General features: G+C 43.0%; 1 protein-coding gene across 1 annotated transcript; it reads right to left on the bottom strand.

Annotated features, from left to right (window-relative positions):
* Positions 1 to 36,903: 36,903 nt before the first annotated feature.
* On the bottom strand, positions 36,904 to 93,344 carry GALNT8 (polypeptide N-acetylgalactosaminyltransferase 8; the record flags this gene model as incomplete). The annotated part of the gene is made up of 12 exons (XM_080660405.1): positions 36,904 to 37,128; positions 46,245 to 46,412; positions 47,449 to 47,544; positions 48,104 to 48,241; positions 51,419 to 51,604; positions 53,700 to 53,768; positions 54,556 to 54,670; positions 55,151 to 55,348; positions 56,072 to 56,255; positions 61,059 to 61,225; positions 86,348 to 86,642; positions 93,134 to 93,344. 12 exons carry the CDS (start codon positions 93,342 to 93,344, stop codon positions 36,988 to 36,990), a joined length of 1,968 nt encoding a protein of 655 aa, XP_080516531.1. The 3' UTR covers positions 36,904 to 36,987.
* Between the last annotated feature and the right edge of the window lie 31,348 nt (positions 93,345 to 124,692).

Genomic DNA, 124,692 nt, shown 5'->3' with positions numbered 1-124,692 from the left:
TCCCAAGGGAGTGGGAGAGTAGGGAACTACGCTTCCTGGATGTGTAGAGAAGAGGTCCCATGGTGAGGGGGTGGGAGAGAGACCAGCATCTCACGGCATCTTTGTTCTCCAGTCTCATCCCTCGCCAGGCTTGTCTGCCTCCTTTCTATGTTGGTACTATTCATTCCCACTCCCTACTCTCACCTTGCATGTTTCAGTGAAAGGTGAGAGAGAGCAAGTGTTCCAAGTCACCCAGTTAATGGTTTTCCTATTTACAGGCTACGTAACTGGGCAATTTAGCCTTCACCCAACTATGTTGTTCCATTCAAAAACAATTTTTAAGGGAAGGAAAAGGAAACCAACAACAACAACAACATAGAAGATACTCTTTTACCTTGTCCAGTTATTTGTAAGTATTTTCTGGGTTGTAAATTGATTACTTACGATTCTTTTTGTCTTTGTTTTCAAAATTTATAATGAAATATTCATTTGCATTTTTGTTATTGCCATTTTTATCCACCAGTTTATCATCTAGGGCCTAGTTACTCTTCCAAACAAACCTTGGAGAAACATGGGAGGACCATGCATTCTTTCAGAAGGCGCCCAGTCTAACGTGGTGGCAGTAACCACCATTTGAGTGCTCCTCTGGTTAAGCCTGCCAAGCTACCAGCAGAGCTGATGTTCCATGGTTACCTTCACGTGAGGCATAAGGCTGTGCCCCAAGAGAGGTTTTGCTGTGCACAGGGAGGTCCCTTGGAAGGAAAAGCCATTAGCAAAGTCATGAATCAGAATCTGTTCTTAGTTCTTCTGTGAAAGAGACTCATTTTTTAGCTTTAGAAAAGCCCTATACCTAGATCATTCCTTCCCAGCATACAGTGAGGGTGAATCAAATCACACCTTCAGAAGTGCCAGTTCCAGGTGAAGGAAGACAAGGGATACAACCCCCTCACAGCAGCATTTCCCCAAATTTCATGACAGCACAGATTTTTCTTGTTGTGTCTAAATGCACAACAAGAATATTTGCAATGACAGTAGGGGTCATTCATTCACTTAACAAACATTAATTGAGAAGCTACTGGGTTCCCATCATGGTGCCAGGTGCTGGAGATTTAGGAGTGACCTAGACAAAATATCTGTTCTAATGAGTTTACATTTTCATCCAATGAATACACTCTAGTTATAAAAGTTCAGCAGTAAACAATAAAGAAGATATTAATATATTATAGTACATGCTTTGAAGAAAATAAATGACATGTTATGTCAGAAATGAACCCAAGGATTCAACCCTGAGAAAGGTGGCTGGGAAAGTTCCCTCTGAAGAGATAATCTTTCTTTTTTAAAAAATATGTTTTTATTGATTTTAGAAAGAGAGGAAGGGAGAGGAGAGAGAGAGAAACATTGATGAGAGAATCATTGCTTGGCTGCCTCCTGCACAGCCTCTGCTGGGGATCGAGCCCTTACTCAGGCATGTGCCATGACCGGGAATTCAGCTAGGCATGGTCGACGCCCAACCACTGATCCACAACTGCTAGACTAGATAGTCTTTCAACTGAGAATTCAAAAGCAGGAATGAGCCAGCCTTGCTAAAGCAGGGGAAGAGCGTTCTGGGCAGACAAGTGCAAAAGCCCTGAGCTAGAATGGTCATGGGTGTTCAGGATGACAAAGAAGGCGATGTGCTGGGAGGAGAATGGACACCAGAAGGGACCTGCAAGACAAGGCTGAAGAGGAAGCAAGGGGTGCATTCTTGCAGGGTGAAGTGCTCAGGTTTTAATTTAAGAGTGATGGGTGTGGAACCATGAGGGTTCTCAAAGAGGAGAGACATGGTATGATTAACATAGAGGCTGTCCGGAGAATAAATTATGGAAGGAAAAAAGAAGAAGAGAAAGAAAGAAAGAAAGAAAGAAAGAAAGAAAGAAAGAAAGAAAGAAAGAAAGAAAGAAAGAAAGGAAGGAAGGAAGGAACCAGGAAATTGTAGTCGTCTGGGGGAAAAGATGATGGTGACTTGGACAAAGGTAAAGGTAGGATGAACAGAGTGGGGAGGACACAGGAGAGATGGTGGGAGGGCATTTAGGAGATAAAATTATCAGGAACTGGTGATAGAGTATAAGAAATAAATAATGAATGCCAGGTGCTATTTATTGAGAAAGAGGAGAGTAGGGGTTAAATAAGTTGGGATCAATCAAGATCTCATTTTTAGATGTATTAAATTGAAGATGCAAATTAGACATGCAAATGAAGGCATCAAGGATGCAATTGCTTATTATGATAGTGGAATTTATGATTTATAAATTTAAAATATTTAAAAATATTTAAACTCATGGCACTAAAGTCTCCTAGAGAGACAGAATATGGACAATGAAAAGAAACATAACCAAGACCAAGTTCTTCACATACTCAACAATTTACAGTTCAAGTTTAAGAGGAAGAGGAGCCAGCAAAGGAGACCAAGGGAATGTCATGAGGTAGAAGGAAAACCAAGAAAAGGAGATGTCTAAAAACAAGAAGTGGGACCAGACCCCAGGGCTCCCATCCCCCCAGGCCAATGCCAACCTTCCAGCTGAACACAAATGATATCAGATCAGGAATACATGGTGGGAAGAAAAGGGTGCCATCAGGGAGGAATCATTTAAAGATGTATGTATGTACCAACCAAGATGAGTGCATATAATGTGCACATAATTTGATAATTACTTATATTGTTATCTCTGCCCTAAACCTTAAAATGTACTTATTCCAGGTTTAACAAGTGATTGTTTTATTCTATTTTTCAGGCTTCTCTTAGTACATTATTTTACCTTGCTCTGCACCTCTCTCTCTCTCTCTCTCTCTCTCTCTCTCTCTCTCTCTCTCTCTCTCTCTCTCTCTCCGTACATGTACACTCACTTGTTACCCCAGCAGTAAGATCCTTTACCCATTACCCCAGCAGTAAGATCCTTTCAGTTTTTCTCTGGGGAGAGAGGATAGTGGTCATAAGCTTAGCCTTATTCCTCTGAATAATCTCTGGGAATGGTTCTTTTCAGTGTCCTAGCACCCACAGGCCCCCGTGGAAGGAAAGAGTGGTAAGTGGCCAACTCCCTCAGTTCCCACTAAGTAAACACCTGTTCACAAGTATACACACACTCGAGTTAAGAAGAACTGCCTCTCTCTATAGCTTTTCACTGTAGAGGGCAAACCACACAGTGATTGTTGAGGGCAGGGTGATGAGTCAGACACTGTGTCCTTCATCTTACTGTCTCACCTCTGGGCAAGGCTCACTGCCTAGACCTTCTGTTCTTCAGGATGGGCAATGTGGAAGTTCCTCTGACCAGAAGACAAACTCCCTCATGATCCAGCCCCCTTATTCTAGGGTCATTTATACTTATTCTCTTAACCTTCCCCCACTTTCTTTGCTGGGGAGATGAGGGAAGGAGGCTTTGAATCCTGGAGTAAATGGAAGAATAATGAGCAATTGTATACTTTGCACAGGATTTTTGCTATTTTCCTCTTGTTCCCCTCCCTCTACACACACACACACACACACACACACACACACACACACACACACTCACACACACAAATTTGGTCATCAATAAATTACATTTAAAAAAATGTCTTGAACTTTGAGGCCTAATTTCCTGCCAATAGCACCTACTGATTATTCATACTAATTGATGTCCACTCCCCATGCTTGATAGGATAACTCTTATACCTAACATCTGTTCTATTAATTTAGTCTTTGGAAGCACCAGGACCACTTCCCTCCTCTGGATCTAAAGTGGAGAAAGGGAAAGACAAATGCAAATATATACTCTGTTAATAAGCATCACTGATAATTAACTGCTTAGCCAAAGTTTTGATGATGAGGAAGAGGAGGTGAAGGAGACTGAGGAGGAGGAGGAAGAAGAAGAAGAAGATGATGATGATGATGATATCAACTACAAAGTGCTGATGGTGATGATGAATTCACCAGAGAAAAATCTAACAGCTTTTTTTTTGAGTGAAGCTGTATAATGAAAAAAGGAATGCATTAGACATCTGTGCCATGCAAATCACCAGGCCTGTGAAATGACTAACCACGCCAAGAAACAAATCTGTAAAGGACTCCTTATCTTTCAGGGAGCATCCCATGAGAGCTTCTTAGCAGCACAAGTTTGCAATCTGCTCCTTCACCTCATTTCCCTACTGTGGTGGTCATTAGTGCTGTTTTCTAAATGTCTCCAGTTCTCTAGCTCACTTACAGTTGGACAAGGCAAGCAGCTCTGACTGTAAGCAGAAGTTATATGTGTCACTTCCAGGCCAAAACATTTAATTACCAATGAGGAAGTCTCCAGAGCTTTCTTTATCCCAGACACAATGGCCAGTATGGCTCAAGATGGTGGCTGTTCTTTGGAGTGAGGGGATTCTGGAGTGAGGTGACGTGGAGATGGATGCCGAGCCGAAGCAAAAGCAATGTTCATGGGTGAGAAACAATCCTTCATTGTTCTAATCCTCTGATATTTGGGGATTGATTTGTTACCAAAACATAATCTAACTCTTCAAACTGACTCAGTAGTAGGACCCAGAAATGAGGAGCAGTTATAACCAAAAACCTAAACTTAGTGACATTGGTTTAATGGCCAGAAACTTCATTGGAGGCTGCTAAGGGCAATCCTTGTCATGTGTGGCAAAATATTTTAAAATTGTCATCTGTGATAACTTAAAAGGCATATAATCTACCTAAAAATTTGCATATATTGGAAGAAGTTCAAAAGCAGGCTGTTAGTATTATATAGTGACTGCTATTGGCTGACTCTTACAAGGTAATATAAGATATTGATGAGTTCAGAAAAACACTGGCCAGTTAGCAAACAGAGATGAAATGGAAAAGAGAAAGTCCAAAAATATGGGGATTTTTAGGGTCAACAGAGGCAACTGCTTCTCATCCTCAGTAGGAAATTTAAAAAAGAAAAGAAACAAACAAGCATACAAACAAAAATATCTCTGTGTGAGGAGGGCTGATTAGGACTCAGGCTTTATTTTATGGAACAAATCAGCATAGCACAGTCATGCCCATTGCTAATACCTCTGAATGGAATGAGGTGTTTTAGAGCAAAACCTAATTAACGTTTTGAAACTATAGCTTCCAGACAAATCATTTGATTGGACAAAGTGGTGTGTGTTTTGGGGGGGCGGGGGCGGGGGGTGTGGCTAGAGGTTTAATCTCCTACAGAAAACAGATACACTCACATTTTCTACTATAAGATTCCTCTCAAGAAGAACTATGGGTATGGTTATTGACTCTTGGCGCACAGAGCTGCCTGGATAGATAGGAAAAAGCCTGAGAATATTTAAGACAATCATATTGCCAAAGGAACCATGACCTGGACTAAACTATTCATGACTATTCAAGACTTAAAAACAACCATTAGGCTCCTAAATTTTTATGTTCCAGAAGCAATTTGAGAAAGTTGCTCAATTCCCACAGAGGGTATCACCTGCAATGGCAATCTCAGACATGACCAAGGAGAGAACAATGGAGAAAAAAGAATGTTCAGGAGGGAGAAACGAAGGGGCAGAGAACAGTGGGTGGGGAGCCCCTCACAAGCAGCCAAATGAGGCCCAATTTTACTTAGCAGGGTTTCAGAATCACTAGGAATCAGCAATGTCTGTGTTTCTTCTGTCTTTCCCATTTCTGAATAGGGATATTGATTAAAGCTTTCCTTTTCCAAATCAACCATTGTTTGTTATATCTTGGGAGAGGGAATGATAACTTGTCTTTTTTATTCTCTCCATTTCTGAATTAGGAGGAGCCACATTCATTACTGATGTAGAGACTAGAACATGTCACCCCCTAACATAACATACTTCACATTACTAGAGATCCTAGAATTTCAACTTGATGCCAGGACTGGACAGGACTTTTGGGTTGTCTCCCGTAGGGTGTTAGTACATTTTGCTTGTGGAAGCTCAACATTTTGTGATCCAAAGGACAGTTGATCGTTGTTGCTATTTACTAAATACATCCAACTTTCCACTCTGGGAATGTGCTAGGATTGTGTCCTTCCTGGTCCACGAGTGGTTGAGTAAGATCATGAGGCTTGTTGTAGCTGATGAGTTGTGACATGTGCTATATCTGGCCTGCAGCGCTCCATTACCAGAGCTCTTTTTTCTGCTGTAATGATCCAGAACACTCAAGAGGGTGGAGAATGTGGCTGCCCCACCAATCTGTGACCCAGATTGAAAGACATAAAGCAGAATCCCAAGAACATCAGTCATGATATGTAAAATAAGTCCTCACTTAACATTGTTGATGGTTCTAAGACTTTAAGTGAAGCAACATATTACACAAATAACTTTACCACAGACTAATTGATATAAACAAGAGTTAAGATTTATGATATCTTTGTTACTAGAGCATAACCTAACCTTTCCTGACCAATACACTTACTTGCTTTCCTTCTTGGAAGATACATATGACACAGAAGTCATTAATGTTCTATGGCTACAAAAGAAAATTGAACAAGGATCATGAAATTCATTTCAAAAGCTTAACTTTAGCCAACTTCTTTGTTCTTATTGTTGATTACTTCTCCCCCTACCTTATCATTCTGTAGAGATTTTCTCATGTGTTTATATGGAACTCATCTATATTTTTGTCCTTTGTCCATTTCCTGACCTAACTCTGTACCACTAAGGTAATAAAACCCTGTTGTCTAATTCTGGTGTCCTAGCTGACATCTTGGGATCATGGACTATGCTAAATCTTCATGATAAAATGTTGTGTTTATTAAATATTAACTAAGGATAGTTATAGCTATATATATGGATTTAGCGAATGCTTACTGTATTCTAAGCACTTTTCTAAGAGGTGTGAGTAATAACTTTCCCTAACCTCCTTATAAAAATAAGAAAACTGAAGCACAGAGAAGTTACATGTTTCCCATTTTGCAGAACTAGTGCCTACCAGAGCAGACTTCAAATGCAAGCAGTCTTAATGTCAGAGCTTGTGTTACAGGCACTCTATTTTTTATTCCCAAACTGTGTTTTATACAATTCTAATTTTACATCATGTTAATAGATATTTACACACACACACACACACACACACACACACACACACTACCCAATTCAATGAGTTTTAGAATCTGATACTTTAACTGACTCAGAGGTTTATAATAGACATTAGAATAAAGGCTATTTAAAAAATGCTCTGATACATTCATACAGCTCAGCAAAAGGAAGACAAATAACTCAATTAACAAATAGGTACTTCTTCAAAGAGGACATACAGATGGCCAATAAACATATGAAAAATGCTCAACATCACTAACCATCAGAGAGATGTAAATTAAAACAATAATGAGGTATCACTTCACACCTGTCAGAATGGCTACCATCAATAAATCAACAAACAAGTGCTGGCGAAGATGTGGAGAAAAGGGAACTCTAGTACACTGCTGGTTGGAATGCAGTCTGGTGCAGCCACTATGGGAAACAGTATGGAGTTTCCTCAAAAAATTAAAAATGGAACTATTATTTGACCCTGTGAGCTCACTTCTATGGATATATCCAAGAAGCCTGAAACACCAATCACAAAGACTGTATGCACCCTTATGTTCATAGCAGTGCAATTTACAATAGCTAAGATCTAGAAACAGCCCAAGTGCCCATCAGTAGATTAGTGGATAAAGAGCTGTGGTACATTTACACAGTGGAATACTATGCAGCAGTGAAAATGAAGGATTTCCTACCCTTAGTAACAGCATGAATAGACCTGAAGATATTATGCTAAGTGAAATAAGCAAGGCAGCAAAAGACAAATATCACATGATCTCACGTATATGTGGAATCTAATGAACATAATAAAGTGATAAACAAAGTAGGGCCAGAGGCATGGAGGCATGGAACAGACTAACATATCTCAGAGGGAGGGAAGGGGGAGACAGGAAGAGATTAATCAAAGAACTTATATACATACTAGAGGCCCAGCCCTTGATTGAAATCGGGCGAGGAGGTGCCCCGCCTCCCACTGTGCGAGGAGGCACCATGCGGACTGAGGCACCCTGCTGGCTGCTGCAGGAGTCAGGACAGACCACCGCTGCATGCGGCCAGAACCCGCGCCTGACTTCCATCCCAGGCCCCTCCCACCCCCATGCCTGTGTCCGCTCCGGGGGTGCCTGAGCTGGCAGAGCGGCCTGGCCAGCCCCAGGGCCCCCCTCCTCCGGCCCCTCTGCCTGTGTCCGCTCCAGGCCATCCCAGCTACGGCGCCGGCTCGGGCAGGCTCCTCTGTCTCTGTCTCTGTCTCTGTCTCCGTCTCTGTCTCTGTCTCTGTCTCTGTCTCCGTCTCCACTTCGGGCCTCACATGCACGCACAACCTCCTCCTGTCCGGTAGTCCCATTACGGAGTTCTGGCCTAATTTGTATATTACTTCTTTATATATTAAGGTACTGTATACATAACCCATGGATACAGATAATAGTGGAAGGAGAGGGGAAGAGGAGAAAATTGGGGGACATCTGTAATACTCTCAACAATAAAAAAAATAAAAAGGCACTGATACACCACTTAACATTATTTAACCCAATTATGGGATCCTATTTTTCACTGAAGCTTACATTTTGAAAGATCTGTATGTTGAAGAACATAATTTGAGAAAACTGAATCATAGAAACCAAGCATTAGGAGTGACAGTGAACATCACATCATTCAGCTGCATTGTTTTGCTGATGCTGGAACAAGACTTCAGCAGGAGTAATGACTTCTCCACTGCCGAGGCACCATGATGGGAACCCAGATCTCTCGCTTCCTGTCAGCATGGTTTCTCTACCCCAGGTTAGCAATAGCAAACGCTACTACGGTGAAGTGCAGATCAGAAAGAAGTACAAGTTCCCACAGATTCCAATCATTATGAGGACAAGGACCCTGTCTATTATATCTATTCCTCCTGGCCTACCACAATACCCTTCACATAGCAGGTGCTTCTCATGTTCGTTGATGAGTAACAGTGAGGAAGGGGGAGGACAATGTAACCAGAAAGAAGATATGAAGAGAGCATGTGGCCTATGCAGAGAGTGTGTTGGTTACTAAACAGGTGACATAAAGGCCACAAGATCCAGAAGTATCTCTTTTCACCTAGAATAACACCATCCTTCTCAGGGCACTGATGGAGCAAAAGCAAATCCTGAGAGCTGCATATGTGAACATGAGTGTGTGTGTGTGTGTGTGTGTGTGTGTGTACAGTCACAAAGCAAGGGGTTCGATGGCAGAAGAAAGGAGAGCTGGACAAGACACAGAAAATCACATCTAACTAAAGACATCGCCCCAAATAACGGGTATATAGGTAAAGGGGTGCCAAAGCCAGTCAGTAATGGAAGAACAAAGAGCCATGACTTGCAGAATATGGAAAGAAGGAGAAAATGTATTACTGCCTTTTCCACCATCAGAGTGAAGTACAAGTTCTTTGAATAAGATCACAAAGAGATTGGTCTGGAACCTTTGACACAGTTAAAGAAAATGAAGTTTCAAAGTTTATATCTATTGTTGATTTTGCTAAATGTGGAGTCCATGGAACAGAAAGTTCTTTTGGTTCTGAAAACTATGTTGAAGAATGGCCAAGCCCAGGGTATGATTTGTGAAGGAGACCTTAAGACAAAAGAAATTAAACCACTCCACATTAAGACAAAAGTGAAATGATTTTAGTTATCCCTCAGGGTGGGGAATTTGTGGAAGCCTACAGGTATAGAAGAAATTAGAGAAGGCTCTCTGTTGAATAGCACAAGTCCCCAAAACAGGATGGGACACCAAGGTCTCTAAGCCAGTCCCCTGTAAGGCACTGTGTCAGGTGAGATACAGAGATCGGAACATGAATGTCTGATGTCCACTTTCAGGCTGTTCTCTCTTCTGGGCTTGAGTTCCCCTTCCAGCCTTGGGGAATGCAAGGGCTGCCTCCTGAGAGGAGAAGGGGGAGCGGAGGGAGGATCCTAACAGGAAGAGGAGGCTCCACTAGCATCGCCCACTCCCCTCCCACCTTCCTTTGATGTAAACACATGGGAGCAGTAAGGGGAGGCTGGGTGGCCCGTGCCCAGGCAGAGGGCCACTGCCCCTTGCCGAGTGAGTCTGAGTTGCGTGGAGTTGGGCCTCCCAGATGCTGCTTCCCTTCCTGGGAGCAGAGGGTGTGATTTAATGTTCTGGTTCTTCTGCTTTACTGATGTAATGAAATAGCTGGGCCTAAATAATGCAAGACTCCTGGCCCACTGATGGTAACTTCTCTCTTTTTTTAACTACAGATTCTAATTCACTCCAAGTAACAGATTCTGTTTTATGGCCTTTTATAAAATATTCATTCCTCCTCCCAGTGCTCTGGGTAGTTCAGGAAGCCTGGTGTAAAGAGGACCTCACTTCCTCCCAGACACAACTTACAGAGGCCAGCTGGGCTCTGACCACCGAGGGGTGACGGTGCTGACCTGAGCCAGAGCGAGGGTTCCGGCATTCCGCTCCCCACGGGGCTGCACCCCCAGGTCACCGGGAAATGGGGACCGGGAAGATGCACTTCTTTAGCATCCTCACACTGAACAGGTCAAAGCCACGCCAAGCACCCTTCATACTCTTTCTTCCCTTCTGCACCTTCTTCTCTGAAATGTTCATGTGTTTCCACCCAGGCCTGCGTCCAGAACAGCAGTGAGGGGCCAGAGTCCAGAGACAGAGGGGGCCAGTGTGCAGAGGGGGCAGTGGGAGAAGAGGGCCGGGTGAGGCGGTCGCAAAGGATGAACACTAACTTGGAGTCAGGGAGCCTGGCTTCCAGGCCTGGCACACCCAAGGCTCACCCACGTCACCACTTCCCTGGCCCTCAGTGTCCTCTCTTGCACAGAGAAGAATTTATAGGAGAGAACTCTGAGGCCTAAAGTAAATTATAGTCCTAGTTCGATAACCTCAGATTCTGGATACACTTTCAGAGGGTCTCTGAGCATCTGCCCACAGACTGGCAAAAAGAACTACATTTTCCCAAAAGCAACAGTGGCAGCGACTCCTGATGAGAGTTTTTCTACTGACACTGGGACCCCAGATGTCACCCACCAGGCCCTTCATGCCGGGTGAGGAGTGAGCCTTCTGCACTCCTCCTGGCAGGACCAGGACCTGATTCTTAGAGGCTGTGCAGAGGACACATGTTACCAGCTACAGTGTACAGAGCCCCAGAGAGAGGGAAGGACAGAAGGAGGGAAGAAGGGCGGGAGGAAGGAAGGGAGGGAGGGAGGGAGGCAGGGAGGCAGGGAGGGAGGGAGGGAGGGAGGGAGGGAGAAAGCAAACACACTTACCACACCAGGTGCCATTCCCCTCTATTCAAAAGTATTCCTGTACCTTTCTGGATTAGTGGGTGCTCATCTGAGGATGAGATGAATGGCAGAGGCTGCAAGATCTTATACTAACAGCCAAAATATGGAGGGGTGAAAATTATAATAGAGGACATTTCCAAATGATTTGTCATCTAAAATCTCAAAGTACTCTGTGTCTCCCGTTTGTTCCCAGAACTTATTAATCTGAAAAGCCCAAATTAATTATTGCAGGCATTTTACATTATCCTAGGCAATAGTGTAGATAGGACTCTGTGAGCCCTGAACTCCTCAAGCTGTATTAACTGCAAAAGAAATAGAACTCTCCACCATGTCAGGGTGAATTGAGCAGTACTTGTGTTTGTGGAGAGCACAGGAAGCAGGCTCCTTGAAAGGGCTGTCCATGCTGACTCTTTCTCCTCATTGCCTGCTGTCTCTTCCCATGCATATGGAGCCTTGAGTAGAATTCATCCATTTATTCAACAAACGATTATTGAGCATCTTCTGTGCACCAGATGCTTTATTAGGCACTGGTTATACAATGTGAACAAAATAGTCATGGTTCCTGAACCCAAGGACAGTCTATCTAATAGGGGCGCGCGCACACACACACACACACTCAGAGAGAGAAGGAGAGAATCTCCCACTGAAGGCTGAGCTAGCCCTCTGAGGCTCCCTTCACACATACACACACACACACACACACACACACACACACACACACACACACCTAGGTTTGGTGTTTCACTATCTTATCACCAGAAGTGAGTCTTTACACGGAAAGGGTATACCCTTTCTCTCATTTAGGGAGAAAACGTAGCCAATCCAAGAGGCAGCTGACCTTCAGATGCCAGATCTGGCTCTAGCCATGCTCTGCAGCACAGAGGAACCAGACATAAGGTTCCAATTTGAATTCCATTTCCATGAAAAGGAAACAGAAAACTTCCAGCCTAATCCTCTGGTCCTTCCCAATGCCAGGAAGGGGCCCTGCTCTAGGGAAGTGCCCCGCATCCTCACAAAACAGGTTCTTGCTCCCTTGTCAAAAAATAAGGAGACCAAGAATGGAGGAGCAGGTGCAAATGGAGGGCAGGCCCAGTGCTGTCTAGAAATTCTGCGGTTGGCGTTCTTGATTTTTTTCAGCTTAGGAATTGGCAAATGAAGGGGCAAAACAACATTTTGAGCACAGGAAAAAGAAGTGGCAATGTTTGACACTTTCCATGTGTCCAGATTCCAGTTCCCACAGCTGCTTAGGGAAATGTCAAACCATGTGAGCTGCTGGGTTCCCTGAAAGCCATGGATAGATGGGAGTGAGCAATGGGATTTGTGTCCCAATTTGTAAAGGAGAACATGGAGTGGGTGTGGAGTAATTTACAAGGTCAGAGACAATGTCTTATTCACCACTGCAGCCCTAAGACCTAACTGAGGTGGCTGATAAATAATAGACACTCATGGTTTGTTGAGTGAATAAAAAAAATCCCTGTACATTGGCTTGATGCCAAGTTCCTAAACCTTTCAGTAAGGGGCTGGCTTGCCTGTGACCTTCTAGGAAAGAGCACAGACCACTGCCCCAGATGCCAATCACCAGCTGGGTGCCCCTGGGCACATTTCTTAACCTCTCTGAGCCTTAGTGTTCTAAAATTTCTCTTCCTCCTAAATTAAGGTGAATATATTTAGAATACTTTACATAATGTGGAACTCAATAACTTCCTTCTCTTTACCTTAAGTTGCCACAGCTCTAGGAATAAAATTTTGCCATAGAAGTCCATGACCCTCGGTTTCTCCATTCTTTCTGTTCCTTTCACCACCCTGCCCTTGCAACCTTGCGTACAGATTCCCTTTGGAATGTGAGGCTATGCTGAAGTGCATTTGAGGTCCTGATGAGAAGCAGACTCGTAGGCTTATGTTTTTAAGGAAGACTGTCCAAGGCTTTGAGACTGGGCCAACTGGGTTTAAATTCCAACTCCTCTATTTCAGGCAAGTGACTTAACTAATATGGACCATCGATTTTTCCTCTATGAAACGGGAGCCGTGACATTACCGTCATCAGCATTGTTAAAGGGTTGCCATGTTATGAACTGGCAGGTTACAGAGTAGCTGGAGAGAGTGAGGCGGAAACCCTGACATCCAGCCTGAACTCCACGCACTACACCTGGCACAGGGCTGCTCACTGCCAGGGGAAGGGCCATCTTTTTCTAATTTGCACGAAGGTACTCTATGGCCTAAAGGTGGCCCCGGGCTGCTCTGAGGATTAAGAGAGATACAACAAGAACATCACTTACTCTGATTCACAATAGAAGGAAACTTTACAATGAGACTCCTTTTTCTCACCTCGCTGCTGCTGCTCTAGAAGTCGCTCCGTTCGTGCCCTGCCAGCGGTGTGCTGGAGCTCACCCTGGCTCACAGAACCCACTGCTGAGCTTTTGGGAATTTTGCCAGTCTGTTGGTAGTTTTAAGTGGGCCATGGCAGGAGCATTTACACCACAGAAATGACCAAATATTACAAACCGGGGTCTTTTTCTTTTTCTTTTTTTTCCAGAGAGCTGGTTTACTGACATTTCACTCATTCCACGATCAGAGTAATTTAAAAATGTGAATCCATTTGCTGTTTCAAAGATTCCAGCAGCTTTCCCTCACACTATAGAGTCTGAACTCCCACCCTGGGGCCTCCGGGTCCTGTGTGATCTGGCTTCGGCTGGTGCCTCCCTCTGTGACGCCAGTTCCTAACATTCCTCCTTGCCCTTTCAGCTAAGCCACGGTCCCCGCAGCTCCTGGCCCTGGAAGCTATCTGTGGCTTTGGGCCCTGCATTTGTTCCTTCAGCCTGGCCCGTTCTCCCCCCACATATCTGCAGAGCTCGCTCCTTCCCCCTTCCATGTCATCTCTTGAAGAGGCCCTCTCTGGCGCGCTATCTAAACAGCACTGATCCTTGCTGCTGCTTTATTCTCTTCATAGGGCGTAGCACCACCTGATATAATATGCATTTGGGTTTTTTTTTGGTGACAGCTTTATTGAGCTATAATGCACAAACCATACAATTCACCCATTTAAAGTGTACAATTCACCAGTTTTCAGTACGTGCAGAGTTGTGAGCCAACTCCACAATCCACTTTAGAACATTTTCATCACCCCAAAAGAAACCCCTTCAGCTATCACTTCCAAAGCCTCCCCTACAGCCCCCTCCCTTTCTCACCAGCCCAGCAACCACTAACCTACTTTCTGTCTCTATGTATTTGCCTATTCTGGACATTTCACGTGCATGGAATCATATAGTAATTTGTGATCTTTTATGACTGGTTTCTTTCACTTAGTGTAATATTTTCAAAGTTCACCTATGTATGTAGCATCTATTCAAAATTCATTCCTTTTTGTGGCCAAATAACATTCCATTACAAAGATACATATATCACATTTTGTTTATCCGTTCATCAATGAGATTGTTTCTACATTTTGGCTATTATAAATAATGCTACGGTAAGCATTCATACAGGAGTTCTTTGTAGACATGCACTCATTTCTTTGGGATACATATCTAGGAACAGGATTGCTGGGTCTTATAGTAACATTATATTTAACTTTCAGACTGTTTTCCAAAATAGCTGCGCCATTCTACATCCTGCCAGCAGTGTAGGAGAGTTCCGATTTCTCTATATCCTCTCCAGCAATTGGCATTTTCTGTGCTTTGTTTTTTGTCTTTTTAATTATAGCCATCTTCGTGTGTGTGACGTGGGATGTCACTGTGGTTTTGATTTGCATTTCCCTCATGGTTAATGATGTTGAGCATCTTTTCATAGGCTTTTTGGTCATTTCTATAATATCTTTTGATAAATGTCTATTCAGATTCTTTGCCCATTTTTAAAGAATTCTTTATATTCTAGATACAAGTCCCTAATCAGATACATGATTTGCAATATTCCTTTCATTCTGTGAGTTTTTAGAAACAATGACTAGACTTTATTTTTTTAGAGCAATGTTAACTGTACAGAAAAATTGTGGGTTGTCTTCACTTTCTTGATAGTGTAATTTGAAGTACAAAAGTTTTTAGTTTGATAAATTCAAATTAATCTATTTCTTAAGGTGAGTGGATTGAGAAGTACAGATTGGTAGTACAAAATATTTATGGGGCCGAAACCGGTTTGGCTCAGTGGATAGAGCGTCGGCCTGCGGACTGAGGGGTCCCGGGTTCGATTCCGGTCAGGGGCGTGTGCCTTGGTTGCGGGCACATCCCCAGTGGGAGGTGTGCAGGGGGCAGCTGATCGATGTTTCTCTCTCATCGATGTTTCTGGCTCTCTATCCCTCTCCCTTCCTCTCTGTGAAATATCAATAAAAAAATATATATATATAAAAAAAAAAATGTTTCCTGGCTTCTTCGTAATCCTGCACTCACGTGACAGTGGTTTAAAACCATCATTCCTTCTCTCTCATCATTGATGTTTCTATCTCTCTACCTCTCCCTTCCTCTCTGAAATCAATAAAAAAAAAACATATTAAAAAATAAAAATAAATAAAACTATCATTCCAATTTAAAAAAAATATATATATATTTATGGGGATGTAAAGTACAGCAAGGAAATATAGTCAATAATATTGCAATAACTATGTATGGTGCCAGGTGATACTGGAAATATCAGGGAGAATACTTTGTAAAGTGTCTGATTATCTAACCACTATGCTGTATACTTGAAACTAATCTATATATCTACACTAATAAAAGAGAAAGATGCAAATTGACTGTACCTTTGTGATGCCCACCAGCCAATCAGGAGTGAGTATGCAAATTAACCCAACAAATATGGTGGGTTAATTTGCATATACAGGTGCTGCGTGGCCACCGGCGGGGCGGGATGCTTGCATCATCGCCATGGTGACGACTCAGGCGTTCCTCACCACCCCAGACGATCCGCGCCTCTGTGCAGCATGGGAAGGCGGAAAGGCAGCACCAGGCCAGAGCGAAGGCGGTGCCAGCAGCCAGGGGAAAGAAGGCCCATTCTTGCATGAATCTTCGTGCATTGGGCCTCCAGTCCTATCTAATAAAAGAGTAATATGCAAATTGACCATCACTCCAAGACACAAGATGGCCACCCCCATGTGGTCAAAGATGGCTGTCCCCATGTAGACACAAGATGGCCGCCACAAGATGGCCAGCAGGGGAGGCAGTTGTGGGCAGCTAGGGGTGACCAGGCCAGCAGAGGAGGGCAGTTAGGGGTGACCAGGCTGGCAGAGGAGGGCAGTTGGGGCAGACCAGGCCAGCAAGGGAGGGCAATTGGGGGGACCAAGGCCTGCAGGGCAGGGCAGTTGGGGGGGACTAGGCCTGAAGGGGAGGGCAGTTGTGGGCGATCAGGCCAGCAGGGAGGGCAATTAGGGGTGACCGGGTCAGTAGAGGAGGGCAGTTGGGGGGGAGCAGGCCTGCATGGGAGGACAATTGGGGGGGGACCCAGGCCTGCAGGGGAGGGCAGTTGTGGGCAATCAGGCCTGCAGGGGAGGGCAGTTGGGGGGGACCAAGCCTTCAGGGGAGGACAGTTGCGGGGGGCCAGGCCAGCAGGGGAGGGCAGTTAAGGGTGACTGGGCCAGCAGGGGAGGGCAGTTGGGGGCAACCAGGCCTGCAGGGGAGGGCAGTTAGGGGCAGTTGGGCCAGCCAGGGAGCAGTTAGACATTGATCAGGCTAGCAGGGGAGTGGTTAGGGAGTGATCAGGCTGGCAGGAAGAAGCAGTTAGGGGCAATCAGGCAGAGGCAGGTGAGCGGTTGGGAACCAGCAGTCCTGGATTGTGAGAGGGATGTCCCAGTGGGATCGGGCCTAAACAGGCAGTTGGACATTCCTAAAGAGGTCCCAGATTGGAGAGGGTGTAGGCTGGGCTGAAGGACACCCCCCCTCTCGTGCATGAATTTTGTGCACCGGGCCTCTAGTATATATATAAAAGGCTAATATGCAAAGTGTCCCCTCTGGAGTTTGACCAGGAGACCAGGAGTTTGATAGCTTGCTATGATGTGCGTTGATCACCAGGGGGCGGCACGGAACATGGCGGGCAACCAGCAGCGGCGGCAGGGCCACTGAGGGAACAAGGGAAGAAGGAGGTGGGAAGGCAGGGAGACAGGGAGGTGGGGAACCTGATTGGCCCTGATCACCGGCCAGGCCTAGGGACCCTACCCATGCATGAATTTCGTGCACTGGGCTTCTAGTACAAAATAATATTAAATATAAACTGTAATTGAAAAAAAACTTTAATGTTATAAAAAGAGAAGCACAAAAATATTAATCAATTTCCTTTTGTTGCCTGTTCTTTTGGTATTATAACAATCCATTGCCAAATCCGAGGTCCCGAAGATTATGCCTGTGTTTTCTTCTAAAAGTTTTATAGTTCTGTGTCTTACACTTAGGCCTTTTATCCATTTTGAGCTAATTTTGTATATGATGTGAGGTAAAGGAGCAACTGTGGATATCCAGTTTTTCCAGCAGATACATTTATTTTTAAAAGTTGTTTATTTTCCTGCTTAAGCCATCAGCTCCATGAGGACAAGAATTCTTTTCTGTTTGTGCACTGAGGTGTCTATCTCCAGCCCCTATAACATTCCCGGCACATAGTGGTCTCAAGACTTGTTGAATAAATGAATAATAACTAACTTAACAATGTTATTTACTATTATTACTTTACACTTTTAATCCATATAGCCTTCAGCCCATGTAACTCAAAATTCCTCGTATAAAACAGCCTCCCACATGGATCCTACCTTCACTCTTGTTCCTGGAATTTGATTCTTCCTGGCTATAACCCTGACCCTGCAGACAACATAAGGGTCATCTCAGTCCCTCCCTCTACTGTCTGCCAGTTTTCTAGCACTTTCTCTCCAATCCTGTCTTCTCCCCACTTGATCTTCTCCCTTCCTAGTCATCCTAGCCTCCCACTTCCAGGGTTCACCATTTGTGAATGCCCCAGTCACCCACCTTAGTGCCTCCTGATGCTTGCCTAGATTCTTGCCTTTCACAAGATGCTCTTAAGTTTGCCTATGGATACCCAGGAGACCCCCATGAGACAGATCAAGCACTCATATTACCCCTATTTTATTTTTTAAATTAAATCTTTATTGTTGAAAGTATTACATATATCCTCCTCTCCCCAGCCCCATTGACCCTTCTAGCCCACCCCAGGCCTTCACCATACTATTGTCTGTGTCCATGGGTCATGCATATACCGTATGCATACAAGTTCTTTGGTTAATCTCTTCCCATCCACCCACCTTCCCTCTGAAATTTCATAGTCTGTTCCATGTTTCTGTGTCTCTGGATCTATTTTGTTCATTCGGTTTATTTTGTTCACTAGATTTCACATATGAGTGAGATAATGTGATAATTGTCTTTCTCTGACTGGATATTACCCCTATTTTAAAAAATGAGAACCTGAATCCTGAAAGGCTTACTCTGTACTCAAGCTGCCTGCAGGCTCCACGGCTTCTTAGTGGTGGCACTATGACCAAGACCGAGGTCTGACTCCAATGGGGGCAAATCCGTCATATTTTTGTTTACATGAGGATAACTCTATCATACTGTCTGGGATGCCTTCCCAAATTTCCAGTCATCTCCTGGATCAAACTAAGCATTTTTGACAGTACCAGTTAACTTTTGACCAATGATTGCTTATGTGCCAGACAATAATGTTTTACATACATTATTCTTTTAATCATCACTGTTCTCTGAAGCTCAGAGGAGTTAACAAATTATCTCAAGTTCATCTAGTTAACAAATGGTAGAGTTGGAATTTAAACCCAGGTTTTTAACAACCACACATTGCAAACCCCTTCTATACGAAGATTCACCACAAGGAAAAGCAACACTGGTCAAAGGGAAGGACAGTCACAGAGCTCTTCTCCACCCCACAGTGAAGATGGCTATGCATTGGTCCCAACCACTCTCCTCTCAGAAGCAAGGAGGGCTGCTTCTGAGGGCTCTAGGACTGAGATCCTGAGGCCTGGGTCCTCTGCACTCACCTGCCCAGCTCCACCTCCATTCCTCCTCCTCCAGCTTCCCTCTAGCTCCTGGGCTAATCCTTAACCTCTCATCCTCCCATTCACCCAAGACCAAGCCATCTTCTTTTTCATGTTCCCACTCTGAAGCAGAAGCCTGCAGCCCTGTCTCCCCCAGGCAGAGCAAGAATAGCTCATGGCTGAATAAAAGCTCTGAGACCTGAGCCACAATCATTATTTCTCTTTAACTTGCCATGTCTGTTTTTTCAAGTAACCCCTATACATCCCTCTCTGCAGCCTGTCCCCAGCCCCCTCTTCTAATGACCCATTCATAGACAATTTCAGAGAGGGGCTTGCTTTCCAAGCCACCATTAGAGCCCCTCCTAGCCAGCCCCAGCCTGCAGACCACAGAGTTCATTACCAAGCCCGCTGCAGCTTTCAACAACTGGATGCTTAATGGAGACATATCTCTCCCCTGGGATGGCTCTAAAAGCAGCACACGCCAGTTAATAGTTTCTTCCTGATGTTTTTTTCTCCAAGGTAGGGCTTGAATTGGTGAAAGGGAGAAGAAATAATCTTCTTATTATGTCTTTAAAAAAAAACAAAAAACTTGTTCTAATAAAATCATCATCCCCAAAATATGCAAGAAGAGAGTGGAATTTTTCCATTCCTAATTCAGATGCCATCATCATGTAGAGGGACCGAGGACAGGGAACTCGAAGTAGATTGGAAAGGCATAAGGGCCCTAACATTTGGGGTAAACAAAGTCTTATTTCATTACAAAACATTTATATTAATGTTCCCTCTACTCTCTGTTCAGTTGTATAAGCTTGAATTAGTCTGAACCTTTCTCAGGCCAAATTCCATTTAATTCTCCATTAGATGAGCTATGCGGCCTTATTTATTCCTCCAAATTATCTTGTCTGGTTTAATCCACCACTCCCCCATTATCAGCTCCCATCTCAATGAGGGAAAATCTTTGTATGTGAGTTGGGAACGGTGGGGGAGGGGTACAATTAGTAGGAAAAGAGGCATCTAAGGAAGGTGAGGAAGGCTGGGGACACTGGCTGGTCAGGAAGCAGTGCTCTGTCCGACTAAGAGCTCTTTCCCAAGGTGCCGGGGCTAATAGATTATTTTCTTTTGAAGTTTTCTACTGATACTAATGGACAATTTCTTACTGAATATTATTTCCTGATACACTCTAAAAGAAACCCTGAAGTAGGACTGCTCTCACAACCCACAACTTACATTTCCTTCCCAAAGCATTTGTTGATTGTTCTCTGGGGCATTCTTTGCAATGCACAAACCCACATTCACCATTTACCATGTACAAGAACTGCTCTCAGCACTAGCACTTACTCATCTAATTTAATTCTAGAAACAATTTAATCCCTATAGTTGGATAGTCAAAAGGACTGGCCAGGTTCGGCAGATGGTTCAGTAAACCATTTCCTTTTGTCCAAGACACACAGCTAGCCTACATTCCCCAACTTCTCTTGCAAATTGAGTGCAGCCATGCAACTGGGTTTTGCCCAATGGGATGTGGGTAAAGGGATGTGGATCACATCCTGGCCCATCAAACTACTAATACCTTAACAATCTCTCACCTTTCCCCATCTTTTAGCCAAATGGAGAGGACTCTGAAGACTGCAGGGTGGAGGGGTTGAGGGAACCACAGACAGAGGGATCCTGGATCTGAGTCACAAGTTGGAGGAGAGTTATGCAGAAGAGCCACCAGACCAGGAACACGTGTGTTGGACTATTGTGTAAGATAGAAACTTTGTTGTGTTAAACTGCTAAAAGTTTGGTTACAGCAGTTAAGCTATGCTGACTAATATATCCCCTAGTCTATAAATTATGGAATTAAGTCTCAATGAATTTATGTGACTTCCCCAAGTCCAAATGGCTATTAAATGGCAGAACTGGAATTTGGGGACAGATTTTCTGATTAAAAAAATAGTGCTTTAGCCATTACACCACAGCTGCTTCATAATCGCTTCTGCTACATCCTTCAAAGATGCATCAAATCTGCTGAGACAAGCAGTTATTTTATACAGCTCATTGATGTTGTCCTAATTAGGACCTTAATTAAGATGGCTCTGGGGAAAATGAGGCTGAAAGCAGGTAGGTAATTGGGGCCAGGTCCTGGGCACAAAATGGGAAGCGATGCTTCAAAGTCACCTTTGAGAACCTCAAAACATCCTGAGCCAACCAGCAGCAACAGGGTTAGCCCAGAGAGGTCAGCACCAAGGGTGGAAATGGCTATGCTGTGCTCACACTAGAAAAAGGTAGAGCATGTGTGGCCCCTGGAAGGAAGGAGGACTGCACATGAAAGAGAGTTCTTGGAAAGTCATTAGGTAGAGCCAGCACCTCAGCCCACCACCACTCCTCTGTATGACATTCTTCAGTCGCTTCCCAGTGGCCATAGCATAAAGTCCAGCTTCTTACCTGAACACAAGGTCCTCCATGATCTTCCCGCTCTTACCTTGTCAGCCTCAACCCTCTTCCTTAAGGACAGCACAGGCAGCATGTGGGAAAGTGATTTATGCTTCAGCAATCTAGACTATCAAAACTCCAGAGCACAGCGCTGCTTTGCAAATGCTACTCCTCTACATGTCCCCCATCCTTATTCCAGCTCCTTCAAAGCTCAGGTACTGGCCATCTCTTTCTCCAGTCTGGGGTCGATGCTCCTATGTACCCCCACAGCTTCCTTCGCACACCAATTATAGTGCTGGTCAGACTGTATTGCAATTGTTCATTCAGCCTCTGACCAGACTATGTATTGCACATCTTTGATTTTCCAGCACCCAGCAGAGCACATAGAACATGGTGAGAGCTCAACAAATGCTGGCTGAGGGCATAACTGAACAAATAAAATCCTGGAGGAAATCACTGGGCACCAGAGTAGGCAGAATAATGGCCCCCAAAGGTGTCCACATCCTAATCCCTGTGACCTGCAGCTTTGTATGGTACATGGCAAAATGGAATTAAGGTTGCTGTTCACTGACCTTAAGACAGAGAGAACCCTGGAGTGTCCAGATGGGCCCCATGTAATCACAAGGGTCTTTAAAAGATGGAAGAGGGAGGCAGAACAGTCAGTGGCAGAATGATGCCCTGTGAGAGAGATTTGACCAGTGACCTTGAAGCCTAGAAATGCAGGCAGCCTCTAGAGGCTAGACAAGGTAAAAATAGAAGAAACAAACATAAAAGCAGGATTTCCCCCTAGGACTTCTAGAAAGGAACACATTCTGCCATCACCTTGATTTCAGCCCAGCAAGAGCCATCTCAGACCACTGACCTCCAGACTGAAAGACAATGTCTTTATGTTGTTTTTAGCTACTGTTGTGGCAATTTAAACACACAAATGCAGGCACTTTTAAACCCAAGCAAAGATGTTCCAAAAGAGAAAACTCTATTCATTCTTCCGCATGAATTGAACATCTTCTGTGCACAAGGTACCATGCTGAGATCTGGAGAGACACAGGGCTGAATGGGAACAAGTTCTGACCTTGGGGTCTATCTTTCCAGGGAATTTGGGTATGAGGAGGATTAGATCAGGTGATGATCTGCCACCAAAAAACACTAGAAAGCATTGAAAGAGAGAGGGAGCTAAACTTAGGAGGGAAAAAGACCTCTCCTGGCCTCAGGCAGGCCTAGGGGAAGGTGCCTCCGGGGCCACTGCCGCGCTGCAGCAGAAGGGGACTGTGAAGGCTGCCATGCAATGTGGGCCCAGAGCAGACTGCCCATGAAACCATATGTAACACACATGTAGTTTCCTACATGTGGAAAAGCGATGTCCTTGGTGACAAACCCAGGTAACACCAGGGAATGAGAATGATGGAATGCTAAAGTCAGAAACCACTCTTGTCCAATTCCTGCATTTAACAGGTGACACGATCATGGCTCAGAGAGGGAAACACCACCTCCATTTTGAAGTCTTCTTGGCTCTCGCCAGGCAGGGTTAATCTCCTCCCACAGCTGCTTTCCTCAGCCCCTGGTTCAGATGAGGCAGAAATCCTTATAGGTGACCCGGTGCGCACACGGCTGCCTAATCCCATTGCACTGCCTATTTCTTGAAGGCAGAGGCTAGAATTCAGTGGTCGGCAAACTGCGGCTTGCGAGCCACATGCGGCTCGCGAGCCGCGGTTTGCCACTCTGTTGACTAATGAGTTTGCCGACCACTGGGCTAGATCATCCTCTTTTTTTAATTCTCCTTAACAGTGACTAATACACAGTCATTGAAAATTAACTGTCAAATGAATTAATGTAAGATTATGACGGGGAAAATCAGATATGCAGAGACTTCCCAGATTAAAGTACCAGAGAAAAGAAAAAGACCAGTAGCAATTTTTCTTCAAAAAATATTTACCCCTTTTACAGTCTAAAAGAAAGTTGTGTTTTAATAAAAATGATTCAAATTCATGCTTTTTGTTTATTTTGAAGCCTGTATTTTTATATTCTTCTAACTCTTGGAAACCCAGCTATAGTCCTCACACAGACGTTTACCTGCTGTGTGACTGGGGACTGGTCAGTTAATCGCTGAGAGCCTTAGTTTCTTCACGTGGAAAGTATGGCTGATAACACCTGTTTTGTCAGGTTGTTAGGTGAATGGCAAATAGTATTTGCACAGCCCCCAAGACCCAGCGCATAGTAGATGCTCAATAAATAACTGAATGGCCATCCCCCTTGTAGGGTCCACCCCTCTGCCCTCAACTGGGAAGCTCTGACCCCATCGTGACACAGCAGCTACAGCCTTTTGGGCTCCCACCCGCCATACCCAGGGAGAACAAAGCTCTTTTTTCTAATATACCTCCGTCTGCCTTGTTCCTTCTCAGAACAGCAGCCCCCTGTGCTGGGCTGCCAAGCTGAGGGAGTGCTCTGCTCCACCCAAAACCTGTGCCTGAGACTCACCAACACCTTTTTCCACAGAGTTAGTTTCCAAAACCTGTACTAGAAACTTCTGACCTTTGGCAGATAACTCCTCTAAACCCATAAATAACCAACTAGTGAAAAATGCTGGATTTCTATATAAAATATTACATTTAAAAAGTCAAGCTACAAATGTATATATGGGATGGTCCTAATTTTATTAAATATATAACTATATCCAGACACAGAGTCAAAGGAAAAAGATGAGAAGGCAATAAAAAGGAATGTACATAATTAGTACTTTCAAGTAATAAGATCATGCCTGTTCTTTGTGTATTATTTATTTATTTTTGCCTTTATGTGTTTGGAAATGTTTACAGTGAGAGATAAAACATAATTTTTTAAAAATATGTTTTTATTGATTTCAGAGAGGAAGGGACAAGGAGAGAGAGATGGAAACATCAATGATGAAAGAAAATCATCGATTGGCTGCCTAATGCATGCCCCCTTCTGGGGATCAAGCCCAAAACCCAGACATGTGCCCTCACCCACAATCGAACCTCAACCTCCCAGTTCATAGGTCAGTGCTCAACCACTGAGCCACACTGACTGGGCCATAAATATTATTTATTCATTTGTCTTGCTGTGCATTACTTAGGAAGACAACATCACAGAAGACTTTTTAAAAAAAATTCTCACCTTAGGATATGTTTTTGATTTGAGAGAGAGAGAGAGAGAGGAAGAGAGAGAAACATCGACTGGTTGCCTCTTGTATGCACCCCAACTGGGGATTGAACCCATAACCTAGGTATATGCCCTGACTGGGATCAAACATGAAAACTATTTGGTTATTGGGCCACCCAGCTGGGGCTTGGAAGACACCATTGTTGGCTGCTGTGTTCCTTGCGGGCCCAACACTGTCCCTCCCAGGACTTGCTCTCATCTCTTCCTTGCCCTTTCACTCCATCCAGGCAAATTATTTTGGGCTCTTTTCTCCCAGTTCCACCTCTCTGTTCATTTGGAGCCACATCCTTGGGACAGAATCGGGCCTCTGCAGCAGGAGTCCGCTTCTCACTCACTCTTCAAATCCACCCTTGTTGGGGAGCCTTCTAAGCTAGGAGGCCATTGAGAGCCTTCCTCACGGCCCTGCCCCCGCCAGCCTGCCCCTCCTTCCCAGGGGTCCTGCTTCCCCCTCTGCACCACTCGAGCGGATTTGGCCAAGTGTCAGATGAGTAGAAATGAAAGCTAGGACTGAAGGTGGGAAGGAAGGGAAATGGAGGGAATCATAAAATTGGAAAAAACTAAGTTGGCATCACTTGGTGTATCTAGGCCAGGCATTCAGCAGCTACAAAGTCTCAAAGGCTGCAGCAGAAAGGCCTTCAAATGGTCTTTTTCTCTTTTCTCTGACCCCGGTGGGAGGTGGCAGGAGAATGTGTCTGAGAGGAAACACGGGGTCCCTTCAGGGAGGATGCGCTCTCTCCAAAGAAAAACACTGGGTCACAAGGTCCCTCCGGCTTGCCCAGCGGGGAAACGCCCCACCCCAAGGTGAGCAGAGCTGTGCCCCAGAGCCACCTGCAGGGAGCTTATTTACCTGGAATTTCCTATTCTCTGACTCTTGGGTTTAATTAATCTCTCTCTCTCTCTCTCTCTCTCTCTCTCTCTCTCTCTCTCTCTCTCTTTTAACACACTATGTTTTTAAGTTCTCTCTCTCTCTCTCTCTTTTAATACACTGTTTTAAAAAGTGCCCCCCCCCCTCTCTCTCTCTCTCTCTCTCCCTCCCTCCCTCCCTCCCTCTCCCTCTCAATATACTGTGTTTTTAAAGTCTCAGGGGTGTCTTCAGAACTGACTTGCATCCCCAGTCTAGAAAGCCATTTATAATCACAAATAGCAGGAGTGTGGTGACAGAGTTGAAGGTATTACTTATTAAAATAACATTATATGAAAACTCATGATTCAGTCCAAAATTTTCTTTTTTAAATGGGATATTTGTCTCTCTTCATGTTGCTATTTCAGGGAAAAGAACTGCCAAATGGAGTTTTTCCATATTTGACTTGAAAGGGGGCAGGGGAGAGATAGAAGTGGATCCTTGTTATAACATTGGTGCCAACAGTTGGCCTGGAATAAGTGTTCACAGCCAGATTTTCAAATTCCAGGAACCAGGAGCCCAAAATGGAAAGACTCGTACAAATCTCTCTGAGGCTCCTGGCCAAGAAGAGCGAGAACCTTTGATCTCCTCTGGAGCCAAAGGGTCCTGAGGATGGGGTGCAGACAGAGGAGGGTGCTGGCGGCGAACCAGCTGGGGGCACTTATTGGCAGCATGTCTGCGATGAAGTCTCTCCACCACTGGGTTGGCCAGCCGTGCCAGCCGTGGGCCAGGCAAGCTGGATGTCAGAACAGTGGCCTGTTTATTCTACTATATTGCGTTCAGGGAGGGACCGGCCAACTGGTCTCTTTGCCCAAAGAGGCCCAACCTGACCACAGCTGCCCTCCCCCAGGGGGCCTTGGCTGCTCCCTTAAGAACCTCGCTTCCTTGTCTTCTGCATAGAACTGGTCCTGGGTGCCTTTATTTTTCTAAGCCCTCTGTAAACAAACAGGATGTTCGGAAAACTCAGGAGAGCCAGGGGTCTGCTGTGCTGGCCACTGGTTCTCCCTTGGAAGGCAGTTTTGGGCGACATCCATGGGCCTGGTACTCCAGGCTCTGGATATTGCCCAGAGCAGCTGCCCAGCTGCATTCCCTCTCTCTCTCTCTCTCTCTCTCTCTCTCTCTCTCTCTCTCTCTCTCGGAGTTCACAGTGCTAGAGGTAAATGGAAGAGATGCCTTCTTCAGTTTTTAAGGTTGTTTCCTACCAGGGTCTTAAGAACTCTTCCCTTCTCAGAGAGGTTTTAGAGGAAAAAGGTGAGTCTCAGAGGTGGGGATCTTACTCTTTACAGAGCTCTCCTCACGTTCCTAGAGGTTGGGGTAGGCCCCAAAGAAGAATCCTCTATGGATAACAGCCAGCTGTGATTACAGGTCCATTGGGTAAAGGGTTTAGGAGGAAAGACCCTCTATTGCTCCCTTCTGACAGAACAGAAAGGTGTGCAAGAGAGGTTATCTCATGGATCAACAGCAACCAGTACCTGCTCCCCTGGAGCTGAGTTAATCCCAGATGTAAAGATCCCAGCATCTGAGGACGGGAGAAGAAAACCACAGGCAGAGAGAAATCAGAGCCCTCCTGCAGGGAGGGGCTAAGAGCCCTGACAGCCTCTTCTCCTGGCTCTTGCACAGCCATCCTCCCGGCCAGTCCCCAGGCTCAGCTATCAACACTTTCACATAGAGCCATTGGGAGAGTTCCCTGAGGACTGGACAGCACTGGAGGCAAGAATAGGCCGCGCTCACCCCACCACTTCCATCACCCCACAAGATCTGCTGCCTTGCTGACGGTGTCCTAGGGCATGCTGGTACCTCTGCTGGTACCCCTGGTGGCCACGCAGCCACACCCATCCCACAGCATCCACCCAAACCAGTTTTGCAATGCCTCCTCCCGCCTCAGTCAGTGCCCCTGAGCCAGTGCTTTTCTGTCCCCTCAGTCCAGCTCCCCTGTTCCCTAAGTCATGATGGGCAACTCAGGACTACCCTGTTCCAGCTCAGGGAGCAAGGTGAGGCCTGGCACGTGGCAGTCCCCAGAGCAGCAGCCTGCCCAGGATCCTGTAGACAGCTCTGACTGGGGAAGAGAAGCCTTCCTCGGAGGGTCAGGACCCAAGGCTGCAAAAGCAAAGTGTCTGTGCCCAGAGTTTCTGTCTCACAGACTCTGCGGCACCTCCCCTGCACCTTCTACCAAACTCTAAGGAGATTCCAGCAGCAGGGTAGGGGTTCATGACAGGGCTGGGGTGGGACTTCTGGGACAAAGGGGTTCCTGGGTTATGATGCTAGAGCGTATGCCACTCCTGGATTTCCCTTGTTGCCATTGATCTTGTAACCCACGTTCCTAGATTCTGCCCTTCCCCATGGGGCAGAGGACACTGGGAAAACACATGTTATTTCTCTCCTCTTCGGTGAACTTCACCTTCAGCAGAACTCTCCTGCCCTGGGGAGAAGCTCATGAAGATTAAAAAGCACTGGGAACTAGTAGTTGAAGATCGGTACAATCATGAGAACCACTGTGCCCAGTAAGAGCTCACAGACACTGTGTCCAGGCTGCTGTCCACCCAGCCATAGTTTTCACAGCCAACCACAGCACACAGACACGCAGACATGAGGAGAAAAGACTGCAGAAAACTACTTTGTCAAAGTCATTTAAGAAAAGAAAAAGAAGAAAACATTTTTTTAATGAAGGAAAAATAAAGGCATTTTAGATCAATAAATGAACAAATAAAAAATAAATAAAAACATGTGGCAAATTTGCAACAACATAGATGGAACTAGAAGACTATATGCTAAGTGAAATAAGCCAGACACAGAAAGACCAATATTGTATGATCTCATTTATATGTGGAATCTGAAAATAGTCAAACTCACAGAGATAGTTAAAATGGTTGTTTCCAGGGATTAGGGAGGGGGACATGGGAAGATGATGGTCAAAGGGTACAAAGTTTTAATTATGCAAGCTGAGTAAGTTCTAGGGATCTCCGATATAACACAGTGCCTATAGCTGAAAAATACTTACTGTATACTTAAAATTTTTCTAAGAGAGTAAATCTTTTTTTTTAATTCTTTATTGTTGAAAGTTTTACATAGGTATTCTTTTCCCCCCATTGACCTCTCCCCACTCACTCCTGCTCACCAGTTCATGCCCCAACCCGCTATTGTCTGTGTCCATTGGTTGATCTCTTAACCACCCACCCCCCTACTCTCCCCTGCCTTCCCTCTGAGGTTTGATAGTTTGTTCGATGCTTCTAAATCTCTGGGTCTATTTTTGTTTATCAGTTTATGTTGTTCATTATATTCCACAAATGAGTGAGATCATGGGATATTTACTTTCCCTGACTGGCCTATTTCACTTAGCACAATGCTCTCCAGTTCCATCCATGCTGTTGGGAATGGTAAGAGTTCTTTCTTTTTTACAGCAGCATAGTATTCCATTGTGTAGATGTACCACCATATTTTAATCCACTCATCTGCTGATGGGCACTTAAGCTGTTTCCAAATCTTAGCTATTATAAAATGTGCTGCTGTGAACATAGGGGTGCATATATCCTTTCTGATTGGTATTTCTGATTTCTTGGGATATATTCCTAGAAGTGGGATTACTGGGTCAAATGGGAGTTACATTTTAAATTTTTTGAGGAAACTCCATACTGTTTTCCACAGTGGCTGCACCAGTCTGCATTCCCACCGGCAGTGTATAAGGGTTCCTTTTTCTCCACATCCTCACCAGCATTTGTCATTTGTTGATTTATTGATGATAGCCATTCTGACAGGTGTGGGATGGTACCTTATTGTTGTTTTGATTTGCATCTCCTAGATGATTAGTGAGTTTGAGCATGTTTTCATATATCACTTGGCCTCTGTATGTCCAGAAAAGTGTCTATTTAGGTAGGACCTTTGCTCATTTTTTGATTGGATTGTTTATCTTCCTTTTGTTAAGTTGTATGAGTTCCCTGTAAATTTTGGAGATTTAAACCCTTATCAGATGTAACATTGGCAAATATGTTCTCCCATGCAGTGGGCTCTCTTGCATTTTGAGTTTATTTTTGTGTATGGTGTAAGTTGATGGTCTAGTTTCATTTTTTTTGCATGTATCTGTCCAATTTTTCCAACACCATTTATTGAAGAGACTGTCTTGACTCCATTGTATGCGCTTGCCTCCTTTGTCAAATATTAGTTGAACATAATAGCTTGGGTCAATTTCTGGGTTCTCTGTTCTGTTCCATTGATCTATATGTCTGTTCTTGTGCCAGTACCAGGCAGTTTTGAGAACAGTAGCTTTGTAGTATAGCTTGATATTTGGTATTGTAATCCCTCCAAAAAGAGAGTAAATCTTATGCTAAGTGTGCTTAACACACACACACACACACACACACTCTAACAATAACAATAACAACAACAACAACAACAACAACAACAATAATAATAATAATAATAATAAAGAGGGCAAGAAGAAACCTTGGAAGTTGGTGAACATGTCTATGGCCTTGATGGTAAGAGTGGTTTCCTGGGTGTATTCTGACCCCCAAACTCATTGAGTTGTATACATTAAATATGTACAGCTTTTTACAGGTTAACCAGACCTCAATAAAGTTGTTTAAAAAAACACACTTGGCTTAAAAAAAAACAGAAAAAGGACAACATTTTTATAAAAAAAACTTGAGAGGAAACTTGCTTGATTGATTGTTTAATGGAGAACCCAGAGCAGTAAGTTGAGGGAGACCGTCCAATAGGTTTCAGCAATGTTAACGTAGTATTCCCAGCAGTTTCCCACAGATAGTATCTTTGGGATTCAGGAACAAAAAAATGAGAACTCTCAGGAATTTTCGGGAATTCCCCAAATCGTAAGTTATTCTTTTAAGTATTTCTAAAATTAATTATTATCTTTACTCATTATTATGGATATCTAAGATTTTGTTCTATAAATAAATACAAAGTTTATTAATATTTACAAAAACCATAGTTTTAATACAAAAATATTCAAACACTAGAAAACACCAGCAAACATTACTATGTAATATTCAAACACTGTAGCACTCAGATATCCTGGAAAGAGGTTAACTAGGTTAACAGCACTAGTCAGAATATGTTGAAATTGCCAATTTTGGTACATATTTTGCTTCCAAAACTTGTTTTTTTAGAACACCATTTATACAATTTGTATTAAGTACAGTATGCATAATATGTATCTTTTATTTACAACAATTACCATGAGAGGCAGGTAGACCAGAAACACACTTATAACGGCAATTGGTATTTGCACAGCCAACTGGTTAGATCTTGACTGCTCTTGTCTGCCTGTGCCTGTCCTGGTTTCCAAAACAGTCACCCTTCCCTTGGACTCTGTGTGTGTTTCCTGCTCTCATGTTCCATTGGACTTCAATGGACTCCTTCAAACCAGTAACATCTCGGTGTTACTTGCAGGAGACTTATAGAGCTCTTTTCTGCTTTTCTAATTTTTCAACAGATTTTTCTTAGAATTTGAATTTCAAAAAACAGAAATTTCCTGAGCAATGCTGGGAAGGAACCTTCAGATGGAAATGCTCAATGGGCTGCAGGTCCAGTGGGGAGGACCCACCAGCAGGCTCTCTGGAGGGGAAAGCAGGGAGCTTGATGAAAGCTGGGACCGGGGCTGCAGCCCATCCCAGGACGACTGGCCTGGGAAAACAGAGAGCAGAAGCCCATCTTCAACTTAGCCTTGGCCAGAAAATGTGCTGTAAGCAGATGCCACCAGGCTCACTTAGTAGTTAAAGAAGCACCTTTAAGGGATGGACGATCCACAAAGTACTTGGGAAAGGCAAGTCCTGACCTAGCCATATGCCTTGCCTGACAGAGAGGAAGTTAAAACTGAATCTACTTCTTATCTTGTGACCTATCTGCCTAGGTCTTCCTGTTAAGGTAGTCAAACAGCATTCTGATACTATTGAGAAATTTGGATTTTATCATTCCAAGGTCAGTAGACTTGTAATCCTGATACAAGTTTAGTCCTTGAAACTGCATTCGTCAAAATGATTGATTGAGAAAAATGTGTTCATCAAAATTAAAACATAACAACTTAAAGTCATGAGAAGTTGATTTTATCCACCAATTCTTGTGATAATCACTGACCATGACCTAACTCTATTTCATTAATCTCTATTAAAAAGAAATTAGCTAAAAGTACATCTCCTTTTGTAAAAAATGCTTACAAAGCAAAATAAAGGAACTCTATAAAAAGTTAATTTTAAAACTGCTAGAATCTCAATTTGTTGTGATACAGCCCTCAGCCCTTTACCCCTTAGGTTTTGCACCAATAAGGAAGCTGCTTGCCCTAAGGAAAGCACTGGGCTGCTCAGGCCTTGTGTGGAGGATGCTTAGGGCCTGGAGCAGAGGGACTACCCAGTCTTGATGGCGGGACCACAGGCTCCTGGCCCATCTCCCTTTTGAAAGGGCCACAATCCCAAAGAATCAGCTGCAATAAGGAGAGGGGCAAATCCCAGCTGTCCCCCGGGGCTTCTGTGGGGACTTGAGGGGACCAAGCACAGCTGCTTTGTGCCTTTAGTTTTGGACAGAGGGCATGAAAAGAGGAAGCAAACCTGCCACTACAGGGCCGAGAAGAGCATGTGGTAACAGTGAGGTGTGGTTCCTTCAGGATGCTTGTCAGCGTGGCTTCTGTATATGGCCATGAGGGACCCACCAGCAGACCCAGAGGCAATGTGAGATGGAGAGAGAAGGGGACATGTGGGACACCCCAGGAACTATTCCTATTTGAGCAGAGGAAGGGCACCGGCAGGACCACGGTTCCAGGAATCCGATTCATGGGGCAAACACATATTTATTTCTCTGTTGGGGTTGTATGATGCCTTGTGTGTCAACCTGTCATATTTCTGCATCTATAAGGTAACTTTAACTTATAGTAGAGCTCCAACAGTCCCAAAATCAGAGAGAGAAAAGAATCAGTGAAAAATGAACTTGGTTACCAAGGGAACAGTCTCCTGACTAGACTAAAGATAGTCACTGAGATGACCTTCACAGCGTTCTGGCCAACGAAGGCTGGTCACAGACAGTGAGCAGAGAAGCAGCATTTCATGCAGAACTTTGGACAAGTAGATAGGTGGTTTCAGGGCCAAAGTAGCACATGGACATCATCCTTGCCTTACCTTCAGAGCAGCTGCAGGAAGCCGAGATCTGGCACAGTGGGCTCCCGAGCCGCTTTCTGTTGTCCTAGCTGTGGGTGCATGAGAATCACAGATTCCCTCCTCGAACAAGGAGCACCAAAGTTAGACTGAGCAGCACAGCTTATAGAAGCAGTTCAGCAGGAAGAGATATTTAATGTATATCTAGACAGACATTTTTAAATCTTTTTATTTTGAAACCGTTTCAGACTTACAGAAAAGTTGCAAACATAGTACAGAGAAGATTTGTATATCCCTTACCTTTCATCCAGATTCACTTTGCCACATTTGTTTTATTATTTCCTGCTCCAACTGTTCCATCTGGTGGTTTGTTGTCCACCTGTCCAGCCACTGCTATCTATCTATCATCTGTCTATCTATCTATCTATCTATCTATCTATCTATCTATCTATCTATCCATACATATAAAATCTAAGAGATAATTTCCCCCAATCCATCTTCCAGTGTGTATTTCATAAAATCAAGGACATTTTTATGTAGCTGAGGTACAATGATCAAAATCAGGAAGATAACAGGACTATTAGCTAATCACCAAGTTTTACTTAAATTCCACCAGTTATCCTCTGCTATCCTTTACAACCAAAGGCAAAATAATTTTCCCTCAGTCCCAGGTTCTGATACAGAATCACACATTACATTTAGTTGTTATGTCCCTCTAGTCCCCTTTATTCCGGAGCAGTTCCTCAATCTTTCTTTATATTTTGACTGAAATTTTTGAAGCATGTAGACCATTTATTTTGAAGAATGTCCCTCAATTTGGATTTAGTTGAGGTTGCCTCAAGATTATAGATTCAAGTTCTGTATTTTGGTCGGGAATACCATAGAAATGATGTATTTTTCTGGGTGAATCATTTTGAGAGGCACGTGATATTCGTTTTTTTCAATAACTAGTGATGTGAACATGGATCACTTAGTTAGGATGGTGTCTGCCCGGTTTCTCCATATTGAAATTACTATTTTTTCTTTGTAATTAATAAATGCCTTCTGGGGAATTACTCTGATGGTGTGTATGTATCCTGTTTCTCACCACCCACTAGTTTTAATATCCATTGGTGTTTCTTGCCTGAAATAACTTTAGTTATGTGGGTTGTCAAATAATTTTCCAAATCCATAATTCTTACAATTTTTAGTTGGCATTCTGCCATAAAGAAGAACTTTCTTTTTTCCTTATTTATCCATTTGTTCATCCATGCATTCATTTGTATGAACTCATGGATTCTTATTTTATTGTATGACTTGTCATCTATATATATAAAAGCCTAAGCGACTGTTTGACCAGTAGCTATGACACACACTGACCACCAGGGGGCAGACGTTCAATGCACAGGCATGGAAACATGGAACAGACTGATAAATCTTAGAGGGAAGGGAGGAAGGGGAAGGGCAGGAAGAGATTAACCAAAGATCTTATATGCATACTAGAGGCCCGGTGCACAGATTCGTGAACCAGTGGGGTCCCTCAGCCTGGCTTGCAGGAATTGGGCCAAATCCATGCACCAGGCCTCTGACATCATCCAAGGGGTACCAGATTGTGAGAGGGTGCAAGCCAGGCCAAGGTACCCTAATGGTGCACAAATCCGTGCACCAGGCCTCTAGTATATTGAATAAAAATCATTTATTTTAATTCTTCCAATTATCAAAGATCTGGCCAATGGAAACCCCTAGAGCCTAGCTGCTGTAAATTGTGACATGACCCCATCAAAACATTCCAGCCCCCTGACCCCCAAGCCAAAAATCAGCAATATCTCCAAGGAGCCTAGTTCCTCTTATTGGAAAACATTTCAGAATTGAGATCTGGAGGCTGAATGCTGAATGTGATTAGAGTGAGTGTGTATTCACTTAAACTAGAGGAATATAGTTAGGTTCACTTGTGTTTGTTTGCATCCCATTTGTGTTTCCCTCTTTCCCTGCTGGTTTTATGTATTTATGTTTGAGCATACAAAATATAACATGGTTTTAAAATCCTGGACTATAGAAAAAAATGTATATTTTGAAAATATCACTCCTCACACAGACATTCTACCCTATCCCCCTCCCCAGTTCTTTCCACACTATTTCTAACCACCACCCATCAGTGAGCAATGTCATTTCTGGTTTATCTTTATGTTTCATTTTGCATAATAAACTGGTGCATGTATATTTTTTTCCTTATTTCTTACCTAAAAGATACATACTACAGATGCCATTTTACTTTTTCACACTGGAAATTGCTCCATATCAGTACAAAGAAATGTGCCTACTTCTTTTTTATAGCTGCACAGTACTCCACTGTGGTGATGTATTCAACCACTCTCTCATGTTTGCGCATATACTTTCTTTCTAATACTTATTAATACTGAAAATAATTATTTTGTACGTAAGTATTTTCTTCTTTTTGGAGGTGTAAATTCCTTGAAGTAGAATTATTGGCACAAATTAAAAATGTACATATAATCTTTTCAGATATTGCCAAATATCTCTCCAAAAGGATTGAACCAGCTTGCACCCCTACATCACCCCTACATCACAATGTGAGGCTCCCTGTTTCTCATAATCTTGCCAACAGAATGTGCTGTCATATTACTTAATTTTCACCAATTTAAGTGAAAAATTATCTCAATACAGTTTTAATTTGCATTTCTCTAACTATGAATGAGGTTAAACATCTTTTCATATGTTTAAGATACTGTGTCTGTTGTCTATTTTCCTATTGGATACGCGCTTTTTAAAAAACTTTGCTAGGAATTGCATTTTTCCTTCAATTTGCTAGGGAGAAGCTAGAAGTTACACATTTGCTTAACATTTATCCTGTTCTGTAATTTTTCATGGTAAAATCTTACCTGTGGCAATGTTTTCATTTTTGATACGGTATTCACTGTGAAAATGTTGTCAAGCTGTACAATTATGACTTGTACACTTCTAAAAGCTTATTTTTTAAAATTCTGATTTAATTCTGTACTCAATTAACAGTGTCTTGCTTGCCAATTGTCTACGGGAATTTAATGATTCCCACATAGCTCTGATATGAGACAAGGGGGCAAAGTGACCCCTGAAGAAGGGGCCCTGTAAGTTCATACTTGAAAGCTGAGCCCACAACACACACTTTCTCACACACACACACACACACACACACACACACACACACACGCAGTCATTCTACCTCCCCTCCCCCGGTGGAGCCCCCAACTCCCATCCTCTAACTAACCTGTCTTCCCACCTCGCCAGCTGGGGGAAAGGGCTCACCCAGTGTTGTCAGTAAGGAGTCCTGGTTTCAAGTCTGTCCTACAGTCCTTCCTTTGTGTCCCAGTAGGTGATGCCTCTCCATTTCAAGCCTCATTTTCTCTAATTTTCAGGATTGTGGAACGAAAAAGGTAATCAAGTCTATTAAATAGTGTGAGATACTTGGAGAAAGATCCAGATACTTGGATGTCTCCACCATTCTCTCTGCACTGTGCAGGGCTGATGAGCTGCGCTCAGCCTCTGGAACCACTGGAGAGACTGGGTAATTGAATAAAACTGCTGTGAGTGGATAAACGGAGGAATTTTTAAGATTCTTTATCTATTTTGTTGTATCTTTCAGGACAGCCCAGAAAAGAGAGTAGGAGCAGCGACATGGCTTCGGAGAGTGGGCGGCCCCTGAGTAGGTGTCTGGCTGCCACCGGTGATGACTGGGCCTCTGCAGTGCGGCAGCCCCAAGGCAGCGGAGTCTCCAAGCAGATGAGGAGAAGGTGAGGGGCAGATGACAGCCGTAGTTGTCAGGAATGAAGACCAACCAGCGCTGGCAGAAGTCAAAGATAATCTTCCACCCTCCTGGTTCTCTCCCCGACATGCCAGCCAGATGAAGGAGTTTCCAAGAATGGCATTTGATATATACAGTATCATTCCAAGGGAAGCTGGATGAGGCGTTCTAGTTTCCTTACTCTCCTCGGCCAGGGCTCCAGGACACATGCACAGCCCTCCCCTCCCCCATCCTGTATGTCACAGGCAGAAGTCACATTTGCTTAACACACACACACATATTTTCTTTCTCTCACCCGCAGGCACTCTGAACAGCATTGGGAGTAGAAGCCATTCAGTGGCAAGAATTGGTGTCTCAAATCTAGGCTCTCAGAGGATCGCTGGATGCTAGTTGGACCCCCAGTTTCCGAGGGTGTGCTGGATTGTCCACACTTGTGTGGTGCAGGTCCGCAGCACAGGCATATAGTAACCGGAAACCTTCTTTATCTCCAGACATCGTTTGGTGGCCCTGTTTATGATGGCTCTTCCCTGGATGGGAAGAGAGACAATCAAGGTATTGAAATGCCCGCGGTTTGCCGCTCTGTTGACTAATGAGTTTGCCGACCACTGCCCTAGACGTGCCTCACCTCTCTGCGCCTACACTCTCTGCTCTGCTCACAGAAAAGCTGGAGGTCCCTCGGTTCTCTGCAAGCCATCCAGAGGACAAAGGAAGCAAAGTGTAGCTTCGGGTCACCCAGAGCTTTCTCTCCCAGCCCCGTGGTAACCTAATCATAGATCTGGGGTAAGCACTGCAGTGCTGGGTTCTGATGTTATCAGCTGCCTCTCCTGAGATTGAGCATCAGGTCAGTGTGACTGACAAGACATGATGCCCCTTGGAGAGCCATGACCGACCTTCCTTTTCACGCCTGCAGCTCTGAGCCTGTAACACCCATTAGGATTTTCCCTCCTTCTTCAGTGAGGCTCTGTGGTAGGACTGGAGTGGGAGCTACATTCAGGAATCTCAGCCTATTTTCTCCATCACTCTGGGGGGCAGTTCCTACTTCTCCCCTGTGGGGGCTTCACGAGGGTTTACTACTGGGAATGTTGCGGTCTTTAGAGCTAAAACATCTGTGTTAAATCCCTGCTCAAATATGTACAGAGAGGCCTTTGGCAAATTACTTAACCTGCCTTAGTCTCAATTTCCTCATCTATAGAATGGGTTGAGAAGTAATATTAGGGTTAAAGTTAGGTTTAATGTTTATTGAGCATCTTGAGGCAGAGACCACATTCTCAAGGCCACATCCTTGCTCCCTCCCTAGCCATCAGCTCCATACCTCTCTTCTCTTGCAATCACAAACTGCCCCCAACAGCCCTGTTTCCAAATGTCACCTGCCCCTGGCCACACTGGACTCCCTCCACACCCACCTTCCATGGTGCATCCATCCAGCATTGCCATTCAAGGTGACTCTCTGGTTCCTGAACTCTTCCCATCACTCCCACTGCTCCTTTCTCTCGGCCCCCACTTTCAGACAACACAGGGCCACCCTTGGAGTGGACCTAGCCCACAAATGTGCCTACAGCAGTCTGGCCTCAGCACTTGGCTTATTCCTTAGGGTTACTCCTCCAGGTCTCCTTAGCATGCTGTATCCCTTTCACTCAATGCCTTTAGTTTTCACTTTGTTAGAAGACCCCGCTTCCCGTCAGGCTAGCCGCTCACCCGAATGACATGGGTGGTCTCAGAGGAGCTGCCCTGCTTCTGTCTCTACTGCCAGCAGTCCCTGTGCTCTGAGCCCAGCCGCACTTGACATATATAGAGAAAAACACTCTTCCTGTCTAACATCCTTCCTTTATTTCTTCCTCTTAGCAGCTTCCTTTTCTAGTGACTTTAAATATATCCAAATGTCCCAATATAAAAGAGGGGGAAAAACACCCCTAACTCTACCTTCCTTTTCAAACCAACATACAGCGTTTTTCTCCCTTTCAGAAACAAACTTCCTACGCAACGAGTCAATAACAAATAGTGGATAAGATTCTGTCTTTGAACCCACAGCATTTACTATGCTGTGTGACCTTGGGAATATTATGTGACTACTCTGTGCTTTAGTTACATCATAGCTAAAGTAGAGCTAACGATAATAATTCTCTTATAAAATTTATGTAAAGACTAAAATATATCATGTTTAACCCAGTGCCAGGTACATAATATGTACTCAATAAATCTTGGTTATTATAATTTATTGTGATCTTTCTGAGAGAGTCAATGATCTTTTTTCTATTTTCCAGTCATTTACAATTAAGATGTGCTCTGGCAGTATTCCTTACATCCTCTCCAGACTCTGGTTTCTTTTGCATTGTGTTCATCTGGATCTAATACATTTTTGCTTTGGTTTTTATTTGGGGGTGTTGCCTGCCAGTTTTAAAGAGATTTTGTTTTTATTTATTTTTCCCTTTTACAAAAGGAATATGTGCTTATTTTTAACTTGGAAAATATATTTTTAAAATTAGAAGCACTCATGATGGAACAGCATTGCATATAAAGTTTTTATATCCTATACTTTAAATCTAATATTACATCATGTACATTTTCCAATTTCATTAATTTTTTGAAAATATATTTCTTATGGATAGTTTGAATGGCGATATAATATTCAGTTCAAGGGATGAACAAAAATCTCCCATACTGTTAGGCATTCAATTGTTCCTAATATTTTGCCATGATAAATAGTAAGATATTTCCTATACGAATCTTGATCTACATTCTATATTATTCCTTATATTAAGATATTGTCTTAAAAGAGATTTAGTGCCTTTAAAGGGGGCATAATTAGTTTTGGGGTTCTGATCAGTGTTAGTGTTTTCCCTATAGAAAGCTAAGTTGCATTCTGGAATTATTCCCACCGGCAGTTTGAGAGAGCACCCGCCAGAGGTCTCTTCTTCAACCCTGACTACAAGTGGTCTCCTCACTACCTCTCCCAGAGATTCTCTTGTCTCTCCAACTAGAAGACTTCCTAACAATGACCTTCACCCATATTCTTTCTAAATTCAGATGTGTCTCTATTCTAACTCATCTCTTCACATTGGGTCTCTTCACAGTCACTGGCTCTATTCTCTGTGGTCTTTGAAGGTCATTACCTCACCTGGTTGACTCAAAATGTTAATTATGAATTTGGAAGAAAACAAAGGGATTGTCTAGTCTTACCCACCCCCCTCAATTCTGGAATATATTTTTGGTAACTTTTAGTAGAATAAATGTAGTTGTGTCTACAAATTAATAGAGCACAAAAGGGTCCCAACTTTCAATCAAATATCATGTTCATATCTGAAAGAATTGGGATAAGACAGTTATGAAAGGCTCAGATAGAATGAATTGACTTAAAACTGACTCAAAATCAGGAAACACCATCATCTACATGGTTGCCTCCCTCTTTGACTTCTGAAGTTCTTGGCATAGTGACATACAAAGGGATCCAGCCCGATACCAGAGTAGTGGGCAGGTTCCCCCAGCTGCCCTGCAGCTCCAGGGCTCGCCCACCACAACCTGTATTCTCTCAGTAACTTCAGCCACCTGAGAAAATAATCTTCCGAAATTCTCTTGAAAAGGCAACCTCCAAAATGTTTGGAATGTCTTAATTGTTTCTTTAGCGTATGTAATATCTTTGATTCCCAGGAGATTTGCACTTAAGTATAAATGTTAAAGGAACCAAAGACATAGTATTTGTTAAAGATTCTGCATATACTAGTGTTACTGTTTTTAAGTGCATGCTATATTTAAGAAAAATTGTGTTACAGATTAATATTGTGCTATCAGCCCGGCCGGCATGGCTCAGTGGTTAAGCGTCAACCTATGAACCAAGAGGTCACGGTTCGATTCCCGGTCAGGGCACATGCCTGGGTTGTAGGTTCGATCCCCAGATGGGGGCTTGCAGGAGGCAACTGATCAACGATTCTCTCTCATCGTTGATGTTTCTATCTCTCTCTCCCTCTCGCTTCCTCTCTGAAATCAATAAATTTTTTTTAATATATTTTTATTGATATTTTACAGAGAGGAAGGGAGAGGGATAGAGAGCCAGAAACATCGATGAGAGAGAAACATCGATCAGCTGCCTCCTGCATACCCCCCACTGGGGATATGCCCGCAACCAAGGTACGTGCCCTTGACCGGAATCGAACCCGGGACCCTTCAGTCCGCAGGCCGACGCTCTATCCACTGAGCCAAACCGGTTTCGGCTCAATAAAAATATTTTTAAAAATATTGTGCTACCAATTTAAAAAGTTGTAATTCAATAATTAAATTTGTGATTACATGTTGAAATTTTACTGGATAGGAAGCTTTTAAACACTTAAATGATCTTAAGAATTATTCAATTTAAAGTCAGATAATTGAATGTCTTAAGAAAGAAGATTTAATGTATTAAATTTATAAATATAGTCTATAATGTGTAAGGGTATTTATTAAATTGTAAATCCTCTTTAAAGTTGCTAAGAGAGTAGATCTTAAAAATTCTCATAAGAAAAAATATTTTGTAACTGGTGATGGATGCTAACTAAACTTATTGTATGTGTAATCATTTTGTAATAAATTATATAGTATATTGTGTTGTACATTAAATAATGTCATATGTCAATTATATCTCAATAATAAAAAATCTTATCTAATAAAGAGGTAATATGCAAATTGACCATCACTCCAACATACAAGATGGCCACCCCCATGTGGTCAAAGATGGCCACCCCCATGTGAGCACAAGATGGCCAGCAGGGGAGGGCAGTTGGGAGTGACTGGGCCTGCAGGGAAGGGAAGTTGGGAGGGACCAGGCCTGCAGGGGAGAGCAGTTGGGAGGGGGACTAGGCCTGCAGGGGAGGACAATTGGGGGGGGGGCAGGCCTGCAGGGGAGGGCAGTTGGGAGAGACCAAGTCTGCAGGGGAGGGCAGTTAGGGGCTACCAGGCTGGCAAGGGAGGGCAGTTAGGGGTGACCAGGCCTGCAGGAGAGGGCAGTTGGGAGGGACAGGCCTGCAGGGGAGGGCAGTTGGGGGTGGGTGACCAGGCCTGCAGGGGAGGGCAGTTAGGGGCAATTGGGCCGGCAGGGGAGCAGTTAGGCATCAATCAGGCTGGCAGGGGAGTGGTTAGGGGTGATCAGCTGGCAGGCAGGAGCAGTTAGGCAGGCAAGCAGGCAATCAGGCAGGCAGGCAGGCAAGTGGTTGGGAGCCAGCAATCCTGGATTGTGAGAGGGATGTCCGACTGCCCTCGAGGGGTCCCAGATTGAAGAAGGTGCAGGCTGGGCTGAGGGACACTCCCCCCTTGCATGAATTTCATGCACCGGGCCTCTAGTAAATAAATAAAACACTACAAATAACTCTAAACTTGTAAATTTGAAGAAAAGGGCTAATTTCCAAAAACCTAAACAAACAAAACTCAATTATCTATAATAATAAAAGCGTAATATGCTAATTAGACCAGACATCCTTCCAGACAAAGCTGGGGCTGCAAGGGAAGCCCAGGTCCCAGGTGCCAGAGGGAAGCTGGTGCCGGCAGCCAGGGGAAGGAGGGCCTAACTCTTGCATGAATTTTGTGCATCAGCCTCTAGTCATAAATAATTATAAAAACTCAAATAAATAATCTGAGTAGCCCTGTACCATTAAAATTTTTTTTAAATTCATTATTTAAAAGCTCCTGAAAAAGAATTTTTCCAGGCCCATAAGATCTCACTAAAGAAGTATACCAAACATTTAAAGAAGGATTATATTGGCTAGAATTTCTAGTACTATGTTGTACACCAATTTAAGACAATCTCTTCCAGAGAATCTCTTCCAGAAAATGCCTCTTCCAGAAATTGGTCTCTTCTATAATTTTTGTCAAAAGGATAACTTTTATCAACAGGAAGAGTAAACACTTCCTAACTCACTCCATAAGGCCAGTACTAAAACCAACGACTAAAAAAAAGAAAAGCTGCAAAACATGAACTGTAGCCAACTTAGACACAAAAATCTTCAACAAAATACCAGCAGTTCAAATCCAGCAAAGTATGAATAAAAGTATACACCATGACTAAGTGTGATTTATTCCTGGTACACAAGCCTGATTCAACTTTGAAAATTAATCAGTGTAATCCATTATATCAATAAGCTAAAGAAGAAAAAGCATGATCATGTCAACTGACACAGAAAAAGTGTTTGACAAAATCCAATTCACATTCATAATAAAACAAATGCTTAAAAAGTTAAAAATACAGGGAAATTACTTCAACTGCAGATAACATTAGCATCTACAGCTAATGTTATACTTAACGGTGAAATACTCAATGCTTTCCCCCTACGTTTGAACACAAGGCAAGGATATTCATTCTAATCACACTTATTTAACATAGTACTAGAAAATCTAGCTAATATAATAAACAAGAAAAACAGCCACCACGAGGTTTCAACCTCGGCCTCAACAGAAAGCTCAGGCAACAGCTGTGGGCAATTGGATTGTGAGAAGAGGGTCCCTCTTGGCCAAAAGGGCAAGAGGAGCCAATATAGAATGCTCAGGTGCCTTCCCAGGGGGCCCTCTACACAGTGGAAGGGATTAAATCCTTTCAGAGAGGGTCAGACCTGCATTACCACCATTTGTCCACCATCCAGAACTGAAATATCATTGCTGACATGTACACATAAGGAACTATTTGACATTGAAATTGGAACTCAAAAGAACTGTTGGCCCAGAAAGAAACTCACTACAGACTGATTCATTTGCTTCTCAGCATAACCATTATTGCTTGTCTCATTTTCGGTTCTTATAAGTGTATTTCTAGTATCACATGATCTCACTCATCTAGGGGAAATAATGAACAACATAAACTGATGAACAAAAACAGACCCGGAGACAGAGAAGCATCGATCAGACTGTGAAACCTCAGAGGGAAGGTAGGGGCGGGTGAGGGTAAGGGGGAGAGATCAACCAAAGGACTTGTATTCATGCATATAAGCCGCCCTAACCAGTGGTCACGGACAACAGGGGCGTGGGGGCATGCGTGGGGAGGGGTTTGGGATGGGAATGGGGGATGAGGACAAATATGTGATACTTTAATCAATAAAGAAATTTAAAAAAATAATAAGACAAGAAAAACAAATAAAAGTCATATAGATTAGACACTTCAAACGTGACTGTTCCGGGTAGGGGTAGGTGCAGGATGGAGGGGGTCAATGGGATAAAAAAACAACAAAGGGGACATCTGTAATACTTTCAACAATAAAGACACATTTTTAAAGTGATTGTTAAACTTGATAGGTTCATAGATAAAATAAGATTTGTGATCGGAACATAAAAGCTTAAAGAAAAACTAGATGTCTTTCATTTATAACTTTAATAAATTGAAGATTAATTTTTAATGAAAATAAACCTGGAATTGCATTTTCTACAAAAGATATCATTAAGGATGTCAAAAACTCACATTAACTGCACTAGCTGCCAGATGCTCAGACATGCTTTGCTTGGTGACTACTATTGACAGAATGCTCACCACCTTGCCAGGCAGCCCATTCTTTTGTAGGACAGCGTAAGCCATTAGACCGTTAGAAATTCCTCCCCCTGCCCATTATGTTAAGTCACAGTCCTTGACCTCCAACAATTGGTCTTAGTTCTGCCCTCCTGTAGACATGGAACAAGTTTACTTCCTCTTTCTCATGAACACAGCATCATCTTTTCTCTAGATTGGCCTCTCCTCTACCTCCAGGTCTGCCAATCTTTTATTTGTTCTGCAACCATTTCTTGAATGCCTGCAATGTTCCAGGTACTCTGTTAGGTGCTAGAGAAAACAACACACAATCCCAGGTCCTGCCCTTCAGCCTACAGTCTAGTGATTAAAAAAAACAAGTGAGCAGGCAATTAAAACAGACAATGAGACAAGGTGTAGAAGAGGGGCGCTGATAGCACATAGAGAATTCAGAGGAACATTTTGCATTTGGCTGGGTAAAAAGGTGGGATGAGAGAAAATAAAACCCACAAAAGTGCCTCAGATAAGTGGGAGCATGGCCTTTCATAGAATTATATATATTTCCATACAGTTGGAGCTTAGAGCAGAAAGACAGGACTTACTCCCCTCCTTTTCACTGATGTTGTCTAGTTAAGAGAGACTTAATCTAAGATCCACAACCCCTTTGAAATTGTAAGCAAAATTGTGCCCTTATGTGCATATATATGTTTTTCTGGAGATAGTCCTTTCCCATTCTGCAGCAGATTTCCAAAGAGATTATTAGCTTGAAGTTAGGAATTTCTGAGTTAGATTGTCCATGTCCTTTTATATGAGGTTCCTGAACCTCATAAAGTACCAACATACTCAGAGGTATGTCCATAGACAAAGCATTGCCTCCCTCCATCAGGACATCACAATCCTGCCAGTGTGGCCTCATGCTGCCCTATCACACAGTAAATTCACACACAGACTTGGTCAACCAAGTCCCTCATGCCACTGTCATGTAAATCTGCCAGATTCCCTCCACCTTGTTCTTGCTCAATTGATGTTGAAGTTAAAGTCAGGACTTTTATATAGTACCTGTCAAATTTCAGCCCAGTGCTCCAGACTCTCTGCTTAGTATTAACAATAAAACTGATCACAATGGCTAATCTATAATAATAAAAGTATAATATGCTAATTAGACCTAACAGCCAAATGACCTTCCGGACGACCTTCTGGACGTCATTCCGGACGACCTTCTGGATGAAGCCGCAGCGGTGGGGGCCGAGGCAGAGGTGGCCGCCATGGTGGGTGGGAGCTGAGGCAGAGGAGGTTAGGAGTGATCAGGCAGGCAGGCAAGCAGCTAGGGGTGATCAGGCAGGCAGGCAAGTGGTTAGGTGCAATTAGGCAGGCAGGAGAGTGGTTAGGGATGATCAAGCAGGCAGGCAGAGGCAGTTAGGGACAATCAGGCAGATAGGCAGAGGGGTTAGGCGTGATCAGGCAGGCAGATGAGCAGTTAGGGGTGATCAGGCAGGCAGGCAGAGTGGATAGGGGCAATCAGGCAGGCAGGTGAGTGGTTAGGGGTTATCAGGCAGGGTTACAGGCAGGCAAATGGTTAGGGGCGATCAGGCAGGCAGGCAGAAGTGGTTAGGAGCCAGCGGTCGTGGATTGTGAGAGGAATGTTCGACTGCCAGTTTAGGCCCGATCCCGCAGGTATCTCTGTGAGATCGGGCCTAAACCGGCACTCAGACATCCCCTGAGGGGTCCTGGATTTTGAGAGGGTGCAGGCTGGGCTGAGGAACACCCTCATGCATGAATGTTGTGCACCAGGCCTCTAGTATTTATTAAATACTTTCTATATGCCAGGCACTATGCTAAAATGCTTTACACACATTATCTCATTTAATCCTCCCAACCTATAAAGTCAATACTATTTCCATTTTATAGATGAGGAAACTGAGTCTCTGAGAGGGTAACAAAATTGTTAAATGTAACTGAACTATGATTTGAACCCAAATGCTTACCTGTTAAGCTATAACAGATTCCAGATTTTTTTCCCTTCAACACCCCACCTTAGTCAACAGACTCAGTGTTTCATATCCAGTTCCCTGATTCTGGTGTTTTCCCTACACATTGTCACAAACTGAGTCTTTCTAAAACACTATGAAATCAAATATGAATCTCTCAGATTATATTTGAATATATCTATCCTTTAAAAAGTACACAACTCACCGGCTTAAAATCCCAATATATGTGTAGTCCATTTTGGGCTGCATTGGAACATGGCTCCAAAGTGGGATTCTCCCCGCTGCCAGGGTCTGTCAGGCAGCTGTCCTCAGCACCTGCCTCTGCAATCAACGATCCCACATACAACTCCCCAGTTAGACGGTAGTAGACTTTCTAAAAGACAGCAAAGGGATCTGCTGTAGGCACAGTCTGTGGAGAGGCCCTTGACCCGGAGAGTGGACATAAAGACTGCTTATGGGTCCTGTGGATACTCAGTCACCAGGGGGAGCACTGAATTTTCCTGAGTAACAAGCAGTACCCTCTGTTTCTTTCTCCCACCACCCCCAGTTGATTTTAGGGAGAAGACCAGGCATGAGGTGGGAGCACTAGCCTGCCTCCTTCCATGCAGGGAGCCCAACAGAATCATGACTTGCATGGATGAGGGAGCTTATCTTTGGGGGGAAAAAATGCAACTGAACTTCATAAGGTGTCATCGGAAGCCTCCGCTATGAGCTTGTTGTCAGGAATCTTTCAAATTCTCAATCTGACCCTCCCTTGCTCAGTGAGTTTGAACAAGTAAGTTGTTTTGTGTCACAGCACTTTTTTTTTTTTCATTTGTCAAGTGAAAATGCTATGTATCCTGCATCCCTCAAGAGGTTCCTGTGAGGGCAATATGCAAAGTAACATGAGAGATGTGAGTAGTCTCAGGGAAAAAGAAGTCCCCTGCTACACCTCCTACTTGGTGCCAAATCTCTCCTGTCCCCTGGAAGGACTCCCATTCTGCCAGGGACTCTCTTCTCTAGCCCCTGTTTCCTTCTCTAGGAAAGACACCAAGGTAGTGCCAGCTCTCCACCTTCCCACACAACGAGCAGTGGGGGATGAGGGTGGAGGGAGGCAGTGGGAAGAGGGGAAAAAGGAACTGAAGGTTTTGTCAATGAAAATATTAGCATGGAGAATGAATGCAACAGCTCAGAGCCTTTCCACCTACCCTACTCATATGTGAAATAGAACTGCCCTGCCATAACTTTTTTAATGAACTTGGAAGTTCTTAGTTAAAAGTACAGGTTGGGGTTTCACCATGACTCATTACCCAGGATTCCCAGCTCCTGCCCCCCTGACATCTAACACTGAGTCCAAATCTGGCAAAGGTTGCTAGGGCTGAGCCTCAACAGACTCATCCTGTCCAGGCAAAGAAGATTGTGGAAGATACCTGTGGACTGTATTCATTACAGTAATACATGATGGGGGTCTTGCCTGTAACAGGGCCCCGATCAAGGCAGTCATTTTCATTTAGTGAGTTTTTTATCTGAAGGAGAAAAACACATGACAACATGATTGGAAAGAGTCCGAGAAAGAGAGCACCAAGCCTCCCAGCCCCTGCATTTTCTCCAGCACTCCAAGGCGCCAGGAATTACCAGCCAAAGGGACCAGCAGTTTGCTATCCTGACAGCAATTTTCTAAGACAAATGCTGAAATGAGGCACTGCTGTGATCCCCACTTCCTGGGAATACCCGCCCACCAGGACCATCACAGCATTTATATAAAGAAGTGACACCTACAGCCTTCTTCAGGTGGGTGAGGCCAACCACCCTGATTGGCTGAGAAACAGGAGAGGCAGAGCAAGCGCTGCCAAGTAAGGAAGCAGAGGCAGAGAAAAGGAAAGGAGACTGGAACTGGGGAGTAAGAGATAACAGGAACTGAGAGGGCCCAAGGGCAAATCACTGAGGAAGGAGTTGGGGGATAGGAAGAGAATCTTGGACAGGATGGGTTTGGGAAACCCTTTTCTGGGTAGTCATGTGATTCAGGTTTCATTGTCTGTTACAGTCAAATATTTAAAATCTGAAATGCAATTTCATAATACGTACTCTTCCATAGCCTACAATGTTGTGGATTGGCTTCAGGGCTGGATAAACATTTTTCAGATACCAATCAAAAGTTTTACATTTCAGGTTTTCCCGGAGTGCCATTCTGGAAGAAATGTCTCCATAATCGATTCCAGAGTTCTGTAAGTAAAACATGGAGTGTTTCTGTGTAAATAAAACATGAAGTGATTCTGTGTAATGTCCATGGCTCCATCAAAGGGTATGGATGATGCCTGAGGGAAGGGGGTATTTTTCTGATGGCCCGTAAAGTAACCTTTATAATGTATAGTTTTTCGGGGAAAGTGAAAAAAGCTTGAACCTTAGGGATTCCTTTGGTTTCAAAGACACTTGCAAGGCCTGTGTAGTGGGGTCACTCAGGTTTCTTTCTCATCATTAGCAAGCTAATGCAGACTGCTCCTGTTAGAGATCATATTTATATCAGTAAGACACAAAATACTACTCATGATGGTCAGAAAAAGCTTTCAAAAGGAATACTCTGGCAGCAAGATTTTGGTGGTTAAATGGCATTTTCTAAAAGTGATATCTGTGGGGAATCAAATTGAAAGAATGTTTGAACCCAGAGGCACAGCTCAGAAGCAGAAGATAGCAAATCACCGTGATCTCTGGTGGCAGGGACAATGTACGGCCTTAGCCAAGAAGGTCATCCACATTCATGTGCATCCAACAGGATTATAGTCTCTATTCCCACCATCTCACATCCTGCCTACCATGTTTATGTCATCTTAAGACAGTGAGTTCCTGATGTCCAACCCTGTACCATAAAGATTCCACCAGTAATGATGATGGATGAAGAACAAGGAATGTAGAGGATTACTTGGTTTGAATCTTATCTCGGCCACTTACTACCTTATTACCTTAAACAAGTTTCTTTCAAATCTCTGTGCTTCAGTTTCTTCATCTGTGAACTTAGAATAATAAAAATAAAACCTACCCAAGGAAGAGTCTGTGCTTGCTTCCTCCCATGACCATATCAAAACTACAACAAAATTATAGAACAACCACCCTTGAGAACCACCTGAAGACTAGCTGAACAGAACTCCTATAACTAAGGATATAAAGAAGAAGGATATATAGAGGGTAGGAGGGGTGCAGATGCAAAATGGGCTGGCCCCACACCCACATGTGGTGGGTAAGACCTCAGCTGTGAAGGTCCTCACTGAGGAGTGAGGGGTCCTGGCTCACACCTCACTCCCCAGCCTAAAGAACCAGTGCTGGGAATAGGAGTCCCCACAATATCTGTCTGTGAAAATCAGCAGGAAGTCCATCCAGGTGAGACAGAGGGCTGCTGTAGACCAGATATCTTTTTAAAGAACCCGAGCAAAGACTCACTCGCTCACACTTGCCCTAAGCTCCAGCAAAGGGACAGCAGCTTGGAAAGCACCAGGGACATATGGGGAGAAACTGAATTGACTGGCTTCAGAGAGAGGGAAGGAGGGGCAGCTCTCTCATGAACAGAAGTACTGACAGGTGCCATTATTCCTTTATTGAGCCCTCTCCCCACACTGCAGGCAGACACAGGTATGCACTACATCTGAATCTCCATCAGCCTGGCTAACCCCAATTGCCCCTCCCTGGTGGTTCCTTGAGACCTTACCTCACTGAACTCTCTTTCAGCATGAATCCCTTTCAAAGGCTGTTCCTCACAAGCAACCAACCTTGGCCTGAACTGTGGACTGCCCTAAAATCTCTCAAAGATTTACAAACCCCAAACAAGCAGTGGGTAGCCTGTGTATGCCCTGCACCTCTTGCTAATCAGCCCCAAGCTTGGCATGAGTGGCAGTCACACTTGGTCCATAGCATAACTGGTCCCAGATGCCTCCAACCCAACAGAGGGAGCTACCAACCACGGATCATTTTGTAGCTCCTACCAGGTGGCCCCAGGCCAGGCAGGCAGCAGCTCACTTTGGCTAACACTGGAGCTTTTCTCAAGAGGCCCCAAAAATAACATCCCCAGTGGCCAGCTTCAGACCACTCCAGAGCACCACCCAATTAGTTCCACAAATAACACACCGAAAGGGCAAATTCAGCAGACACCAGAGCCCCAAATGAACCCCATTCTATGGGGTCATTCACATACCAATAGGTTGTCTATTGTAGTCATGGTCAGCCTTCACACCCAGTCAGCTTGGGAGTCAATCTCACCCACTGATATGCCAACAGAAATCAAGGCTCAACTACAACAGGAAGGTACACACAACCCACACAAAGGACAGCCCTGGCACACCCATCTCAGGTGGCCAGGGAGACTGTGCCACTGAACCCATTAAGACACCTACTATATAAGGTGACCCTCCCAAGATTGGGAGACATAGCAGATCTACCTAATACTTAGAAACAAGCACAGGAGGTAGTCAAAAGGAGGAGAAAAAAAACATACCCCAAATTAAACAAGACAAAACTCCAGAACTAAACAAAATGGAGGCAAGCAATAGAACTACCAAATAACCCAGCAATTCCACTTTAGAGTTTTTATTTGAAGAAATCCAAAACACTATTTTGAAAAAAAATATATGGACCCCTATGATTATTGCAGCATTATTTGCAATGAAGTCTGAAAGCAACCTAAGTGTCCATCAATAGACAAATGGATAAAGAAGATGTGGTACATATTCAATGGAATATTACTTAGCCATAAACAAAAATGAAATTTTGACATTTGTGACAAAATGAATGTACACAGAGGGTATTTGGGCTAAGTAAGATAAGTCCAACAGAGAAAGGCAAGTATCACATTATTTCACTTCTATGTGGAAAAGAAAAAACAAAATAAATAAACAAATAAAACAGAAATAAACTCATAGATACAGAGAACAAACTGATGGTTGCCAGATGTGAGGGGGTTTGGGAGCTATGTGAAAAGAGGGAAGGGATTAAGAAGTAAAATGGGCAGTTACAAAATAATCACAGGAATGTAAAGTGCAGCATGGGGAATATTGTAATAACTTTGTACTGTGCCAGGTGGGTGTTAGACTTATCACGGGGAACACTTGATAAGTTATGTAAGTGCCTAAGCACTATGATATATACCTGAAACTAATATAACATTGAATGTCAACTGTAATAGAAAATTTTAAAAATACATAAAATTAAAAATAAAACCTACCCTCTAAGTATGTTGTGATAATTAATGAGTCTGGAACATAGTATTACTACATAAATGTTGTATCATTATCATCACACCATCTGGACTTTACCCTTATTGTTTAGGACTGGGATGACACTTTTGCTGTATCTCTTTCCATTTCCCACCACTACCACCACCTCCTCCTCCTGGTCCTATTCAATGCCATGACAAACCTGGAGTGGTATATTCCAAGCCAAGTAGACCATGTATTTGTACTCATCCATCCAGATTTCGGCCACTCTGAGAGCATTGCGCCTCATGGCAGAAGTCAGTTCCAAGGCATAGGGCTTGTGATGTCTCTCTAGATGAGCAATCCGGGAGCAGGGCAAGACCTCAATTCTCCCTCCACACTGCCACACCTGCAAGAGAAGGGGGTGGAAATCATCTGGACAGTCTTGGCCCCATACCCAATAAGTAGCATTGCTTATGGATGCACAGAGACCAACATTTTAGAGCCATTTTTTAAAGAATGTAAATTCAGTCCTCCCACTCCCATCTTTATGTTACCTCCCAAACCACTTATCTAAAACAATCTTCCTTAGAAGTTTACCAATCTTCTTCTCTCCTGTCATTCAGACAGTTCCAGAAATCCTACCCACTTTAGGAAGTCCTCCTGAACAAACCAAAGGAAGGTCTGTTGTGGGAAGTCACCACTTGCCAATACTTCCATGAGAGTGCACCAAGGAACATGGAAGGCCGATGAATCTTGAACATTAGCAGGGCTGACGCTAAGCACCAATTGTTTGTGTTGAGATAGTAGTGGCTCAATAGCCTCCAAGTAAATGTTTACTGGACCTTACTGATCTTTATTGACCTTAGAGACAGTCTGTCTGCTAGCTGTTTGCCATGCTTTACTGAGGGCAATATGTGTATCTAAAACTAAATAAAAGCAGACAGGACCCAGTTTCAGTGTGTCTCTTCAAGAAAGAGGCTCCACCTGGCCCCCAATGCCTTCTAAATTCATATTTCTTGTATAGAATTTTCATTTTTGCATCAGCCCCTCCTTCAGATCCTGAACCCCACTGCAAAGGTCGTGACAGTCTGTCCCTGCTCATTTATCCTAAGGAAAAGTGCCAGTGTCCTGAGGAGCACCAAGCCCTGAGCTAATCACACTGGAGTTAGTGTCCTATGACCCCTCCTAGACCTGTATGCCAGATATTATGCAATGTGATGAACAGACCCACAGGTGATCCACATGATCCATGCCTTCTCATCTTCATACCCTTCCTTGCTCCCCTCCCCTTGAGTGTGGGTTTGTGATCTTCTTCTAACCAGTAGAATATGGCAAAGGTATGTACACAATTACATGCGTGTGATTACATTACATAAGATTGTAGTGTCCATCCTGCTAGGAGATGCACTCTTTTGCTGGCTTAGAAGAAGCAAGTAACCAAGTTGTGAGCCACCATATGAAGAGTGCAAGAAACTAAAGGTGGCTTCCAACTGATAGACAGCCAAAACCTGAATGCCTCCTCAGTCTGGGAGACTTCAAGGAGCTGAATGCTGCCAACACCAACATGAGCCTAGAAGCATATCCTTCTTCAGTCAATCCTAGCTGAGAACCCAGCCCTGGCCAACATCTTGACTGCGTATAGGTATGACCATCTGACCAGTGCTGGCCAATGAAATACAATATACACAACTTGCAGGTAGAACTCGTTTAAAAAAAAAAGAGGAAGCGCATACTCTCTCTTTCCCTACTTTCTCTTCCTGCTAACTAGAATATGGGTGTGATATTAGTGAGGCAGAACCATAAGATGGGAGAGTCTTGGTCCCCATCACCCTGGAGCTGCCATCTCAGTCCTGAACCACTTATGTTCAAAAAGTTATGGAAGAAAAAAATTAATTTCTATCTTATTTAAACCTCTATTATTTTGGCTTCTGTCCCAAAAGCCAAATAAGAATTCTAATTCATATCTTCATAAATCATTTCAAGTTATTTATTACATTTTAACTGCACAATCATTCTTATGAGATAGTTAAAACAAGGACACTTCTCTTCATTTCACAAGTGGAAAAACTGATCAAGACCACCAGGCAAAAAAAGTAATAATTCTCTCTGCTAGAGAATGATTGTGGCTTAATGGAAAACTCAGACAGGGACTCAAAGTTCATTTGTTAACACATAAATGTGGGATCTTGATTGGGTCCTAAGTGGGTGCAATATGTGGTCTTCAGTCTCAATTGGAAAGAAACTGAAGGGAGTTGGACAGAATAAGCTTTATATAGGAAATTATCTTGTTCCTCTAGAAAACACAATGGACCAGAGGTCACCTTGACTCAGGCAAAGAATTTTGGAGCTGGGAGTTGCGGGGGTGAGCATTTTATAGAAATGGGGAATTAGCAGAGCCAGGATTAGAACCTAGGTCCAGCATTTTTTACAATGCCATCCTGACATCCTTATTATTATTTTATTATAAACTCATTATCAAGTGTAAGCCATATGTCACTCACCATGCTAGGTACTTGGTGCAGCAGGTATGGCTTAGGGAGTTTGTATCTGGCCAGGATAGCACAAACTTTCTAGTGGAAAAGTAGGATTTGGAATTAAGAGGTGCATGAGACCTGTTCCAAACTGATGGTGATGTGTTGGCCCCAGTTCTCCATCACTTCATTGTAGATAGAAGATATTCCCCACCCCTTGACTTTGGGCTTGACCATAAGATGTACTTTGACAAATTTAATAGGACAGAAAAAAATAATGCACTAGTTCCAAACTAAAGCCTTCAGAGCCACCCCATCAAAGCCAAGCTGCAGCAGAGAAGAGGCATCATTGCTGAGTAGCCAGTGCACAGGAAATTGGTCAGAATGAGAACTGGTTCGAGGATTTTATTGCTGTACAATCCATCACTGGCTATTTGTCCTAGACTAAACTACATCTCAGCATGACCTATGCTATCATGTCAGCTGTTATAGCTGTTCATTTAGGAGCAATTTGGCTGCCCACACATCTGTATCTCCTGGGCCCTCTGCCCAGTTTCTCTTTGGTCTTATAGAAAGCTGTCTGTCACAGAGTTGTTTGATTCTAGGAGATGCTTGAAAAATGCCTGGATTTCTCAAGACAAGGGGGAACACCATCTGCTAAGCCTCAGTTTTACCCTTTCCCCAGTAAGTCCCAGATTATATAAACCTACATCAAAAAGATGCCACTCCTGAAGTCCTCTTGCCTTTCTCTAGTGACCTACAAACATGAGGATTTGTCTATCTCTTGAACCAGTGACATTCAGCCTTGTTTCAGGATTCCAGAGATACTACTACCCTCCTATTATTTTCCCTCTGCTTTGTCCCATAAGAATGGAAATGTACCCACCCTCAGGCTAAGTTCCACATTCTCTCCTCCATAGACCAGCATTCCACCATCCACAGACCCAATCTTTCCCAGGAAGAGCCTGTTGGCTGCCAGGATGCCCATGATGGAAGGACTCCTGTGGAGCACAAAGCAAGAGAGTTACTAACCTCTCCATAGTGAATGGGTTAGGAGGGAGGTGAGCAGTAGGAAACGCAGTCATGGTTTGGCCTTTGAAACTCTACCCAGACCTGTTATCCATAGGGTTTCCCTAAGCCCTCTAGCTGAACTAAGTGTGTGTAACTTTCCCTCACCCTCTGTGTTGTCATAACCCTTCTCAAGGTCTATTAAAAGTACATCTTTTTCATCTGGATATCCCTACTTCATAGCCTGATAATTGCTTAAAATGGCCCAAATGTTTTCTAAACCACTTGCTTTATTTTGCTTGAAAGCCCTCAGATAGCCCAAAGTGTCTGTGATTTTTTATCTGGGATCAGCATTTTTTTATTTTTATTCTCTGTCCTTCATTCCTTTCACTCTTCTTCCATTACTACCACCACACGCCATTCATCTTGACTTCCCATGTGCTAACCATGTTCCTGAGACCTCTCAGACTTACTTCATTGGAGCAGTGACATCATTCAGATCAATCCAGGCCTTTGGCAGTGGATCATAACGGCACCATAGTTCCCAGTTAAACCCATCAACTGCCAATTCATACTTTTCTAGTTCAAAGGTGTCAAAGTGAGTGTTGTCAAACACAGGAGACACAATCACAGTGTGGTCTTCCTGAATCCGGGCCAAGATGGGCTCTGCCCTAGAAGGGTGCGTAACAAATCCAGGTTAGGTATGTGGACAAGCAGCAGGAGCAAGCAGACAAAGGTGCCCCAAGCACCTTGCCCTGACATTAAGCACCTTCTTCATTTAGACTGAGCTTGATGGTGAGAGGAACTCTCCAGAGTCCAGAAAAGTTCTGCAGCTTTTGGGATAGCTGGGATGCTAGCAGCTGACCCATGTCAAAAACATATTTGAAATTAGTATCCAAATACTACCCCTGAGCTACTCTGAACCAGGACCATCAGTATTCTGCCTGAATTTACATTACCTTTGGGCTGTCCTGTTTCCAAAATGATAACTCTTTACTATCTGATTCTCCACCTTCTCCAAAGAACACAGCTCTCTTGATGTCATGTAATTTCAGAGCTGGGAAAAACCTTAGGAATTACCAAAAGATAATCTCTTCCATTTTATAGATAAGCACATGAATATCAAGTTAGATGACGTGATGTATACAAAGTCCCAAAGTATTGTAAAGTCAGGGTTGGGTGCAATGTCAATACGCCAAGCCCATTGTTTTTGCTCCAGCACTATCCTTAGCCAACCAAAATCCTCGAGTAAAAGCATCCTGTCTTTGTAGCTTCCCTGTGTTTAAGGTCTGATGTAGGCTTTCCCCATTTCCACACTATCCTGTCTTATATTCAGCATTACAATATGTCCTTTCTCCCCTTTTTTTGGAAGAAGAAACCATCTGGAGCCTTACCACCCAGCGTTCACTTCAATATGAGCATCCAGGATGGCTACCACTTCAGCTGTGGCCGCTTCCCTGCCAGTGTTGCGGGCTTGAGCAAGACCTTGTCTCTTGGTATGCCGTACTATTTTCAGTAGTCCTGGATACTTCTGGTTGTAAAGCTTAATATGCTCATCCAAGTTTGCCTTTAGTTCTCCTGCCAACAAAATACACACCTATAGAAATTCTGAATGTAATGATGAATTTGGTACTGAAATTTAATACTATTCTATAGCTAGTAGTGATTGAACTATCTCCAGGTTAGGATGGGCGATTCTACAGCCTTGACTGTGTCCCCTGCACCTTCCTCTCTATTCCATCTTCAGGCTTAATAGCACCATTCTAATCTCTTTTCCCTCAAAGTTAAACTACCTTAGAAATTGCTTACTATGTGCCAGACACTGTTATACAAGGTTTATGTATACTGAAATTTTTTAACAAGAATGAGTAGGACAGCTCAGTGGATAAAGCATTGGCCTGTGAACTGAAGGGACCCAGGTTCAATTTCGGTCAAGGGCACGTACCTCAGTTGCAGGCTCTTGACCCTGCAGGAGACATTCAATCAATGTGTTTCTCTCTCACATCAGTGTTTCTCTCTGTCTCTCCCTCTCCCTCCCACTCTCTCTAAAACTCAATGGGAAAAATATCCTTGGGTGAGGATTAAAAATAAATAGATAAATAAATAGTATGTTTAAAAAAAAAGAATGAGTAGGACAGACCTGATCTAACTAAGATAGAAATGTTGGTGGTCAGACATTGCAGAGACAGCTCACAACATCTCCACAACTAAACACTCAAGATTTTTCTAAAGAATACATAAGCAACTGAAATTGTTTTGTCTTGTGTTAGCTATTCCTACTTGGCCTACTCAAGGGCCAACTGGGACAGAATGCCCAACTAATCCCTTTTCTAACTTTCAGCTAATGAGTATATCCCCAAAATTATGCAAACAAGATTCACTATTCCAAGATTGCTGATACTTTTCCTTCTCTCTCTTTCTCCTCTCTTTTATAAAGCCTGTCTATGCATTTGTTCTTTGGGTGAGCCTACTAGTTGACTTTCTCATATGTATGAAGACAACTTACATACAAATCACTAAGCAATATTTAAAATATCTAACAAAATGACTCCCTGATAATATTAATTCATTTAATTCTCAAAAAATCCTATGAGGAAGGCACTTCAGAAAAAACTGAGGCACAGAGAGGGTAAGAAACTTGTTTAAATCACACATCAAGTAAGTGGCATACCTTAGTGTGAGCCCATGTTGTATTTAACCACCATGCCATGCTCCTCAAGAACTATGTATGTACTGGTTAGATTTATCAAGATTTCCCTCCATCTCCTCTCCCCTATTCACACCCCACAATGGCCAAGAGATTAGATTCTTTCTGGTTCCTTTCTCAGAAGAAGATTAGATTTGTGAATCCTGGAATCAATACTGACATGACTATGGTACTAAAATCATACCCATTTTAGAACTTTCCCTATTGCACTCCAGAATGATGAATCAGTAATTCAAGGTGTTAAAGAGAGCCCACAGGTTTAGAACCGCTAGCAGGGTCACCTAAGACCATCGGAAAATACAGATATTTACATTACGATTCATAACAGTAGCAAAATTACAGTTATGAAGTAGCAACGAAAATAATTTTATGGTTGGGGGTCACCACAACATGAGGAACTGTATTAAAGGGTTGCGGCATTAGAAAGGTTGAGAACCACTGTTCTAAAGTAAACCTGTTTCCTTCTCAGTCTTGCTCTCCCATTGATACTCCTTCTACCTCAACCCCCAAAAGATTCTTTATTTCAGGCTGGTCAGCTCAGGGTGCTTCTGGCTTCTATATCTTTGCTCACATCTTTTTTTTTCTCTCTCTCCACTCCCTATAACCCCACCAGAGCCGTTCAGTCTTCCTTTGTTTTCTTTGCCTTTTCAAATCCTACCAAGCTTTCAAGTCCCAAACCAAGGCCTTTTCCTCCAGGAAGCCTCCCTAAGTCATCCCAATTACTTCTCTGGGATTTCTTACACTCACTGACAGCTCACTCAGTTTAACACACTACTTTTCATACATCGAGGTGTCTTTTCATAGGTTGTCTTGCCTTATCAATTAAAATGGGAACTTCTTGAAATCACTGACATCCTCTTTTATGCATAATGCCTGGCACATGGTAAAACTCAATAAATAGTTGTTGATTGTGGAATTTGCCTAAAACTGGGGAGAAAATACAGGGCTCCACCTACATTAATATAATTTCTGAAAAACTTAGATTAGCTTTGTTGACTTGAAACACTTGACCTGATGCAAATTAATGTTTACATCTAGGCCCTAGAAATAATGCCTATAGTCCAACATAAGAATTAAAGACCCTTAAATGGATCTTCTAAAATAAACCTAGAAAGAAAGAAAAAGATTCTAGGGAAATAAAGGAAGGGGACACTCCTCTAATACCAGGCTGTGGCATTTCAATAGTACTATAAATGATACTGAGATAAACAAGGAGTACAACACTGGCTAACATTTATTGGGAGCAAGCCCTGTTCTGAGGACATTACAAGTGTTATTTAATCCCAAGAAAGGTCCTATCAGAAAGGCAGTGTTATTTACCCTATGTTACAGATGAGAAAATGGGGAATAATGTAGCTGAGTAACTTACCCTCACAGTCACATGAGTAAGTTTATCTTCTGGCATGCATGGTAGAGACTTCCAATTATTTTTCTCAGTGTAGCACAAAACAGATTTTTGAGTTCTGTTCAGTGTAGGCCCAATCTATCTGATGTTTCCATGGTTAATGAGAGAGAAATTGATTCCTGTCCCAGTGACAATAAAGAGCAACTAACAATACCCTCTTCTGTGCCCATCCAAAAAATTATCTCTATGGAAAACACAAATGAACTTTCAACTCAAGTGATAGGGATGCGTTATATGATGGGGGCACAATGGGACAATCAAGGACTATGTTGTGTGTCTACCCTATGTTTGTAATTTTGTACCTTTAATTTCATTGGTCCACATAAAAAAGTCTTGAATTATTTCTTATCTCTCCTCATGGAATGTAGACTTATAGAATCTTTGATTTTTTTTTTCATAGAAAAAGTTACCTTCAGAGGCCCTTTACCGTAGCCCCTGCATTTGCCCCATGAAGGAGCTGAGTCCCAGAGAGGTAAGATGACTTGACTTGCTTCAGGTCCTCTCAGAGAGCCAGGGAGTGGAGCCAGGTCTTCTCAGGTGTCCAGAACAGAGGTCTTTCTAATTACACTCCTATTTCTTGCTTGAAAATCAGGTATGCAAGTTGATATTGACCTCCATTTCCAGAAATGAATAAAGTCAGCCATTTTCTTTTCTTTTTTTTTCAGGTGGAATTTTGCTTGGGAATTGTACCGCCTCATTTTTTGTGCAGTTATATTGGAAGGACAAGAAAGGAAGGTATTTAAAACATGAAAAGGATACCTAGCTGGTTTGGCCCAGTGGATAGAATGTCGGCCTGTGGACTGAAGGGTCCTGAGTTCAATTCCGGTCAAAGGCACATGCCCAGGTTGCAGCCTTGATCCCCAGTAGGGGGCGTGCAGAAGACAGCCTATCGATGATTCTTTCTTATCATTGATATTTTTCTCTTTCTCTCTCCCCCTTCCTCTCTGAAATCAATAACAAGATATATTTTTTTAAAAAAATAACATTAAAAGGAGTATTTTTAGTGTCTGGAAATCCAAAAATGAAGGTTTCAAAGGTCATTTGTCTCTTCTCCTCTGGTGAAACAGCCCTTAATTTGAAGCTGAAATAACCTGTCTGGTACTTAAAGATCCTCAGAAAGGGAAAACTATTCCTCTCATGGGCTGCCATTTTACAGTCCTTACTATTCAAAATTTCCTCCTAATTGTTAGCCCAAATCTCTTGTTTTGTGATGAGATTCTAGTTTCTTTTATTAAGTGCCCCAAATTCATAAAACTAAGAGCTAACACTTGCTGAGAGGTTACTATGTGCTAAATGCTATTCATAATCCATATATTATATCAATAAAAACAGTGGCTAGAGCTAGGGCTCTAAGATGCTGAAGTTTGTGGTCAAATCTCAATTCCATCATTTACCAGCTGTGTTGACCAAGTTCCTTGACCAGATTATGCCTTAGTTTTTTGTATTTGTGAACTGAGCAAAGGGGCTCCTTCCTCATAGGATTTTTATAATGGTTAAAATAATTAACATATGTAAGGTGCTTAGAACAGTGTTAACTATCATTATTATCTCATTTAATTCTTGTTACAGTCTATGAGATAGTTATCCTCATCAACATCCATGTTTTGCAAATAAGAAAATAGTAGCAAGGACAAGTTAAGTTACTCAAGGTCATAGAGCTTATAAAGGAGGAACTTGGATTTGGAAACCCCAGAAAGTGAGGACTCATGTCTACCCACTGTCTCCCAGTTCTCCATGTGTCCTCCTTGCAAGGGTGCGGGAGTTAGACCAGGGTGGGGAGGGAGCATTGCCATTGTAAAGAGTCTCAGCATCCAAATCTCATCTTTTCTCTGGGCTTAACTACCTAGGAAGATTTTTTTTTCTCATAAGGAATGACTTAAATTCAACCTTGGTGTCTGAGATCCTCCTTTGGACCCCAGCTCACTCCTTCAGGCCTCTCTCACATGGATCATGGACAGAGCACAGGTGGCTTTGGAGTCACACAATCCTGGGCCTGGCTCAGCTCCACCACTGACTGGCCATGCAATTTGGGCACATTATGTGTTTGCTGTGTCTTTGTTTCCTCAACTGTGTAATTGAGATGATGATCCTCTGTCTTGACTTTGTGAAGATTAATGTGCCCATTGCAAATTGGGATCAATAAATAAACCCTTTCTTCTTCTTATATGAGGAGCCCAAAATGTCCTAAACTCTAAGCTAAAACCCCTTTCCAGCCTACCACAGTTGATAAATGCTCATTTTACTACTATTCCTTGATCAAGTAGCTCACCATTTGAACTAAAATCGTCCACCAAGATGATCTCCTTTAACAATCGAGAGGGGGTCCGGTTGATGATACTGGTGATGGCCCGTTGTATAATGGATAGAGCTTCGTTCATGAATATGAGAATGACACTGAGAGATGGGAGTTGTGAAGAATATGTCTTCTGAAGACACCTAGGAGAGACCATTTATAATAAACAGTTTACTTTTTAAAATTACTTAACCATTACTACCCAATTGATATCACTTCACTACATATAATCCTATATAATAAAACCCTAATATGCAAATCGACCAAATGGCAGAACAACCAGTTGCTATGATGTGCACTGACTAGCAGGGGGCAGATGCTGAACACAGGAGCTGCCCCTTGGTGGTCAGTACACTCCTACAGGGAGAGTGCCGCTCAGCAAGAAGCCGGGCTGATGGCTGGTGAGAGCAGCAGCAGTGGAGGAAGCCTCTCCCACCTCCGCGGCAGTGCTAAGGACCCCTTGGGGGATGTCTGACTGCCGACGTAGGCCCACTCCCCACCAGCAGGTGGACAACCCCCAAGGGGTCCCAAACTGTGAGAGGGCACAGGCCAGGCTGAGAGACCACCTCCCCTCCAGTGCACGAATGTTGTGCACTGGGCCTCTAGTGTTATTATATCAATCAACTCACCCAAGCTCATTAGAAAAGAAAACTCTCTCTTGCTTATCACAGTAGCCAGAAGATTTCATATTTATTTTTCCTAAATTCTCCTGTTCTGAGGATAAAATTCATTTCTTTTTTATTACTCTTCAGGAGACATTTCCACTTGAACATTCAACATGCCCCCAAAGAAATTGTTATTTCTCCTCCATCCCCAAATTAGCTTACTTGCCAGAGGACTTTTTTCTAACATTGTCACCACCCTTTCCCTATGTTCTCAGACCTTCAGTCATTTTTGACACAACCCACTACGTCACCACTATAGAGAGATAGCAAACTGTCCAAAGAATTGTGCTTGACATATTTTTTAAAATGTCAAAGTTTAAATTTGCTAAATTCTTACCATACGTGAGGCACTGGCTTACTCTTCTCTTAACATTTTTTTTTTGAGATACATATTACATGCAATAAAATTCACCCATTTAAAAGTGTGCAATTCAGTGTTTTTTATAATATTCATTTTAGAACATTTTTATCACACTATAAAGAAACCCATACCCTAGCCTGTTTGGCTCAGTGGAGAGAGCATCAGCCTGAGGACCAAAGGGTCCTGGGTTCAATTCTGGTCAAGGACAAATACATTGGTTGAGGTCCCTCCCTGGCTCAGACCCTCTCTCTTCCACTCTCTAAAAATCAATGGAAAAATATCCTTGGATGAGGCTTAACAAAACAAAACAAAAAAGAAACTCCATACCCATTATCAGTCATTCTCTATTTCTCCCCAAACCATTCTATTCCCACCTACCTCAGTCATAGGCAACCACTGATTAGTGGATTTATTTTCTATTTCTGTAGAATTGCCTATTCTGGACTTTTCATATAAATGGAAATCTATATCATAAAAGACCTGTGGTCGTGACGCTATAAGGGCAGAACAACCAAACAACCGGTCACTAGGAGGTGCATGGAGCACCTCTCACGGGCCAGAACTCTCGGCTCGTGCGGCGAGGTGGGGCTCACGCGAGGCTCGCGGGGCTAGCAGGGCTGGCGTGGTGGAGGCGGGGCCTGCGGCTTGTGCAGGGTGGGTCTGGGGGCCCAGCAGTGTGGTGGGTCTGGGTCTCACATGATTTTGTGTGCTGGGCCTCTAGTATACAATATGTGGTCTTTTGTGACTGGCTCCTTTTACTTGGCATAATATTTTCAAGGTTTATCAATTTTACAGCACATATCAGTGCTTCATTTCTTTTTATTGTCAAATAATATTCTATTGCATAGATATACCATATGTATCCATTCATCAGTTATTGGAAATTTAGGATATTTCCTCTTTTTGACAATTAATACCACTATGATCAAATTTTTGTGTTGGCATGATTTTGTTTCACTTACATACACACTTGAGAGTGCAGCTGTAAATCATATGATAACTGTTTAACATGTGGACGCTGAGAAGAAAGATTCATTTGATGTGAATCCAAGAAGAAATTTACCTGCTGAGAAGGACTGCCTCTGGTCAAATGAGGGCCAAAATTTTGTAACTAGTAAGAGCCTAGTGGCCATTTGCTGGTAGGGGCTTGTTACATACTCTGAACAACTAGGAAGAACTTCTGACTAAACTCTGGGCTTCGGCACTATGCCCCACTTGTTTACACCATCTGAGTCAACCACTGCAGGGAAGGAAACTCTGGCTTCATCTATCCACCAACAGACAGATTGGCCCAATCAGAACTGCACAATTTGGATACCTCATTTACATACAATGGACCTCATTAAAAACCAGGTGGAGGGAGGGGAGGACTGTTGCCATAAAAGATGCTTCCCCTTCATCTTGGTGGAACGCAATTTAGGTTGTTACCTAAATGTGTCTGCTGGGCTGCAGCTCCTTTTTGCTCAAATAAATGCCTTCCATTCTTTGTTAAAGTTTAAAATTAATTTTGGCTTACAATTTGATGAGCTGCCCTCCTGTTTTCCAAAGTGGCTGCACCATTTTACATTACTATCAGTAATAAATGAGGGTTCAAATTTCTCCACCTCTTGAACAACATTTGTCATCTTCTGTTATTTTGATGATGGCCATCCAAAAGGTTGTTAAGTATTAGCTCACTGTGGTTTTGATTTCCATTTTCCTTGTAACTAATGATTTTGAGCATCTTTTCATTGTTTCTTGGTCATTTGTATGTTTTTTGGATCAATGTCTAAATCCTTTGTTTATTTTAAATTTTGTTATTTGTCTTTTTGTTATTGAATTATGGAAGTTATTTATGTATTCTAGGTTCAAGTACCTTACTGGATATATGGTTTGCAAATATTTCTCCCACTTTGTGAGTTGTTTTTTCACTTACTTGATTATATTATTTGCGGCAAAAAAAAAAAAAAAATTCAGTTTTTATGAAGTTCAAGTTTTCAATCTTTTTTATCACTTATGCTATCTGACCCATGATCAGATTTTTTTCCAAGAGTTTTATAATTTTATCTCTTACATTTACATGTATGATCACTTTGAGTTAATATTTATAGTATGTATGCATAATGTAAGAATCCAAATTTGTCATTTTAGTATATAAATCCCCAGTTGTCCCAATAATGTTTGTAGAAGAAACTATTAATTCCCCAATGAATTGTCTTGATACATGCAAAGAAGAAAAACTCTCCTGTTTGTTTCTTTCTCTCCACTCATAGCACTACTGACAATGAAAATTTTGGTGACCAGGTATGGGGGCGGTTTTCCCATATCAAAGTACTCTGCAACATCAGCCTGGTGTCCAATTTAATTCAATGCTAACACTGTCTGCCTGAAGTTACCATCAGATCCCATAGGTTAAGGGTTCAGGCCCACAAAACTACACCCTACCCCCCTCTCCCCCACTACAGAGGCCAATCACAAGTCCAGGTTGTTACTTGTGCTTTTGACTTACGGGTTATAAATTCTCATGACCCTTTGCTTGGGTTAGATTAATTTGCTAGAGGGGCTTGCAGAATTCAGGAAACCAGTTCACTTACTAGATTACCCGTTTATTGCAAAGGATATTAAAATATATGAATGAACAGCCAGATAAATACAAAGAGCAGGGTCCTGAAAGGTCCTGAGCACAGGAGCATCTGCCAAAGCGTGGCTTGGGGTGCATGTGTTCTTGTTTACCAGTCCACTCTCTGAGTCCCATAGCTCATGGATTGTTATGAAGGCTTCATCATGTAGGCATGACTGATTAAATCACTGGCCATTAGTGACCAAGTCGATCTCCTGGCCCCTCTCCCCTTCCAAAGGGGGGAAGAGCTGAATGTCCCAATCCTCTAATGACGGTTGCTTACGCTGGCAAGCCCATATCTTTTATGAATAACAAAAGACAACTTTATCTCTCTGCATACTTAAAAAGTCCCAAGGATTTCAGAGGCTCTGTGCCAGGAACATGGATAAAGACCAAATATATATTTCTTAGCATAAATTGCAAAATCACAGTACCCTATTCAAGAGTCAATTAACCATAAATGTAAGTTTATTTCTGGATACCAATCCATTCCACTGATCTATATGTCTATTCTGAACCAGTAACACCTGGTCTTATTTACTGTAGCTTTGTAGTAAGTTTTGAACCTGGGAAAATATGAGTCCTGTAATAGTTTTTCTTCTTTTTCAAGATGTTTTGGCTACTTGGGATTGCTTGCATTTTCATTTGAATTTTGAGATCAGCTTGTCAACTTTTACCCAAAATCCAGCTGGTATTTTGATAGAGATTGTAGATCAACCTTGAGACTACAGTAGCTCCCTGTTACCCACCAGGGATACTTTCCCAGTCCCCCAGTAGATGCCTGAAACCACAGATAGCACCAAACTCTATATACACTATGTATTTTCTGTACATATGTTTAAAAATTTTCAACTGAGCAAATTTGAAGATCTAATTGGCTTTTACTTAAGAAATTCATGAACTGGGCAGCATTCCATCCAGCAACAAAAGGATACTCCAAGGTTTGTACAAAATGAAAGATTTTTATAGGAAGAAGGGTGAGGCAAGGGAACTATTAATAAAAGAGAAAGAAAAAAGAAAAAGATGACTTTTGGTCCAGGACACCTTTTCTTTGGAGGGAGAGAACCGAAGGGTTTGCATCATGCAGATTTTGTTTTTTTTTCTAAGGGGGATAGAGAGGGCCCACAGTGACAGAATACCAGAAAATTCAAGACTGGTGGATTAAGATTACATTTCTGGGAGAGGTTGAAATGACATTTAGATCAGGTATTAAATCTAGATTTGGTATTGAGAACAAAAAAAAAAGTGAGTTATATGAAAAATAACTTCAAAAGGTGATCTGATCATAAATTTCTAACTGGGCAGGTCATTGTAAGTAATCAGGTTTATCTTTGCCTTGAGCAAGCTCTGTCCATTGTTTCTGTGCATGTAGTTAACACATCTTTGAAATAAACCAGAAGCACCTTCAAGAGAGCACATAATCTTGCCCAGCCAGTGTGATTTAGTGGTTGAGAGTCAACCTATGAACCAGGAAAGGGATCATGGTTCAAGTCCCATTCTGACACATGCCCCAGTTACAGGCTCAATCCCTAGTAGGGGGTGTGCAGGAAGCAGCCAATAGATGATTCTCTCTCATCATTGATGTTTCTATCTCTCTCTTCCTCTCCCTTCCTCTCTAAAGTCAATAAAAATATTTTTTTTAAAAAAAAGAGAGAGCACCTAATCTTAACTACCCTGTAATCCAATCCCTACCTTCTTTTCTCGCACCTTCATGTAACCTTCTTCATGTTCCTTCCTTAATTTCAAATGCATAAAAGAAGCTGCAAAACTGTTATTCTCTAGAGCACTTGAGATCTTGCTCCCTGGCAAATATCTTCAGTTTGGCTCAATTAAACTCATAAAAATTCTCCACAAAAGCTATTATTTTATCACTGTCAAAAAAAACAGAATGGTTGCAGGCATTTTTCTTTTAAAAAGGGAACTGTACATGTATACAATAGGGTAATCATGTCAGCCACAGAATCCTTAATTTTGCATTTATTGTTATTCCTGCTTTCACACAGAAAGATTGTGTGCATGTGTGCACATGCTCAAATAAAAGAGTCCCTTCAGGGGCACTATGTTATTACATATCAAGATATTCTCTTTTCTACTTTTCCTCATCCCCTGCTCCCATCCCACATTGTAAATTGACTTATTAAAACTGGTTCACAAACAAAAACAAAAAATCTCTACAGGTTTGGATGTTTCTTATATTGACAGTATTATGGGCTTTTAGCACAAATTATGCGATTGGGGAACTGGTTGTTGTTTTTTTCTTTAACACATACATACATATGATAAAATTTAATATATAAATTAGGCACAGAAATAGATTAACAACATAAAATAGAACAATTATAATAATACAGTATAATAAAAGTTATGTAAAAGTGATCTTTCTCTCAGAATATGTTATTGACTGTATGTAGAGCTTGGATACACTGGACAAAGGAATGATTTGCATCCTGGGTGGGATAGAGCAAGTCTGAGCAAGAATTCATCACACTATTCAGAACGGCATGCAATTTAAGACTATGAATTGTTTATTTCTGAAATTTTCCATTTAATATTTTCAGAACATGGTTGACCATGGATACTTGAAACCATGGAAAGCAAAGCCATATATGGGGGAAGACAACTGCACAATGAATAAGAGCAAGTAAGAGCAGAGTTTCCAGACAGATGCGTAGTCAAGTCACAGCTCTGCCACTCTCTAGCTGTATGATCTTGGGAAAGGTATCTACACTTTTCGTGCCTCCTGTATGTTATCTGTAAAAAAGTAATCATAATCCTATCTAATAAAGAGGTAATAGTAATCATAATCCTATCTAATAAAGAGGGAATATGCTAATTGACTATCACTCCATCACAAAGATGGCTGCACCCACAGCTGAGGCCAAGTTCCCTTAAGGAGCCTTAACAAGCAATCAGCAGGGACCTGAGGCTATGCCCTCCCCCGCCCCTGTGGGGCTTGACAGGGGACCTCAGGCTGCACCCCCCACCTGGCAGGGTTTGACAGGACCTCAGGCCTCTCCCCCTGCCCTGGCACCAGGCTGGGGGACCTCAGACCGCACCCCCTGCCTAGCAGGGCTTGACAGGGGACCTCAGGCCATGCCCCTTTGCCCCAGCACCAGGCCAGGGGACCTGAGGTTGCGCCCCCCTGCCTGGCTGGACTTGACAGGGGACCTCAGGCCATGCCACCCACCCAGCAGAGCTTGACGGGGGACCTGAGGCTACACCCCCCCGCCTGACGGAGCTTGACGGGGGAATCTCAGGCCATGACCCCCACCCAGTGGGGCTTGACAGGGGATCTCAGGCCATGTCCCCCACCTGGTGGGGCTTGATGGAGGACCTCAAGGCACGTCCCCCGCCGTGGTCTGGGCTGGGGGACCTCAGGCCACGCCCCCCATCCTGGTGCCAGGCCAGGGGACCTGAGGCTATGCCCCCTGCCTGGCAGGGCTTGACAAGGGTGGGACTGGCTGGGTCTGGATCTAGTCCAATGGGGGTGAGCCAGCTGGGTCTGGGTCTCACACAATTTTGAGGTGCATGTGGGTGGGCAGGAACTTGACTCTGGGTCCCATGGTGAGCACCAGACTCTGACAGGAGGAAGGTTTTCATATACATTTTACTAATTTTCTTTCATCTCTGAGACTTCTATTATAGAGAAAGGGCAATAACAATATTAAATTATTTCCTCTAATTAATCCCCTTTTAATGTGCATGAATTTCGTGCACTGGGTCACTAATAATAATAATAATAATCTACTCACACATCCTATATAATAAAGAGCTAATATGCTAATTAGACTGAACAGCAGAACAACTGTCCGAACGGAATGACCTTCCGGACAAAGCTGGGGCTGCAAGGGCCAGCCGAGGCAGCTGGGCTGCAAGGGCTGAGACCCTTGCATGAATTTTGTGCATCGGGCCTCTATTCTATATAATAAAAGCCTAAGCGACCATTATGACAGAACAACCAGAATGACTGGTCGCTATGAAGTGCACTGACCACCAGAAGCAGATACTCAATGCAGAAGCTGCTCCCTGGTGGTCAGTGCATTCCCACAGTGGGGGCGCCGCTTAGCCAGAAGCCAGGCTCACAGCTGGTGAGTGCAGCGGCAGTGGCAGGAGCCGAGTGGTAAGGAGCAGCAAGCAGGCGGAAGGTAAAGAGTGAGGGGTCCTGGACTGTGAGAGGGCACAGGCCGGGCTGAGAGACCCCCCCCCCCCACACACACACACACATAGTGCATGAATTTCTTGCACCAGGTCTCTAGTAGTTGTATATATATAAAAAAAAATCTTACCACTTTCCTACCTATGTAGGGGAAAACCTAGTTTGTCCCTACTGTGTTTCTTTCATTACTCACATTATTACCACACAGAACACTTCACTTGACATTTCTGGTAACCAAATGTGTGAGAGTTTTTCCCATGCCAAGCAATTCTCTGTGACCCCAGCTGGGTGTCCTACAATTCTGACAGTATAAATTCCGATAGAATTCAGACAGTATTTACCTGGAGACAGCATCAGACCCCACAGGTTAAAGGCTCAGTCCGACAAGCCTGCCCCACTCCAGTTCAGATGACAATTGTAAGTAGTGGGCCCCCAGGTGGGGATTCAGAAAAAAATCACCCCAAGATGTGCCTCTGGGGTATGCAGATTGTTTTGAGCTAAAGGCAACTTTAGCTGCAGGTTCAAGAGAAACTTCTGCCCCTCCCTTAGTTACCTAGAAAAACTTAATTAGGGGCCTTGCCCATAATACAGGACAAACTTCTATTTACTGAGTATCTGCTCTTCTTATCATTCTGCAATGACCCTTTGAGTCCCCGAGGCACCTTACCTCTCCCTAGCTCAGGATGTCTTGCATACCTCAGTCTCCCTTTCTCTCTCTGAACATCTCCTGCATGTGGGGTCTCTGGCTCTCTCGTGTATTCGGGATTCCCACACATATGTATGTGTTTTTTTTAAATGTATTTTTATTGATTTCAGAGAGGAAGGGAGAGAGGGAGAAAGAGATAGAAACATCAATGATGAGAGAGAATCATTGATTGGCTGCCTCTTGCATGCCCCCTACTGGGGATAGATCCCACAACCCATGCATGTGCCCTTAACAGGAATCAAACCCAGGACCTTTGAGTCCGCAGGCACTATCCACTGAGCCAAACCAGCTAGGGAACATATGCATGTATTAAATTGGGTTCTTTTCTCTTGCTAATTTACCTCATGTCTATGTGCTTATTAGACCAGCCAGAACAACCTTAGTAGAGGAAAGTTTGTTCCTCCCCCACATCAGGTTACCCATGTCTTCTGTCAGACTTGGCTACAAACGGGATATTCTCATGACCCTCTCTTCAGGTTTGAGTCATTTGCTAGAGCAGCTCATAGAACTCAGGGAAAACTCTTCCATTGGAAAGCTTATTAAAAGATATGATACAGTACATGGATGAACAGCCAGTGAAGAGATACAAAGGCCAGGTCTGAGAGGGTCCCCAGCGCAGAACCTCTCTCCGTGGAGGTGAGGTGCAACACTCTCCCAGCATGGAGGTGTTTGCCAACCTGGAAGCTCTCCAAACCCTGTACTACTGGGATTTTATGGAGGCTTCCTCATTGGCATGATCAATTATTAATTCCATTCCCAGCCCCACTCCCTACTCTGAAAGATGTGGAGATAAAATGGAAAATTCCAAACTTCTGGTAATGGAATGGCTTGGTCTTTCTGGTGACCAGCCCTTATCCAGTAGCCCATCCAAGGTGCCTCAATAGAACAAAAGATGCTTGTAATCTTACTTAGGAATTTACAAGGGTTTGGGGAGCTCCGTGTCAGGAACCCGGGCAGAGATCGATTTAGTATATTTTCTCTTATCTCACAATAGTATTATCATGAGGGTCAAATGCAATGTGGTTAAATTGCTCAGAATAAAAAAAAAAAGTGCTCAATGCTATTATTACTAATTTGGCGGTTCTTTCTCTTGTTATAATTATTACTTAAACAATGACCCATTCACTGAGCTAGGAACAATGAGAGGAAAAAGTTTTAAAATTAGCCACAGGAATGTAAAGTACAGCTATAGGGAATCCTATATAATAAAAGGCTAGCACTTTAATGGTGTAATGACCAGAATGACTGATTGACCAGTCGCTCTGAGGTGCATTGACCACCTCTAGGTCCCTCCCCCGAGCCCGCAGGCTCGGATCACTGGATGGCCAACAGGGAACCATGGGGAACTGGGCTGGGTGGCGGCAGGGTGGGACTGGGGACTGGCGAGCAGGTGGAAGGCAGACCTCTTGGCCCCTCCCCCTGGCCCGCAGGCTCCAATTGATCCTCAGTTTCTTCAAAGGAACGTGGCACCTCCACTGTGCAGCCTCCCAGGATGCGGACTCACTGCTCTGAGAGGCTCTGGAGTGGGGACTTCAACGACTTTAGCGCCTGCAGCAACCCTCAGCCTTCACTGCTGGTAGGTGGACAGAGAACATCAGCTTTAAAGCACATACACCCTCCTCAGGAAGAATCCACCACCTCCCTACTCCACAGCTGCTTCTGGGTCTGCAAGAAACTGCACATGCTCCTCCCTGTGGGATGGGTGGGGCCAGAGTCTGAGCTGAGAGGTTCCACGATGCGATGCAGGAGGGGCCGAGCCAGTCAGCTGGGTCAGTGTAGGGACAGAGGGAGCGAGGGAGAGAGGGAGGGAGGGGAAAGGGAGGAGGAGGGAGGTCAGGGCATGAGCAAGGGGGGAGCTCTGACTCCCTGGACCTCCTCCCACAGGCATAGCCCTTCCTGGTTGAGTTTCCCACATCATTGTTAGGGTTTTGGCTGGTGACACCAGCTGTGAAAGGATTCACAAGGGAGAGAAGTGACAGGTGTAGAGAGAGGGCATTTATTTTACTTCTTTAAAGGGAGCAAAGGGCCAGGTGCCCTTTGATGGCACAAGGCACCTAAGGCAGATTGGGCTGTTCTTTTGATCGCTGGATGGCAAATGAGGAACAGGGGTGAGTGGCCGCAGTGGAGCTGGACTAGGGACTGGCGAGCTGGCGGAAGATGGCCCTGATCACAGGCTAGGCCTAGGGACCCTACTGCACACGATTTTGTGCACTGGGCCTCTAGTATAGTCAATAATCTATAATAATAAAAGCGTAATATGCTAATTAGGCCGGACTTCCTTCTGGATGACCTTCCAGACGAAGCCAGGGCTGTGAGGGAAGCCTGGGGCCTGGGTGCCAGAGGGAAGCCTGTGCCAGCACCTGGGGGAAGGAAGGCCTACTTTTGCACGAATTTCATGCATCGGGCCTCTAGTATTGTAATAACTATTAATGGCATCACATGGGTACTAAACATGAGGAGAATCTCTTTGTAAGGTGTATAAATGTCTAACCTCTTTGTTGTATACCTGAAACTATTATAATACTGCATAATTGAAAAATAAAAACATATTTTTAAAAAAAGAAATTGATACTTTTAGGTTTAGCCATGCCGAGTCTGAAATGCCTGAGTCACAACATGAAATTCCCCAGCAGGTCATTGCATATGTGGTCCTGGAACTGCAGCTAGACAATATGGGTTGGCCATGTGTGAATTTGGGGGCCGTCACCTTGGAAGTGATGGTTGATTCATCAAATTTGGATAAAATCACTCAAGATACATACAGATAAGAGCCTTGAACTAATGCCTGACAATTTTCAATATTTAAAGCTGAGGCAGAGGAGCCTGAGAGGTGAACTTTAAATGATTTCAAGCTCAGCCCTAGCTGGTATGGCTCAGTTGGTTGAGCATCATCCTGTGCACTGAAGGATTGCAGGTTAAATTCCTCATTAGGGCACATACCTGGGTTGCAGATTCAATCCCCAGTCAGGGTGCTTACAGGAGGCAACGGGTCGATGTTTCTCTCTCTTGCATTGATGTTTCTCTCTCTCCCCCTCTCTCTTCCTCTCTCAAAAAAATCGATTAAAAATTTTTAAAGTAAAAATAAATTATTTCAAGCTCAATGGCAGTTCTTAATGCCTTGTACAGAGTGGTTATATAATAAATATGTATTTCATTAAGAGTAGAATTGATAATCATGTTACATTGAAAACTGATTAAAATTCTGCTCAGCTTCTCTTCCTGCTAATCCACATAATCCAATCAGCTACCTTCAGATTTTGTTTCCTCCACCCAGTCTCTCAGGCAGCAGTTTGAATATTTTCTTGGCTATATTCTAAATGCATTTCTGTTACTAGTATATATACCCACATTCTCTTCCCCACCTTATATGAAGAAAGGCAGGAAATGTGGCTCCTGCAGTTCCATGAAGAATGATCTCTCCTTCCTCCTTGCTTCCCAGCACCTGACCCAGAATGTGTAGACCAGATGTGTCCAATAAAATTTTCTGCAGTAGCCAAAACCGGTTTGGCTCAGTGGATAGAGCGTCGGCCTGTGGACTGAAGGGTCCCAGGTTCGATTCCGGTCAAGGGCACGTAACTTGGTTGCGGGCACATCCCCAGTAGGGGGTGTGCAAGAGGCAGCTGATCGATGTTTCTCTCTCATCGATGTTTCTAACTCTCTATCCCTCTTCCTTCCTCTCTGTAAAAAATCAATAAAATATATTTAAAAAAAAATTTTCTGCAGTAATGGAAATGTTTTTTATCTGTTCTATTATGATTGCCATGTGACTATTGGTTACAGTGTGGCTATGTAACCAAAGAACTAAAATTTAATTTAATTCTATTTTAGTTCATTTCAATTTAATTAGTCACATGTGACTATTGCCTACTATATTGGATAGTACACAGAAGATACTGAAAAATATTTATTTCTTGGATGACAGCTAGAAATATTAATCGTTAGCAACTCCTTCCAATATAGAACTACAGTCTCCCCTTACTTCTAGCAATAAGAGGGCACAATGGCAGAAACAGATAAGTAAGTTCTAAGAATTAGAGTTAGAAAGATAAACTTTATGGATGCATATTACAACTTTGCTTGCAACCAATGTTCTAGAGAATGAATAAACTAATATGTACACATGCAAACAGACTTTAAGCAACTATACAACAGATTACACTGGGATTTCCCCAGGCCAGTTATGCCAGTAGCAAGGCCCACTTCCTGAGTGTGCAACCTGTGCAGTCACACATGTCACCATACTTAGTGAGTTCACTTGGCCTCATACTTTGCTATCACCATCTTGAAATTCTTAATAACTTTTTAACAAAGGGCCCCACATTTTATTTTGCACTGGGTCCTACAAATTTTGTACTTGGTCATGGCCACAGCATTTTGGTAGAAGGCCTATTAGAAATTAACTTTCAAAGCTATGCCTTTTCATGTGTTTGTTTGTTGGTATTTAATAACTACATAAACTCAATAAAGTGACTGACTGATCATCCATTTCTGTACAATACTCTCCTGAATAGCTTTTTTCTGGTCTCTAAAAGGTGAAGAGAGGGCATGACAGCATGAGTTGCAAGGACTGGCATCTTTTTGTTGTCATACAGCTATCCAGAAAGCTGGGGAACTCAGTGACTACAATCACTTTGCTACCTAACTTACAGGAAACTATTCTTATATAATCATACTAGAGGCCCGATGCACGAAATTCATGCAAGGGGCTTGGCCCTTGCAGCCCTGGCTTTGTCTGGAAGGTCATCCGGAAGGATGTCCAGAAGGACATCCAGTCTAATTAGCATATTATACTTTTATTATTATAGACTAGAGGCCTGGTGCACAAAATTCCTGCACTCTGGAGGGTTCCTCAGCCTGGCTTGTGCCCTCTCACAGTCTGGGACCCCTCGCTCCTTACCAGCTGCCTGCTCGCTGCTCCTTAGTGCTGCTGCAGAGGCGGGAGAGCCTCCCACCACCGCTGCTGTGCTCACCAGCCATGAGCCCAGCTTCTGGCTGAGCGCACTGACCACCAGGGGTCAACTCCTGTGTTGAGCATCTGCCCCCTGGTGGTCAGTGCGCATTATAGTGACCAGTTGTTCCACCATTTGGTCGATTTGCATATTAGGGTCTTATTATATAGGATAATTCAAGATTCTATGTCATAGCTAGGATTCACTAAATCACTTCTCCCTCAAAGAAAGTTAATGGAGTGGCCTTTCTATAGTTCTCTAAACATAGTGGTTTTCAGAATGCTTTAGCTCTGAAATCCATATATGTCTAAAACACATAAATTTTTTATGTACATCAGAGAAGAAGAATGCTCATTTGGTTTATAAGTATCAGATGTGACTCAGATGTTAATTAAGTATATAAGGATAAGTGATTCATATTTTTTATCCACAATAATACTTTCTAACAAGCAGTTTCATGAGTTAGTTCCTAATGGAATTAAGTATGAATGCTCCAAAATTAAATAAGTACAAGTAAGCTTAAGTAACCAACTGATCCCATACCTAAAGACCTAAGTTATGTAACCGATACAGAAGAAAGTGTATTATATCTTACTCGACTCCTAATACACAAGTGGCAAATATTGGCACACATGCTCCCATTCTCCCCCTGCATGATGGCAGGCATCTCTAACAGATCATTGTACTCATGCCTTTGAACATGGTCTCAAAATCTACCCACAAGAGTACACCAAGGAGTCACTACCAGTCAATTGGTGTTGGCATCAAAGATGAAACTGCAGAATATATATTTCATAACTTCTAAAAGAAATATTTATACTCAAAAACTTCTAGGCATATCCAAGAAGCTCAGTGAACCACAAGTACAATAATGGTAGAAGTATGCACCCAGATGTATATCTCATAGTTCAAATGCTGAAAGCCAAAGATAAAAAGAAAATCTTGAAAGAAACAAGAAAATACCTTAACACTTACAAGGGATCTCCAATAATATTAACAGTTGGCATCTCACCAGACACAATTGAGGCAGAAGGCAGTGGGATGACATATTGTAAATGTTGAAAGGAAAAAAAAAATCAACCAAGCATCTTTTATATCTTTCAAATATGAAGATGAAATGAAGACATGGGCAGATAAACACTGAATTTGTTGGTAGCAGACCCACCTTACAAGAAATATAAGTTCTTTAGGTTGAAAGCAAGTAATCTCAGACAGTAATCCAAATACACACACACACACACACACACACACACACAAACAAAAAATACCAGTAAAGTGGGGCATGCAAGAGGTAGCCAATCAATGACTCTCTCTCATCATTGATGTGTCTCTCTCTCCCTCCCTCTACCTTTCTCTCTGAAATCAATAAAAATAATTTTTTTTAAAAAAAGACCTGAAAACCTAAAGCATTGTTAAAAGAAATTTTAAAATAACTAAATAAATGGAAAGATTTCCCATGTTCATAGACTTGGGTGGGACAGAAACTGGGTGGAGGGAAACAATCTATACTAATAATAAAGGAATGTGCAAATTGTCTGGAATGCCGTCACGTAACAATCAATCAGGACGGGGGCAGGGCTGCAACGGAAAGCTCTCAGCATGCCTGCGCCAGGGGTCTGAAAGGCGCAGAGAGAAAGGGAGAGCAGATAGGCATTTAGGGTGATCAGGCAAGGAGGGGAGAGCAGATAGGCAGTTAGGGTGATCAGGCCAGGAGGGGAGAGCAGATAGGTAGTTAGGGCGATCAGACCAGGAGGGGAGAGCAGATAGGCATTTAGGGGGATCAGGCCAGGAGGGGAGAGCAGTTAAGGCCATCAGGTTGGCAGGGGAGCAGTTAGGGGCATCAGGCAGGCAGGCAGGTGAGCAGTTAGAAGCCAGTGGTTCCAGATTGTGAGAGGAATCTTGGATTGGAGAGGGTGCAGGAGGGCTGAGGGACACCCACCCCCCGTGCATGAATTTCATGTACCAGGCCTCTAGTGAGGTGATAAAGGGGGACATCTGTAATACTCTCAACAATAAAGATTTTTAAAAAATAAAGAAATAGGAGAAACCAAGATGGTGGCATAGGTAAGCACCTAAACTGCTGCCTCACACAACAATTTCAAAACTACAACTAAAAGACAGAACTGACACCATCCAGAACCACAGGAAAGCTGGCTGAGTGAAAATTCTACAACTAGAAGGAAAGAGAAAAGCTCACAGAGAATTGGAGGTACGGCAAAGGGTCTTTGTGCGCGCAGAGAGGAAGGGCGGCTGAGAGCCTGGCTGACTTTCTCTGGCGGAAGGGGGAAGGAAGCCCCCGACCGCACTGAACCCCAGTTCTGACTGCACTGAACCCCAGTTCCAGGCGAGCCCCTGGGGACCCACACTCTTGTGGGGGGAATCTGGACTCTCGGGCTGAGACTCGGGAGCCGGGGAAGGCGGAGGTCTGAAGGCGCGCGCGTGCCAGTGTGCACAAAGGCTGCAGAGGTTGCCACAGGCTTTCCCTAGTGGAAGGGAGTCGGAGGCTCCTGACTGTACCGGGCCCCAGTTCTAACTGCACTGAACCCCGGTTTCAGGCGAGCCCTTGGGGATCCACGCTCTTGTGGGGGGAGTCTGGACTCTCGGGCGGAGACTCGGGAGCCGGGGAAGGCAGAGGTCTGAAGGCGCGCACGTGCATGCAAGGGCAAGGCTGACGGGAAGCCAAGACTGTCTGCTCCGCCCTAAGACTCCACCCCATCCAAGCTGAGCACAGAGGCTATTGCAATTTGGCAAGTCTAATACTATAAGGCTGTCTCCAGCACCGAAACTTCTCCCAGCATAGGCACAGCTGATCCTTACAGCCAACTGGCCTGGAGGTCAATTCCTCCCAGTAATACCAACAACAATCAAGACTTAATTACAACAAGGCTGTACACACAGTCCACATAGGGGTGCACCAAGAGTGTCCACCTCAGGTTAACTGGGGAGGCCGACCCACTGGGCCATATAGAAAACCTAGCACACAAATCTACCCTACCAACTCAGGGAAGCAGTGAAAATGCGGCATCAAAGAAACAGATCACAAACGAAAGAAATGGAGGAAAACAAACAACTGGATATAGAATTCAAAACCACGGTTATAAGGCTTTTCAAGAATATCCTAGAAAAGGCCGATAAATATAACGAGACCCTCGAAGATATGAAAAAGGACCAACTAGAAATTAAACATACACTGACTGAAATAAAAAATATTATACAGAGACCCAAAAACAGACTAGAGGAACACAATAATCAAGTCAAAGAATTGAAATACAAAGAAGCAAAAAACACTCAACTGAAAAAGCAAAAAGGAAAAAAAAAAACCAAAAAGTTGAAGATAATGTAAGAAGACTCTGGGACAACTTCAAGCGTACCAACATCAGAATTATGGGGGTGCAAGAAGAAGAGAGAGAGCAAGATACTGAAAACCTATTTGAAGAAATAATGACCGAAAACTTCCCCCACCTGGTGAAAGAAATAGACTTACAAGTCCAGGAAGTGCACAGAACCCCAAACAAAAGGAATCCAAAGAGGACCACACCAAGACACATCATAATTAAAATGCCAAGAGCAAAAGACAAAGAGAGAATATTAAAAGCAGCAAGAGAAAAACAGTTAGTTACCTACAAGGGAGCACCCATATGACTGTCAGCTGATTTCTCAACAGAAACTATGCAGGCCAGACGGGAGTGGCAAGAAATTTTCAATGTGATGAATAGCAAGAACCTACAACCAAGATTACTCTACCCAGCAAAGCTATCATTCAGAATTGAAGGGCAGATAAAGAGCTTCACAGATAAGAAAAAGCTAAAGGAGTTCATCACCACCAAACCAGTATTATATGAAATGGTGAAAGGTATTCTTAAAGAAGAGGAAGAAGAAAAAAATAAAGATAAAAATTATGAACAACAAATACATATCTATCAACAAGTGAACCTAAAAATCAAGTGAATTAAAAACCTGAGGAACAGAATAATCTGGTGAATATAATAGAATCAGGGGCATAGAAAGGGAGTGGAATGATAATTCTCAGGAGGAAAGGGGTATAGGGGGTTCAGGAAGAGACTGGACAAAAATCATACACCTATGGATGAGGACAGTGAGGGGGAGGTAAGGGCAGAAGGTGGGGTGGGAACCGGGTGGAGGGGAGCTATGGGGGGAAAACGGAGAAACAATTGTAATAATCTGAATAAAGATTTATTTAAAAAAATAAAATAAAATAAAATAAATAAAAATATAAAAATAAAGAAATAATTTTTAAAAAAAACCACACAGAATAGAGAGTCCAGAAATAAACCCATGCCTATATGGTGAATTAATATTTGACAAAGAAGGCAAAAATATAAAATTGGGTAAAGACAATCTTTTCAATAAATGGTGCTGGGAACATTGGACAGATACAAGAAAAAAATGAAAAGCCACCATCTTGCACCATATACAAGAATAAACTCAAAATGGATTAAAGACAAATGTAAGACTTGAAACCATAAAAATCCTAGAAGAAAACATAGGCTGCAAAATCTCTGACATTTCTCAGAACAAATTTTTTTCTGACATATCTCCTCAGGCAATGGAAACAAAAGAAAAAGTAAACAAATGGGACTACATCAAACTAAATTTTGATGCACAGCAAAGGAAACCATCAACAAAACAAAAAGAAACCTACTGAATGGGAGAACATATTCACCAATGATATATCTGATAAGGGGTTAATATCCAAAATTTATAAAGAACTCATTCAACTCAAAACAACAAAAAACAAGCAATCCAATTTAAAAATGGGCAAAGGACCTGAATAGACGCTTCTCCAAAGAGAACATACAAATGGCCAATAAACATATGAATAGATGTTTAGTGTTACTAATCATCAGAGAAATGAAAATTAAAAACACAATGAAGAATGAATTTTTTTTTTTAGCCACTTTGCTGTATATCTGAAACTGGTGTAGAATGGTATTCAATGTAAACTGTGGTTGAAAAAAATTATAAACAAATAATTAAACAAACTACAATGAGATATCACCTAACACAAGGGTCCTCAAACTTTTTAAACAGGGGGCCAGTTCACTGTCCCTCAGACCGTTGGAGGGCCGGACTATAGTTAAAAAAAAAAACTATGAACAAATTCCTATGTGCATTGCGGGCCCAGGACAAGTCGGCTGCTAAGCAGGACAGGCAGCGGCACCCGGCGGGCCAGATAAATGTCCTCGGCAGGCCGCATGTGGCCCGCGGGCCGTAGTTTGAGGACCCCTGACCTAACTCCTGTCAGAATGGCTGTCATCAATAAATCAACAAACAAGTGTTGGTGAGGATGTGGAGAAAAGGGACCCCTCATTCACTGTTGGTGGGAATACAAATTGGTACAGCACTATGGAAAACAGTATGGAGGGTCCTCAAAAATGTTAAAAATGGAATGTCTTATGACCCAGTGATTCTACTTCTGTGTATATATCCAAAGAAACTTAAAACACCTATTTGAAAGAATATATGCACTCCTATGTTCATTGTAGTGTTACTTACGATAGCCAAGATATGGAAGCAACCCAACTGCCCAACAAGAGACAAATGAATAAAAAAGAGGTGGTATCCTAATATATAAAAACCCAGGGTCCGTAACATCCAAAACAACCAAAGGCTCGATGGACTGGAAGTCAGTGCTGGGTTGCCATGGAGAGCCAGCACTGACTGCCGAGGGGGCTGGGGATCAGGCCCGAAGAGAGGCCTGGAGAGAAAAGCAGGGTCTGATCTGTAGCCTCTGTGGCAGCTATTGATCAGCACTTGCCTCTCTCTTTTGCTCTGGGCCTGGCCAGCAGCCGCCCCTCTCTTTCTCTCGGGCCTCCTCTGGGGCTGCTGATCAGCCCTGCCTCTCTGATCAGGCCCATTGATAGGCCCAGAGATGGTAACTGGCATAGACAACAACCAATCAGAACCAAATCTGGGTGAAGTGCGAGGAGCCAATGGATGCCTAGGAGGCGGAGCTTTTGACGCTGACTGGCATAGAAACCAACCAATCAGAACATAATCTGGGTGGGCTGTGAAGGAAGAACCTAAGGTGGGGCCTGAGGAGGGGTTTTAAGGGCAACAGCTGTTTGGTGTAAGGTGTAAAAAAGCGGTTCAATTTTTTAATGACCAGTTTGGCAGTATAGTGCATATGGCTGGCTATCAGTCCAGATATAGGGATTATGTATTTTTGTCTGCCAAGAGCATCTCCTCCTGATGAAAAAGGCTCCCCCCCCCCATTTAAGCAAGCCTATCCTATATGATCTATCTATACTACTAAAATGGTAATATGCTAATTAGACCGGGTCAACCAGCCATCTTTGGACGTCTGACTTCCTTGTGGACAAAGCCATGGTGGTGGGGGCTGAGGCAGAGGCTGTTAGGGATAATCAGGCCAGCAGGGGAGGGCAGTTGGGGGCAAGATCAGGCTGGCAGGGGAGGGCAGTTGGGGGCGAGATCAGGCCTGCAGGGGAGGGCAGTTGGGGGCAAGATCAGGGCAGCAAGAGAGGGCCGTTAGGGGTAATCAGGCAGGCAGAGGCAGTTAGGGATGATCAGGCCAGCAGGGGAGAGCAGTTGGGGGCGAGATCAGGCCAGCAGGGGAGGGTCATTAGGGGCAATCAGGCAGGCAGGCAGGTGAGTGGTTAGGAGCCAGCCGTCCCAGATTGTGAAAGAGATGTCCCTGATTGGAGAGGGTGCAGGCTGGGCTGAGGGAAGCCCCCCATGCACAAATTTCGTGCACTGAGCCACTAGTATCCTATCTAATAAAAGGGTAATATGCAAATTAACTGTCACTCTGCTACAAAGATGGTGGCGCCCATAGTGGCTGGGGCAGGATGCTGGCATCGTAGCCCTGGCAATGAGGCCAGCTTCCTAAGCCGGGCTGCAGAGGAAGGGAGGGCCTCTGGGCAGTGGGCACATGCCAGGGGTGGGAGCAGCTTGGAGCATGCCCTTACCCCAGTGGACAGGTCTCGGCAGCAAGTGAGCAGCGGAGAGCTACCAGCGGTGGTGGGTGTGGTGGCCCAGCTGCCGGGAGGCCGGCTTTCGGCTGCTGGGGCCTGCACTGAGGCGACTGGTGGTGCAGGCAACTGCAGGGGTGCTGGGAGACATGGGACTGCAGCCCAGGAGGCGAGGTGCTGGAGGACCTGGCCATCACCGTCCCGGCACTGAAGCTGCCTCCTACAAGATGTATCCTAGCCTAGGTGTGCGGGAAGCGGGTTCAGGGAACCTCTCCCTTTGCGGCCCCCAGAGCCCAGGCTGGCCAGTGCCCCAGAGGAGACCCCCGCCAGGACAGGGAGGCATGGCTGGCCTCCAAATCGTGGGCGGCCCTAGCCCAGGCTGGCCAGCACCCCAGAGGATACCCACTCCAAGATCGGGAGGCATGGCCGGCCTCCAAACCGCCAATGACCCTAGCCCAGGCTGGCCAGCACCCCAGAGGAGACCCCTGCCAGGATCGGGGGTGTGACTGGCCTCCAAACCGCCAGTGACCCTAGCCCAGGCTGGCCAGTGCCCCAGAGGAGACCCCCACCAGGATTGGGGGGTGTGGCCAACCTCCAAACTGCCAGTGACCCTAGCCCAGGCTGGCCAACGCCCCAGAGGAGACCCCTGCCAGAATCGGGGTCATGGCCGGCCTTCAAACTGTGGCGGCCCCTAGCCCGAGGAGGCCTCCTGGCCGAGGACGTCCGAGTCTGTTCTTGACATAGGGCCGGGCTCTCCCCGCAAGCGACTCGGAAGCCACCATTGTCTAACTGCCAGTCTCTGGGAGATGGGAGTGCATCCACTGTCCACCAAAAAGTAGGACCATCAAACCGTTCAGTCTCAGTGCAGGCACAGGTCTGTGGCTGATGGGGTGGAGGCCAGACCAAAACCAAACAGCAGAAACACCCTGCCCACCTGGGCGGGTGCAGCTGCAGTCCACTCGGGCCTGGGTAGTGTAGAAAGCGCTACCTTCTCCCAGGTCCTGTGCTGGCACCACTGCCTCACTCACTCTCAAGCCCTGCTGAGTCCTGACAGGGAAGTGTGTAGAGCATCCTGAAGGAGTTGTACCATTCTGGGTTCTTTTGCCCAAAGACACCCTTTGGGATGAATTCAGAGCCACATCTCACTTCCCATGAGACTAGAAGAACCATGTAAAAGGATTTTGACAAAAGCTTTCCACATCTCTGTTTATTCTTTTGAATCCATAAAATGACCTTAAAAAAAGCATTCGGGCCCTGGCTGGTTTGGCTCGGTGGATAGAGCGTCGGCCTGCAGACTGAAGGGTCCCGGGTTCGATTCCGATCAAGGACATGTGCCTTGGTTGCGGGCACATCCCCAGCAGGGGGCGTGCAGGGGACAGCTGATCGATGTTTCTCTCTCATCGATGTTTCTAACTCTCTATCCCTCTCCCTTCCTCTCTGTAAAAAAATCAATAAAAAATATATTTAAAAAAAAAAAAAGCATTCGGGCCACCTAAGAGAGAATGCACTTTCTGGCCAGAGCACGCAGGATTCTTTTACCCAACAGGTTAAAGGAAGCAGAGAGCTGGCACAGTGGAAATGGCCCTCATGCCCTATGAAGAGACCATGGGGAATGGGGTTGCAGAAATTCCATAAGCCTCTTGCCACCTTCTCCTTTGCAAACCACACCATCCAGATCCACCAGGACTGGAGGCAACTGGTAGTCACAGCCATGGTTTGGGACGTGGTAAGCAAATCTTGGGGGCCTCTGAAAACATCTGCAATTGATTATAAGACTGGTCTTTATTTAAAAAGAAATAAAAGAACAGCTTTGTTGAGATCTAATTCATATACTGTACATGTCACCTAAAGTGTACAATGAACTGTTTTTTTAAAGTAAATTCAGAGTGGTATAACCATCACCATGCTCAATTTTTAAATATCTTCACGACCCCATCCCCTCCAAAAAAAATTCTACCCATTAGAATCATTTTCCTGATCATCTTCCCCAAAATAGATAGCATTTTAAGGGTGGGTAAAGGAAAGTTGAGGGAAGTTAAAATACTGCACAAAGGATATTGTAAAATGACAAAGCCCAAAGTGAAGATCATGTGTTTTCTTTAAAAAAAATTTTTTTTTTTTTTATTTCAGAGAGAAGGGAGAGGGAGAGAGAGATAGAAACATCAATGATAAGAATCACTGATCAGCTGCCTCCTGCAGGCCCCTACTGGGGATTGAGCCTGCAACCCAGGCATGTATGTGTCCCTGACCAGAATCAAACCTGGGACCCTTCAGTCCACAGGCCAATGCTCTCTCCATTAAGCCAAAGCGGCCAGAGCCTTGTGTTTTCTTTAAGTTCTGCAGGTTGTAATGGTCCCCAAATCTATACTAATAAAAGGGTAATATGCTAATTAGAGTAGTTGCCTTCCAGACATCCTTCCAGACAAAGCCGCAGTGGCTGCAAGGGCCAAGGCTTAGGCAGCCATGGGCAGCTTCAAAGGGCTGAGGCTCAGGCCAGCAGTGGCAGCATCAGCGGATAATGGGGGCGGTGCTCCCAGAGGGAGGCCAGACTGGGGGCCAAGGCACAGGCAGTTTGGGGTGATCAGGATGATAGGGGAGGGCAGTTGGGGGCTATCAGGCCAGCAGGGGAGGGCAGTTGGAGGTGATCAGGCCTGCAGGGGAGGGCAAGGTAGGGGCAATCAGGCAGGTAGGTAGAGAGGTTAGGGGCAATCAAGCAAGCAGGCAGAGGCAGTTAGGGGCGATCAGGCAGGCAGGCAGGTGAGCGGTTAGGAGCCAGCAGTCCCAGATTGTGAGAGGGATGTCCGACTGCTGGAAGTTAGACATCCCCTGAGGGGTCCCAGATTGGAGAGGGTGCAGACTGGGCTGAGGGGCACCCCCCCAAAGTGCACGAATTTTGTGCACCGGGCCTCTAATATATATATATATATATATACATATATATATATATATATATACACACACACACACATATATATATATATATATATATATATATATGTATATGTATATATATATATATATATATATATATATATATACATATATATATATATATATATATACACATACATATGCCAAACAACCAGAACAACCCAAATGACTGGAATGACCAGTTGCTATGATGTGCACTGCAGCCAGCCAACCAGCCCAATTGGGGGTCAGCCCCTCCCCTGGCCGGCCCGGCCCCCAGTTGGCCTCCCCACCCTGATTGGGGGAGGGTCCAGCCAGCCAACCACTGGTGGCCCCTCTCCATGGCAGGCCCACCCCCAATTGGCCCCCACCACCCTGATTGAGGGTGGGGCTGGCCTGCCAACTGCCCGTGGCCCCTCCCCCTGTCTGGCTGTGGTCCCTCCTCTGGCTGGCTTTACCCCCGATTGGCCCCCCACCCTGATTGGGGGCAGGGCAAGTTGGCTAACCTCCTGCATCCCCCCTCCCCTGACAGCCCGGCTCGATCGGCCCCCATTGGTGCAGACAAGCCAGACCCCACCTGTGCACAAATTCGTGCACCAGGCCTCTAGTATACACTGAGTGGCCAGATTATTATGATCTCTGAACACATAATAATCTGGCCACTCAGTGTGTGTGTGTGTGTGTGTGTGTGTGTGTGTGTGTGTGTGTATTAGAGGCCCAGTGCATGAATTCGTGCATGGGTGGGGTCCGGCCAGCCTGGCCAGGGGGAGGGGACATGGGCGGTTGGCTGGCCTGCCTGCTGGTCAAACTCCTGGTCAAGGGGACAATTTGCATATTAGCCTTTTATTAGATAGGATATACACTGAGTGGCCAGATTATTATGCATTCAGAGATCATAATAATCTGGCCACTCAGTGTATATATACAATGGAATGTTACTTGGCCATAAACAATAATTAAATCTTACCATTTGTGACAACATGGATGGACCTAGAGAATATTATGATAAGTGAAGTAAGTCAGTCAGAGAAAAACAAATCCCATATGATTTCACTTAGATGTGGAATCTGAAGAACAAAATAAGTAAACAAGCAAAACAGTAATAAACTTATAGATACAGGGAATAGAATGCTGGTTGCCAGAAGGGAGAGTGTTTGCAAGACTAGGAGAAAAAGATTAAAGGATTAAGTACAAATTGGTAGTTACAAAATAGTCACAGGGATGTAAAGTACAGCATAGGGGAAATAGCCAATAACATTGTAATAACTATGTATGGTGCCAGATGGGTACTGGAAATATCAGGGGACCACTTTGTACAGTATATGATTGTCTAACCACTATATTGTATACCTGAAACTAATCTATACTAATAAATATGCTAATTAGACCGGATGTCTTTCCAGACAAAGTCACAGTGGTGGGGGCCAAGGCAGAGACAGTTTAGGGGTGATCAGGCCGGCAGGGGAGGGCAGTTAGGGGCGATTGGGTCGACAGGGGAGGGAAGTTAGGGGGCGATTGGGTTGGCAGCGGAGCAGTTAGGGACATCAGGCTGGCAGGCAGAGGGGATGGGGTGATCAGGCAGGCAGGCAGGCGAGCGGTTAGGAGCCAGCAGTCCCGGATTGCAAGAAGGATGTCTGATTACCTGGCAGTTGGACATCCCCCTAGGGGTCCCGGATTGGATAGGGTACAGGCCAGGCTGAGGGACACCACCCCCCCATGCACGTATTTCGTGCATCGGGCCTCTAGTACAAAATAATATCTAATGAGAACTGTAATTGAAAAATAAATTAAAAACAACAAGAAGTCTGCTCAGGCAGCCTGCTAGAACTTTCTATGCGCTGAACTCTTCCCCACCAGTTTTCCACTCCTCCAACCCTCTTTTCAATCCTTGACTTTTCACTCTCCCAAAGTTCATCCCCCCAAATTAAAGTGAGGTTCTTAGGAAGCCCAACCTTGTACATCCTACCTGGAATGCCGCGTGTCTGGGATGGACCGGTTCAGGGGCAGCAGGTTACTGAGGTAAACATTGTAACCAAACTTCTGGAAGAGGTCCTCGGCCCTTTTCTGCTGGGCCTCAGAGAGATCCTCACCCCATTGCTTGAAAAGCGGTGAGTTTGGGAAGAGTTTCTCTCTGGGTCTGTGTTTCTTTGTCTCGCTTGCCTTGGCTTCCACTGCCTTTTGAACAGGTTGTTCATCTTTCACCCTTTCCAGTGTGTTGTCCACATTTTCTTGTTGCTTCATAGCCAATTTCATACTTTCTTCTGCAAATGAAGGGCAGGGGAGAAAACATTTCAGCCAATCCTTAGCTACCTGGGCACTGCTTTGCATTCAAATTTCACTACAATGTTTTCCTCTCCAAATTCTAAAATTGACCAGCTCTTGTCCCAGAGGATATGATATGTCAAGGAACTTGTCAGAGCCGTGCCAAGCTGTCCTGGTGAGGCATGCACTAGAACACACCTCTCCTTTCAGCTCCATCAGAACTTGTCTATCCCAAGTCCCAAGCCTTCACAGTTCCTCCAGGAACTGTCATCTGAGAAATATATTGAGCATAGCGAACCTTTTTCAGAATAAGGCCTGAGAACCACTTACATCAGAATCATCTGTTGGATTATTTTAAAATGCAGATCTACAGGCTTATCTCCAAATCAACTAAATCAGAATCTCCGGGTCAGACAGGGATAGGGAAAGATGACAGAATAAGCAAGCATCTTTTTTTTTTTTCAATCCTCATTTTCCCATTGATTTTAGAAAGTGTGGAAGAGAGAGGGAAAGACAGAGAGAAATATCAATGTGAGAGAAACACATCAATTGGTTGCCTTCTGCATGAGCCCTGACCAGGGCCCAGGTCAGAGAGGAGCTGTAGGCTCCAAGGTACATGCCCTTGACTGGAATAGAACCTGGGACCCTTCAATCTGCAGGCTGACACTCTATCCACTGAGCCAAACCAGCTAGGGCCAGAATCAGCACTTTTAACAAAATCAATGAGTAATTTTTTTATACAATAAAATGTGAGAAGCACTCCACTACACTATCAGTGGCTACTCCTTCCTAGCCGTGTGACCTTGGCCAGGGTCTTTCTCTTCTTGGTGCCATAGATTTACCAAGTACCTCAGAGCATTGCAGTGATAACTATGTGGCTTAATACCTGGGAAGTGCTTATGACAGAGCCTGGCACACAATAAAGTTTGGCTATTTTCTCTTATCTCTGGTTTCTCTGTTTCCTCTACTTGGGGGTGGGGGAGAGGTGAGGAAGGATATTGAGAAGAGTGGAAAACTTTTAAAATTGTTATGCTAAGAAATGGGAGTGAGAATTTAATCATGAAACAGAGCACTGAGGGCCTAGTAGAGGGCTGGCTGAGGCAGGGCCATGAGTGTGTGAAGTGGCTCAGTTATGGGAATTTTTCCAGCAGTTGCTCAGCACTTGGGTGAAGGCACAGCAAAGACGGGCAATTGATTTCACACGATGTTGGGGGGTCCTTAGGAGGGTGCAATAGAACAAGTGTGCAGCAGAGTTGTGGATCGTGGCAAAGAAAAGCTGGAGAAATGGTACTGTTAGAGAACAACTGAGGGAATATGCTGCCGTCATGAACTTGTGATCAGCAAAGGACAGCTTGAATTTGTCATTTCACAGGTGAGCAGTTCTGGATGATGACAAAGTCCAACATACACTGTAGAAGTATGTGAGGGTGGGATGGAGGTAATGGACTACATAGATGGAAAGGCAGAGCTGTTGAATGGGTCATCCACAGGACATTGCAGTGGCCCAGGGTGATAGCAGGATTTGGGGCAGAGCCATGGCAAAGTCTGTAATGAGTGAGAAAAATTGGTAGGGAGGTCAACAGAAGAAATGCTAGAGGGCAGCCAGGTTTACATAATAAGGTAAAGCGCTATCATCATAGCTGTCTGACTCTCTCCTTTCTGAGATTGGACCAAACCTAGATCCCATTAATTGTCCCCAAGTCCAACATTGACAATGACACTCCTCAGCATCAAATCCCAAAGTGGTCACCGAGATACTCCACCATGGGAACCCACTTAGCTCCCACTAATCTTCCCTTAAACCTCTACTGCTTTCCTACCAGACTGATAGGATCACCTCTAGCCCATGTAGTATATTTTCTTGCAAGTTGAAAGAATCACCCCTTTTTTGTGATAGTTGCAGCCCAGGGATTACCAGCTCGGCCAGGACACATCTCACTGTGTAAACTGCCTCTGGGCAGATGCAGCCCCAGGCACAGCGCATGGCTTTGTGAGCAGAACATGGGCTGAATTTTAGGGAAGCAGGAAAGTCCGCAAGTGGGAGGAGGACGTGTTTGGAAGGTAGCAAAACCAGGCCCAAGAAGAAAGAGAATCAATTAGAGAAATGCTTAAGGCAAAATAAATAAGAGGGTCAAAGAAAACTCAGAATGAATAAATATAAATGGAGTGTCTTTCAAAGAAAGCTCATGTGATACCCTACATATTTGCTCAGATAGACAATCAAAGTGAGAGCAGAAATTTTACAATATTCCAAATTAAATAGTATTTTTATTCAAACTCTTCTGTACTAAGCATAGGGGGTTCACAGGGTAGCTTTGAATTCTATGTTTCTTTAAACTCTCCTGTGTTCCTCTTTGGGGGTTTTCCTCTCTTATTCATTGCTGCCAGTTGGGAGATTGTTTGGACTGGGACACCCTAGAGTCAGTTTGAGGACGTAAGTGCAGAGTCTACAGGATGAATACAGTGCCACTAGACCATTCCCAGTTTATACAGAAACTTTCCAGGATCCAAAGGGCCCCACCCAATGTCACCATTCTTCAGAAACCTTTAAGACGCCCTGGGGCGGTTCCAAAAGATTCGTTCAGAGTCATCAAACCCTCTGCTATAGGGATATCATTATCATTATCATTATGTGTTTGCTTTTGTTCTGTATGATAGTTTACATCCGTGTCTAAACATCCTTATTGAGTTATGATATCCTCCAGTCTTCCTGGAGGCAATGAGCAACCAGGATGCTGCATAACTGAACAGACTTCATTTTAGGAAGCCCTTCAGGAAAGAGCCTTTGTGATCTGGAAACAGGGTCCAGAAGACATTTTGAAATTCATCTCAGCTAATAGGAAGTGCCTGACACCACATCATTCTAAAGTGAATAAAACGTGGGGAGCATCAAAAATAATAAGGAAAGGAGGAACTGGTCACTGCAGAAGAAAAGGGAAGTACACCGGTGGCTCCAGATGACTTGTGGAGGTATAATGTGTTCCAGCTGCAGGCAGAACTGCTATGGGCAGAAACAGAATGTTGGGGAACCAGCTAGAATTGTAAGAAATATTAATCATGCTCTGCTAACCGCGATTGTTTTTATTCTGATTAAAGAAGGCACATTTTAACCTGGCTGGCAGCCGCACTCTGGACCTCGGAACTCACCTGCAAATGCAGCCCATCCTCCCCATTTGGAGCTGCCTATTATCATGGAAAGATTAACAACTTTCTGGTAGAAACCAGAATCACCAGCTCTTTGAAGATCCCCCACCCTTGCATATCACTAAGCCCTTTGAAGATCCCCCAGTCTTTTGCATACCTGTGGGCCTTTGCAAATCTCCAGCCTGCTTACCTGTTAACTGCCCATTTGGCATACCCTTTGCCTATTTCCCCATGTAATATTTGTCCTTCTACCCAATATAAGCAGCTGGTTTATGGTGGGGTTCAGAGCAGATTTTTGTGGATGACTTGCTGCTCTCCCATGCTGCCAGCAGTATTGAATAAACGCTCATATATAAGTCAACCCTGTCTCTGCTTAATTGGCTCAAGTAGTGACAGGCAGCACAGGCCCATTGATTGTCTGGTTACAGAACACCTGCCACTTTAAGGCCCAAGGTGGCTGAGCTCTGGGGTTGGGTGAGCGAGTGGTGGTGTGGTCTGGGTATTCTATCAAGGAATGACAGTGATTGCCCAGGTACACAGGCATCCTCTTGGTGACACTACACTGAGCATATTTGCAAGTCAATGTCCACCCCAGTCAAATGTGCTCAAAGTCAGGGCTCCCAAGAGTGACAATCTTATCTGTTTCATTACTCTCTTACTGTGTATCACTCTTCCCTCCATCCCTGTTTGCCTGTCCTCTGTCATCTTTTTCCAACATTCATTCATTCATTTACTCATCCATTTAATTTCTATGTGCCAGACACAAGGGATTAAGTGGTAAGATACTCTATGCGACATCCCTGAAACCAGCCCCTATGAAACATGCCTTCCAGAAAATTATACCACAATAAAATATGAAGAGTCTTATCAGGGAAGCTGTAGAAGGTGCTATGGTGCTTTATGATTCCTTTTTTCTATGCCCATCCACATCATTTTCTTCTTTTCTGTCTTGTCTCCACATACCAGACAGTCCTCGGGTTACGTCGGACTCGACATACGTCGTTTTGTGGTTACGTCGCCATCTCCCATTTATTTATATATAAAAAAAGTTCCGTCATTTCAACGTATGTACATATGTGCTTTTATGTTTTTTATTATTTATTTACCACAAGTAAAGGTCAGGAATTGTTATCTTTCTTCTACATTTTTTTTTACTGTTTCACTTCATTACTGCTGTGTATGTGCTCCATGTGAGTGGCGTAGGTGCTTATGTAGGTGGGTTCCGACTTAGGGTGAAAAACACGTTACTTTGTGCTGTAGGAACGGATCTCCAACATAACCCAAGGACCTACTGTACATTCTTTCATTCCCTTGCTCTAGAGACTCTTGCTCTTTGCTCCTTTTTTGTCCTTATCTCTTTAGTCCTCTATTGTCCTCTTTTTCTCTCTCTCTTTTCCTGATTTAGTCCTTTACTTTTTATCCTCCCATCTGTCCTTCCATCTATCCCTCTGCCTCACCGTGAACCTGGGCAATGTTCAGTTTTTATCTTAAAAGAAACTTTCCCCACCGCCAGCCCCCACAAGCACACAACCACGCATCTCTGCAGCCTCTTCCCTGCTCATACATTCAACCTCCCTTCAGGGGCGCAGGCGTTTGACCCCTGCAATGACAGGGATCAGGGTAAACATTCCTGCTTCCCTCACTCGAGTCAGATGCTGAGACACATAAAATTCATAGGGGTTAGAGTCAGAATCAAAAGCAAGCCCCAGAATTCATGTAAAGAGGTTAAAATGTGGTAGACCTTAAGGAAATTATGTTAAGTGAAATAAGTAAGAAAGAGAAAGACAAATACCATTTAATTTTACAGGTGACCCTGCTAGTAGTTCTCAGCCAGGTTGAGAACCGCTGCTGTAGAGCCTAAGACCATCGGAAAACACAGATATTTACATTAGGATTCATTAACAGTAGCAAAATTACAGTTATGAAGTAGCAACAAAAATAATTTTATGGTTGGGGGTCACCACAACATGAGGAACTGTATTAAAGGGTCGCAGCATTAGAAAGGTTGAGAACCACTGCCTTAGAGGATCTCATCACAGGAAAAAAAAATATTTGTCATTATGTGTGGTGGCGGGTGTGATCATTCACAGTTAGTACAAGAATTGAATCATTACACTGTACACCTAAAACTAACATAATGTTAAAGGACAATTATACCTCAATAAAAGAAAGAGGTTAATATGTGACATGGATTTCACAACCGTGGGACGCTGGTGGGTATGGTCTCATCATCTCTACTCACAGACCTGGAGCCTCACTGGGAGAGATAAGCACTGGCTTCAGGCCAGCATGTCACATCAGGGTTCCACCTCAGGTCCTCCAACAAGCCCCCATGAGTCCCTGACAGCAGCTCACGGCAAAATGGAAATGAGGCCTTAGCCCCAGAGATTGTTACATTCAGTTTGTCAGCCCTGCCACTCAAAGTCTTCAGGGCAGGGCTGTGCGGAAAGAGTCCTGAGCCTCTCTGGGAGTGTTTGTCTGAACCTTTTCCTGCCTGCATGTATGTGCTTGTGATCATGAGTGTGTGCCAGCATACACACACACCACTCACATCATGTGGACGAAAAAGGCCCACATGCTAACTGACTAGCTCAGGGAAGGCCTGCATGGAGGCCTTGCAAACTAAGACACCTAAAGTAACCACAAAGCATGGTCTGAAATTAAAACCTTTAGTTAAAAAGCAGTTTATAGTGGGTATTCCTGTCCTAGGCCAGTATCTTCCCTGACAAAGATCAACTTCAATCTTTCTGAGCCTATTGTCTTTTCACATCTAAGATACCATACCTGTGGAATGTCAGGGTAACTTGTAACTTCCCTTTTTTGGACCCTTCAGGGCACAACTAATGACAGCAGGGCAGAAACCACAAATTGTTATTGTTATCCTGTTGTCGACTGTTAACTGTACTGTACCCACCCACCTAAGTAAAAGAAGCATACTATCGTTTCGCTTTGTATCCAGTCCAGAGTTTTCTCTGCTTCACTTTCTCCCACTTCCCTAATCTATCACCAATGGATTTCATGTAATCCACTTATGTCTCCTCCTTTGATTTTCAATTGTTGACAGACAGTTTGGCTCAAATAAACTCACAAAAATCCTTTAAAGGTTTGAATGTTTTCTTATACTGACAGCTCGGATTCCCACTAATTCTCAACACTTACTGCCCATTTGGAGGCATAGAATTCAATGTCAGATGCTAAATTGAGCAACTGAGAGGTAAAAACATGAACTCTTACTCATTTTATTCTCCACACCCCTTTCTTCTAAGAGTCCCTGAGTGTGCACGAGCATGTGTGCATACGCACACACACACACACACCATCCCCTCCAAATGACTGAGAAACTTACTCAGATGCTGCAACTCCAACTCCAGGTGAGAGAGTCTCTTTATCACTGTCCTGTTCCATTCAGACAGAGGCAAGTGAAGCTCCTTTTGGACACCACCCAGAATCAACTTTTGTAAAGTCATCTTGGTATAAAATACCAGGACGAGATTGTAGACAATAATGAGAGTCAGTCCAATGCAGAGAATTTTGCAGAGATGTCTCCTAAGCATCATACTCCAACTCTGGTTCTGCCACTCCCTGCGGGGCTGAGTGTCACTGCTCAGGCAAGCTAAGGATCAGAATCAGCTGAGCCTTGTCTCCTGGGTGCAGAGATGACACCCTGTCTGCTGAACCAGATGTTCTCCGACTGGAAAAGCTGGCACAGGCTGCCTGGCTTCTCCCTGAGCAGTGTCAGGTGTGGAGTATGTCATGGCAGCCACCCAAAGACTGGCAGGCTCCCTGGGTACACTTTGCACTGTCTCAGAAGTCAAAATCAACAAACTTGAGGAAAGCTTTTAAAGGTGGAGGTGAGCCCCAGGCGATGGCCCTGCTTCACTGATCCTTGCCCTCTGCTAGCTATCTGCACACAGCTCTGCACACTGAGGTTCTGATGGGGGAAGGGCACATAATAAGAATAGAGCCACAATTGTTTAATGAGTATTCACCTTACTAACTATAGATAAGAAGTTTTCTTACAGCCCCTGGGAAACTGGAGGATGTGCTGCAAGGAGAAAAATAGAGCTGTAAAGAGATGAGAAAGAAACACCTTGGCGCCCGATGGGTCCATTGCTCAGAAGAGAAAATGCACTTTGAGAACAGACAAAGGACAGGACAGTTTTGATTTGGTTGCTGTGCCTGGACCCTGTTGCCCTCTGGGAGTTTGCCTCAGGAATGCTGGCCATTCTCTTAAGAATATCCTGGAAGGAGACACAGGGACCACGGACCCTGCAGCCACTTCCTCCCTTTCCCCTTGCATGCAGCCTTTATTCCTTATTCCTATGTAACCAGCCAGCTAGTAGGAGATGGGAGAGCAGATTTTTGTGGATGACCTGCTGCTCTATCATACTGCCAGCATTCTTGGAATAAAAGCTCATATATGGTTCAACCCTGACTCTGCTTAATCTGCTCAGGTAGTGACAGGCAGCTAGGATCCATTGATTGTCTGGTTTCAGTTCCACCCTGCTCCAGCTTCCACTAACTTTTCGGCTCCCACACCTCACACTCACTATACATTTTGGACAAATCATTTAATTATCATCATTGTAGATTAAACATTTGAAATTGTTCCCAAGAGCCAAAAGTTTAAAGTTCTAAGTCTAGTGTTGGGTTCCTCCATAATCATATCTCTCACTGTGTCCCAGCTTCTGACACTCCTTACTAGGTCTCCAAATCAACAAGAGCTGGGGCAGACATTTAGATTAAAGTACAGAGATGTGGCTTTAGAAAAAGCAGGTAGAACAAAACATAATAATAAAATGTAAGAGTTTTTTATATCTGTTGTTCCCATGCCCTCACCTCATCAAAGTCAAAATAAATTTAAAATGCATGATTATGTCTATTTAACATGTGAAATGGAGTAGACCATTTATCTCTATTTCTCCCCATTGAAGGCAACTAAAAACTCGGGGTTCTAAAAACAAACAAACATGAAAACTCTAAAAGGTGGAGAAAGGGGCTATGGGAACAACATAGTGGTGAGTTCCCTGGGTTTTCTTTTTGCCTAATATATCCTAGACTGAATGCTGAGTAAGTTGCCACATTATAAATGCCAACAGGAAAAGACAATAAAAGCCCCAAAGAAAATCCTGTTCTCTCTAGACAAAGGAACAGGACAGGGGCAGCCTAGAAAGATGGAAAACATTCAGACAATAACTGCTCTACTCCAGCCAAACACCACTTAAAAACCTGTTACACCACACCCATCCCATCCCATGTGGGAAGCCTCGACTACCACCCTCTCCCCCAGCTATGACAAGGTGCCCCTTCCTTCATCCCCTCTAGGATGGTGGCCTAAGAAGGAACCATAATTTTTATCCATGCCCCCCAGGATGTCAGTAAGGAAACAGTAATGAAGTGGACCTTCTTCTCTTAGCCAGTTGGTGTCAGTAGAGGCCTAGTGAGGAACCTGAACTTCCTTCCCCACAAGCAGTAAATGTACTTCCTCCTACCCTCAGGTGTCAATGGAGGCAAAGTGGGAAACCTTGACTTCCACTCCCACCTGACAGCAACAAGGTGGCATCTCCATTTCCCAACCAAACAGTGTCAGGGAGTCCTGCTAAAACAGATTTAATTAAGATCCAGAGTCTCACAACATAATACTCAGAAGGTCGAGGATGCAATAATAAATAATCTGACATACCTAGAACCAGGAAAATCTCAACTTGAATGATACCAATACCAATATGACAAAGATGTTGGAATTATTTAATGAGGATTGCAAAACAGCCATCATTTAAAAAAAAAAAAAAAAAAAGCTTCAATAAGCAGTTATTAACACGCTTGGAACAAATGAAAAAAAAATGTCTCAGCAAAGAAATATAAAGTCTAAGGAAATAAAATAGAAAACATAAAAAAGGAACCAAATGAACATTTTATAATTGAAAATACAATAAATAAAATTTTAAAATCACTGGAGAAGCTTCAAAGGCAAAATGAAAGAGATAGAGAAAAGAATCAGGGAACTTGATTAGAAAACAGAAAGGACAGTAGAAATTATCAACCTGAACAACAGAGCAAGAATAGATTAAACCTCAAAAACTTGAGAATATAGTAAAAGATTTAGTGTTTCATCAGAGTCTCAGAGGGAAATGAGAAATGTGAGGCTAAACAAGAAATTGAAGAAATAAGTTGGCAAAAGACATAAATCTACAGATTCAAAAAGCAAGTGACCAGCTGGTAGCTATGATGTGCACTGACAGCCAGGTGCAGACACTCAACGCAGGAGCAGAAACCACAGGCATGGAAACATGGACAGACTGATGAATCTCAGAGAGAAGTGGGGAGGTGGACAGGGGAAAAAGATTAACCAAAGATCTTATATGCATACTACAGGCTGGGTGCACGGATTTGTGCACCAATGGGGTTCCTTGGCCTGGCCTGCGGGGATCAGGCTGAAAACAACTCTTGGCCTGGCCTGTGGAGATGAGGCCAAGACCAGCTCTCTGACATCCCCTGAGGGGTCCCAGATTGCAAGAGGGTGCAGGCCAGGCCTAGGGACCTCACTGGTGAATAAATCCGTGCACCAGGCCTCTAGTAGAAAAATAACAGACAGCAAGAGCATAAAAATAACCCAAGCAAGCAAACAAACAAAAATTAATTCTAACTTATTTGTTTCTGACCTCTGCTTTCTCTTCAGATTTCTGACCAGAAATCACAGAGACCAGAAGGAAATATTACAACATTTCCAAGTGCTGAAAAAAAAAGGTCAACCCAGAGTCCTCTATCCAACAAAAATATCCCTCAATAATGAAAAAAAAATCAAGCCATTCTCAGACAAAAGAAAATTAAGAGAGTTTGTTGTAGACCTACTCTAAAAGAAAGCCTACAGAAATTTTTCAAAATGAACAAATGACAAAAGAAGGAATCTTGGAACATCCAGAAATAAAGAACAATAGGAGGGAATAATGGCGGCGGAATAGACAGACGTGTTCCGAGCCTTGTCCCGGAGCAGAAAGAAAGAACAGCTGAGGGTCGCACAAGGAGTGTTTGTTGGCTGGTTGGGAGACAGCTGAATTCCAGAATGAGGTGGGGGACTGCTAAACGGGGTTCCCCTGACCTGGCAGCACCAACTGCGGCTGGGTCCCCTCCCGGAGCTGCGGGCTTGGACGCGGAGTCTGCGCCATCTTGATCCGGAAAGTGGAGCTTATCGGAAACCTGAGAATCCACAACTGCGGCACCCAAGGAACGACTGCGAGCCCCAGAACAACGCTCCCCAATTGGCGCAAACACACGGGTTCAGAGGAGCTCTACACTCCACCACGGAAAGGTCAGATTTCGCCTGGGATAAGGTGAGGTCTCTGGTCCCGGCGGGAGAGAGGAACGCGCGTTTTGCGGGAGCTGGAGGACCAGGGAAGTCTGTGCCTAGAAAAATCCGTGGCTGTAGGGGCTGGCGTGATCTGTGATTGTGGAAAGGGGTCCTCAGAGCTGCTAAGAGAAGGGCACTCTAAAAAGCAACCCATTTTGATCTGACGTGCAGGGACACCCTAAGAATTTCAGGCAGTCCAGACTTACGCGCAGCCCCTGCGTTCCCTGGGTGCCTGGGCTTACGCGCAGTCCCGGAGTTTGCACAACTGGGCTTTTTCCTCTTGAAATTCTTGCTTCTGATTACTAAGCCCAATACATAGGATCACCCAGTTGGGGACACCCTGGGAGACTGCAGGGGAAAGTTGTTTTTCTGGAACCTGGGGATCGGAGCAGGGAGTGACCATCGGAGAGTCAGCTCTGAGGCAGCCCACTCCCACAAACCGGTAGTGAGTGCCACAGGGAAAGAAGGCTCTAACACTGCCTAGAGAGGCCATAGATAGACCCGGAAGTCAATCCAGAAACACTGCCACCCAGGGGCTGAATCACAAATTGACTCTTGTGTAATCAAAAATAAAGGAATACGAGAAATTAAGACACACCGCCTGCTTAAAATCAGGACTGGCTTACAACACTGAAGAGCAGTGGATCGCAGGGAACTGCAATACTGTCTGGACTGAGAAACAGGCGTGCCAAACAGAAAAACAGAGGAAGTGAATGACCTTCACTACTTCACATCTTATTTTTACCTTTTATTTTTTTATTTATTTTATTTTTTTTTTATTTTCATTTTTTGCATCTTTTAATCAAGAAACTTTTTTTTCTTTTTTCATCACTTGATTTTACCTTTTTAATTATTACATTTTTATTTTCAATCCGTATTATTACTACTGCTATTTTATCTTTTTTTTTTTTTAAAGTGTCATTTTATTTTCTCTTCATTTTAGTTTGGGATTAGGGTTCTACATTCTATTTTTATCTTTCCTTTAGCATCATTTTACTCTATCTCATCTCTACCTTTAGGCCATCACTCTCTTCCTAACCTCCCCCTTTTCAGTGTCCTGTTTATCTTACCCTTTTACTGCTTTAGATTTTCCCTATTCTTTCTGTTTACCCCTTGTTAAAATTTCACCCTACTTACATATCTAATCTCCAATCCCCTGCTCCAAGTCCACATACACCTCTCCCTTCGCTGTCTGAGCTATCCATAAACTTGCCCTTCTCTCTGTCTTTTTGTTGTTGTTTGCTTGAATGTAGATTATATCGAATTTTTATGCATTTTTGTGAGATTGTTCTGCTTATTCTTCTTTTGTTTATTTTTTTGTTTGTTTTCTGCTTCAGCTTTCCCTTGCCTCACTCCATATTAGTTGGTGTTGTAGTTTGTACTAATCCCCAGGCACTTGTTGCTGGCATTTGCTGGGATTCATGATTGTTCTATTGGAGTTTTATCCCCAATATATATAGTCTGTTCCCCTTTCTCTCTTAGTCACTTTCTTGTCTCTCTTACTTTTTTTTTTCTTCTTTACTTTCCCTTTTCCCAATTTCATTTTCACACTCCTTTTTTCTTTTCTTTTCTTTCTTTCTTTCTTTCTTTCTTTCTTTCTTTCTTTCTTTCTTTCTTTCTTTTTTCCTCTTCTTCTTTCTCTCCTATCACCTAATTTGCCTTTCTCTGGTGGTCACCTATATTGGAGGTTATTAATATCGTGAATACATTCCTGTTCAGTGCCTTGTGAGTTGTACCTGGTAGTGCTGTAGTTTGTGCCTTTAAATCAACCCAGGAGAGAGAGAACTACATAACCAGACACCCAGAGAAGAGAGACCATGGGGAGACAAAGAAGCAGCCCGCATATGAAAGAAAAGCAGGCATCACCAGAAAAGGAAGTAAACGAAATGGAGGCAAGCAACCTTCCAGAAAAAGAATTCAGAGAAATGGTCATAAGGTGGCTGAAAAGAATGGAAGACAAATTCGACAATATGAGCAAGAACCAAGAGGAAATGAAGAAGAACCAAAAAGAAATGAAAAATGACATCGCTGCTGTAAAGAACTCAATAGAAAGCATCAAGAGTAGACTAGAAGAAGCAGAGGACCGCATCAGTGAGCTAGAAGACAAGATGGAAAAAAATACCCAAGTAGAGCAACTTCTAGAAAAAAAAATTAAAAGGCAGGAGGAGAGTCTAAGGGAACTTTGGGACAACACAAAACAAAACAACATCCGCATAATAGGGGTTCCAGAAGGAAAGGAAGCTGAGCAAGGAATAGAAAACCTCTTTGAAGAAATAATGACAGAAAATTTTCCTGATATAGGGAAGAAAAAACCCACACAAATCCAAGAAGCTCACAGAGTCCCAAGCAAAATGAAACCCAAAAGACCAACGCCAAGGCACATTATAATTAAATTGGCAAACACCAACGACAAAGTAAGAATCTTAAAAGCAGCAAGAGAGAGACAGAAAGTTACATACAAAGGAACCCCCATCAGACTAGCAACTGATTTCTCAACAGAAACTCATCAGGCCAGAAGGGAATGGAATGAAATATACAAAGTCATGCAAAGGAAGGGTCTGAATCCAAGAATACTGTACCCAGCAAGGCTGTCAATCAAAATTGAAGGTGAAATCAGGAGCTTCACAGACAAAAAAGGACTAAGGAAATTTATTACCACCAAACCAGTAATGCAAGAAATGCTAAAGGGTCTGCTGTAAAAAAAAAAAGAAAAGAAAGAAAGAAAGAAAGAAAGAAAGAAAGAAAGAAAGAAAGAAAGAAAGAAAGAAAGAAAGAAACAGGAAGCGAAGAAGTAACACAGGGGTAAAGAATAGGAATGGCGACAAATAAGTACCTATCAATAATAACTTTAAATGTAAATGGATTAAATGCCCCAATCAAAAGACATAGGGTAACGGATTGGATAAGAAAACACGACCCATATATCTGCTGTCTACAAGAAACCCACCTCAGAAAAAAAGACGCACACAGACTGAGGGTGAAGGGATGGAAAAAGGTTTTCCAGGCAAATGGAACTGAAAAAAAAGCTGGGGTAGCAATACTTATTTCTGACAAATTAGATCTCAAACTGAAGGACATAACAAGAGATAAGGAAGGCCATTTCATAATACTAAAGGGAGCAATCCAACAAGAAGAAATAACTCTGGTAAACATATATGCACCCAATACAGTAGCACCCAAATACATAAAAAAACTCCTGGAGGATATCAAGGGAGAGATTGACAGCAATACAATCATAGTAGGAGACTTTAATACCCCACTATCACCATTGGACAAATCCTCTAAACAAAAAATCAGCAAAGAAACATCAATCCTAAATGACTCACTAGACCAGATGGAATTAATTGACATCTTCAGAACATTTCACCCCAAAGCCACAGAATATACATTCTTCTCAAGTGCACATGGGTCATTTTCAAAGATAGACCATATGTTGGGACATAGGCAAAGTCTCTTCAAATTCAAGAAGATAGAAATCATATCAAGCATCTTCTCAGACCACAGTGGCATAAAACTGGAAATCAACTACAATAAAAACAACCCAAAGAAATCAAACACATGGAGACTAAACAGCATGCTATTAAACCATGACTGGGTTACCAGAGAGATCAAAGAAGAAATAAAAAACATCATGACAACAAATGACAATGAAAACACTACAATCCAAAATCTATGGGACACAGCGAAAGCAGTCTTGAGAGGGAAGTTCATAGCTCTACAAGCCTACTGCAAAAAACAAGAAACAGGGGTAATAAATTACCTAACCCAACAACTCAAAGAGTTAGAAAAAGAGCAACAAGAAAAGCCCAGTGTAAGCAGAAGGAAGGAAATAATAAAGATCAGAGCACAGATAAACGACATAGAGACCAAAGAAACAATACAAAAGATCAACAAAACCAAGAGCTGGTTCTTTGAAAGGATAAACAAGATTGATGAACCTCTAGCCAGGCTCACCAAGAAGCAAAGAGAGAGGACCCAAATAAACAAGATCAGAAATGAAAGAGGTGAAATAACAACAGATCCCGCCGAAATACAAAGGATTGTTAAAAAATACTACAAACAACTCTATTCCAACAAACTGGACAACCTGGAGGAAATGGACATATTCCTAGAAAAATATAACCTTCCAAAACTCAATCAGGAAGAATCTAAACAGCTCAACATGCCAGTATCTATGGAAGAAATTGAAGCAGTCATCAAAGAGCTTCCGGCAAACAAAAGCCCGGGGCCAGACGGCTTCACAGGAGAGTTCTACCAAGCATTCAAGGAAGAACTAAAACCTATCCTCCTCAGACTATTCCAAAAAATTCAAGAGGAAGGAACACTTCCAAGCTCCTTCTATGAAGCCAGCATCACCCTAATACCAAAACCAGATAAAGACAACACAATGAAGGAGAATTACAGGCCAATATCCCTCATGAATGTAGATGCCAAAATCCTCAACAAAATTCTAGCAAATAGGATCCAGCAGTACATCAGAAAGATCATACACCATGACCAAGTAGGGTTTATCCCAGGAATGCAAGGATGGTTCAATATCCGCAAATCAATAAATGTGATACATCACATAAACAAATTGAGAGATAAAAATCATATAGTCATATCAATTGATGCAGAAAAAGCATTTGACAAAATCCAACACCCTTTCTTGATAAAAACTCTCAACAAAGTGGGAATAGAAGGATCATACCTCAACATAATAAAAGCTATATATGATAAACCCACAGCTAACATCATACTCAATGGGCAAAAACTAAAACCATTTCCCCTAAGAACAGGAACAAGACAGGGATGCCCACTCTCACCACTCCTGTTTGACATAGTACTGGAAGTATTAGCCACTGCAATTAGACAAGAAGAAGAAATAAAAGGCATCCAAATTGGAAAAGAAGAAGTAAAGCTGTCCTTATTTGCAGATGACATGATATTGTACATAAAAAACCCGAAAGACTCCATCAAAAAACTAACAGACTTAATAAATGAATTCGGCAATGTAGCAGGATACAAAATTAACACCAAGAAATCTATGGCATTTCTATACACCAACAGTGAACTTACAGAAAGAGAGACTAAAAAAGCAATCCCATTTTCCATCGCACCAAAAAAATTAAGATACTTAGGAATAAACCTAACCAAGGAGGTAAAAGACCTATATGCGGAAAACTACAGGACACTGAAAAAAGAGATAGAGGAAGATGTAAACAGATGGAAGAACATACCATGTTCATGGATTGGTAGAATCAACATCATTAAAATGTCCATACTACCCAAAGCAATCTATAGATTCAATGCACTCCCCATTAAAATACCAACGGCGTATTTCACAGACCTAGAAAGAACTCTCCAAAAATTCATCTGGAATAAAAAAAGACCCCGAATAGCCACAGCAATCCTGAGAAAGAAGAATAAAGTAGGAGGGATCTCAATACCAGATTTCAAGCTGTATTACAAAGCCACTGTCCTCAAAACAGCCTGGTACTGGCACAAGAACAGACATATAGATCAATGGAACAGAATAGAGAATCCAGATATCGACCCAAACCAATATGCGCATTTAATATTTGACAAAGGTGGCATGAGCATACAATGGAGTCAAGACAGTCTCTTTAATAAATGGTGTTGGGAAAATTGGACAGATACATGCAAAAAAATGAAACTAGATCACCAACTTACACCATACACAAAAATAAACTCAAAATGGGTACAGGACTTAAATATAAGACGGGAAACCATAAAAATACTGGAGGAATCCACAGGCAGCAAAGTCTCAGACATATGCCAAAAGAACTTTTTCACTGATACTGCCCCTAGGGCAATGGAAGCCAAAGATAAAATAAACAAATGGGACTACATCAAAATAAAAAGCTTTATCACAGCAAAAGAAACCATCAAGAAAACAACAAGAAACCCCACTGTATGGGAGAACATATTTGCAAATGTTATCACTGATAAAGGTTTAATCTCCAACATCTACAGGCAGCTTATACAACTTAATAAAAGGAAGATAAATGATCCAATAAAAAAATGGGCAACAGACCTAAATAGAATCTTTTCGAAAGAAGACAGAAAGAGGGCCAAGAGACACATGAAAACATGCTCAAAGTCACTAATTATCCGAGAGATGCAAATCAAAACGACAATGCGATACCATCTCACACCTGTCAGAATGGCTATCATCAACAAATCAACAAACGACAAGTGTTGGCGAGGATGCGGAGAAAAAGGAACCCTCGTGCACTGCTGGTGGGAATGCAGACTGGTGCAGCCACTGTGGAGAACAGTATGGAGTTTCCTCAAAAAACTGAAAATGGAACTCCCATTTGACCCAGTAATCCCACTCCTGGGAATATATCCTAAGAAACTAGAAACACCAATCAGAAAGGATATATGCACCCCTATGTTCATAGCAGCACAATTTACAATAGCTAAGATTTGGAAACAGCCTAAGTGCCCATCAGCAGATGACTGGATCAGAAAACTATGGTACATCTACACAATGGAATACTATGCTGCCATAAAAAAGAAGGAATTACTACCATTTGTAGGCACCTGGATGGAATTAGAGAACATTATGCTAAGTGAAATAAGCCAGTCAATGAAAGAAAAATACCACATGATCTCACTCATTTGGGGATAATGAAAAACATTATAAACTGATGAACAAAAAGATAGATACAGAGGCAGTAAAGCATCAAACAGACTGTCAAATTACAGCAGTAAGGTTAGGGAGAGGTGGGGGAAATAAGAGATCAACTGAAGGACTTATATGCATGTATATAAGAGTAACCAACAGATGCAAAACATTGGGGGGTGAGGCATGTATGGGAGTGGGGTGGGGGGGGCAATGGTAAGATATGTACACATATAATACCTTAATAAAAAAAATAAAAATAAAATAAAATAAATAAAAAATAAATAAAAACAGTTTCAGTGAAGCCTAATGTGTGCACAACAAATCACATTATGTTTAAAATGTACAATGTAATAGTGTTTGGCATATGTATATTCCTGTGTGCTGAGTGTTGGTTTAATTTTGTTTCAAATCTACTTGTGTATGACGTAAGTAAAAACTTTATCTGTAGTTGGTTTGGCTCAGTGGATAGAGCATCATCAGCCTATGGACTGAAAGGTCCCGGGATCGATTCTAGTCAAGGGCACATGCCTGCGTTCTGGGTTCAGTCCCTAGTAGGGGGTGTGCAGGAGGCAGCTGATCAATGATTCTCTCTCATCATTGATGTTTCTATCTCTCTCTCCCACTCTCCCTTCCTCTCTGAAATCAATGAAAATATATTTTTTTAAAAATTTGATCTACTTGTTTATGACAAAGACAAAAAAGTTATTTATGGAAGTGCAGTTGTTCTGATATAAGAATGAAGTAAGCTGTATCAGGATGTCATCTCATCTGTTGTCATTGATAAGCACTCAGCAACTCAGCTGCCTTGAGGCCCCACGGGCGGTTGATGAATAATAACGTGAAGATGTAACTATGGCAATGGGGCATTTAAACTATAAATCCTGAGAGTTGGTGAGAACTATTCGAGTTTTTGTCTGGACAAGGTGATGCTTTGCTAACCTAAACAGCTCTTGGAAGATCTTGAGACACTTGCTCCTACTCTGGACTTATGCTACAGTCACAGGAAGAGAAGGGACATCTGTTTCTGCTTTGGGGAGGCACCCCTTGTAGGCACTGGCACAAGCCATGCAAAAATCCCTGGAGTGTTCATCCTCCCAGCTGCTTAGCCTGCCCACTACACCAGCACCTTTGTTCCCTAGCAACGTGTGCTCTAGCAACAAGGGACTTCTTTATGCCCTGGCAGCTGAAAATCAGCTCTGGGTTGGTAAAGACAACTCTCCTGAGAAATCAAACACATTGAAAAAGTGCACTTAAAACTAAATTTTGAATTTGTTCCTTTCATCTCCCCTTGCCTGGAAAAATAGTGTGATTAATCTGTCATTTGTTTGGAGCATGTTATTAAGTTGGCTTAAGAGACATTATCCTATGTAGTATGGACTTGTAAAATTATTCTTAAAACCAATCTTATCTAATAAAGAGGGGATATGCTAATTGACCCTCACGCTGTCACAAAGATGGCAGTGCCCACAGCCAATAAGGAGGGAATATGCTAATTGACTGCCCCGCCCTCAAAGATGGCAGTGCCCACAGCCACAAGATGGCGGCGCCCGATCCCCTCAGCCATGCCAGGGTGGCAGGCATGTGACAAGGCCAGGCCCGTCCCGCGCACCTGCCTCAGGAGTTCCCCAGTCCCCTCAGCCCCCTAGCTGCCCAGGGCCGACCCAAGGTGCAGGCAAGCCTTGGATGGTGGCTGCCCAGCCACCCAGGGCCGCCCGAGGTTCAGGTAACCAGGGCCGGCCGAGGCTTGCTCTGCTGGCAGTGGCAGCAGCAGAGGTGTGATGGGGTGTCACCTTACCCTGATCGCCGGGTCGCCTCCCACCCCTGAGGGCTCCCAGACTGTGAGAGGGGCCAGGCCGGGCTGAGGGACCCCCCTCCAGTGCATGAATTTTCATGCACTGGGCCTCTAGTGTTAAATAAATGGCTGGCAAACACACACACACACACACACACAAAAAAAAAAAAAAAAGAAATAAAGAACAATAGAAAAGGTAAAGTTCTGACTAAATAAGAAGACTTTCCTTTTCCTTTTGAGTTTTCTAAATTATGTTTGACAGTTGATACAAAAATCACAACATTGTCTGATATGGTTCTCAAAGTATGTAGAAGAGATATTTAAGACAGTTGAATTATAACTGGGAGAGGGTAAAGGGGCTTAAAGGCAAATACAGTTTCTACATTTTATCTAAACTAGTAAAATGATGACACTAGTAGATTGTGCTAAGTTATATATGCAGTAGAGACCCAGTGCACAGGTGGGGTCCCTCCCAGCCAATTGAGCCATTTCACCCAGTCCTGATCACGGCTGGCTGGCCAGAGGGGAGGGACTGCAGGAGTTTAGCTGTGGGAGTGCACTGACCACCAGGGGGCAGCTCCTGCATTGAGCATCTGCCCCCTGACGGTCAGTGCACATTATAGCTACCATCCAGTCATCCAGTCATCCAATCGTAATGGTCACTTAGGCTCTTATATATAGAGATACTAGTGATGGAATAGTGCTAAAGTATTTGGATTATAGCAGTTTTTGCATAAATCTACCTGTGTGATAAAATGGCAGAGAACTATACACAGAATCAACATAAAACTTCTGGCTTTACTATCAAACTATCTATATATATAAAAGCCAAGTGACCAGAACGACCAGTTGCTATGATGCATACTGTGGGGGATAACTGGCCCAATTGGGGCCCCAATCGGCCCCCTCAACCAATCAGCCCCCGTTGAGGCGGGCCAGCCAGACCCCACCCATGCATGAATTCATGCACCAGGCCTCTAATAGTTAAATAAAATATATCCATTGGAGGAAACTGGATGAAGGGTACACAGCAGTTCTCTGTACTATTTTTGCAAAATTTTGTAAATCTATAATTATTTCAAAATTAAAAGTTTTTTTTTTAAAGAAAGCATTATCCCTACCCTAAACAAACTTATGGTTAAAGTAGATCACTTTATTAGAAATACACAAAAGAATGGTGTGGGTGACAAGAGTTGATAAACTGAGGGATAGAGGTGGGAAGTAGACTGGCTTTTCATTGCACAAATTCTTATATATTTTAAATGTGTATCATTCTAGAAGAATTATCTATTTAAAATAAATAGGATACTTTATAAAAATGTGCATCATAATCTCAGCTAGAGATACTAGCAAGTGTTTCTTTTCCTGTAGTCTTCACTTTCTCTAAAGGAGACATATAATTGTCTGTGGGGTTACTAAGTGCCCTCCTAGGCACCATTCACTGCTCAGAACACTGGGCAGTGGTCCTCAAATGTTCAAGTTGATAAAAATCACAAGGATAGCTTGGTAAAAATGCAAATATCCAGCTCCTAAGCCTACAGATTGTAATTCTGAAGGTCTATGATGAACCTAGGTGTCTGCATTTTAACAAATGCCTCATATGAATAAGCCTACATCTCTGCCCCACAAAGCCATGGGAGAAATGGACTGATTCACAGTTAGAGTAAATGTGATTAGAAAATGTAGGAGGCACCAACATGGGCCAGGTGCCACAAACGGGCAAGTGACCATTCAGCCTGAGTATTTGGCATCTTAAACGGTATGTAATTTTCAGTTCCTCCAGCAGAAGGAGCAAGTATAAGGAAGGTTATAGGAACAAGAAGCTACAAATCATCTTAATTAGGACAAATAGTTCAGGGTGATCAGAATGCAGAGGTGGGGACTGGCATAAAAATAATAACATCTGTTCACTTCATATTTGTTTATAACTGGACAAAAATAATAAGCTGACTTAAAGTATAACCAGAGGGAATGGTTAAATAATTTATATGGCTAGCTAAATTATGGTACCTCCACTCTGTAGAATATTATGGGCAGCAAGGACAGACTGTTGGAGAAAGAGTGAACGTAGAGTAAGATGGTGATTCTGTTACTGGTAGACAGATAAACTAAGGAAAGTTATTTCACCTTAACCTCATTTTCTTTATCGGCAAAATGGGAATATATAACACTCTCCTTTGCTGAGTTGTTGTGAAGTTTAAAGGAGAAACTTTTGTAAAGGGTGTCATGTTTGATAAAAATTCTATATTATCATTTATGTTGTTTCTGTTAAAAAGGGTTTGAAGGTCAAATTGCAACATGAAGAGCTTCTTATAAGAAAACTAGAGGCCTGGTGCATGAAATTTGTGCACAGGGTGGGGTGTTCCTCAGCCCAGCCTGCACCCTCTCCAATCTGGGACCCCTTGAGGGATGTCTGACTTCCCGTTTAGGCCCGATCCCACCGCTGGCTCCCAACTGCTCACCTGTCTGCCTTCCTGATTGCCCCTAACCACTTCTGCCTGCCAGCCTGATCACGCCTAACCACTCCCCTGCCAGCCTGATTGATGCCTAACTGCTCCCCTGCCAGCCTGTTTGCCCCTAACTGCCCTCCCCTGCAGGCCTGGTCACCCCCAACTGCCCTCCCCTGCAGGCCCAGTCACCCCCAACTTCCCTCCTCTGCCAGCTTGGTCACCCCTAAGTGCCCTCTCCTGCAGGCTTGATTGCCCCCAACTGCCCTCCCTTGCAGGCCTGGTCCCTCCCAACTGCCCTCCCCTGCTGGCCTGATCACCCACAACTGCCCTCCCTTGCAGGCCTGGTCCCTCCCAACTGCCCTCCCCTGCTGGCTATCTTGTGGTGGCCATCTTGTGTCCACATGGGGGCAGCCATCTTGTGTGTTGGAGTGATGGTCAATCTGCATATTACTCTTTTATTAGATAGGATAGAGGCCTGGTGCATGGGTGGGGGCCAGCTGGTTTGCCCTGAAAGGTGTCCCGGATCAGGGTGGGGGTTCCCTTGGGGCATGGGGTGGCCTGGGCGAGGGTCCTGTAGTGGTTTGCCGGCCGGCCACGCCCCCTGGCAACCCAAGTGGAGGCCCTAGTATCTGGGATTTATTTATCTTCTACAATTGAAACTTTGTAGCCTGGAGCGGAACCAAGCCTTCTGCTCGCTCCATGGCAGCAGCCATTTCTGTTGGGATTTATTTATCTTCTATAATTGAAACTTTGTAGCCTGGACTGGAGGCCTGGGCCAGCCAGGGTGTGTGGAAAGCTTGGCTTTCTCCATCGCCAGGGAAACCCAAGCCTCCTTTCTGCTCTCTTTGTGGCTGCAGCCATCTTGGTTGGGTTTATTTGCATACTCGCTCCTGATTGGCTTTGTGGGCGTGGCTTGTGGGTGTAGCAGAGTGATGGTTAATTTACATATTACTCTTTTATTAGATAGGATGCTAAGTAAATTGTGCAGGTAGCCCGAGCTTCTTAAATGGGTCTAATTAGCATCCTAGTGACATAGTGACAGCCCAAATTTATTTGACCCTTCTATGTCTGCTGTTATAGGATTCTAAGCCTCTGCAGATTCCTTACACATTTCTGAAAGATCCCCTGTGGGGTCTCAGAAGTAGGGCAACCAGACTTCATGCAGCATCTTACCCTTTTCCTCCTTACCTCCACCAACAGGTGGTCTCTTCAAACACAGCAAACTCTTACAGCCCCCCTGCTCCTTCTGTGGAATGCCCAGGCTCCTGTTTCTGAGGATGTACTCACAGGCCTCTTAGAAGTGCCAAAGACTGGGAGATATCCTGTGCTGGGAGGAAACAGTTGGGGGTAGTGAACATAAAAGCCAATCTATCTTGTATCCGATTGTCTTAAAAAGTTTGTGGTGAAAATAACTCCATTTCTATCCACAGACAGCCTTTTTTCTCCCTAGGACACAAATTCAATGTGCAATGGGAGGAATGTTGAGTCAGAGGTAATCCAAATGTCACTACCACACCTAGACAGAATCACTTCTCCCTCAGATGAGGACTGTGCAATTTTACACATTTGTCTGCCTGACACCTTTCCTTAGCATGAGTTCTTTCTCAGGAGGCACCTCGTCTTTAGCAGACTCCTGGTTGCCTACTCTACCACTTTGCCAGATGGGTCCAGAAATGGCTAAAGCTAACAATGAGCATAGCTTAGAATCCAGGTGGGAACTGCCCCCTATCCCAATACATGACAGTGACTACAGCAATATTTGAAAGAAAACCAGTACCCAATGCCCACATTCTCCAATGCAACGGACCAATGTATCTTAGAGAAATTATTGATTCTGGAGCAGGAAAAATACAAGATGAACCTGAAGCAACTTGTAATAGCAGAAAGTAAGGAAATGATCAGAAAAAGAAAAGTAAGACAAGAAAACTTAACAGAAGCACAAGAAAAAGGACTGGAAGGAAATATGCTGAAATGATAAGAATGGTTGTATTAAGATTTCATTACTCTCTTAACACAAATGTGTAAAGTAGCAGTACAGGCAGTTAATTTACTTTTTCTACTTTTTACTTATTTGCTGATATGGTCTTATCAGCTTCATAATGGGAAACATTAGCAAATTAATGATAATTTTTTTAGATTAGAAATCATGATGATTTTATTTTTACCTTTGCTTTCATTTTGTGATTTTTTTTTATATTATTGATTTTTTTTATAGAGAGGAAGGGAGAGGTATAGAGTTAGAAACATCGATGAGAGAGAAACATTGATCAGCTGCTTCCTGGACACCTCCTACTGGAGATGTGCCCGCAACCAAGGTACATGCCCTTGACAGGAATCGAACCTGGGACCTTTCAGTCCGCAGGCCGACACTCTATCCACTGAGCCAAACTGGTCTAGGCAATTTTTAAAAAAAATTTTAAAAGTATTACGTTTATCTCCTTTTTCTCTGATTGACCCCCCACCACCACCACCACTCCTAACCCCCAAGACAAGCCCCCACCACTCCATTGTCCATCTCCATTGGTTATGCTAATATGCATACATACAAGTCCTTTGGTTGATCTATTGCCGCCCCCCTTTCCCCTGCTTTCTCTCTGAGGTTGGACAGGCTGTTCAGTGTTTCTTTGTCTCTGGATCTGTTTTTGTTCATCAGTATATGTTGTTCATTATAGCCCATATATGAGTGAGATCATGTGATATTTATCTTTCTCTGACTGACTTATTTCACTTAGCATAATGCTCTCCAGTTCCATCCAGTGGGCTTTCTTGTTGTTTTGTTGATGGTTTGTTTCTTTTTCTGTGCAGAAGTTTTTTATTTTGATGTAGTCCCATTTGTTTATTTAAGTTCTTTATCCATTTTTGAGTTCATTTTTGCAAATGGTACGAGTTCCTCCCTTTTTATAGCAGCATAGTATTCCATTGTGTAGATGTACCACAGTTTTTTAGTCCACTCATCTGCTGATAGGCACTTAGGCTGTTTCCAAATCTTAGCTATTATAAATTGTGCTGCTATGACCATAGGGATGCATATGTCCTTTCTGATTGGTGTTTCTGGTTTCTTAGAATATATTCCCCGAAGTGGAATTACTGAGTCAAATGGGAGTTCCGTTTTTAATATTTTGAGGAATCTCCATACTGTTTTTCACAGTGGCTACACCAGTCTGCATTCCCACCCAGTTCAGGAGGGTTCCTTTTTCTCCACATCCTCCCCAGCACTTGTCGTTTGTTGATTTGTTGATGATAGCCATTCTGACAGGTGTGAGATGGTACCTCATTATAGTTTTGATTTGCATCTCTCAGATGATTAGTGACTTTGAGCATATTTTCATATGTCTCTTGACCTTATGTATATCCTCTTTTGAAAAGTGTCTATTTAGGTCCTTTGCCTATTTTTTTATTGGATTGTTTATCTTCCTTTTGTTAAGATGTATGAGTTCCCTGTAAATTTTGGAGATTAAACCCTTATCTGAGATAACATTGGCAAATATGTTCTCCCATACAGTGGGTTTTCTTGTCGTTTTGTTGATGGTTTGGTTTTTTTTCTGTGCAGAAGTTTTTTATTTTGATGTAGTCCCATTTGTTTATTTTCTCCTTAGTTTCCAATGCCCTAGGAGCTGTAAAGATATTGCTATGACATATGTCTGATATTTTGCTGCCTATGGAATCTTCTAAGATTTTTATGGTTTCCTGTCTTACATTTAAGTCCTTTATCCATTTTGAGTTTATTTTTGTGTGTGGTTTACTAGTAAGTTGGTGATCTAGTTTCATTTTTTTGCATGTATCTGACCAATTTTCCCAACATCATTTATTGAAGAAACTGTCTTGACTCCATTGTATGCTCTTGCCTCCTTTGTCAAATATTAATTGAGCATAATGGCTTGGGTCGATTGCTGGGTTCTCTGTTTGGTTCCATTGTTCTATGTCTGTTCTTGTGCCAGTACCAGGTAGTTCTGAGCACAGTGGCTTTGTAATATAGTTTGATATCTGGTATTGTGATCCCTCCAACTTTGTTCTTCTTTCTCAGGATTACTGTGGCTATTTGGGGGTCTTTTTTTATTCCAGATGAATTTTTGGAGAGTTTGTTCTAGGTCTGTGAAATATACCATTGGTATTTTAATGGGGATTGCATTGAACCTATAAATCACTTTGGGTAGTATGGACATTTTAATGATGTTGATTCTTCCAATCCATAAACATGGTATGTTCTTCCATTTGTTTATGTCTTCCTCTATCTCTTTTTTTTTTTTTTCAACATTCTGTAGTTTTCTGAGTACAGGTCTTTTACCTCCTTAGTTAAGTTTATTCCTAGGTATCTTAATTTTTTGGTGAAATGGTAAATGGATTTTTTTTTTAGTTTCTCTTTCTGTGAGTTCATTATTGGTGTATAAAAAAGCTATAGATTTCTGGGTGTTTTGTATCCTGCTACATTGCCGAATTCATTTATTAAGTCTAGTAGTTTTTTGATGGAGTCTTTGGGTTTTCTATGTACAATATCATGTCATCTGCGAATAATGACAGTTTTACTTCTTCTATTCCAGTTTGGATACCTTTTATTTCTTCTTCTTGTCTGATCATGATGGCTAGCACTTCCAGTACTATGTCGAACAGGAGTGGTGAGAGTGGGCATCCCTGTCTTGTTCCTGTTCTTAGGGAAAATGGTTTTAGTTTTTGCCCATTGAGTATGATGTAGGCTATAGGTTTGTCATATAAGGCTTTTATTATGTTGAGGTATGATCCCTCTATTCCCACTTTGCTGATGGTTTTTATCAAGAAAGGGTGTTGGATTTTGTCAAATGCTTTTTCTGCATCAATTGATATGATTATGTGATTTTTGTCTCTCAATTTGTTTATGTCATGTATCACATTTATTGATTTGCAGATATTGTACCATCCTTGCACCCCTGGAATAAATCCCACTTGATCATGGTGTATGATCTTTCTAATGTAATACTGGATCAGATTTGCTAGAATTTTGTTGAGGATTTTAGCATCTATGTTCATCAGGGATAGTGGCCCATATTTCTCTTTCTTTGTGGTGTTTTTATCTGGTTTTGGAATTAGGGTAATGCTGGCTTCATAGAGAGAACTTGGAAGTGTGCCTTCCTCTTGAATTTTTTGGAATAGTCTGAGGAGGATAGGTTTTAATTCTTCTTTGAATGTTTCGTAGAACTCTCCTGTAAAGCCATCTGGACCATGGCTTTCGCTTGCTGGAAATTTTTTTTATTACTGCTTCAATTTCATTGGTAGTTATCAGCCTATTCAGGTTTTTTTGTTCTTCCTGATTGAGTTTTGGGAGGTTGTCCATTTCATCTAGGTTGTCCAGTTTGTTGGAGTAGAGTTGTTTGTAGTATATTTTTACAATTCTTTATATTTCTGTGGGGTCTGTTGTTACTTCACCTCTTTCATTTCTGATTTTGTTTATTTGGGTCCTCTCTCTGTTTCTTGGTGAGTCTAGCTAGAGGTTGATCAATCTTGTTTATCCTTTCTTAAGAACCAGCTCTTGGTTTTATTGATCGTTTGTATTGGGTTTTGTTTTGTTTTTTTGGTCTCTGTGTCATTTATTTCTGCCCTGATCTTTATTATTTCCTTAAATTAATGATAATTTAAAGTAGTATCACCATCTGAAACTGGAGCTATGGGAGAGAATTTGTGAAAGAGGACTCTGAAATTTCTAGCTTCTGCTTGGCAATGCCCAGAATACAGGGAGAGAACAAAGGGGAAGAGTAGATATGAGGGAGGGGGAATAATTAGGTAAACTGGGCATAGGTTGCACTTGAAAGGCCTCTGCAAGATCCCTTACCCTTTGAGACAGCATGGAGGGACCTGGAGAGTATTGTGCTGAGCAAAATAAGCGAGTCAGAGAAAGACAAGCATCCCATGATCTCACTCAATAAACAAAATAAACTGATGAACAAAATAGATCCAGAGACATAGAAACAGACTGTTGAATCTCAGAGAGAATACAGGGGTGGGTGGATGGGAAGAGATCAACCAAAGAACTCAAATGCATATATGCATAACCCATGGATACAGACAATAGTATTACAGAAAACCATAGAAGAACCAAGCAACGCTTAGAGAGATGGAGTTACATATCTTATTATTATGTGCAGGCCCAGAGGAAAATGTCTCTCAAATTCTGGGCCCCGTCACACAGGAAGTTTCCTGTGTTTATACCTTTTTACCTTCTTTGTCTCCCAAATATGGGGTTTTCCTATCCCCTTTGCAAGTTCTTAAAGAGCCTCTATGTGCTGGGGCTTTGAGACCTCAACCAAAGGCTTGGCCTGTTGCCAGCACTGATAACTTCGTCTGGGGAAGGTTTAATGGCCTCTCTGAAATGGGAGTAGTCTTATTTTCCTTATTATTTAAGCAAGCAAGCATTTACAGAAGCCAAAATATCAGGGTTAAAAGTTTAAACAGCAGTTTTTATATAAGATGGATGCTTCAATAGGGTGGCGAAAGCGGGGGGTGGGGGGGGGGGCGGTTTCTCGCGGAGGCGGGCTAGAAGGAGTCAATGGGGGGGAAAAGGGGACATATAATATTTTCAACAATAAACATTTAAAAAAATGGAAATTTGGCTCTGAAGCTCTGGGGAGAAATCAAGGGCAGAAAATTTTCTCAGAGGAAATGAAAAAAGCTTTTGAGAATTGAAGTGGGTTGTAATTAAACATAGCAATAGAATATTCAAGTATAGACAATTTTATGTTTGTAGTGTCTTAAAATCATATTGGAGGAAAATGAAGATTCAATATGAATAATGTCTATGTTTTCTCTCCCTTAGCATAAAACCTCTAGACAGTCAGTAAATATTTCAGAATGAAATACTTTTGTTGGTCATAATGCTGACTTTTTTTTTGGGGGGGGACTCCTCCCTGACTCATATATTATCTCTAAAATTACTGCTCATTCTATGCTCAGGTGGGGGTAATAGGTTCTTAAGAGATTAAACTTCCCTTACTAAATCAGTTACAAATATCTATAATTGCAGAAGATGCATTCATTTGACAAATAATAGGGTTGATAACAATGACTGAGAAAAGCTTATTTGTAGATTATGAGTATATGTTGGAGGAAAAAAAAGAAAATAAATATTTTGTAAGCACTTCTATGGGACATCCAGTGTTAGTCATTGTGTACATGTGATTTCATTTGGTCTTCATAACCACCCTGTGATATTGGGATGATGATCCCCTTTCACAGATAAAGAATCTGAGGGTCAGAAGGTTGAGTAATATTGACCAGGCTATATTCTTTTCAATGTTTGAATCATAGTTCTTCATACTATAGTTTTTGGGGGTTAGTACAGATAACCTGCAGATAGTTTTCTTTTTGCATGTATATTCATTTTCTAATGTCCTTTCTAACCTCCTGGATTGGTTGCCTATATATTTATTTTTGTGCTGAAGTCTATATATGACAAAGATACAAGTGTCCCAAGACAACATTTTTTTTTCACTCTAGTTGCTCAGCCAGGAGTGGGAATATAAAATAGTTTGACCCAGGAAGTAATCATAAAGTAAGATTGCTGAGTAAGAAAACGTTGAGGTATAACTGACTTTCCCACCAATAATCAGCAAGCTTAAACAAATCTCTCCCACCACAGAAGAAAAAGAATCATACTGCATAATTGGAGAGCATCATAAAAACTTATGCATTTGTACATAATTAAGAGTACAAGTTAGAAAGAGCCAATGGAGTAGTTAATACAATGGTTAAAGAGTTAACTTTGAGAAATGGCAGAGTAATAAAATTCTTTGCAACTGATTCATTAGCCCCGAATACCTACCAAAAAAAAATGGAATGGACCAAGGGAAAAAATAGCCTGGAAAATAGACCAATATAGATTGCAGAACAAGGCAACATGAGAAGAGGAGAACTAGGACTAGAACCAAAACATGGGTTTTGTGTTTTTTTTAACCACACCTGGTTGTGATTTTTATCAGTGACCTAGCATGAAAGTCTTGGTCATTACCATCAGAACTAGAGTAAACACAATTTTTATACAGCCCACACTTGTCCATATAATTAAATTTTATAAGCCTTTATACTCAGCTCTGTGGGAAGCCATCCATTGTCAATGCTGTCATGAGAGTGCACCAAGAAACTCAGAAGGCTGATGAACCTTGAGCTTTAGCAGGGCTAAAAGCTATGCACCTATTGTTCTGTGTTGAGAGAGTGATGGCTCGAAGCAATTTCCTGACCTAATAGCCTCAAAGTAAATCTTTACTGACCTTTGAGACTGTCTGTCTGCTACCTGTTTGCTGTGCTTTATTGAGGGCAAGATGTGTATCTAAAAGTGAATAAAAAGCAGACCAGCCAGAAGTTGGTGTGTCTCTCCAAGAGAGAGGTTTCCACCTGGCCTCCCATGCCTTCTTTTTTTTTTTAAATATATTTTATTGATTTTTCTACAGAGAGAAAGGGAGAGAGGGATAGAGAGTTAGAAACATCAATGAGAGAGAAACATCGATCAGCTGCCTCCTGCACACTCCCCACTGGGTATGTGCCCGCAACCAAGGTACATGCCCTTGACCGGAATCGAACCTGGGACCCTTGAGTCCGCAGGCCGACGCTCTATCCACTGAGCCAAACCGGTTAGGGCTCCCATGCCTTCTAAATTCATATTTCTTGTATAGCATTTTCATTTCTGCGTGGCCCCTTCTTCAGATCCTGGACCCTTGCTGTAAAAGGCTGCGGCACAGCTCTTCTAATGTTATCTGATGGATAATAATTTAAAGCTCTACCTTGTTTACCATCTGCCACCTGCCTGCCAACAGGTTAGTTTCCATTTCATTTAAGCATTCCACTGAGACTAAATAATTCAAGCTGAAACTATCAGTTTGAAAGAAAATTGTAAGAAGCACTTAGGAAAAGATACTCTGGAATTGTAGGCAAGTAAAGATAAGTTTGACAAGTTTGAGAGAGGATACTTTGCCTTGTATAAAATTTGCTGAAAAATCTGCTGATATCAGATGAAAACATACCACAATATTTTAAAACATTTTTTGAGTCAACTTCTGTTTCTACCTATGTTGGAGCAATCAGAATCAAATTTGCTCTCCTGCCAAAAAACAAAAACAACACACTACAAACAGAACAAAATATATGAGACAATTGTTTTCAGGCAATGGAAAACAGAAGACTGTGGTCCCTGAGAGAAGAGAAATATTTACTCCATCTCTTTACCTGGGGACAATTTCACATTCGTGGCCTGGGATGGTGAACCACTGAGCACAAATAGTGCCATGGAGCTGGTGGGTCAGACAGCAGAGCTTGGGAGCTGCTAAAGCATCTGGAAATTTCAGTGCAGGGTACCAAAGTTAAAATAGCTACATGAGGGCCCCCCCCCCTCCTTTTCTGGGGATTTCCTCCAGATTCCCAGACAAGCAATAGGTTGAATGGGCCCAGAGAGAAACTCATCAAGGTCTAGCTTAGAGCTACTGCTCCAGAACTGAGAGCACAACAGAGATATCAGAGGTCACACAGTCTTGGGGAACACAGGAGTTCTGGCTGAGTCATAACAGAGAGATCTACTCTGAACACCCTGCATATTTTGCAATGACACGAGACAGACCACTCCTTAAGAGTAACAGCCATGCCCTATGACAAGGGCCACCCTAAACCTACTCTAACAAAGCCTAAAAGCAAGTCTCAACAGCACCCAAATGAGTAACAACCAGAACAAAACTCAACACTCTTTAAAGAAATGCAACATAGCCCTAGCTGGTTTAGCTCAGTGGGTAGAGCGCCAGCCTACGAACTGAAAGGTCCCAGGTTCGATTCCGGTCAAGGGCACATGTCCTGGTTGTGGGCTCAATCCCCAGTGGGGGGCTTGCAGGAGGCAGCCAATCAATGATTCTCTCTCATCATTGATGTTTCTATCTCCCTCTTCCTTCCTCTCTGAAATCAATAAAAATATATTTTAAAAAATAAAATATAAAATGCAACATAAACCAGGTTTTTATAAGGATTCATTCAGAATGTCAAGAATACAATCACAAATTACTGGACATTTGAAGAGGCAGAAAAATGTAACTGATGAACCAAAAAAAGTAGTCAATAGAAACTGGCCAGAAGATGATTCAGATGTGGTAATTAAATAACTTTAAAACGGCTGTTATAAAAATGTTCAAAGATTTAAAAAAAAAGATGGACATAATGAATGCAGAAAGAGAGAAATCTCAAGGAAAAAGCAGAAACTCTAAAATTAAAGAATCAAATGGGAATTATGAAACTTAAGTTTACAGTATCTGAAATTAAAGGTTCACTGGATAAACTTAGCAGCAGATTGATAATTTTAGATAAAAGGGTCATGAATTTCAAGACATATCAATAGAAATTATCCATTGTGAAGAAAAGAGAGGAGAAAATTATTTTTAATTTTCATTGAGGGGTGAGGAGAGGTAAAAGAGGGTAAGGGGAGATAAATGGTGATGGAAGGAGACTTGACTTAAGATGGTGAACACAATACAATATACAGATGATGTGTTACAGAATTTTACACCTGAAACCTATATAATTTTATTAACCAATGTAACCATAGTAAATTGTATTTGAAAATTTAAAAAACATAAAATCAGTGAATTGTGGGACAATATCAAGTGGTCTAGCCCTATCTAGTTTTCTCAGTGGTTAGAGCATCAGCCTGCAGACTGAAGGGTTGAGGGTTTCATTCTGCTCAAGGGCACATATCTTGGTTGCTGGCTTGATCCCTGGCCCCAGTCAGGGCACCTGTGGGAGGTAAGCAATCAATGTGTCTCTCTCACATCAGAGTTTCTCTCTCACAGTCTCTATCCCTCCTTTTCATTCTCTCTAAAAATCAATGAGAAAAAAATATCTTCAGTGAGGATTAACCAAGATATATATATATATATATATATATATATATATATATATATATATATACATACACACACACACACACATATATTGGTTAATATATATATGCCAGGTGCATGAAATTCATGCACTGGGAGGGGTGTCCCTCAGCTCAGCCTGCATCCTCTCCAATCTGGGACCCCTCAGGGGATGTCTAACTGCTGGTTTAGGCCTGATCCCTGTGGACATCCCTCTCACAATCCAGGACTGCTGGCTCCCAACCGCTCGCCTGCCTGCCTGCCTGATTGCTTCTAACCACTCCCCTGCCAGCCTGATCAATGCCTAATGGCTCCCCTGCCGGCCTGATTGCCCCCAACTGCCCTCCCCTGCAGACCTGGTCACCCCCAACTGCCCTCCCCTGCAGGCCTGGTTGCCCCCAACTGCCCTCCCCTGACAGCCTGGTCCCCCCCCAATTGCCCTCCCCTGCTGGCCTGATTGCCCACAACTACCCTCCCCTGCTGGCCATCTTGTGGTGGCCAACTTTGACCACATGGGGGCGGCCATCTTGTGCAATGGTGTGAGGGTAAATTTGCATATTACCTCTTTATTATATAGGATATATGGTGGTCTAACTAACTGCAATTGGAGTCACAGAAAGAGAGCAGATGAAGAATAAGGCAGAAAAAATATAGAAAAATTAATGAGGAAAACATACTAAATTTAGTCCAAAATCATCAACCTATAAATACAAGCAGCTATTTAGCAGAAGAATTAAAAAAACATACACATATAGGCACATAAGAATTAAACTGCTGGGAAAAAAATCTTAAAAGCCACTCTAGGAGCAATTATATGAATAACATAGAGGCTAGAAGACAACAGAATAACATCACAAAGAAGAGGAGGGAGGAGGAAATCTACCTAGTATTTTACATCAAACAGAACTATTCCTAAAAAATAAAGACATTTTCAGGTAAATGAAAACTGAATCAGTATACTTGCACTACAATAAACAGTAAGGAAAATTCTTCAGAATGAAAGGAAGATTCACTAGAAGGAGTCTCTGATCTATAGAAAGGAATGAGGAGCACAAGAAAAAATATATACATGCCTAAATAAAGGAGACTATATATATTTTTTCTTCTCTTAATGACCTTGAAAGACAAATGATTGTTTAGAGTAGAAATAGTGACATTGTAAGATGGAAATATAATGTGTGTAGAATTGAATATGTGACAATAGCACAAAGAAAGGGGAGGTAATGAAATTACACTGATGTGAAGCTCCAACATTTTTAAAACATCCTATCTAATAAAGAGGGAATATGCTAATTGACCCTCACATCGTCGCAAAGATGGTGGCACCCACAGCCAATAAGGAGGGAATATGCTAATTGACTGTCCCGCCCTCAAAGATGGCACAATATGGCAGCGCCCAATTCCCTCAGCCCCGCTGGGATGGCAGGTGTGTGGCAAGACCGGGCCTTTGGAGTCCCCCAGTCCCCTCAGCCCTCCAGACACCCAGGGCCGGCCTGAGGCACAGGCAAGCCTTGGATGGCAGCTGTCGAGCCACTCAGAGCCGTCCAAGGCTCAGGTAACCAGGGCCAGCCAAGGCTTGTGCTGCAGCAGCAGCAGAGGTGTGATGGAAGCATTGCCTTCCCCTGATCACTGGGTTCCTCCCGCCCCTGAGGGCTCCTGGACTGAGAGAGGGGGCAGGCCAGGCGGAGGGACCCCCCACTCCAGTGCATGAATTTTCATGCACCGGGCCTCTAATTAACTATAAAATTATATACTACTAGAGGCCCAGTGCAAGAATTCGTGCATAGGTGGGGTCCCTCGACCTGGCCAGTGATCCGGCCGATCAAGGCCGTCTTGCCCAGTCCCCAATCATAGCTGATTGGGGCTGGTTGACCAGGGGGAGGGACCACGGGAGGTTGGCCAGCTACCGGAGGTTGGCTGTGGGAGCACACTGACCACCAGGAAGCAGCTCCTGCATTGAGCGTCTGGCCCCTGGTGGTCAGTGCACATCATAGATACCAACCGGTCATCTGATCTTCCAGTCATCGGTCGTAACAGTCACTTAGGCTTTTATATATACTAGAGGCCCAGTGCATGAAAATTCATGCACTGGAGGGGGGAACCCTCAGCCCAGCCTGCCCCCTCTCACAGTCCAGGAGCCCTCAGGAGTGGAAGGCGGCCCAGTGATCAGGAGAAGGTGACACCCCCATCACACCTCTGCTGCTGCCACTGCCAGCAGCGCAAGCCTTGGGCAGCCCTGGGCAGCTGGGAAACTGCCATCTGAGGCTTGCCTGTGCCTTAGGCTGGCCCTGGGCTGCTGGGGGGCTGAGGGGACTTGGGGACTCCAGAGGCAGGTGCGTGGAGCGGCCAGACCCGCCTGAGGACAGGCCTGGCTGTGCCACACACCTGCCGCCCCAGCAGGGCTGAGGGGACTGGGTACCACCATCTTGTGGCTATGGGCGCCGCCATATTTGAGGGTGTGGCTGTCAATTAGCATATTCCTTCCTTATTGGCTGTGGGCGCCACCATCTTTGTGAGGGTGTGATGGTCAATTAGCATATTCCCTCTTTATTAGATAGGATAGATTAACTCTATATAGGCTATGATAAGAACACATTTTATTATCACTAGAGCAGCAACTAGAACATAGCAAAAGTGTACATCTGAAACGATAATAAGGAAATTAAAAGAAACTAACAAAAATGAATTTTGATAAACCAAAGAAAGGACAGAAAAAGAAATAAAAAACAGATGAGATAAATAGAATTCAAATTGCAAAATAGTAGACTTAAACCCAACTATATAATAATTACATTAAAAATAAAGGTATTTTGCCCTAACTGGTTTGGCTCAGTGGATGGAGCGTCGGCCTGTGGACTGAAGAGTCCCAGGTTCAATTCCAGTCAAGGGCATGTACCTTGGTTGTGGGCACATCCCAAATAGGGGGTGTGCAGGAGGCAGCTGATCGATGTTTCTCTCTCATTTATGTTTCTAACTCTCTATCCCTCTCCCTTCCTCTCTCTAAAAAATCAATAAAATATATTAAAAAAAATAAAAATAAAAAAAAAAGAAGGTACTTAAAGCCCTAGCCAGTTTTGCTCAGAGGATAGAGCATTGGCCTGTGGTTCAGGCCCAGGTTCAATTCTGGTCAAGGGCACATGCCTCTGTTGCAGTATTCCTCCCCACTCCTCAGCCCAGGCCCTGGTCAGGGCGCGTGCAGGAGGCAACTAATCAACATGTTTCTCTCACACTGATATTTCTCTCTATCTTTCCCTCTCTCTTCCACTCTCACTAAAAATCAATGGAAAAATATCTTCGGGTTAAAAATAAATAAATAAATAAATAAATAAATAAATAAATAAATAATAAAATAAAGGTAGTAAACACACCAACTAAAAGGCAGATTGTCAGACTAAATCAGATATTTTATTTTTAGAGCAGTTTTAGGTTTATAGCAAAAGTGCAGAAAATAGAGTTCCATATTCTCTATTCTCCCACACATTCATAGCTTCCTTCAATATCAATATTCTGCACCAGAGTGGAACATTGTTTAAATTGATGAATGTACATTGATACATCACTATTTTCCAAGTTTACACTTGGGTTTATTCTTGGGGCTGTATATTCTATAGATTTTCACAAGCATATAATGATATGTATCCACCATTATCACATTGTTCAGAATAGTTTCACTGTCCTAAAAATATATTCACTTCTCCTTCCCCGACTCAAGCTCCTAGCAACCTCTAATTTTTCTAATATAGTTTTTTTCTCCATAGTTTTTCCTTCTCCAAAAGGTCTTAGAATTTGAGTCATATGGCATGAAGCCTTTACAGATCAGCTCTGTTCACTTGTTTTATGCGCTTAAGGTTCTTCCATATCTTTTCATAGCTTGGTAGCACATTTATTCTTAGTGTTAAATAATATTGCATAATTGGATGTACCAAACTTATTTATCCATTCATCTACTAAAGAACATCGTGGTTCCTTCAAAGTGTTGGCAATTATGAAAAAACTAGAGGTTCGGTCCACGAATTCATGCACCAGTGGGGCCCCTCAGACTGGCCTGTGAGATTGGGCCAAAACCGGCTCTCCAACATCCCCGAGGGTCCTAGATTGCGAGAGGGCACAGGCCAGGCTGAGGGACCCCACCACTGCATGATCGGGACCAGGGAGGAACATGGGAGGTTGGCCAGCCCGGGAGGGACCATGGGAGAGCTCCAGGGTGTGTCTGGCCCATCTCGCTCAGTCCCTATGGGCCAGACCCCAGCAGCAAGCTAACCTACAGGTCACAGCGTCTGCCCCCTGGTGATCAGTACACGTCATAGCGAGCAGATGAGCAACCTTAGCATATCATTAGCATATTACACTTTGATTGGTTAAACGGACAACTAGATGACTGGATACTTAGCATATTAGTCTTATATAGGATTGCTATAAACATCTCTGTGCAGGTTTTCATGGGGACATAAATTTACATCATTTGTGTAAATATCAAGGAGTATAATTGCTGGATGGTATGGCAAGAGTGTACAGGACGGGGCAAAAGTAGGTTTATAGTTGTTCATATGGAAAATAATACAACAATTTATAAATAATAATAATAATAATAATAATACAAAAATAACCTCTGCTGCACCTACTCACAACTATAAACTTTTGCCCCACCCTGTATTTAGTTTTCTAGCTGACAAACTGTCTTCCAAAGTGACTGTACCATTTTACATTCCAGCCAGAAATGAATAAGAGTTCCTGTTGTTTCATGTCCTGGCCAACCTTTGGTGTTGCCAGTGTTCCAAATTTTGGTAATTTTAATAGGTATGTACTGGTATCTTATGTTAAGTTGCAATTACCTAGCACATATGACATAGAGCATCTTTTCATATGCTTATTTGCCACTTGTGTATCTTCTCTGATGAATTATCTGCTCAGATTTTTGCCCATTTTTGATAAGGTTGTTCATTTTCTTATTGTTAAGTTTTACATGTATTTTTTTATTTTGAATAAAAGTTCTTTATTAGATATATCTTTTGCAAATATTTTATCCCAGTCTGTGGCTTATCTTCTCATTATCTTGACATTGCCTTCTGCAAAAAAGAAGTATTTTATTTTAATGAAGTCCAGCTTATAAATTATTTCATTCACGGATCATGCCTTTGGTGTTGCATTTAAAAAATGTATCACTAAACCCAAGGTCATTTAAGTTTTCTCTTATCTCCTAGGGGTTTTATAATTTTGCATTTTACAGTTAGATATATGATTCACTTTTAATTAATCTTTGTCATGGATGTAATACCTGTGTCTAGATTCATTTTTTGCATGTGCATGTACAGTTGTTTCAGCACCATTTGTTGAAAAGACTCTCTTTTCTTCATTGTATTGCCTTTGCTCCTTTGTTAAAGATTAGTTGCCTATATTTATATGTGTATATATACTACATGGCTCTCTGTTCTGTTACATCAATCTGTCTCCTCTTCTGCCAGTATCACTGTCTTGATTACTATAGCATTACAATAATTCTATCTTTAATTTTATTTTTCAATTGCAGTTTGCATTCAACACTATTTTGTATTATTTTCAGTTGTACAGTGCAGTGGATAGACATTCATATAGGTCACAAAGTGTCCCCTCTGATAATTCAAGTGCCCAGCTGGTACCAGAGAGAGTTATTACAATATTGTTGACTATATTCCCTATGCTGTACTTTATATCCCTTTGACTATAACTTAGTACTTCTTAATCCCATCACTTTGCATTACAGTAATTCTTGAAGTTGGGTAGTGTCAGTCTTCCAACTTTGCTCTCCTTCAATAGTGTGTAGGATAATCTGGATGTTTTGCCTTTTCATA

This window comes from Plecotus auritus (genome assembly GCF_963455305.1).
Source record: "Plecotus auritus genome assembly, chromosome: 3".
Lineage (NCBI taxonomy): Eukaryota > Metazoa > Chordata > Mammalia > Chiroptera > Vespertilionidae > Plecotus > Plecotus auritus.
This window is presented reverse-complemented; position numbering and strand designations above follow the sequence as displayed.